Below are 144,179 nucleotides of genomic sequence, written 5' to 3'. Positions count from 1 at the left end.
ACCATGTTGTGGACAACCTCTAAGCATTTGACTAAATCGAACCCAAGCAGAATAAAGAGACTCATTAGCTTTCTGACAAAAATTAGCAATTTCAGTCTGAAGGGTGACAGTTTTAGACGCAGGAAAGAATCGAGTGAGAAAATTTTCAACCATCGTATCCCAACTAGTAATATCTCCTTCAGGTAACGAGTTTAACCATTCTCTAGCTTCATCTTTTAGTGACCATGGGAAGAGACGAAGATAAATGACATTACTTTCCACATTATTAATGTTAAACAGATTACAAATATCTTTAAAATTCCGAATGTGAGCATTAACATCTTTCTTCTCCATACCCCTAAATTGATTATCCTTAAGCAAATGAAAAATAGGACCTTTAATATCAAAATTTTATTTTATTTCAGGCTGAGTAATAGCATGACCTAATCCTTCCCGACCAGCTTTCATTAACGCTTCCATTGAATCAGTCATATTAATTTCTAAACTAAAAAGAGATCCCAAATTAAAATTAGGACTAGACGGAGGGCTAGATAATGAATCATCATTAGAAGTAGCTCCTTCTTTGAAATTTAATTTCTTAACAATTTTTGAATTCTTAGAAAGTTTAAATAATATATCAGGATTTGGTAACGTATCTTGTAGGACTGGTTTCTTGGACCGAGTATTCATGTGATCTAAAATCATAAAAAGAAATATTTTAGGAGAAAATCGTTTAGACCTTAAAGGATATATTTAAGTTTTGGGTTTATTCTAATTCTTCTATTAATATTTAAGAAATATATTAGTATATTAGTAAATTTTAAATTAATAAATATAATAAATATTAATGACATAATTAATAATATAAATTTTAAATAACAACTTTTATCGCATAACAACGAATAATCAAACATACATGGCCTATTGAATCTTTCAATACTTAAGTGGCATGTCAGCGTCTAGGTTTGAGCAGGAGCCTTTAAATCGGAACCCCAACAACCTTCCCCTAAAGGAAGACAGTCATCACCCATTTTCAAGAAATATCAATAACCAAAGTATATCCAATTTTCTTATTTACCGCGCTCCCCGACAGCGACGCCAAAAAGTTGATGTGTTGAAAGTATGTGCAGTTGTGCTTAGTTTACTCTTCAACTTTTAAATTTATAGAACCTTTTATTATTACACTTTAACACCCTAACGAGCAACAAAACCCGATCAGATGTAGTAATTTAGATTATCGTCCCAAGAGAGCGTAGATGCGGATAAGAGTTGCTTTATTATTTAATTCTTATTAAAGAATTAAAGATATATTTTTATGTCTTTTATGGGGTAGATTCTTATCTCTTAGGGAATAGATGCTTTTAAAGATAAATAAAATAAAACAAGGAATTAGAGATTCAAAATAAAATAAATACAAGTAAAATTACAAGTAATTATATGGACAACCAACTCATACGAGAATCATATTAGGTAAGTTTCATAACTTATATTAACACAAGGTAGAATAACAATCATAGACCAATTATTATCCCTTAATAGGTTAAACTAAGTGTTGCATATCAATTAATAAGTAGGACTTAAAGCATATGCTAGATATGTGATGTGCATAACTAACATCTTAATTCTTCATGTTCAATTCAATTACATGATACATACTAATCTTGTGATGAGGATCAATATGCAAATAGACTGACAAATTATATAAGCTATTAAACACCAAGTAGATCAACTCAAGTTACTAGCTGAAAGTCAATTACTACTAAGTTCTCATACAATCATTAATTAAACAAATCCAAACAAAGGTTCTTCGATTAAGCCTAACAATATCAATTTCTATTATATAAGCGTAACTCAAATCAAATAAGTTTATCACTATTAAGCTTTTTAACTTAGTTGCATGCAATTCAATTTAACAAGTTTGATGGACTAGATCTAAACAAGTAGCATGAATCGAATAATAGATCATCGGATCAAATACTAATCAAACCTAAAATCATGTTATTTAATCATTAAGCATGGCAAACAAGTGTACTTAAGTAAAATAGATTCGAAACAATTCAAATATCATTACAGAAACTCAACCATACAGATCTGGAAAAGAACCAGGAACTGCACAGAATTAAGCACGAAGCCGGCGGCTTGCTTCCAACCAAGCTGGTGGCTTGGGAGTGAGGTCGGCGGCTTCATATGATTCCCAGATGAAGCTCGGTCTTTGTCCACGTAACCACTATGAATGTTTAGTTCATAGCAGAAGACGAACAGAAACGAATACAGTAAATAAAATAAGTAAAACAATAAAATAAGGATAGAATCATACCTTAAAAAGAAAGTAGATGTAAAAGAACTTAAATTAAAACTTGAATCTTGATTACAATAAATAAATCTAATCTAAGGGTTTAGAGAAAACCCTAAAAACGACCTAACCAGAATTATTGAATTCTGAAAAACTAATTACATTTGAAAACTGAGACCAGAGGTCAAAATTTATAGTATTCTGAGACGGTGGCCAAGCCGGCGGCTTCAGTGGGAAGCCGGCGACTTGTCTTGGGTCGGTGACTCCTTTTGCAAGTTAAACTTAATCCGCGAGCTAAAATCTTTTAACCGTCAAACTTAAGCCGGGGGCTTCAGGGAAGGTCGGCGGCTTCAGAGATCCGCCAAATCTTTTTGATTTTGTTTCCATTTTTACTTGAACTTGGATTATAAGTTGAGAAACCGTGTCAACTAGGCCGGCGGCTTCAGGGTGAAGCCAGCGGCTTCCTTTGCCTTTTGCTTGATCAACAACTTCTTTCAATTTTTCGAAGATTCTGGAACATTTTGACATATTTAACTCCAAGCCGGCGGCTTCAGTGAATCCATGCCGGCGGCTTCATGTAGCCATTCTGCAATTTTCTTTATTTTTGATCCTGTTTGATACATAACTTTGATATAATCATTACAAAATACCTTTTTTCCATTTCTACCCATTCTAGTGTGTTTTGGCATTAAAATGACTCAAAAATACTAAGATAACTCCTCAAAATGTTATCAAAAACTGTATAATTTAGGAGTTATCACCGGGGTTGCAATGCTTTAACGAAGTAATATCTTGATTCTTCATCCGGTAGGGTATTATGTATAAATCACCAGATGCGGCCAAAATCTTATTGGAAGACATCTCGGTTAACACATACGAATGGGCACCTTCACCGCGAGATTTGACAAGAAAAAGTGTAGCACAAATTGAGAGTGATAATGGGCAAGTGACGCTTGCAAGCTTGAACAATCAATTTCAAACGTATGGGAAAGAGTTGAAAAAGATTCAACAAAAGATAGTATCAATGCAAGTAGGTTGTCAACGATGCGAGGGTTCACATCTCACAAAGAATTGTCCTTAAATTACTCAATGCAATCATGTTTATCTAGATGACATTCCTATGAATTCGGATGCTCATGTGAACTACGTGAGTAATTAAAACTATCAACGGGGAGGAACATCGAACCAAGGCTACTACAATCCTAATCAAAAATAAGTGTCATTCAACAACCAAACCAATACACCACCTGGATTCACAAACCAAAACCGAAACCAAGGTTACAACAATAACTACAACCAAAATCGAAACAACAACTTTCAATATCAAAACCAACAACCTTACAACAATCAACCTTATAACAACCAAGCCAATTCGAATTATCAAAACAACCAAGGTTATAGTCAACCACAAAATAACCAAGGTTACAATCAACAACCTCAACAAAACATTCAACAATCGCAACCTTCGACAAGTTTAGAAGAACTCATGCAAAACTATATCAAGAAGGTAGAATCAACGGAAGCTTTCCTAACAAAAGAGAATGAACTTTTGAAGCAACAAATACGAAACCAAAAAGCCTCATTCCAAAACCTTGAGAGCACTGTTGGGAGACTTTCAAATCAAGTTGCCAAAAGAGCACAAGGAACTTTACCTTCAAACACTCAAGTTAACCCAAACAATAACTACATCAACAACCAAAACCAAAACAACAATAACACGAGAATTATTCCTATTGAGAGGAACGCTACCAATCCAACCCACAATCAAGCGAGTTCATCTAATTCAAACAATACTTATACTCAAGTGAACTCGATTGATTCAACCGAAGAGGATCAAACTGAATATCCTCAAGTTTTCACTTTCGATGTTGACGGGGACAAATTTGATCTCGATGAAGCGTTGGAAATTGATAAGATAGATTATGCGGTATTCAAGTTTTTGGAGGATTCGGACGATGCAATGTTTATTCCATATCAAGTTAAAAGTGTAAAGTCCATGGAGGCTATCGAGTCGACATGCAAGGAACAAAAGGGTGAATTTGAGCGAATTAAATTGGGAAAGGTTGAGAAAGAGAAAAAGGTCGAAACTTTATTGAATACAAAGGAGCAAAAGAATGAGGTCGAGGTTCTTGCTACATCAACCGAGGAGAAAAATAAGACACCGGTCTCATATCCTTAACCATTACCTCCTACACATCTAAATGATGTGGATTGTAAGTCAACTTTAACCGATAATGAGAACATTTATGATAAACTCCCCTTGGCGGAGGTGCTTGAGAATATGCCCAACTATCCTCAATAGTTATATCTAGGTGTAATCTGTAATCAACTAACTGTTATTCAGCAAAGAACAGTTGTGATTCTTTGTGATTCATATCAATAAAGAATAATCGTTGAAAATTACCCATAACTCTTATTTAAGTTATGTGTTTGAATACCTAATTGATATAACACTTAAGTTAATTTAAAAGAATAGTATTCACCCCCTCAATGTGTGTGTGTGTGTGTGTGTGCGCGCGCGTGCGCGTGCGTGTATATAAGCTAAACTTATGTAGATGATGAATAACAATGATAAACACAAATTCATACTCACATATTCATTAGAGTTAAAGGAAACAAATTGTGGGAGTTTTGACTATGTGTGAGTTAGGATGAAGTGTGAGTGTGAGTGTGGTTATGAGGACTAGTGAATGGCTAACCTTGTAAATGGGGAGGGTGATAGCTATCACTTACACTTTAAAGTGGATTTACAAGGGGTAATATGTAAATTGAAAGTTAAAAGAATACTAAGTAATATTACAACAAATATTATGAATTGAAATATAGACTTAACTAGTGGCGCCGATCATCGTTCGTTTTTTGGCTTTTTCACAAGCAAAAAATTGAACTCATCACTTGTTAGGAAACATGAACGCCTTCGACATCGAGTGTAATGACACACAGTAGTACATCGAGAACAAAGTTCGACAAGTGTCTCAACCACTGGAGCTAGATGAATGTTTTCCAGTGGAGCTCGACGAAGAGGTCCTCGCCTTTGCAGAGGTCCCGTACGCCTGACCTGTCGTCCCACTCTAAAGAATTAATGAGTCGGCAGACGAGACATAATAAGAAGTGGCTTGGAGTATTAATTCGTTCTGATTGTTTTTAATTAATCTATTTATATCTAATTTGTAGTTTAAATCAATTATTTTATTTTGCTATATAACTTGTTTTTAAAACTTACATATTAAAGTATCTGAGTTTTATATGACCACTTCCAACTGTGTATGTGATATCACGCGTAGATTTTGCACTTTTTGATCAAAAAGTGAAATTTGGCTATGACATGGCAATGTGACCCTCAATAACTTAAAATGTTAATTTTTTGTGTTAGTTTGTGTAGGGTCCGTCAGTTTTTTATTTTTACATTTTATTATATAAATTTAACACATTATTTAACAAAACTAGTAATATAATAATATTCAGTAAAATAAAAAAAACTGATAATATTGATTATTTACACTACGTTTCTTAACGCAATATCTACCTCGTTTTACTCGGTTTTGATCTTCATTGCGTTTAAAAGTGAAGAAAATGGGAAAATTCACGTTCTAAGTGTGATTGCAGTCTTGGTTATAAAATTGTTGCAAAATTGACCAATGTGTATGCAAAAAGATCAAGAAAACTGCAAAGTGCTGAAAATGACCAAGAACGACGTTCTAGTAAATCAGAACGGCGTTTCAAATGCCAGAACGACGTTCCAACCTAAGGAACGACGTTTCACCTGCAAAAAAGGGCATTCCAGGACTGAAGAACGACGTTCCAATACAAAGGAAATGAAGAAAATGGAACAGAACATTTAGAGGCCGAATTGGGAACGACGTTCCTAATTAAGGAACGAAGTTCCACTTTCTAGTGCACAGGAATGGCGTTCCACCCAAGAAGAATGGTGTTCCACCTTATCGAGCAAAAGAACGACGTTCCAGATAAAGAAACGGCGTTCCACCTGGGTTTTCTGGGCAGAATTTATGAAGGAGTATAAATAGAAAGAGATGGGGTTTTCATATAGGTGTAGGATTGGAGGCTGAGGTTAATTAGGTTTTGGCAGATCATTAATTAGGTTTTTCATTAAGTTTTCATCAATTTCTTTATCATCTTCATCTTCTACATCTAGTTTCAAGTTATATTTTCATAGTTTGGTACAATTTCATCTTTAATCTTGCTATATGATGTTTAGATCTTTATTTACTTCTATTATTATGTTAGTTCTAGCCATGCTTGGCTAGAATCTTATATGTACACTTGATTATGAAGCTTGTAAGCTAAGGATTGTTCAATATTTATGTTTATGATTGTGTTTGAGTGAAATTTATGAGTTATTGATTGAGTTATGCTATTAGAATTAGCTAAAGTACTTTTGCTATCTTTTGTTTTAGGTTTTACATTGATAATATAAGTTGTCTAGCTTTTCTTAGGGATTTTATTAGTGAAGCAATTTGTACTTCAACACTTAGGTGATCTAGACAATCAAATTGGGGATTTCAAGGGATCCTTAGTCAAAGTAGCAAAGTTTGGTTTTCTTAAGGGATTTTGATTACCAAAGGATTTTAAGGGATTTTATTTTAATCCAAGTTAAGTATTAATGGCTTTCTCATGATTCAACTAGATCTTATTGATTAAGCTTATGAGGATTCGCGAATGTTGAATTGATCATTAGAGTTTTGGTAGGGATACTAGAACACATTGTTTGGACACAATTTGGTCTTAATTTAGACAAAAGAACAATCTGAATGCTTCAAGTGGATTAATCAAGTGTGCATGCTTTTAATATTGTTAGTTAATAATCATTTCTATTTATTTGTTAGTATTACTAGTGTCTCTAAAACGTTTTCACAACCACCCCCTCCCCCCCAAACCAAACAAACCTTATAATAATTATTAGTTTGCATTAATTCAATTAGCATTAACCCTCTCTTGGGACGAATCTTAAATGAAAAACTTACTAATACAAGGACCGAGTCATTGTTTCTCGAAGCTTGTCACTTTAGTCGAGTTTACGTTTATTTTAATCTTATATCTAAAATAAAGCATTATGCAACAAGATTATCACTTACAAACTACTAAATAAAAAAAGTACTTGTATTAAAAAATAATTAAACTAGTAAACTAGGTGTCGCCTTCGGATGATTAGTCAGTTTGTTGTGGTGGTTTATCGAAAAATGCTTGAACTGATCGAGGTACAATTTTTGAAACTTTCCAATATACTCTTTGTGATTCGGGTCCTTGATATCATTGGCATTGACGCTCAAAATGCTAGCACCTGCAAAAGTAGTTTGGAGAGTCTCTTGTTGTTTTGCATGTTTAACACCTTTTGTTCTTTCTGACTAATGCTTTAAAATCGCTTCCAAAGCCTCATCCATTTTTTATGATCGAGTAGAATGACTTGAGTCGGTAAAATAGTTTGAGTGGGCTGTTTTTTGCCTGCCCTCGGCCCATTGGTCACATGAAAGGATCATCATCAAAAACATCGTTTTTTTGAGAAAAGGGAATCTCAAACCCCTCCTCGTCGACATCTAAAGGAACATGACCACCCAAGGCCGGAACGTACCACTTTGACTTGTCTTTCAAAACGCGCTAGACATCCATCATGTTAAACTTTTTCCCACCACTATTATTTAGATAAATTTGATGAGCCCGGTCTTTGAAGCATTGATCGTTTTCCCCACTTTTCCAGTTGTGTCGGGTTTCGTTGTAAGCATCATTAAACTCACCACAAGCTTTTTTGATGTTTCGGCACTTCGACGACTGATATTTCTCGATTTACACATGTTTTACCTCACAATATATCCCTCGTTTCACTCGTTTTAGAGGATTATTGAGCTCGGGAGGGTTACATTTGATCAAATTGATTGTTCAAGGCTGTAGATCACTACTTGGTGTAAAATTGAACATGTTTAGCTAAAAAATGAACCAAAATGGCAAAAACCAAGGAAATGCAGAAAATTAGCAAATGCGGCGCACCAAAATGACCATCGTGGCGCATCTATAGTGTAACATGGACCCTTTCAGCACCAGTAGTTTTTCATGTACAAAAAAGTGCCGCATGCATCTACAACGTGTCTTTTTTAAATGTTTATATTTTTCATCCAATGTATACTGTTTGTGAACAAAGTTTTTTCAAAAAACGAAAAAAAAATTGTTTCCTCCGCTTCCCTCCAATTGGTTATTTCTCAATTGATCCTACCACTATATATAGTTAGTGTATATATATATATATATATATATATATATATATATATATATATATATATATATATATATATATATATATATATATATATAGTGAAAGGATCCTGTGAGAACTTGACTATGGAGATAACCCATAGCACCATGTTATTTCACTGACATACCCATCGTTCATCCTCAAGCCTAAATTTTAGAATCATCAATTGATGATTATGACCACAAATTGAGAACAAAACTGTGATCCTTACATGAATCCTAACACTCGTTCATCAACAGATTATCTCAACCACAACAGCTTCAGCGATTTTCGATCCATGCTCTTCGTTCTTCATAAATTTGAGCTGTGTAGGTCTCTGGATCAAATTGGCACGAGTTGAGGAAATGTAAAAGTGTAGATATGATCTAATTCTTATCGTAACACTATCTGCAATTTTACAGACCCAAACATAAAGATTTACTTTCGAATTCGAAAAGTCAACGTTGATGTTCTTCTGGTCAATAAATTAATTGGCGAGATTATGTTGAATTTAGATGTTATCAACAGATGTCGAGTGCTTTTTAGATGATTTAGAGCACATTTCATCAAGAAATCATACGCTGAAAATATCTAGATCATAAAATTCGATTTTATGTTCATGAGAAGCAATAACGATTGTTCATCTTCGATTTATCACTTTTGATGATGTTATGGATTGAATTCCTCAACAAAAGTATTTTTCGTTGCTTTTAGATGCTGTTTCAACTGAATTCTCAATTCAATTTGATGAACATGGTAAGTGAATATGGTAAATGAACTCAATCTATGAACATATTGAAGTCAATCTGTGTGCAGATTGAGCTCAATCTATGGCAGATTGGGTTCAATCTGTACGAAGATCGAATTCAATCTGTACATAGATTGAACACACATACTGAATTTTTTTTTATAAAAATAAAAGTTCCAATCTGTAAACAGATTGATTTCAATCTGCATACAGATTGAGTTCAATCTGCATACAAATTAAGTTTCAATCTGCAAAAAGATTGAAGGTCTAAAGACAGATCGAAGGTAGTTTGTGTTGGTTCCATGGGTTCTCTCCCACCCTTGGTTCCTTGTGGATCCTCACCCTATATATATATACATATATATATATATATATATATATATATATATATATATATATATATGGGCAGGATCAATGGGGAAGTAACCAATCGGGGGGAAGCAAAAAAAAATCCGTTTTTTTTGAAAAAAAAATTTCAGGCATCAAGATCACACGAAAATATGAACTTTTAGAAAAGACACTTCGTGATGAATGTTATTATTTAGGCGGGAAAACGATCGACAAAAATAACATTCAAGATAATATTGTTCGTGAAGAATGTTAACGTTTTTTTTCAAGTTTTGTGAAGTAAAATTTAGCCCGATTTAGAGTTTAGGGTTTAGTGTTTGGTGTTTTGGGTTTATTCCATAAACTCAAAACACCAAACCTAAACCCTAAACCCTAAACTCTAAACCGTTCGTATTAAAAACTCAATCTAAATCCTAAATCTAAACCCTAAATCTAAAACCTAAACCCTAAATTTCTAAACCCTAATATCTAAACCCTATAAACCCTAATATCTAAACCATAATATCTAAAACCTCAACATACGCTCGAAAAACACGATAATTGTTATATATTAGTTCTTCGAGCATTTTCCGGCCAAAATAATAACATTTATCACAAAGCGTCTTTATTAAATGTTCATATTTTCATCCAATCTATAATGTTCGTGAACAAAGTTTTTTCATAAAACGAAAAAAAAAGATTTTGATTCCCCCCGCTTCCCCCCGATTGGTTACTTCCCTCTTGATCCTGCCACTATATATATATATATATATATATATATATATATATATATATATATATATATATATATATATATATATATATATATATATATATATATATATATATATATATATATATATATATATATATATATATATATATATATATATATATATGGGCATGATCAATGGGAAAGTAACCAATCGGGGGGAAGCAAAATATTTTATTTTTTTTCGTTTTTTTGGAATTTTTTTCAGGCATCAAGATCACACGAAAATATGAACATTTAGAAAAGATACTTCGTGATGAATGTTATTATTTAGGCGGGAAAACGATCGACAAAAATAACACTCAAGATAATATTGTTCGTGAAGAATGTTAACGTTTTTTTTCATGTTTTGTGAAGTAAAATTTAACCCGATTTAGAGTTTAGGGTTTAGGGTTGGTGTTTTGGGTTTATTCCATAAACCCAAAACACCGAACCCTAAACCCTAAACCCTAAACTCTAAACCGTTCGTGTTAAAAACTCAATCTAAATTCTAAATCTAAACCCTAAATCTAAATCCTAAACCCTAAATTTCTAAACCCTAATATCTAAACCCTATAAACCCTAATATCTAAAACCTAATATCTAAACCCTAATATCTAAAACCTCAACATACGCTCGAAAAACACGATAATTGTTATATGTTAGTTCTTCGAGCGTTTCTCCGCCAAAATAAAAACATTTATCACAAAGTGTCTTTATTGAATATTCATATTTTCATCCAATCTATAATGTTCGTGAACAAAGTTTTTTCAAAAAAAAGAAAAAAAAAATTGCTTCCTCCCGCTTCCTCCCGATTGGTTACTTCCCTCTTGATCCTACCACTATATATATATATATATATATATATATATATATATATATATATATATATATATATATATATATATATATATATATCAACAAATGAAAAATAATTGATAGTCCTTTATAACCACACAAGCTTGTCTGAGTGGCCATCGAGTTGCCCAATGAAGCACACCACACGGGTTCAATCCTTGGCTATGCCAAATTATTCAAAAAGGGAGTGTGACTAGAGGGTTCGCATAATGCGCAGTTCACCTGGTACCAGGTCGCGCGCTCGGGAGGCTTGATTACCAGAGGTTTTACCTTCTATGGAAGAGCCAATGTGCTCGTTCATAGGAGGGTTTCCTTGCTTAGAAAAATTGATAATCCTTTATCTCAACAACTAACGGTAATTATACTAAAAGACAAGATGTAATGTGATATAATCCTACATTGACTAGAGAACAAACTAGTTAGTGCCTTATAAGGGTGGGTGTTCCCCCCTCCTTCAAGCTGGCTTTTGGGAGTGAGTTCTACACACTTCCCCTTGTAAGGTTGATGCACGTCTATCGTGGGATAAGCTTGTATCATTGGTGCTTTCATTGAGAGATCCCATCTTTCGAGATCCGAACACCTCGGAGTGGTGGCTTATGGAGTGGTGGCTTGGACCGGAAGAGAGGGTGCCAACCGTGACCAACATAGCCGTGACCAACGAGGCCTCGGAGTGGTGGCTTGGACCGAAAGAAAGTGTGTCAACCGTGATCAACGAGGACGTTGGATCTTTAAAGGGTGGGGTATCGATATAATCCCACATTGACTAGAGAACAAACTAGTTGGTGCCTTATAAGGGTGAGTGTTCTCTCCTCCTTTAAGCTGGCTTTGGGAGTGAGTTCTACACTTTCTCTTGTAAGGTTGATGCATGCCTAGCGTGCGATGTATGCATGGACTAGACTGACATCATGGGACTTTGGCAACTCCATCACACGTTCCAATTGTGTTAGTCACTTGATTTCTTTAACTGTCATCCAAGCCACGTACACATATTCACGTCCGTATCATAATGTCTGCAAACAGTAACGAATATCCACTTAAAAACACTTTAAAGATGTAAATAGTAATGTACTAAACACCTCACTGAATATGTTATAAATCTTAATTAACTTTAAAACCAGAGCATGCCTGATTCAACTACCTTATTATTCTTTTTCAAAATGGATAAGAAGTTCCTCAAAATTAAACTTATTCAAACACAAGAAGTTGGGAATTTGTGTAAACATGGTTAATGATATCAACCCAACATACTTTGGAATCGTGTAATACTGATACATCACTTTTCAAAGTGATAGTTCTACTAAATTCATGTCGGGGTATACTAAATTTGCTAGAGATAAGGCGTATTAAACTTTTGATACATGTATACGATAATTTTTATTTCTAATACTCGTATCAAGTCCAACGTATATTTTACTCTAAAATTGATTGAGACGAAATAACTGACAAACTTATTTGCATCTATACTTATAATCATGGTTGAAGAACTCGGAATTCGAAGAGTTTTCGTCGGGACAATTTTTGGGAATTCTCGGAGAACTCGGGGAGACGGTTGTTGACTAACGTTGACTTTCTAATATAAATATATATTTTCGAATATATATATATATATATATATATATATATATATATATATATATATATATATATATATATATATATATATATATATATATATAAGACTTTATGAGATAATTTTTATGATACATAATATAATATATAAGTAAAAAAAAAATGTTGACCGAGATTTGACCGCGATATTTAATTTATCGGACGTTGATCGAGATTTGACCGAGAAACTCAATTTATCGGTCGTTGACCGATAAAATCTGAAGTTGACCCATTTTTTGAAACGAGAACTCGGCAGCCTCCTGAAAACGAGTTATCGCCGAGTTCTCGGCCGATTATTCCGATTTTTACAACCATGCTTATAATAAAAGAGTGGAGAAGCATTATTCAGTGTTCAGTTAAATGGTAGGGTGTAACGCTAATGATAAAAATATGGAATGAGTGAATATCAGTGTTCTAGTGTTAAAATGAACTTATAAATATACTCCGTAGTTATTAACTCATAAGAGAAATTGAAAAAAAAAAAAAAAAAAAATAAGGGTTTTCAACACTCATAGGGAACTCTGAAAACTTTGGCAGGAAAACCGAAACGAAAGATTGTGACGAATCATTAACCGTATAATACTAAAAGAGGTGTGAATTTAAGCAAATTTACCCTATCTATCCTTTTCAAACGACAACAACAACTAAGTTACAAAATTGGCGCTACATAATGTTAGATTTGCAAACTTCACTCAAATTTTTAACAGCCAATATTTGCCCGCTCGCCATACAGTAAATTTTTTCGACACCACCGTTCAACTCGAAATAAATTTACAAGCATAATGCAACTAATTATACGCGAAACGGACGATTTTTAAAAACGGATAGTATTTCGGGCTATCTTTTATACATATACGTAAAATAAATAACCCAAATTACGAGATTTTTCTGACGTTAAAAACACGCATGTCATTAGGCATATGAGTACTAACCACGCGCATCCAAACACACCCGCAACAATGCGATTTTAACTCTATAAATACAAAACGCTACGTTAAATATGAATATTTAACCCTAAAAGCCCCGCCGAATCACGCGAGCTGATCCGAATCTAGTTGAAACCCAAGTTCCAAAAATAAATGTTGATACATTTCTTTCTAACATCTAAATTTTAGTCCAACTATAACTCTCTCAAACCATTTAGCTCAACAAACATTCCATATAGTTGTTGTATAGGGTCCACATAATTGAAATGGATATGTAAATTATTTTATTTTTGATAAAAAAATTTACAATGGCTTAATATGCCAATCGTTGTGACTTATTGATTTTCCTCTACTAACACACCAATTAAACGAATACAATTGAATAGAATCAATACACTCCTAACCACGCCATTTCTCCATTTTCAAACATGCTACAACAAAAAAAGCAATAATCGCGTACATGCCTTCCTCTAAAGTAGAATGTGATTGCCAATTTTCATACCAAGCAACCTAATCCCCCCAATTCGTGAACACTGGCATCGATACATTGGTCCAAACTCTCACCTTCCGCCAAAGCTCTAGTGAAATGGAACATCCGAACAAAACATGATCAAGTGACTCGACCCAACACTCACAAGACACATACCCAATAGTTACGATTTCAAAACCTCACGACGATAAATTTAACCTGGTAAGAAAGAAGATGATGGAGAGAAGTCGAGTAAAAATGGAGGTTGGGGTAAACTTCGATGTTGGGAATAAAATTAGGTAGAAGATGATGACTAATTGTATGGTCCACAAGTATTTTTACTAAATAAACAATAAATTGTTGGTTGATAATCCAAATGATAAATGTTAACTTTACTAATCTTCGTTTTATGATGATAACAATTCAAGAGTGATTACACTTGAAAGTAAGTAAAGTCGAAATTTAATATCCCTACTTATCTCCAGCAAACGACCAATACACATAACTGGTCAAAACCTTTGATGAAGGTAGTTTTCAACCTCTATTGTTTATATACGGTGAGACCATATATAGATCATAGTTGTAAAGGCATTTTGATGATTAACATTATTGCGAAAAAATGTTTACCGCATGACTGTTTAACTTAATCACCTTGCCAAAATTGATATGGTTATGTGATTCAAAAATACTCTAACAATATTTTAAGTTACTTAACGATTAAGTTATCATAGTACAATATATATATCAAGTGTCCGTGATATACACATAAGTGTCTGAAACTTTTTCTATATTAAAATTAATTTAGACACTAAAACACATGGTCATCAAGTTCCATTAGGTGGTGTTCCTCTCTCATACATGTGTGAGAATATTCAGGTCATTGGTTTAACTTCATTTTTATCAATTTCTTGTTTTTTTTATTGATAAAATTTTATTTTATTTGAACCACTCCAGCAAAAAGCTATATACAAAACAAAATTACATAGGCTCGTTAACTATATTCGATAATTTTATTTAATTAAGATCAAAATTTTAAATTATAGTTTAACGTACACAATGTTTAATATCAATATATATGAAACTAAAAAATATCCTTGAAAGTTAATTACTCAACTGACGAGTTTGCACCTCGTGATTCACAACATGCGGTGGTGGATCTGATATCACCGGTTAAAACCTCAAAAAAGATTCTACTGGATGTCTTATTTCAATGGTGTAACTAAAAAAAATGTACATTATTCAGTGGTGTCACTAGTTAAAAATCTTGTTCCGTGCTATCACTAAGCCTATAGTAGATCCGCCCCCAGCCACATGGGCACCCAACTAGATGCTCATTAACTCGCAACCCGATCCTTGAATTCGCAACTACATTTTTGAGTATTTTTGTTAATTTATTTTGTCGAAGGATAAAAACATTTTCGTATAAATATAAATAAAATTTTATTTACCTTAACATGACATCAATATGAACATAAAATCCCAAGAAAACTCAAAAAGATACCGAGTACATATTAAAATGAGTGAACGTAAAATTAATAATAAGAGTCGTATTCTGCTCATTCCAGTCTGATAGTTATTTATAGGAATTTGCTATACATTGCCCTAAGGGCATCACTTAAAGTTTCCAAAAATAACTTGATTCTTTTATTTATTAATTGTGATCATTAAAAACCAAGAATCTCTACCCCTTTAAAATAAGAAATCATCATTTATAACGGAATATTAATAACCATTCTATATGTACGTAAAATATTTTTTTAATTCTTATTTAATTGAAGAATATAAAATTACTTAATGAATTGAAGGGAGCATGATCAAATTTTGATACGACCGAATATATATCAACTTGAAAATATACTTTGTCGACTGACTTGTTGATGTAAGCCATATATTTTAACATATTTTGTCTAAACCCATCAGTATGACATAGGTGATCATCATATTATCCATTATCCATATAAATCAAATATTAGTTCTTCAATCATATAACTAGAAAATATTTGATTTTATTTCGTCACACTTCAAAAATTAAAACTCAAATATTCAAATAAACACAAATTTAACATTTTCATCTAATACTTGGTAGTTAATATAGGATTTAAGCATATGTCTTCGGTAGGTGTAGATGTATTTTGTCGCTCACTAGAAGTTGCAGCATCCAATCCAAAGCCATATTTATAAATCTTACATGTAGGCTTTGTGTGTCCACTTTCCCTACATATAGAGCATCTCTTAGTTGATTTACTCGCTAATTCTTTTCCACCCTTCAAACGTCGTATTTTTGGCCGTCCTTTCGTTTTTGATTTAGGAAGACACAACACATTTCCCCCACTTTGTATCAATTCTTCAATCATAGGTTGGTTGTTAGGAGTGACATCGTTAGACACATCTTTACCGTGTAGTGATTTGCAACACCAACGTAAAGGCAAGTATACCTGTGGAATCTTAAAGCAATCCTTGTATGTCAAAACCCGAAATATATGTCGACAAAGTATACCCCAAAACTCGAAGTTCTTGCAAGTGCACAAGGCTAGACTGCCATCCCATTGTACATTGTGACTTTTATGATTCTCTCCATTAAAGTATTTCACAATAAACTTGTCACCGTCAACTTGATTAATCAAATATTGGCTTGCTCTTTCGAATTCTTCTTGAAACTTCTTAAAAGCAAATGGTGTAAGAATCTTAGAAGCTTGTTCTTCCAAGGGTGATTTCACTTTTATAGAAGCACTTCTTACAGTAGTTAACATTTTAATTTGTGACTCTCCATTCTTTATTTCTTCAACAGCAACATATATCTAAAATATGAACATATTAGAATTTTAATTATCTTTAACATAAGCTTTAGAAAATACATTATTATCACATTTAAATATACATGTTATATAAACTAAAGACAAAAAAAGGTATTGATTTGCAAACCTGTCTAACAAAATCTTTCAAGCTTGTATGTGATGAAACAAACTTTTTGATGAATCCATTTACGCTTTCAGATCTACTAGTAGATACCATGCCTCCAAAAAAATAGTCACGTAGGTATGCCGGCGCCCAAGACTTTCTTATTTTGTATAAACCTATGACATGTTTATTATTAACTAAATTGTACTTGCTAATGACTGAAGACCAATGATACTCAAACTCTTCAATTGAGTTCATTCTATAAACCTTGTAAAAATCAGCACACCAACTTTGATACTCGGTACGAAGAAGAGCCGTAAACCAAGAACTAAACTTTCCGGTGATATGCCATATACAATAGCTATGTTTTGTAGTTGGCATTTCAATAGTAATTGCTTCAGACATCCATTGATCTTGGTCGGTAATTATGGCTTTTGGTGGTTTCTTCATTATCATCACAAAAGTCTGCAACTCAAATCAAGCTATAAAGTGTTAGCATCATAGAGCACCTAGCTTAATGTATTAATATATATATATATATATATATATATATATATATATATATATATATATATATATATATATATATATATATATATATAGTCTTACGTTCATCAACCAGCTAAAAGTATGCTTTGTCTCGTTACGAAGAAGTGCACTTCCAAATAAAACCGTCTTTCCATGATTATTGATGCCCACGAAAAGAGCACAAGGCATATCATACGCATTAACCTTGTATGTAGTATCAAAAGCAACTACGTCACCGTAGTTAACATACCAATCAAAGCTTTCAGAATGACACCAAAATATGTTTTCTAATCTTTTTTCTTCATCAATAGTGTAAACATATTGAAAGTTGTCATTTTCTTCTTTTAAACTTTTCATATGATTAATAAGGCTCATAGCATCAGTATCTCCAAGTTTGTTTTTAACTTTAGTAAATAAGTTACGGACATCTTTTTCAAAGAATGAAAGATCTCCGTGTTTGACCTGCTTTTGGAGCTCCATAACTCGAATAATTTGTCGGACATTAAGTCCGGCTTCTTTATATAAGAGTATTTGATCCTCATCCTCTGAAGTGATGATGCGGTTAACTGGAAGAAAACGCATCTCCTCTTTGGATAATAGTTCGTGATTGTGATCCTTAATAAATTTTGTAACATGCCATTCTTCCGGAAATATATCACAACTTTTTTTCAATGTAAGGCGCACATGAGCATTGCACCCACATCTCATCGACCCCCTATTTCTTTGATCTTTTGAAGGATCAAATGCTTTTGGTGACCTTTTCCCTCCACGATGACAATAAATGTCACGTCTTACAAACTTATCTTTTTTTTTCTCGGACCGATCCTTGCGAATTGCAAAACCATGTTGCATGGCATAATTTTTATAAAATAAATGTGCTTCTTCAAAGTTTGAGAATGCTTGACCAACAAAAGGTTCATTCTCTAAAGTTTCATCGTGTTCTTCATTTGGAATTTGGTTCAAATCCAAATTAATCATGATAAAAATTTTCTACAACATCGTAAATAGAAATAAATGAATAACAATTAACTAATTAATAACAAATTACATAAACAAATTAGAAAGGCAGTGATAAAAATTCATGGCAAAATAATCATGGTATTAGAATACAAGCATCTAACTTTATACTAAATAACGACGTACAAAAAAATGGTACTATTATGACAAATAAAGATTGAAGATGTAATGCAAAAATAAAAGTGTTACCTATGTGGAGGAGATGAATCTATATTCCGAATGACTGATTCAATCCTTGTGTAGTGTAAAAATTAAGTTAGCTACTCACTCTTACTTTGATGAAGTTGAAGATTTATATGCGACTACATCACTAATATAATTTAAGTCTAAAATTGTGTTTGATATTTTCATTTATTAATGATGATTTTCTATTAATATTGTGAATAATATAATAATAAAAATTTCGATATGATACCCCGTAAATCTTCCAGTCGTATCGAAATTTGATCATGTTCTTCAATTCATTGAGTAATTTTATATTCTTAAATTAAAAATAGGAACTGAAAAATATTTAAGCTATTATACATATGGTTATTAATATTCCGTTATAAATGGTAGAGATTCTTGGTTCTTAATGATCACAATTAATAAATAAAAGAATCAAGTTATTTTTGGAAACTTTAAGTGATGCCCTTAAGGCAATGTATAGCAAATTCCTTATAAAAATACAATTTGTAATGAAAAATGAATGGACATTATAGTAATAGTAATTTAATTTAATTTAAAAATGAATGAATAAAGTTAAAACGGATGATTACACCCGTCATATATGCCCAAAACGTTATCATTGTCGTGATGTCGTCTAAAAAAAGTTATATCGTCTCAAAGGATATGTCTTGACAATGTTTGCATAGTATCAAATATTTACGGTAAGATAATCAATCCATTTATTTTTTAGTTCCTCTACAATACAACTATATTTACAAGAATCATAAATTTAGCAAACATATATATACATGTAAGTCGTAACCGAATAATGTTTTCTCCTTTCAAATACGATCTAATTGAATTACTCCGTATTATCAGATCATTTGTTTTCAATATTTTTTAGAAGACACCGAATGATATGTATCTAATAAAAATTTCACATTAGACCTCTTATCGATATATCTACACTCCAACCACTAAGTTTTGTTGTTAGTTAAATAGCTCTTTTATATAAGTCGGCATGCATGTATTCCGTTATAAATGACTTGTAATTGTAAATATGGCCGTGTGGGTAATAGTTAGCCATAAGAATAAGCAGTCTTGAGTACGCTTTATATTTGATGTGATCGCCTTCTAAATACCCACCATGCCATCATCTAATCATCTTTATACATTCATGCAAGCAAACCTTGAATTATTATCCTGATTTATATTTCTTATGGCTTGTATGTATATGTATATTTCTTATGAGTTGTATGTATATGTTTTTCTTTAGTTTATGAAAGTGTTTAAGTTAATTTTTTTCTTCACGTATAAGCTAAAAAAGATACTCGTATGTAATTAAAGGGATTATAGCCTAGCTAGCAATATTTAAGTAGCCTTTGAACCAAAAAAGTTGAGAGTTCAAGTCCCACCGTGAGCATTGGGAATTAATTTATGTTGAGCGGGTGAGTTGACGTTCTAAAGAAAAATATAAAATACAAAAATGAGCTGTGAATGAAAAATTTAATGACAACTACACTGTTAGTCCCTGTAGGATAGTAAAAAAAAAATTTGATGTAGATAGTCCCTGCGGTTTGGATACATTGCATGGATAATCCAAATCACTAACGTCGTTAAATTTAATCATGTGCCAATATTTTCTTCAGTTAATCATTCTTCTCTCTTTTATCTACATCGTCATTACCATTTTTTTAATCTACCAAATTAATAAACCTTAATGTTTTACACAACAAAATCTATACCATCTACGTCATAGAATTACAAATTCAGATACCATCGTTTTAAACCATCAGCCACCAAACCAATAATGTATACAAAGTCCTTGTGGTTTGCACACATTGTGAAACTACGATAGAAAAGAACTTCAGATCTGTAAAATTATACCATTGGACAACTGACGAGATTTGTACAAAAACACAATACATCATGATGGAAGAAAAAGGAGACTTTGTGATATTGGGTAAATTTTGGTTTAATAAATTATGAAAATTGGGTTTTATGATGTTTCGGTAGATCAGTAGATGGGTATCTTGAATTTCGATGGATTCGGTAATTTATAATCTTTTATGATGTAGATGATGCACATGTTACACAAGATGAATCGATGAAAAGAGTAGATGCAATGAAACTTTAATGCTTGATTGAGGGCGAAAGAGAAATTTTTACATTTCTTGATTTTCATTATTTTTAGATTTAAGAGCTTGATTTACTATTACCAATTTTGTTTTGATGGTTGCATTTAATTAAGGTTTATGATTTTGGTAGAATGAAGATGAAGATGGAAAGGTGGGAAAGGGTCTACAATCACACCACGGCCGAAGTCAACTAACACCCACCACCTCCTCTCCAGAACCCCCTCCTTTCACCCGTAATACATCACCTACCATTCGTTGCCTTCACCACTAGAACTACCATAGAAATAGCATATCAGAAGCCAACACACCTCCGGTGACCACCACTAACTGGGTGGTAGTCCGTCATACACTACTGAAACAAATCTATTACACATCTACCCTCATCTGGCTTCCAGAAGCGATATCCACCAACAGGTAAAGAACGTCGTAGCTACCACCAGAGTAAAGGTAGGTCAGACCACAACAAATCTTCGGGGACCAATCCTAACAATATAGTGGTCAACCGTGCACCGCTAGACACGAAGCAACCGTCAGAAGGAAATCGGGAGAAGAAGTAAGAGCTAAGAAACTCCCCATTACCAAACACATCCAGTGGCCACCACCAATGGGGCGGTGGATGGAAAAACGTCGACGCAACATAAAGACCCTTCAAGGACCTGTGACGGATATGTTAAAAAAGGGGAGAAAAAAAAAGCAGGACCACTAACCACCATAGCCACCTCCACCACGGGAATGGTTACTGAGAGTGACTATGTGTCACGACCCTACTTTTTCCGTTATCTTTTTCCGTTAATTATTTAACGACCGTTAACTGTTAGTGTGCCACGTCATTTCTATGACCTATATTATTATTTTTGTAATAATATATATATAATAATTATTATGTGTTATGTGAATATATGTATTCATATTTTAATTTATACGTTTCTACGTCTCGCGGATTTCCATCCGGCGAATCTTTTCGGTTTTTAAACCAACGGTCGAGCTTTCGGGATTTTTAAATCCTAAATATTTTAAATATGATATTTTAAGGTCATATTATTATTAGGTGTATTTATATTTATTTTTCGTCGCGCGTTTGTTATCTTTCCGGATTTTTAATCGCGTAAGCGTGTTTTCGCGTTTCGGGCTTCGTTCGGGGTTTCGGGCCACAAGGAAATTAACTTTTAACAAATTTGGACTCATGGGGCCCACCCCCATGCAAAACTCGGCCGAAGCCAAGGGGGGGGTATCCCCTTTACACTTTGTTTTCCATTTTATTTTTCATATTTTTAGATTAATTCCCTAAAACCTAAATTTTATCTTTTTCTCTCCTCTCCTCCCTTCTTGGCCGTCGCCTACCACCACCATTATCATCATCTTCATTAATTTTCAAGCTTGAATCAAGAGATAGCTAGCATAAACGTGTTCCTCTCTTCGTTCTCTACGCGATCATATTCTTTGATTCTCGATTTGGGTATAAACCCTAACCCTAGAACTTTTCATATTTATTTATATTTCTGTATTTTGAGTTTATATTATTAGTATGATGTATATTAGTTGTTGTAATGTTGTTTGGATGCGTAGAATTACTCGTTTGCATATGTTTTCGGTTTGTAAATTTTAGACAGCAGTTTGATTCGTATATTCTGACTTTGTAACTGATATGAATGTTAAAATAAACTATCTAGATGAGTTCCTCTCATCAAGACATTAATTTTAGACTCCGGATTCATGTCGTTTCGATTCCCGGAGCCCTAGTTATGATCAAATTACTTTTTGTTAAAATTGAATTGTGTTATGGACAAGAACCAGGTTGGGTCCGACTTTTTGACCATCCTTGGTGTCTTTGGGGTGTGTCATTTGGTTAGGACTGATAGTGGGACGAATTTTCATGTTCGGGTCACCTAAATCCGAGCCACGGTTCACCCGTTGTGCCCGAATTACCGTTTTGAGTAAATTGATTTTCCAAATGTTGTCATGGCTGATATCCACGACCTAGGGACTGTTCTTGGAGTGTTCTTGAGTTCATAATTGTGTCGGGTGGTTTGAGTAGGTGAAGTTGCATATGTGGCTTGCCCGAAACCGACACCCGGGGCTCAAGATACGACCCGACGAACTTTTAAACTTAAAACTTATGGTTAATGATTAAACTTATGTTAAAATTAATGGATTTCATTATTAATTAATTACTTATGATAAAAGAAGTAATTATTATTATTTAAAACTTATGATATAAATATTTATTATATCATTTAATTATTAATTATGATTTAATTAACATTTTAATTAAACTTATGATTAATAATACTTTTATTATTAAAGGAAAATACTTATGATAAGTATTAAATTTGTTTTTGAGATATTATTAAAAGACTTATAATAAACATTAAATAATTATTTAATTATTATAAGACTTAATTATTATTTAATTATGATTTAATTATTAAATACTTATGATTTAATAATTTTAATTAGAAACTTATGATATGATTAATAATTCATTATTAATTAATAATACTTATGATATGATTTAAAATTTATTATAAATTAATAATATTTATATTATGATTAATATTTAATTAATTAATTAAATACTTATGTTATACTAATTATAACATTTCAACTTATATTAACTTTAATAATTTATTTTATTTAATTAAACTTATGTTAAGACATTATTATACACTTTTGACTTTAAATAACATTATAACCTATGTTATTATTATAACTTACACTTTTAAAATTAATGTTGACTATGTTTGACCAAGGTTGACTTTTGAGTTGACTTTCGGTTGACTTTGACTTTCAGTTGACTTCTGTTGACTTTCTAAATAAGGAAACTTTCCTAACTTCAAAACTTTCTAAAAATAGAAACTTTCTAAAAATAGAAACTTTCCTAAAATAGAAAACTTTCCAAAAATGGAAACCTGCTAAAAATAGAAACTTTCTAAAAATAGAAAGTGTGTGTCCTTATGCTGTTCCAATCAAACCGATGCTTGCTGAGTAATGTTCTATGCCTACTTGCAACATGTACAATAGCTATCATACTAAGACTTGGCCTAAGTTAGTTATTTATTTCGACCTGCTTTATTTATAGGTCGGCGTTGTGATCTTTCTTGATCACTTTACTTTACTTGCTGTTCGCTTGTTTGTGAGATTTCTTCGGTTGCTAATTAAGGTGAGTTATAGTCCCGTTTTTACATACTTTTCAAAGTATATTTTTGGGATGTGATTACATGCAGATTTTTATTTACGGTTAGACACAAGTAACAGTTAAATTTAATTATTCATTGTGAGTTGGACAAAAATATTCCCTAGTCTGGTAACTGTAATCATTGGTTTCTACCGGTGAATGCGAATCCTACGGATAGATCTATCGGGTTTGACAACCCCATTTCGAGCTAGTCGCGCTAGCAATTTATAATCGGAATGTTTAGTACTTCGTAATTTGTTGTAGATACACTGTCCAAGTGTATATTTTTATTGTGTTTGGCAAGGGTAAATAAAGGGTTAAGTGGTTACCAGGTGGCTCATTGATAATGGAATAATGTTTAATGTTTTCTAACATTTTTAAATCTTGTGGTCTAAAGTTTACTTATTTATTTAAACCTATAATTCACTCAACCTTTGTGTTGACAGTTTACTTGCATGTTTTCACAGGTACTTGAGTTATTTGATGCTTTCGCTGTCGTTAGAAGAGTCTGCATGCATTTGGGCAGATTTTATGAAACTATTTATGAAACTTAAGCTTGCATTCTATTTTTGGATAATTTAAATTGTGGGTTTGTTGGCAAGGTTTTGTGTCAACTTTTGGATTATTAATATGTTGGGTTGTTTTTAACTACATATTTTGGTTTGTTTCCTTTTAGGGAAAACTTTTGAAATAAAAGAATGCAACTTTGTTTATTTAATTCATTTAAGTCCGATCAAGCTGTGGGACCAACTGACGGATCCGTTAAGTGTTTTGACGGGGTCGTCACATGTGGTATCAGAGCTCTGGTTGTAGGGAACTAGGCGGTCTCAATGTGGTCAACCCGTGGTTATTAGGGTGCATTAGAGTCTAGTCTACAGCCCGACCTTTTTGCTATAGCATTAATATGCATTTCATTTCGTATAAGTTATATTATTAGCTTTTATATCTTTTTGGGTATGGATTGGTTGTCTGCAAACCGTGCCGAGATCGTCTGTTATGATAAGGCTATTCGTATTACTGATGTGATTGGAGAGCCACTGATGGTCTTTGGAGATAAGAAATGCACACAGTTGAACCTTATTAGCTGTATGAAAGTTCGTAAACATCTCCGCAAAGGCTGTCATGCTATCCTTGCTCATGTTGTTGATCCTAGTAAAGAAGTGAAGAACGTTGATGACGTTCATATTGTTAGGGATTTTCCCGAGGTGTTTCCCGATGACTTACCTGGCCTTCCGCCGCAACGCGCGGTAGAATTTCATATTGATCTTGTTCCCGGCGCTGCTCCTGTAGCACGTGCTCCCTATCGTCTTGCGCCTTCTGAACTTCAAGAATTGTCAAGTCAACTCCGTGAGTTGTTAGACAAAGCTTTTATTCGTCCTAGTTCGTCCCCTTGGGGAGCTCCTGTTCTGTTTGTTAAGAAGAAGGATGGTTCTTTTCGTTTATGCATTGATTATCGTGAACTGAATAAGCTCACTGTTAAAAATCGTTATCCTCTTCCGAGAATTGATGATCTGTTCGATCAGCTTCAGGGTTCTTCTGTTTATTCAAAAATTGATCTTCGTTCTGGCTATCATCAGTTGCGTGTTAAAGAATCTGATGTTTCAAAAACTGCTTTTCGCACCCGTTACGGTCACTTTGAATTTCTTGTTATGCCGTTCGGATTGACAAATGCACCTGCTGTGTTCATGGACCTCATGAACCGTGTGTGTAGACCCTATCTGGACAAGTTCGTTATTGTTTTCATCGACGACATCCTTATCTATTCTAAGAGTGATGAAGAGCACGAAGAACATTTGAGGTTAGTGCTTGATTTGTTAAAGAAAGAAGAGTTGTACGCTAAGTTCTCTAAGTGTGCTTTTTGGTTAAGAGAAGTTCAGTTCCTTGGTCATATTGTTAGCAAACAAGGAATACAAGTTGATCCTGCTAAAATTGAGGCGATTGAAAAGTGGGAAACTCCGAAAACTCCTACTCAAATTCGTCAGTTCATAGGATTGGCAGGTTACTATCGAAGGTTCATCCAGGATTTCTCTCGTATAGCGAAACCTCTGACTGCTTTAACGCATAAGGGGAAAAAGTATGAGTGAAAGGATGAACAGGAGAATGCTTTTCAGATTTTGAAGAAGAAACTGACTACCGCTCCGATATTGTCTCTACCGGAGGGTAATGATGATTTTGTTGTTTATTGCGATGCATCACGACAAGGCTATGGTTGCGTTTTGATGCAACGAAAGAAGGTTATTGCGTATGCGTCACGTCAGTTGAAGGTTCACGAACAGAACTATACAACTCATGATTTAGAGTTGGGAGCTGTTATTTTTGCACTGAAGATTTGGAGACACTATCTTTTAGGTGTTAAGTGTACAGTGTACACCGATCATAAGAGTCTTCAACATATTCTCGATCAAAAACATTTGAACATGAGACAACGGAGATGGATTGAGACGTTGAATGATTATGATTGTGACCTTTTGTATCATCCGGGTAAAGCCAATGTTGTGGCTGATGCTTTGAGTCGTAAAGAAAGGGCTGAACCACGAAGGGTTAGAGCTTTGAATATGACAGTTAGATCAAACCTCGTTAGGCAGATTCTTGAGGCACAACAAGAAGCCTTAAAGGAGGAGAATTTCGTGAAAGAGAATGTAGCCAAGGTAGCTAAGAAGTTTGAAGTTCGAGCTGATGGTACTAGGTACTTTGCGGGACGTCTTTGGGTTCCGAAGTTTGGAGGTCTTCGACAGTTAATTCTAGATGAAGCTCATAAGTCTAGATACTCTATTCATCCTGGTTCAGGAAAGATGTATCAGGATCTGAAGGAGTTGTATTGGTGGCATAATTTGAAAGGTGATGTGGCTACGTATGTGGCTAAGTGTTTGACCTGTTCTAAGGTCAAAGATGAACATCAAAAACCGTCTGGATTGTTGGTACAACCAGAAATTCCCGAGTGGAAGTGGGAAGGAATCACTATGGATTTTATCAATAAGTTACCAAGAGTTTCGGGTGGCTACGATGCGATTTGGGTGATTGTAGATCGACTCACTAAGTCGGCTCACTTTTTGCCGATTAGGGAAACCGATTCCATGGAGAAACTCACCCGTTTGTATTTGAAAGAGATTGTTTCGAGGCATGGTGTTCCCGTTTCTATAATTTCCGACAGAGATAGTCGATTTGTATCTAGATTTTGGCAATCGTTGCAAGAAGCCTTGGGCACTAGATTGGATATGAGCACCGCTTATCATCCTCAAACGGATGGTCAAAGTGAGAGGACCATTCAGACATTAGAAGATATGTTGCGAGCTTGTGTGATTGATTTTGGGAATGGGTGGGATAAGTATTTGCCGTTAGCTGAGTTTTCTTATAACAACAGCTACCACGCAAGTATTAAAGCCGCACCGTTTGAAGCTTTGTACGGTAGGAAGTGTAGGTCTCCTGTCTGTTGGAATGAGGTTGGGGATGCTCAACTTACAGGTCCAGAGATTATTCACGAAACTACAGAGAAGATTGTTCAAATTAAAGAAAGGTTAAGGACTGCTAGAAGTCGGCAAAAGAGTTATGCCGATAAGGGAAGGAAAGATGTTGAATTCCAAGTTGGTGATCGTGTTATGTTAAAGGTTTCGCCTTGGAAGGGTGTTATTCGTTTTGGTAAAAGAGGGAAGTTAAGTCCTCGTTTCGTGGGACCGTTTGAGATTATTGAAAGAGTTGGACCGGTGGCTTATCGTTTGAAGTTGCCACAAGAACTCAGTGCTGTTCACGATGTTTTCCATATTTCGAACTTAAAGAAGTGTTTGGCTGAATTTGATCAGACTATTCCTTTGGAGGAACTTCAAGTTGACAAGCAATTGCATTTTATTGAGGAGCCAGTTGAGATCATGGACCGAGAGGTTAAGACTCTTAAACAGAGCAGAATTCCTATTGTTCGGGTCCGATGGAACGCTAGACGCGGTCCTGAGTTCACTTGGGAGCGTGAAGACCAAATGAAGCAGAAGTATCCGCATTTGTTCTCAGATGCCGAGTCAACCCCTGCGCCTGCTTAAATTTCGGGACGAAATTTCCGTAACGGGGAGGTACTGTCACGACCCTACTTTTTCCGTTATCTTTTTCCGTTAATTATTTAACGACCGTTAACTGTTAGTGTGCCACGTCATTTCTATGACCTATATTATTATTTTTGTAATAATATATATATAATAATTATTATGTGTTATGTGAATATATGTATTCATATTTTAATTTATACGTTTCTACGTCTCGCGGATTTCCATCCGGCGAATCTTTTCGGTTTTTAAACCAACGGTCGAGCTTTCGGGATTTTTAAATCCTAAATATTTTAAATATGATATTTTAAGGTCATATTATTATTAGGTGTATTTATATTTATTTTTCGTCGCGCGTTTGTTATCTTTCCGGATTTTTAATCGCGTAAGCGTGTTTTCGCGTTTCGGGCTTCGTTCGGGGTTTCGGGCCACAAGGAAATTAACTTTTAACAAATTTGGACTCATGGGGCCCACCCCCATGCAAAACTCGGCCGAAGCCAAGGGGGGGGGGTATCCCCTTTACACTTTGTTTTCCATTTTATTTTTCATATTTTTAGATTAATTCCCTAAAACCTAAATTTTATCTTTTTCTCTCCTCTCCTCCCTTCTTGGCCGTCACCTACCACCACCATTATCATCATCTTCATTAATTTTCAAGCTTGGATCAAGAGATAGCTAGCATAAACGTGTTCCTCTCTTCGTTCTCTACGCGATCATATTCTTTGATTCTCGATTTGGGTATAAACCCTAACCCTAGAACTTTTCATATTTATTTATATTTCTGTATTTTGAGTTTATATTATTAGTATGATGTATATTAGTTGTTGTAATGTTGTTTGGATGCGTAGAATTACTCGTTTGCATATGTTTTCGGTTTGTAAATTTTAGACAGCAGTTTGATTCGTATATTCTGACTTTGTAACTGATATGAATGTTAAAATAAACTATCTAGATGAGTTCCTCTCATCAAGACATTAATTTTAGACTCCGGATTCATGTCGTTTCGATTCCCGGAGCCCTAGTTATGATCAAATTACTTTTTGTTAAAATTGAATTGTGTTATGGACAAGAACCAGGTTGGGTCCGACTTTTTGACCATCCTTGGTGTCTTTGGGGTGTGTCATTTGGTTAGGACTGATGGTGGGACGAATTTTCATGTTCGGGTCACCTAAATCCGAGCCACGGTTCACCCGTTGTGCCCGAATTACCGTTTTGAGTAAATTGATTTCCCAAATGTTGTCATGGCTGATATCCACGACCTAGGGACTGTTCTTGGAGTGTTCTTGAGTTCATAATTGTGTCGGGTGGTTTGAGTAGGTGAAGTTGCATATGTGGCTTGCCCGAAACCGACACCCGGGGCTCAAGATACGACCCGACGAACTTTTAAACTTAAAACTTATGGTTAATGATTAAACTTATGTTAAAATTAATGGATTTCATTATTAATTAATTACTTATGATAAAAGAAGTAATTATTATTATTTAAAACTTATGATATAAATATTTATTATATCATTTAATTATTAATTATGATTTAATTAACATTTTAATTAAACTTATGATTAATAATACTTTTATTATTAAAGGAAAATACTTATGATAAGTATTAAATTTGTTTTTGAGATATTATTAAAAGACTTATAATAAACATTAAATAATTATTTAATTATTATAAGACTTAATTATTATTTAATTATGATTTAATTATTAAATACTTATGATTTAATAATTTTAATTAGAAACTTATGATATGATTAATAATTCATTATTAATTAATAATACTTATGATATGATTTAAAATTTATTATAAATTAATAATATTTATATTATGATTAATATTTAATTAATTAATTAAATACTTATGTTATACTAATTATAACATTTCAACTTATATTAACTTTAATAATTTATTTTATTTAATTAAACTTATGTTAAGACATTATTATACACTTTTGACTTTAAATAACATTATAACCTATGTTATTATTATAACTTACACTTTTAAAATTAATGTTGACTATGTTTGACCAAGGTTGACTTTTGAGTTGCCTTTCGGTTGACTTTGACTTTCAGTTGACTTCTGTTGACTTTCTAAATAAGGAAACTTTCCTAACTTCAAAACTTTCTAAAAATAGAAACTTTCCAAAAATAGAAACTTTCTAAATTTGGAAACTTTCCAAAAATAGAAACTTTCCAAAAATAGAAACTTTCCTGAAATAGAAAACTTTCCAAAAATGAAAACCTGCTAAAAATAGAAACTTTCTAAAAATAGAAAGTGTGTGTCCTTATGCTGTTCCAATCAAACCGATGCTTGCTGAGTAATGTTCTATGCCTACTTGCAACATGTACAATAGCTATCATACTAAGACTTGGCCTAAGTTAGTTATTTATTTCGACCTGCTTTATTTATAGGTCGGCGTTGTGATCTTTCTTGATCACTTTACTTTACTTGCTGTTCGCTTGTTTGTGAGATTTCTTCGGTTGCTAATTAAGGTGAGTTATAGTCCCGTTTTTACATACTTTTCAAAGTATATTTTTGGGATGTGATTACATGCAGATTTTTATTTACGGTTAGACACAAGTAACAGTTAAATTTAAGTATTCATTGTGAGTTGGACAAAAATATTCCCTAGTCTGGTAACTGTAATCATTGGTTTCTACCGGTGAACGCGAATCCTACGGATAGATCTATCGGGTTTGACAACCCCGTTTCGAGCTAGTCGCGCTAGCAATTTATAATCGGAATGTTTAGTACTTCGTAATTTGTTGTAGATACACTGTCCAAGTGTATATTTTTATTGTGTTTGGCAAGGGTAAATAAAGGGTTAAGTGGTTACCAGGTGGCTCATTGATAATGGAATAATGTTTAATGTTTTCTAACATTTTTAAATCTTGTGGTCTAAAGTTTACTTATTTATTTAAACCTATAATTCACTCAACCTTTGTGTTGACAGTTTACTTGCATGTTTTCACAGGTACTTGAGTTATTTGATGCTTCCGCTGTCGTTAGAAGAGTCTGCATGCATTTGGGCAGATTTTATGAAACTATTTATGAAACTTAAGCTTGCATTCTATTTTTGGATAATTTAAATTGTGGGTTTGTTGGCAAGGTTTTGTGTCAACTTTTGGATTATTAATATGTTGGGTTGTTTTTAACTACATATTTTGGTTTGTTTCCTTTTAGGGAAAACTTTTGAAATAAAAGAATGCAACTTTGTTTATTTAATTCATTTAAGTCCGATCAAGCTGTGGGACCAACTGACGGATCCGTTAAGTGTTTTGACGGGGTCGTCACATTATGGCCATCAAAGAACAAGCTCTGGTCACCTGGTTAATGGCAGTAAAAAACAGTGGGAGAAACAAAGAAAAGAAAATACGGTCAAACCACTGGCGAGATGCCAGTGGTTGGAGAAGGAGATGAAAGTACATCAACAAAACGACAATGAATCAAGGGGATAATGTGGATCTGAACAAAAGGAAAAGGAGACGACGTTGTAAATTTAGGGTTTAGAAGCTAAACCTTGGGAGGATGACCACTTATGGAGGAAGATTGGAAGCAACAAACCACCAAGATTAACGTAAAGGGGCGAAGCTGAATGGAAAAATTTGGGGGCGACGATGCTATGTGTAACACCCCATTTTTCCTTGTATATATTCCAAGGTGCGTATTTAAATCTCTCGGATGTTTAACTTTAACCGTGGTCGACTTTAAATGGTTAAAGGTTGGAAATTGGTTTGATCAGGTCATCTGTCGTGTTTTAATAGGGTTTATCGTGTTCCAGTTCGTCGCGATCCGCGACACACAAGATCAAAACGCGATGGCCAATTTTCCTCGAAGCCTGTCACCTAGTCGCATTTGAATTGAATGTATCGCATATGGGAGTGTCGCGAAACATGACAGGCAGTCGCAAAACGCGACAGGCTGTCGCAAAACTTCACAAATGTGCAGGAAGTCTATCTTAAGCTCGTTTTTGGGTTTAAAATGGGGGTATTTGTGTCTTTTCACTTTGGGAACGAGTTATATGCTTGAGATCAGTTCTAAACCTTATCTCTATCTCATTTTACACCCACACAAACACTCGCAATCATTTCTAGAGAGATAAACCCATTTCTAGTGAGAGAGAGAGAGCTTGATTTGGAGAAGAAGGAGTTGAATTCTCACCAAAGCTCAAGTGTTAAAGTTGTTCATCTCCTTCTTGGCTACGTTGTGGTTGTATTGGTAAGTTCTTACTCCGAGTTTCATTGTTTGATTTGAGATTCAATGTTAGGGTTTGAACTTAAATTATCAAGAAACCCACTTAAACTTAATAAGTAAGTTTATTGATGTTATTGTTTGGGTTTAAAGTTGATGTTGGCGGGTTTTGGGTTGGTGAACAATTTAGCATTATTTAAGGCTTGTAAATGGGGTATAATCACTTGTGTTAGTGATTATGGTAGTGTTGGAACCTATTTAGGTGTATTTGGGTTGACTAATTTTGAAATGGGTCAAAATTAGGGTTTTTGTGTCAAATTACGCAAGATAAGTGTTTAACACTTATGATTTGGTTAATTGGTGTATTAGGACCATTCTCACTTGTGTTAGTGATTATTGGTTAGTTTGGGCGCGGTTTGTGTAGTGACCCGAACTTTTCCATGTTTATATATATTAATTGAGATTGATGTTTACATGATTAAATGTTTCCAACATGTTAAGCAATCAAACTTGTTAAGACTTGATTAATTGAAATAGGTTTCATATAGACAATTGACCACCCAAGTTGACCGGTGATTCACGAACGTTAAAACTTGTAAAAAAACTATATGATGACATATATATGGTTATATATATAGTTAACATGATATTATGATAAGTAAACATATCATTAATTATATTAACAATGAACTACATATGTAAAAAACAAGACTACTAACTTAATGATTTTGAAACGAGACATATATGTAACGTTTATCGTTGTAACGACATTTAATGTATATATATCATATTAAGAGATATTCGTACATCATAATATCATGATAATATAATAATTTAAAATCTCTTTTGTTATTATAAACATTGGGTTAACAACATTTAACAAGATCGTTAACCTAAAGGTTTCAAAACAACACTTACATGTAACGACTAACGATGACTTAACGACTCAGTTAAAATGTATATACATGTAGTGTTTTAATATGTATTTATACACTTTTGAAAGACTTCAATACACTTATCAAAATACTTCTACTTAACAAAAATGCTTACAATTACATTCTCGTTCAGTTTCATCAACAATTCTACTCGTATGCACCCGTATTCGTACTCGTACAATACACAGCTTTTAGATGTATGTACTATTGGTATATACACTCCAATGATCAGCTCTTAGCAGCCCATGTGAGTCACCTAACACATGTGGGAACCATCATTTGGCAACTAGCATGAAATATCTCATAAGATTACAAAAATATGAGTAATCATTCATGACTTATTTACATGAAAACAAAATTACATATCCTTTATATCTAATCCATACACCAACGACCAAAAACACCTACAAACACTTTCATTCTTCAATTTTCTTCATCTAATTGAACTCTCTCAAGTTCTATCTTCAAGTTCTAAGTGTTCTTCATAAATTCCAAAAGTTATAGTTTCATAAAATCAAGAATACTTTCAAGTTTGCTAGCTCACTTCCAATCTTGTAAGGTGATCATCCAACCTCAAGAAATCTTTGTTTCTTACAGTAGGTTATCATTCTAATACAAGGTAATAATCATATTCAAACTTTGGTTCAATTTCTATAACTATAACAATCTTATTTCAAGTGATGATCTTACTTGAACTTGTTTTCGTGTCATGATTTTGCTTCAAGAACTTTGAGCCATCCAAGGATCCATTGAAGCTAGATCCATTTTTCTCTTTTCCAGTAGGTTCATCCAAGGAACTTAAGGTAGTAATGATGTTCATAACATCATTCGATTCATACATATAAAGCTATCTTATTCGAAGGTTTAAACTTGTAATCACTAGAACATAGTTTAGTTAATTCTAAACTTGTTCGCAAACAAAAGTTAATACTTCTAACTTGACTTTTAAAATCAACTAAACACATGTTCTATATCTATATGATATGCTAACTTAATGATTTAAAACCTGGAAACACGAAAAACACCGTAAAACCGGATTTACGCCGTCGTAGTAACACCGCGGGCTGTTTTGGGTTAGTTAATTAAAAACTATGATAAACTTTGATTTAAAAGTTGTTATTCTGAGAAAATGATTTTTATTATGAACATGAAACTATATCCAAAAATTATGGTTAAACTCAAAGTGGAAGTATGTTTTCTAAAATGGTCATCTAGACGTCGTTCTTTCGACTGAAATGACTACCTTTACAAAAATGACTTGTAACTTATTTTTCCGACTAGAAACCTATACTTTTTTTGTTTAGATTCATAAAATAGAGTTCAATATGAAACCATAGCAATTTGATTCACTCAAAACGGATTTAAAATGAAGAAGTTATGGGTAAAACAAGATTGGATAATTTTTCTCATTTTAGCTACGTGAAAATTGGTAACAAATCTATTCCAACCATAACTTAATCAACTTGTATTATATATTATGTAATCTTGAGATACCATAGACACGTATACAATGTTTCGACCTATCATGTCGACACATCTATATATATTTCGGAACAACCATAGACACTCTATATGTGAATGTTGGAGTTAGCTATACAGGGTTGAGGTTGATTCCAAAATATATATAGTTTGAGTTGTGATCAATACTGAGATACGTATACACTGGGTCGTGGATTGATTCAAGATAATATTTATCGATTTATTTCTGTACATCTAACTGTGGACAACTAGTTGTAGGTTACTAACGAGGACAGCTGACTTAATAAACTTAAAACATCAAAATATATTAAAAGTGTTGTAAATATATTTTGAACATACTTTGATATATATGTATATATTGTTATAGGTTCGTGAATCAACCAGTGGCCAAGTCTTACTTCCCGACGAAGTAAAAATCTGTGAAAGTGAGTTATAGTCCCACTTTTAAAATCTAATATTTTTGGGATGAGAATACATGCAGGTTTTATAAATGATTTACAAAATAGACACAAGTACGTGAAACTACATTCTATGGTTGAATTATCGAAATCGAATATGCCCCTTTTTATTAAGTCTGGTAATCTAAGAATTAGGGAACAGACACCCTAATTGACGCGAATCCTAAAGATAGATCTATTGGGCCTAACAAACCCCATCCAAAGTACCGGATGCTTTAGTACTTCGAAATTTATATCATATCCGAAGGGTGTCCCGGAATGATGGGGATATTCTTATATATGCATCTTGTTATTGTCGGTTACCAGGTGTTCACCATATGAATGATTTTTATCTCTATGTATGGGATGTGTATTGAAATATGAAATCTTGTGGTCTATTGTTACGATTTGATATATATAGGTTAAACCTATAACTCACCAACATTTTTGTTGACGTTTTAAGCATGTTTATTCTCAGGTGATTATTAAGAGCTTCCGCTGTCGCATACTTAAATAAGGACAAGATTTGGAGTCCATGCTTGTATGATATTGTGTAAAAACTGCATTCAAGAAACTTATTTTGTTGTAACATATTTGTATTGTAAACCATTATGTAATGGTCGTGTGTAAACAGGATATTTTAGATTATCATTATTTGATAATCTACGTAAAGCTTTTTAAACCTTTATTGATGAAATAAAGGTTATGGTTTGTTTAAAAATGAATGCAGTCTTTGAAAAACGTCTCATATAGAGGTCAAAACCTCGCAACGAAATCAATTAATATGGAACGTTTTTAATCAATAAGAACGGGACATTTCAGTTGGTATCCGAGCGTTGGTCTTAGAGAACCAGAATTTTGCATTAGTGTGTCTTATCGAGTTTGTTAGGATGCATTAGTGAGTCTGGACTTCGACCGTGTTTAGTTGAAAAATGATTGCTTAACAAATTTTGTTGGAAACTATATATTTTTAACATGTGAATATTATGTGATATATTAATCTCTTAACGTGTTTGATTCGTGGACTGATTCACAAGTTCCCGAAGAGGAACCGGAAGAAGAGTCGGAACCGGAAGAAGAATCGGAACCGGAAGAAGAATCGGAACCGGATGAAGAAATAGAACCGGTGGGGGAAATAATAAAACGGTTAAGTAAAAGAAAATCCTCAACCAACAGACCAAGGTTAATTATGACCAATGGTGTTTCCGCCAAGGAAGCAAAATATTGGGAGGATTACCAATTCTCCGATGAATCGGATTCCGACGAGAATTCCGATGATGTTATAGAAATTACCCCAACTGAATTTAAAAAGGCAAAAGAAAATAATAAGGGAAAGGGCATAAAAATAGAGAAATCTAATTCCAACCCCGATGAACTTTATATGTATCGTCAACCCCCGAAGTCCTTAAGTTGTAACAATGACCCGGGAACCTCTAAACCACCAGGTTTTTCTAAACCAATGTGGAAAATTACGGCTCGTATTAAGGGAACATCATATATCCCTAGAAACTTGGCAAAACGAACCAAAACCGAAGAAGAAGAAACAAGCGAGTCGGAATAAGATAGTTGTATTCGTGTGGTGTAATATATGTAATATAATGTGCTTATGCTTTATGATATATGTAAAAATTGCTTGTATTAATAAGTATTTTTTTTATGAATCTAACTCTTGTCTATTTTTCAGTTTAAAAATACAAAATGGATAGACAACCCAATATTTTAAGAGACCTACCCGGAGACATGATTGATAAAATCTTGTCTAGAGTCGGCCAGAATTCCTCGGCACAACTATTTAAGGCGAGATCAGTTTGTAAGACATTCGAAGAACGTTCCAAGAATGTCTTGGTTTATAAGAGACTTTCGTTTGAAAGATGGGGGATATCACATTGGGAAACCCATAAGTTACGATGTGTTTACTTTGACGCATATATTGCGGGGAACCCAAATGCTATTTTACGCAACGGGTTAAGAAATTATTTTGACTCAATATATCCGAATATTGGACTTCGTGATTTAGAAAAAGCGGCTAACATGCAACATAAAGAAGCATGTTATGCTTACGGATTAGTAATGTTCGCTTCTCACCAAAGTGAGAACAAGAACATCGGGCTACAACTATTAAACAAAACGTTTCCACAAGTGACGGAGTCGGTAATTGGGGTAAGAAATGAGGTTTTTAGATTATTACGGGACTGTTGGACATTACGTAACCCTCGTCCCTTTGATGACGTTACAACACGCTGTCTTATCAACGGCCATAACGGTTATGTTGCACAAGACCAAGGATGGGAAGTAGTCCTAGTAAAACCAGAATGCATGACTTGTTTCTGGACGTATGAATTACGTGTCTTTATTGCCTTTGCTGAACGACTTGTGTACTAGCTAGAATTGTCTTCACAACTATCTTGTATCAAAGTTATTGTGTGCTATATTTCATGCTTTATGTAAAATAAGCGGTATTGTAAGTTTGTAAAATATTGTATAAAAGTTTGAACGCGAAATATTATTATAATCAGTTTTTCATATAGAATTGTAGTAGTTGAATTGTATATTAGCTACTAAGTATGAACTTAACGGGTAGGTACTACCCGAATTTAAACTTATAAAACGGTAATATGAAGAAAAAGCTTTTATAAATGAGTTCATATTATGCTACGAAATACTATTAACTACTCTTAATATTCTGTATGATTAACTTGTTCCATTTAACTATTTTGAAGGAAATGGCACCGACTACTCGACACACCGTGAATATGAATGAAGAGGAATTCCGTACTTTTCTAGCTTCAAACATAGCCGCAGTACAGGCTGCGCTACATACCAACAATAACCTTGGATCTAGCAGTACAGGAAATCGTGTAGGATGCACCTACAAAGAATTCACTGCCTGCAAACCTTTGGAATTTGATGGAACCGAAGGACCGATCGGATTGAAACGGTGGACCGAGAAGGTTGAATCGGTGTTTGCCATAAGTAAGTGTACTGAAGAGGACAAAGTGAAGTACGCTACGCATACCTTCACAGGTTCTGCGTTAACATGGTGGAATACCTATTTAGAGCAAGTGGGACAAGATGATGCGTACGCACTACCGTGGTCAGCATTCAAGCACTTGATGAACGAGAAGTACCGTCCCAGAACCGAGGTCAATAAGCTCAAGACAGAACTTAGAGGGTTACGAACCCAAGGATTTGATATTACCACGTACGAAAGACGATTCACAGAATTGTGCCTATTGTGTCCGGGAGCATTCGAAGATGAGGAAGAGAAGATCGACGCGTTTGTGAAAGGATTACCGGAAAGAATCCAAGAAGATATAAGTTCACACGAGCCCGCCTCCATACAACAGGCATGTAGAATGGCTCACAAACTAGTGAACCAGATTGAAGAAAGAATTAAAGAACAGACAGCTGAAGAGGCCAATGTGAAGCAAGTCAAAAGAAAGTGGGAGGAAAACGGTGATAAGAATCACCAATACAACAACAACAGCAATTACAACAATAATCGCAACAATTATCCCAACAATCGCAACATCAATCGCAACTACAACAAACGGCCCAACAACAACAACAACAACAACAACAGCAACTACAACAATCATCCCAACAACAATAATAACCGCAACAACAACAACAATCAGAAGCAACTATGCCAAAGGTGTGAAAAGAATCACTCGGGGTTCTGCACCAAATTTTGCAACAAGTGTAAAAGAAATGGTCATAGCGCGGTGAAGTGTGAGGTCTACGGACCAGGGGTTAATAGAACGAAAGGAACAAATGGTGTCGGAACGAGTAATGGCGGAGCAAGTAGTGTCGGAGCAAGTTATGCCAATGTAGTTTGTTATAAATGTGGAAAACCAGGCCACATTATTAGAAATTGCCCGAACCAGGAGAACACGAATGGACAAGGCCGTGGAAGAGTTTTCAATATTAATGCGGTAGAGGCACAGGAAGACCCGGAGCTTGTTACGGGTACGTTTCTTATTGACAATAAATCTGCTTACGTTTTATTTGATTCGGGTGCGGATAGAAGCTATATGAGTAGAGATTTTTGTGCTAAATTAAGTTGTCCATTGACGCCTTTGGATAGTAAATTTTTACTCGAATTAGCAAATGGTAAATTAATTTCAGCAGATAATATATGTCGGAATCGAGAAATTAAACTGGTTAGCGAAACATTTAAGATTGATTTGATACCAGTAGAGTTAGGGAGTTTTGATGTGATAATCGGTATGGACTGGTTGAAAGAAGTGAAAGCGGAGATCGTTTGTTACAAAAATGCAATTCGCATTATACGAGAAAAAGGAAAACCCTTAATGGTGTACGGAGAAAAGGGCAACACGAAGCTACATCTTATTAGTAATTTGAAGGCACAAAAACTAATAAGAAAAGGTTGCTATGCTATTCTAGCACACGTTGAGAAAGTACAAACTGAAGAAAAGAGCATCAATGATGTTCCCATTGCAAAAGAATTTCCCGATGTATTTCCGAAAAAATTACCGGGATTACCCCCACATCGATCCGTTGAATTTCAAATAGATCTTGTACCAGGAGCTGCACCAATAGCTCGTGCTCCTTACAGACTCGCACCCAGCGAGATGAAAGAACTGCAAAGCCAATTACAAGAACTTTTAGAGCGTGGTTTCATTCGACCAAGCACATCACCGTGGGGAGCTCCTGTTTTGTTTGTCAAGAAGAAAGATGGTACATTCAGGTTGTGTATCGACTACCGAGAGTTGAACAAACTTACCATCAAGAACCGCTACCCACTACCGAGAATCGACGACTTATTTGATCAACTACAAGGCTCGTCTGTTTATTCAAAGATTGACTTACGTTCCGGGTATCATCAAATGCGGGTGAAAGAAGATGATATTCCAAAGACTGCTTTCAGAACACGTTACGATCATTACGAGTTTATGGTCATGCCGTTTGGTTTAACTAATGCACCAGCTGTGTTCATGGACCTTATGAACCGAGTGTGTGGACCATACCTTGACAAGTTTGTCATTGTTTTCATTGATGACATACTTATTTACTCAAAGAATGACCAAGAACACGGTGAACATTTGAGAAAGGTGTTAGAAGTATTGAGGAAGGAAGAATTGTTCGCTAAGTTTTCAAAGTGTGCATTTTGGTTGGAAGAAGTTCAATTCCTCGGTCACATAGTGAACAAAGAAGGTATTAAGGTGGATCCGGCAAAGATAGAAACTGTTGAAAAGTGGGAAACCCCGAAAACTCCGAAACACATACGCCAGTTTTTAGGACTAGCTGGTTACTACAGAAGGTTCATCCAAGACTTTTCCAGAATAGCAAAACCCTTGACTGCATTAACGCATAAAGGGAAGAAATTTGAATGGAATGATGAACAAGAGAAAGCGTTTCAGTTATTGAAGAAAAAGCTAACTACGGCACCTATATTGTCATTGCCTGAAGGGAATGATGATTTTGTGATTTATTGTGACGCATCAAAGCAAGGTCTCGGTTGTGTATTAATGCAACGAACGAAGGTGATTGCTTATGCGTCTAGACAATTGAAGATTCACGAACAAAATTATACGACACATGATTTGGAATTAGGCGCGGTTGTTTTTGCATTAAAGACTTGGAGGCACTACTTATATGGGGTTAAAAGTATTATATATACCGACCACAAAAGTCTTCAACACATATTTAATCAGAAACAACTGAATATGAGGCAGCGTAGGTGGATTGAATTATTGAATGATTACGACTTTGAGATTCGTTACCACCCGGGGAAGGCAAATGTGGTAGCCGATGCCTTGAGCAGGAAGGACAGAGAACCCATTCGAGTAAAATCTATGAATATAATGATTCATAATAACATTACTACTCAAATAAAGGAGGCGCAACAAGGAGTTTTAAAAGAGGGAAATTTAAAGGATGAAATACCCAAAGGATCGGAGAAGCATCTTAATATTCGGGAAGACGGAACCCGGTATAGGGCTGAAAGGATTTGGGTACCAAAATTTGGAGATATGAGAGAAATGGTACTTAGAGAAGCTCATAAAACCAGATACTCAATACATCCTGGAACGGGGAAGATGTACAAGGATCTCAAGAAACATTTTTGGTGGCCGGGTATGAAAGCCGATGTTGCTAAATACGTAGGAGAATGTTTGACGTGTTCTAAGGTCAAAGCTGAGCATCAGAAACCATCAGGTCTACTTCAACAACCCGAAATCCCGGAATGGAAATGGGAAAACATTACCATGGATTTCATCACTAAATTGCCAAGGACTGCAAGTGGTTTTGATACTATTTGGGTAATAGTTGATCGTCTCACCAAATCAGCACACTTCCTACCAATAAGAGAAGATGACAAGATGGAGAAGTTAGCACGACTGTATTTGAAGGAAGTCGTCTCCAGACATGGAATACCAATCTCTATTATCTCTGATAGGGATGGCAGATTTATTTCAAGATTCTGGCAGACATTACAGCAAGCATTAGGAACTCGTCTAGACATGAGTACTGCCTATCATCCACAAACTGATGGGCAGAGCGAAAGGACGATACAAACGCTTGAAGACATGCTACGAGCATGTGTTATTGATTTCGGAAACAGTTGGGATCGACATCTACCGTTAGCAGAATTTTCCTACAACAACAGCTACCATTCAAGCATTGAGATGGCGCCGTTTGAAGCACTTTATGGTAGAAAGTGCAGGTCTCCGATTTGTTGGAGTGAGGTGGGGGATAGACAGATTACGGGTCCGGAGATTATACAAGAAACTACCGAGAAGATCATCCAAATTCAACAACGGTTGAAAACCGCCCAAAGTCGACAAAAGAGCTACGCTGACATTAAAAGAAAAGATATAGAATTTGAAATTGGAGAGATGGTCATGCTTAAAGTTTCACCTTGGAAAGGCGTTGTTCGATTTGGTAAACGAGGGAAATTAAATCCAAGGTATATTGGACCATTCAAGATTATTGATCGTGTCGGACCAGTAGCTTACCGACTTGAGTTACCTCAACAACTCGCGGCTGTACATAACACTTTCCACGTCTCGAATTTGAAGAAATGTTTTGCTAAAGAAGATCTCACTATTCCGTTAGATGAAATCCAAATCAACGAAAAACTCCAATTCATCGAAGAACCCGTCGAAATAATGGATCGTGAGGTTAAAAGACTTAAGCAAAACAAGATACCAATTGTTAAGGTTCGATGGAATGCTCGTAGAGGACCCGAGTTCACCTGGGAGCGTGAAGATCAGATGAAGAAGAAATACCCGCATCTATTTCCAGAAGATTCGTCAACACCTTCAACATCTTAAAATTTCGGGACGAAATTTATTTAACGGGTAGGTACTGTAGTGACCCGAACTTTTCCATGTTTATATATATTAATTGAGATTGATGTTTACATGATTAAATGTTTCCAACATGTTAAGCAATCAAACTTGTTAAGACTTGATTAATTGAAATAGGTTTCATATAGACAATTGACCACCCAAGTTGACCGGTGATTCACGAACGTTAAAACTTGTAAAAAAACTATATGATGACATATATATGGTTATATATATAGTTAACATGATATTATGATAAGTAAACATATCATTAATTATATTAACAATGAACTACATATGTAAAAAACAAGACTACTAACTTAATGATTTTGAAACGAGACATATATGTAACGTTTATCGTTGTAACGACATTTAATGTATATATATCATATTAAGAGATATTCGTACATCATAATATCATGATAATATAATAATTTAAAATCTCTTTTGTTATTATAAACATTGGGTTAACAACATTTAACAAGATCGTTAACCTAAAGGTTTCAAAACAACACTTACATGTAACGACTAACGATGACTTAACGACTCAGTTAAAATGTATATACATGTAGTGTTTTAATATGTATTTATACACTTTTGAAAGACTTCAATACACTTATCAAAATACTTCTACTTAACAAAAATGCTTACAATTACATTCTCGTTCAGTTTCATCAACAATTCTACTCGTATGCACCCGTATTCGTACTCGTACAATACACAGCTTTTAGATGTATGTACTATTGGTATATACACTCCAATGATCAGCTCTTAGCAGCCCATGTGAGTCACCTAACACATGTGGGAACCATCATTTGGCAACTAGCATGAAATATCTCATAAGATTACAAAAATATGAGTAATCATTCATGACTTATTTACATGAAAACAAAATTACATATCCTTTATATCTAATCCATACACCAACGACCAAAAACACCTACAAACACTTTCATTCTTCAATTTTCTTCATCTAATTGAACTCTCTCAAGTTCTATCTTCAAGTTCTAAGTGTTCTTCATAAATTCCAAAAGTTATAGTTTCATAAAATCAAGAATACTTTCAAGTTTGCTAGCTCACTTCCAATCTTGTAAGGTGATCATCCAACCTCAAGAAATCTTTGTTTCTTACAGTAGGTTATCATTCTAATACAAGGTAATAATCATATTCAAACTTTGGTTCAATTTCTATAACTATAACAATCTTATTTCAAGTGATGATCTTACTTGAACTTGTTTTCGTGTCATGATTTTGCTTCAAGAACTTTGAGCCATCCAAGGATCCATTGAAGCTAGATCCATTTTTCTCTTTTCCAGTAGGTTCATCCAAGGAACTTAAGGTAGTAATGATGTTCATAACATCATTCGATTCATACATATAAAGCTATCTTATTCGAAGGTTTAAACTTGTAATCACTAGAACATAGTTTAGTTAATTCTAAACTTGTTCGCAAACAAAAGTTAATACTTCTAACTTGACTTTTAAAATCAACTAAACACATGTTCTATATCTATATGATATGCTAACTTAATGATTTAAAACCTGGAAACACGAAAAACACCGTAAAACCGGATTTACGCCGTCGTAGTAACACCGCGGGCTGTTTTGGGTTAGTTAATTAAAAACTATGATAAACTTTGATTTAAAAGTTGTTATTCTGAGAAAATGATTTTTATTATGAACATGAAACTATATCCAAAAATTATGGTTAAACTCAAAGTGGAAGTATGTTTTCTAAAATGGTCATCTAGACGTCGTTCTTTCGACTGAAATGACTACCTTTACAAAAATGACTTGTAACTTATTTTTTCGACTAGAAACCTATACTTTTTTTGTTTAGATTCATAAAATAGAGTTCAATATGAAACCATAGCAATTTGATTCACTCAAAACGGATTTAAAATGAAGAAGTTATGGGTAAAACAAGATTGGATAATTTTTCTCATTTTAGCTACGTGAAAATTGGTAACAAATCTATTCCAACCATAACTTAATCAACTTGTATTATATATTATGTAATCTTGAGATACCATAGACACGTATACAATGTTTCGACCTATCATGTCGACACATCTATATATATTTCGGAACAACCATAGACACTCTATATGTGAATGTTGGAGTTAGCTATACAGGGTTGAGGTTGATTCCAAAATATATATAGTTTGAGTTGTGATCAATACTGAGATACGTATACACTGGGTCGTGGATTGATTCAAGATAATATTTATCGATTTATTTCTGTACATCTAACTGTGGACAACTAGTTGTAGGTTACTAACGAGGACAGCTGACTTAATAAACTTAAAACATCAAAATATATTAAAAGTGTTGTAAATATATTTTGAACATACTTTGATATATATGTATATATTGTTATAGGTTCGTGAATCAACCAGTGGCCAAGTCTTACTTCCCGACGAAGTAAAAATCTGTGAAAGTGAGTTATAGTCCCACTTTTAAAATCTAATATTTTTGGGATGAGAATACATGCAGGTTTTATAAATGATTTACAAAATAGACACAAGTACGTGAAACTACATTCTATGGTTGAATTATCGAAATCGAATATGCCCCTTTTTATTAAGTCTGGTAATCTAAGAATTAGGGAACAGACACCCTAATTGACGCGAATCCTAAAGATAGATCTATTGGGCCTAACAAACCCCATCCAAAGTACCGGATGCTTTAGTACTTCGAAATTTATATCATATCCGAAGGGTGTCCCGGAATGATGGGGATATTCTTATATATGCATCTTGTTATTGTCGGTTACCAGGTGTTCACCATATGAATGATTTTTATCTCTATGTATGGGATGTGTATTGAAATATGAAATCTTGTGGTCTATTGTTACGATTTGATATATATAGGTTAAACCTATAACTCACCAACATTTTTGTTGACGTTTTAAGCATGTTTATTCTCAGGTGATTATTAAGAGCTTCCGCTGTCGCATACTTAAATAAGGACAAGATTTGGAGTCCATGCTTGTATGATATTGTGTAAAAACTGCATTCAAGAAACTTATTTTGTTGTAACATATTTGTATTGTAAACCATTATGTAATGGTCGTGTGTAAACAGGATATTTTAGATTATCATTATTTGATAATCTACGTAAAGCTTTTTAAACCTTTATTGATGAAATAAAGGTTATGGTTTGTTTAAAAATGAATGCAGTCTTTGAAAAACGTCTCATATAGAGGTCAAAACCTCGCAACGAAATCAATTAATATGGAACGTTTTTAATCAATAAGAACGGGACATTTCAGTTTGTGCTTGGAAGTGCATTTGGGTCGAAATTGCACTAGTTGTCAATATGGGTTAGTTTGTAATCCACCCTAATTGTGTTGTTTGTTATGTGATAAATGGAATAAGTGATTTCCATTGGTGATTGCGGATTTTGGTTTTACATTCATCAAGAATTCAAGGTGAGTGTGAATATACTATGTGCATATGTATGTATAGGATGGGTGTGGGTTGGGTGAAGTGATCCTCGGCTATAGAGCTCACTTCACATATAGGTGGATTTTGATGGACTTGTGTAATAGGTCCAATTGGCACGGTTGTGCGTTTTGGTTGACCACCTTTGGCAAGGAGCACACTTTGTGTATACGTTATCACATGGGCTTGTGATGTGGATAACCCCGATGATGTGGATTTGAGTAATCCCAACGGCTTGGGTTTGATTTTTGGTTTGGGGTTGGATAACCCCGATGATGTGGATTTTTATAATCCCAGAACTGTGAGTTTTGATTTGGGAGGTGAATCACGTGTGGTGCGGATTCACAATGACGCGTGTAGATTCGGTCATCTTATTGAGGTAGTGGTCACGTGTGGCGCGGATTCACTAGGGCTCGTGTATGTTCGGCCAACCTCGATGTTGTGTTGCTATTGAAGATAGTAGTCGCGTGTGGTGCGAATTTACTAAGGCTCGTGTAGTTTCGGCCAATCTTCATTTGGTATTGGGTTAAGGGGTTAACCTTGGGCGGTTTACGCATTGTTATATATATATATATATATATATATATATATATATATATATATATATATATATATATATATATATATATATATATATTGTCGTATTGTTTTGATGTAGCAAACCCTCTGGGTGTAGCTCGATGGCGTTGTACATATCGTTGTTGGTGTACTTGCATTGTTGATATATTAGCTTGTTGTATTGCGATCATACGGTATGCTTAGATTAGCTTGCCTTTATGCTCGGACTCCGGTATGTGCTAATTGATTATTATTGTGTGGCGTGTCCATTTTATGCATATATATGTATGTAGTATATTTTCATTCACTAAGCATTAGCTTACCCTCTCGTTGACTTCATTTTTATAGGTTCGCATGATGGCGGCAAGGGTAAGTACCGGGACTAGTGAGCTAGCGTGTGATGCTTAGAAGACTTGGCTTTTGGATTACATAGGATTGGGTAGATCGTTCCCAATTACCATGCTCGGTCTTTTGTCGAAAAACTTATTAGTGTCTTTTGGCTACGTAATCGGATTTGATAAATTTAGTTTTAAATTATGTAGCGCGTGTTATTAAAGTCATTTGTACTAGTAGGTGTTTTAAAGATAATTGGAAAACATAATCAAGGCGTCATTTTAATAGTATTAATGTATTGTGAAAGAAAATTTTTTATGGGACGCTTTAACGGCGGGTTGGGTCGTTTCAAGTGGTATCAGAGCATGGTCTAAGGGATTTAGGCAACTTGAGATAGGTGCCTAGACTTAGAATTTTGTGTGTGCTTAATTGTTGCGTGACTTGTAGGAGAACGGGTCGGACGGGGATTTGGTTAGTGCCTTAGCGTGTAGGTGAACTAACTAGGATTGTGGCTTGTATCGTGATATCATTCTTGCATGTGTTTATATCGCGTAGAATTTTTGTTTGTGTTGGTTTATATCATCGAGCGAGGCGGTCGTTGTACTAACAAGTTGATGCGGCGTGTGCGCGTAATAATTACTAGCTATCATTGTTACGGGTGCAAATCGTGTTTATCAAGTGAAGTACAACGAGTGTTGAGCAAGATGGGGCGGTGTTGTGCGTGTGGTTTTATACGTTCATGGTCTAATCGTTTTGCATTCTTTAGAATGATGACGAGAAACGGGATCGAGGCGAGCGACAATGAGTTTAACGCTAGAGTTGCGGCCGCCGTTGCGGAGCAATTGGGAGCGTTACGAGAAGAAATGGATATGAAGTATTCCGAATTTCGGAGTAGTGGTGAAATGGAGCGTTGTCATAAGAGCTTCATGAGGACTAAACCTCCGATGTATGACGGGAAACCAGATCCTTTGATAAGCACAACATGGATCTCGGATGTCGAGGGGTGTTTTCGCACTATTGAATGCCCTCCCGAGAAGAGGACAAGACTCGCTACTAGCTTGTTGCGGGGTAGGGCAAAGGATTGGTTGGAAGGTAAAATTGATATTGTTGGTGGTGAGTCATTAATGGGGTTATCGTGGGACGATTTTAAGAAGGAATTCTTCGAGGAGTTCCGGATGCAAGCCGATTTGGCGGAGTTGTGTGACGAGTTGCGAAATTTGCAACAAAGTTCTATGGATTTGAATACTCTTAAGACGACCTTTATGGCGAAGGCTCGTTTTTTCCCGGAGTATAGCGGAAGAGATAGTATGTTGATGGGAGATTTCTATCGAACTTTGAATGATGACTTGCGGAACAAGATTAGACTAAGTCAAGTGAACTCGTTCGCGGAGTTATTCATCATAGCTAGGGGTTTCAAATCGCATTCGCGATCGATAGTAGGTGAACCTTCAAGTAAGAGAAGGGTTGATTCGTATGGTGCTCCAAGTAAGAGAACTAAGGGTGCAAGTGTGAGCACGGGTGGTATACGGACGGGTATATCGGATTCTAGTGCGTCTAGGTGTTACAATTGTGGCATGAGAGGTCACAAGTTTTGGGAATGTTCGGTTCCAAAGGGTGATGGCACGGTGTGTTTCAATTGCCAAGGAGAAGGACATCACAAGTCGGAGTGTCCCGAGTTAGCGGGGACGGGTGTGGCGAGAAGACGTTAAGGTACTTTTCGTTTTAATAAATATGTCCTTTGATTATTTATTATGTGCCGATGAGTTCGGGTTTGTTAAATGCATTGTGTTGTGCATATTATTGTTATGGGTGGCATTCCTAATGGAATTAACCTACGGTGGCGTTTGGATTAACGGATGAAGGGCGTAAGACTTGGTGCAACCAAGCATTCCTTAGTGTTTGGGAAATATTTCTACCGAGCCATGGGAATGGGCTTTGGTGTTCGGTTGTTAAGCGTGTGTTCGCTTTTGTGTTGAGGATGGTGGAACCATGAGGTTCATCAGGTGGATGGAACCCTAGAGATCGAGTGTTCAATCTCGATGTATGTTGGTAATGGAGTCTACGTGACGCGATGTCAGGTGCCTTTCTATACCTGCTGGCGTGATGTGCGACTTCGATGGTTGTGGTTACATCGTACTTAGGGTACCCTATAGAAACCCTTAGGCACATGAGTGATTAAGCAGAATTTGACAAGCCATAGCAATCGGACGATTGCAAGAGTGATGTTTTGTGTTCGTGTTAATGAACGATTAGAATGAAGTGGAGAAGGACGATCCGAAATCCTTCGTGTGCTCAAGGTTGGAGCAAGGTATCGTGATGGGTATATTATGAAATACAAGACGGATGGATCTTGTCGTTCTTTAGCATGTTGGTTGTATGAGTCTCGGTGAGACGGAGACGGACTCGACAGTTGACTAAGTCAACAATGAGTGGATAGTGGTTCCGCGAGATGCTATTATCTCGACGATGTGGTTACGGAATGGAGTTCTAAGTGGGGGAGTTTGAACTCTCGCACGAGGATGTTCTAGTGTATGATTTAGGCGATGCTCGTATAGATTCGGAGCTAGCGTTGAGACCCACGTTGGTCGATTGTGGTAAAAGTACGGTTTCGAATAAATTGTACTTATGGTTTTGGATTTAAATTATCACCGAGGTGGTAATGTGGTGAATTTCATTGGGAGATAAATGGACGTGTTTGACGAGCAAGGTGAGATCCCTCGGTTAAGGGATGTGTGTATCGGATTCTCTTCTAGAGAATTATTGTTTTGTGCTTATGTGCGATATAGGTGGTTCTTGCTCGATTGTGGTGGCGTTGTGCACGCGTACGTATGATGCGTGTGCAAAGATTCCAAGTGAGTGGAATAATTATACATGTATGTATATGGTGTATTTATTTGTGTGCTATGGTATGGACCACGGCGCCGGTAGTGCCATATCATGTGCGTGTGTGTTATGATGTGAACCACATAGCCGGTAGCATCATGATAATGCGTATGGTGTGAACCACGGAGCCGGTATCACCATGACGCGGGTATGGTTGACCATATGGTTAGTGTGGTGTTGGGAGTAGTGTTATATCGGCATGGTATAACATTATCGGGAAATGAGAGTACCGGTGAGAAATGAGAGTACCACTCCTTGTGCTGTGATTTCGGGAAGTGAGTCGAGTGTGGTGCGGATTCACAATGACACGTGTAGATGAGGTCATTCTATTAGGATAGTGACTCTCGTGTGGTGCGGATTCACTAGGGCGCGTGTATGTTCGGCCAATCCCGATTATTGTTGCGGTGGAGGTAGTGCGTCGCGTGTGGTGCGGATTCGCTAAGGCGCGTGTAGTTTTGGTCAGCCTTCATGTTGTTGGATATGAGAACTATTGGTTGATTCAAACGCCGATGGTTCGGTCGTGAGGACCATGTTGTTTGATTAGTGATGCAATAGTCGTGTTTTGCTCACGTAATTGCGGTAGTTGCGTATTAACCGTGTTTGCGCACTACAAGGGATGTTAAGTGGTAAGTGTTACCCGTGAGGATTCGCTTTTATTCGGTATTCATCGGTTTGGTTATTGACCTTATTTTTGGGGCATGGTTACTTTAGCATTGTACTTGGTAAGGGTACGCTAAGGGTTGATATCTCGGTATGAGATTGGTGGAGTTTTCTCGATGAGAGGGATTGAGCGAGTTCTTGTGCTCGAATTTGCGGATTCGATAAATCGCGGGTGACGATTTAGTTGTTAAAGGTGACTCATTGAGAAGAATTGCCTAGAGGAGTTGGAAAAATACATGGTGATTCCGCGTATTCTAAGTGATCGTTGTAGACTTCGGTTGTTGTGAGCATTGCATGTTTCAAATGCGTGCAAGTGTGTAATTGGTCAATGGAATAATCTTCGGGTTAATGAGGAATGTGGTGGAAGTCGGATGGGAACTTATGTTTGAGGACCATAGAGTGTGGGTCCGGACGGTTAAGTGACTAGGATCACGGGGACGTGATCGGATTTAAGTGGGGGAGAGTTGTAACACCCCGTTTTTCCTTGTATATATTCCAAGTTACGTATTTAAATCTCTAGAATGTTTAACTTTAACCGTGGTCGACTTTAAATGGTTAAAGGTTGGAAATTTGTTTGATCATGTCATCTGTCGCATTTTATTAGGGTTTATAGCGTTCCAGTTCGTCGCGATCCGCGACACACAAGATCAAGACGCGATGGCCAATTTTCCTCGAAGCCTGGTCACCTAGTCGCGTTTGAGTTGAATGTATCGCGTATGGGAGTGTCGCGAAACGCGACAGGCAGGCGCGAAACGCGACAAATGTGCAGGAAGTCTATTTTAAGCTCGTTTTTGGGTTTAAAATGGGGGTATTTGTGTCTTTTCACTTTGGAAACAAGTTATATGCTTGAGATCAGTCCCAAACCTTATCTCTGTCTCATTTTACACCCACATAAACACTCTCAACCATTTCTAGAGAGATAAACCCATTTCTAGTGAGAGAGAGCTTGATTTGTAGAAGAATGAGTTGGATTCTTACCAAAGCTCAAGTGTTAAAGTTGTTCATCTCGTTCTTGGCTACGTTGTGGTTGTATTGGTAAGTTCTAACTCCGAGTTTCATTGTTTGATTTGAGATTCAATGTTAGAGTTTGAACTTAAATTGTCAAGAAACCCACTTAAACTTAAGAAGTAAGTTTATTGATGTTATTGTTCGGGTTTAAAGTTGATGTTGATGGGTTTTGGGTTGGTGAATGTTTTAACTTTGTTTAAGGCTTGTAAATGGGGTATAATCACTAGTGTTAGTGATTATGATAGTGTTAGAACCCATTTGGGTGTATTTGAGTTGACTAATTTTGAAATGGGTCAAAATTAGGGTTTATGTGTCAAATTGGGCAAGATAAGTGTTTAACACTTATGATTTGGTTTAATTAGTGTATTAGGACCATTCTCACTTGTGTTAGTGATTATTGATTAGTTTGGGCGCGGTTTGTGCTTGGAAGTGCATTTGGGTTGAAATTGCACTAGTTGTCAATATGGGTTGGTTTGTAATCCACCCTAATTGTGTTGTTTGTTATGTGATAAATGGAATAGGTGCTTTCCATTGGAGATTGCGGATTTTGATTTTGCATCCATCAAGATTTCAAGGTGAGTGTCAATATACTATGTGCATATGTATGTATAGGATGGGTGCGGGTTGGGTGAAGTGATCCTCGGCTATAGAGCTCACTTTACATATAGATGGATTTTGATGGACTTGTGTAATAGGTCCAATTGGCACGGTTGTGCGTTTTGGTTAACCACCTTTGGCGAGGTGCACACTTTGTGTGTACGTTATCACATGGGCTTGTGATGTGGATAACCCCGATGATGTGGATTTGAGTAATTCCGACGGCGTGGGTTTGGTTTTTGTTTTGCGGTTGGATAACCCCGATGATGTTGATTTTTATAATCCCGGGACCGTGGGTTTTGATTTGGGAGGTGAATCACGTGTGGTGCGGATTCACGGTGACGCGTGTAGATTCGGTCATCTTATTGAGGTAGTGGTCACGTGTGGTGCGGATTTACTAGGGCTCGTGTATGTTCGGCCAACCTCGATGTTGTGTTGGTATTGAAGATAGTAGTCGCGTGTGGTGCGAATTTACTAAGGCTCGTGTTGTTTCGGCCAATCTTCATTTGGTATTGGGTTAAGGGGTTAACCTTGGGCGGTTTACGCATTGTTATATATATATATATATATATATATATATATATATATATATATATATATATATATATATATATATATATATATATATATATATATATATATATATATATATTGTCGTATTGTTGTGATGTAGCTAACCCTCCGGGTGTAGCTCGATGGCATTGTACATATAGTTGTTGGTGTACTTACATTGTTGATATATTAGCTTGTTGTATTGCGATCGTACGGTATGCTTAGATTAGCTTGCCTTTATGCTCGGACTCCGGTATGTGCTAATTGATTATTATTGTGTGGCGTGTCCATTTTATGCATATATATGTACGTAGTATATTTTCATTCACTAAGCATTAGCTTACCCTCTCGTTGACTTCATTTTTATAGGTTTGCATGATGGCGGCAAGGGTAAGTACCGGGACTAGTGAGCTAGCGTGTGATGCTTAGAAGACTTGACTTTTTGATTACATAGGGTTGGGTAGATCGTTCCCAATTACCATGCTCGGTCTTTTGTCGAAAAACTTATTAGTGTCTTTTGGCTACGTAATCGGATTTGATAAATGTAGTTTTAAATTATGTAGCGCGTGTTATTAAAGTCATTTGTACTAGTAGGTGTTTTAAAGATAATTGGAAAACATAATCATGGCGTCGTTTTAATAGTATTAATGTATTATGAAAGAAAAAATTTTATGGGACGGTTTAACGGCGGGTTGGGTCGTTTCACTATGAAATTAGGGTTAGGGGAGGAAAAAATGAGATAGAAACTTTACAGAGAGAGATGCCTTGAAATTTTTAATGATCCATTTAATCAAAACTTTCATTGGCTTTTTAATTCCATAAATAGATTAAAACTAGTAAACACACTGCGAATTTGAGAAGTTCGATGGTTCGGTGGTGGCTCAGTGTTCAGCTGTCCGGAGGTGGTCCGGTGGGGGTCTGATGGGCTGGTAGTACTCCGTTGGCTCGTTGGTGGTCCTTTGTCCCTGTGGTGGTTGAGTGGTTCGGGGTTTTTCGGTGGTCCAGGGGTGATCCGATGGTCCGAGGTTGGCACGGATAGTCTGGTGGCCCCGTGGTGGTCCAGTAGCCTCGTGGTGCTCCAATGGCCTAGGGATGGTCTGGTGGTGGTTCGGGGGTGGTTCGGGGGTGATCTGGTGGTCTTGTGGTAATTCAGTGGTCTGGTGGTGCTCGTGTGGTGGTCTGTTGGCCCGGTGGTGGTTCGTTGACCCAATGGTCCGGTGGTGCAGTGGTGTTCCAGTGGTGGTCCGTTGGTCTCGTAGTGTTCTGTTGGTTCAAAAGTGGTTCGGTGGTCCGGGGGTGATTCGGTAACAAATCAGTCAATTCCTTCAATCGTTCATTTCATCACTTCAAAGGTTGATATTGGTATGAGGATAGAGACAATTATTATATACTTAAAACATCATCGTGATATAATTATGATTTTCTTTTAAGAGTATTTTATTTTAAGAGTATGAGAGATGAGAGACATATTCTGCACGGAATAAAATTAGCAACAATATAAAAATTTTGGTTTACGTTCGTGGCATGAAATACAAAATAGAGACATACTTAGAAGGAGGTTTGGTGAAAGTAGTTATAGTTATAACTTGTGGTTTGGTGAAAGTAGTTATAGTTATAACTTGTGGTTGGAGTTAAATCATGGAGTTTATTTTTAAAAGTTAGAAGGTGAATCATATAATTTTAACTAGGTTTCGAACCCTCGCTTCGCGTTGGGGGGTTCGATTTTCAATGTCTTTTATTGCGTTTAGTTTGTAAAATTATTTCGTAGCTAACGATGATGTCGTTGAAGTGCAACTCGAGTCGAACTAAAAGGTATAGCTCGTGAAAGATTTAAATGTTATGTTAAATTAACAATATATGTACATCTCCGCATTTCGCTATGAAATTGTCGACTTTTAAAAATTTAACGCAAAATCAACGTGTATGAAAAGTACCTCAAATATTTAGCGTTTTTTAAAAAGCGTCCGTTTTGCGTATAGTTGGTGACATTGTGTTCCTAAAATTATTTCGAGCTTAACGATGGTGTCTGAAAAATTTAACGTGTTGCAAGCGAGAAGATATGACTCGTTGAAGATTTGAGGAGAGTTTATTTAAGATTTTTTATGAAAATGGTCATTTGACACTTTATCCCACTGTTTGGGGGGTCGATTTGAATTTTTTGAAAAAGTCTAGGGGTCTTTATTGGTGAAATGAAATTTAAATAATTCAAAAAAAAAGGGTGGAAAGTCGGGGATATCCCTGGTTACTGTTCACTTATACTATGTCTTTTAGGTTAGATGTATAGATATAATAAGTATTTGACAAAAGAGTTGAAACTTATAATTGTAAATTGATTAAAAGGGACTTACAACTAGCTTATTTTTCTAACGTTTATTTCTTTATAAGCCCCTAATTTATTCTACTATCTTAAGCTTATAAAAAATTAATTTTAAATTTCCATAAACTGAAATGAAAATGAAGAAATAATAAATCGGCAACTTAGCTTTCAAATGATTTAGCATATCTAAATAGCTTATAAAATAACATCCAACTAACTTGTAACACAATATTTGGTAGTACAAAAATGTTCATCTATATACTTTTTAATTGTTAAAAAAATATAATACATGCATCTCCAATAAGTTGTTATATATAGTAAATCACTTTGAGAGCACTTTGAACGTGACATTTCTCAACTCTCTGAGAGCACTCCCAATGAAGATGTTAAAGTGTTACCAATCTTCTAGCCATTAATTAGCACCATTGGGAGCAAAGTGCCAAAGTAATCACAACTAAGGTTTCAACAATTTCTACTCTGAGTATTTGATCGAGAATTTAGGGAGTACTCGACAACTTGATGACTAAACCTGTTAGAAAATAAATGAAAAAAAAAGCATATTCATTCTCAAATAAAGAAATACCAAGATTGTGATGACCCGGAAATTTCTGACCAAATTTAAACTTAATCTCTATATGTTTCTGACACGATAAGCAGAGTCTGTAATGTTGAAATATTAAAAACTTTGAACTGTGTTTAATATATTCATTTGACCTTCGACTGCTCCCGACGATTCACGAACAATTATGTAAATCGATATGTATATATAAATATATGTATATTATAACTTGAAATATGTTAATAAACTATTGTATGATTTAGTTGTTACATAAAATAATATACGATATAATAAAATTGTTATTAAAATGTAATTATATATATAAAGTATTTCGAATATAATTACACATAAAAATTTATACTTCAAACTTATTAGTTTTACAAGTTGTTAAACTGAAAAAAACATATAACTAATTATAATAATAATACTTTGAGGTAAATGCAATTTTGAATGCATGAACTATGATGTTATTATCTTATTGGACTTTTAAACAAAGTTAAATTTTTCGGCAGTACATGACAACTAAAAATTCACGGGCGCCTAGCATGAAAATGGGTGTCAACTTCTTTCTTTTTAAATCGTTTATGGATTAAATAATTTATGTAACTGTTTTTGTTTTCACACATCTTAACTTTACATATCCCATCATTTATTAATTCCTTTTCTCTATTATTGATTGATTGCGTAATTCACGGAGCTTGTTTGCTTAGAATTATTAAATGATACATACATGCATCATATTCTATTCCACCATCTATCTAATTACGCTTCTTGTTTCCTTGGTGAACCAAAACTAACACCCTGCAAATTCCATCGATCAAAAACACAACCATGTATCTCCTTTTGTTCTCTAACCGGCACTCTTCCATCCTCATCACCACTTTGCACCACCGCCACCTCTCTTACTCTTCAAACAATCACCATCACTTAAACCCGACATCAACCACCATCGTGTTTTTTCTGTTTTATTTTTCAAACGCCACCTTTGTCCACCAAAGAATTAATAACAAACACCACTCTTATTTCTTCCTGTGTTGGTTATTCAATCGATACAGCCCAAAACCACAAAACCCAAATCGCCACTAAAATAGCTTGTCTCTTGCGGTTTACGTTAGATGAAACTCAGCTCAAGAACACCCATTACTTTCCTACTTCTTCTTCGATCAACCTTCAACTCACCACACACTCTTGCTTCAAACAACCCTTCGGCCACCATCACAACCACCATGAACAACCTCTCTCTCTCTCTTCTGCAAAAACCGTTGAAACCCATTAACCTGCAACTATTCGGTTCCTACTTCATATTCATAATCGTCACTACTTATTACTGCTGCTATTACTCATTCTGTTACCATCATCATCTAACCATCGCTGTTTAACCAACCCTACCCCCACCTACAACTCGCTGTTGCTGCTACAACAGTTGTATGAATATGTTTCTGTTTCATTCAAAAACCACACCCACCATTGTTGTACTATTTCCTGTTCTTGTTTCAGTCAATTGTTGCAGCTACTATTCGCTGTATTTAGAGAGTTAACAAGCATATAATAGAGAGATTAGCAAGTGGTACACAGAAAGGCAAGGAGTATGAGAAAAACGAGTTTATATTGAATGTAGACCCATCGATCTATTTATCAAATTAATGATATAGTGCTCCGTAGCAAATGAGTGTTCCAACTTGGAATTAATTATCTCAAGTTACTTTATAAAAGCTTTATATAAATCCAAGATACATGAGATGGTGGGACAAAGTTCAAGTCTATGGTCGACGTTTATAAAGCTTTCAACCCCACCTCACCCACTCAATTGTGTTTCTAAACGGTATTAAGCATATTACCATATTTAAGTTAGTGTAAATATGGGCTGATTATAATTAAAGTTAATGGATGATGGCGAGTTGATGAGCTGTTGAATCATGTTAATGATTAACGAATTAAGAATAATGGAATGTGGGGATTTAAATAACGATAAAGATATCAAGTGGATGTCGGTATTGCTTTTCCTGTTTCGAATCCGAGATACACCTGTTGGGCTCCTAAGGAAAACGGGTCCATGATGTTACTAACTCACTTATTTTATTTTTTTTATTTTTGATGTTCGATTTCTTCTCCTATTACGATGATGATGGTGACGAAATAATGCAAGAATGATGATAATATTATGATATGTGATAACGATGTTAGATGAAGATGATCACGAAATTGATAACGATTTTTTAATATAGTTGATTGATGATGAAGATGATAGTTTAGGAATATCGAATATAAGCTGATGATTTAGAAAATAGAAATACGAGTTATAAGAAATTAAATCGGTGTTATTACAGAAAGAAACTGATAGTTTGATGGTTAAAGGTGCTTGCATTGAAGTAGAAGGTCCCAGGTTCAATCCTGGTCTGGGGTATAAATAATTTTTTTTTTAGGAAGAAGTTGAAACAGAAGGAATAGTTTAAGTATAATTGGGTTATGATTAAATACAAGAAAACATAATCAGACGAGTGGTAGAGGGTGTTGCGGGTTATCGAGAGGTAGCGGGTTCGAACCCAGGCAGTGGCAGAAATAAATTTTCTTTTTTAGGGAAGATTATGAATTCTTTTAAGGTATTATTATTAATTATTATTATTATTAGTTATTATTATTATTATTATTATTATTATTATTATTATTATTATTATTATTATTATTATCATACAACATATATTACTTACAAAAATTTATCTAACACATATATAATACTTATGTTAATATTACAAACTATTTTGTTTTCAAAATAAAATATTATTATTTATTATTAATTAAATTACATATAAGATATAAATATATTTTAATATAACCTTATATATAAATTTTAATATATCATATATGTTTTACTTAAAATACTTTAATAAGAATCCGATATATATATATATATATATATATATATATATATATATATATATATATATATATATATATATATATATATATATATATATATATATATATAAATGTTAACTGTGTTTTTAAAATATATAAAATAGATATAATTAATATATTTATTAAGAGTGACATATAAATCATTAATAAAACTAGTATATCAATAATATCAACTTGTTTAAATGTTATTATAGGTTTTAATATGTATAACTGATATAGGTTCGTGAATCCGAGACCAACCCTACACTTGATAAATGACGTCATATGTATTTTTACTACAAAATACATTATGGTGAGTTCATTTAATTCCCTTTTACTCTTTACATTTTTGGGACTGAGAATACATGCGCTATTTTTACAACTACTTTACTAAATGCTTTTGAAATATATTTTGAACTGCGAATACATGAAATGCTTTTATAAATGTTCGACGAGATAGACACAAGCAAAACATTCCTCGAATGAATTATTATGCAGACAGAAGTTCTGTGGATTATTATTGAATTATGTGGACATGATAATTGCCACCATTGAATTATGTGGACATGATAATTGCCACCATTGAATTATGTAGACATGGTAATTGCCACCATTGAATTATGTGGACATGATAATTGCCACCAGTTGATGTGAATATTATGTATCGAGAGAATGATTTTTATACACAGGTTATGTGTATTAGTTTTTGTGCACGAAATATATGTACGGTTACTAAGATTTATGAAAGATGATTTCGTACACGAGAAAGATGTACTGTATTTAAAAGATATCGCATGTACATTACAGGTGGGTATAGGATTCGGGCCCATTTGTACCATGCAGCATTTAAATTTTGTGGTCTATCAAAATGATGAATTTTATTGTTTAAGATAAACCTATGAACTCACCAACCTTTTAGTTGACACTTTAAAGCATGTTTATTCTCAGGTATGAAAGAAATCTTCTGCTGTGCATTTACTCATTTTAAGGACATTACTTGGAATCGATCATCGCTCTGGGATCAAATGTTGACGACTTCGTCCAGATGGATTAGGACGGGGCACTACAGGTGGTATCAGAGCGGTGGTCTTAGCGAATCAGGTCTTGCATTAGTGTGTCTAACTGATAGTTGTTTAGATGCATTAATGGGTCTGGACTTCGACCGTGTCTGCATGTCAAAAGTTTTGCTTATCATTTTGTGTCGAAAATTATCTGCTTATCATCCTTAGGAAATTACCTGCTTATCATCCTTAAAGTCTAGACACGTCTTACTGCCTCTATTGCATAGACAGTGTATAGATAAATTCACATCTTAGCGTATCTGTTATTGTTACCTTTACCTGACAGTTTCCGTAGATTCCTCTGTAACTTATGGGATTTTAGTATTATATATGCATATGTAAATTATGTATTGCAGGGTACTAATCTACATCCTATAATCTACTTCTTATCAAAAATCCTTCATCTGATCGTACGAGATAAATCTCTCAACCAGTTCGAGTCCCTTAGATTTCGATAGCTATTCCGATAGTTATTCCGACAACTATTCCGATATGAATATTCACCTAAACTCCGAAAGCGGTGTCACTAGAATGAATCAATCAATCAGCCATCCCCAATTCATCTGATGGGTTCGTAGTCGACTTAATCATTGGAGACACGAAGACGGCAATCCTTTCCATCAACCAAATTACCCTCTTTGGCGAAGAACCTGAAGCACTTACCGGTGAATCTATCCGAAACACCATTTTCAGCCTCATTTCCAGAGTAGTTCGACACGATTATATTCTATCCACAATCCTAAACCTTATTCATCCGCTCATTCTGACCGACAATCATCCCGGAATAATAGAAGAAGTCAACAAACTTCGCGCTCGAAAAATAAATTTGGAGAATATGGTGCAAAATGTACCAGCTTCAGCAACATCATCAGCACCAACAGTACCATCAGTAACAACACCAGTACCATCAACAATCCATGCCTCAACATCTCATTCTGTACCTCGAGTATAATCATCGTTCTACGTATCGTTCTACATCAATTATCTTCGTTCTTCATGACGATTAAGTAATCTCTAAATGTTTTAGAGATTATGTATTCTAGTTCTAACGGTAAACCAAATGAGTTTAATATCATATTAACTCAATGAATCCATGATTACATCTGAAGAAAATATATATGTATATATGTTTTTATAAAGATTATAATTAAAAATTCTTTTGTACAAACTGTTAATGGTGAAAATATTTTAACGGGTAGGTAATACCCGAGAAATATTCAGATTTCACATTAATAAGTTACACTGTACATTCTTCGAAGCTGATTCAACAGTCGTTTACTATCCTACTTACATCCACTGATATACAAATCCGTTCACCACAGAATAACCATATTCATCCAATTTCATATTTGGATTTTGATTTATCAGAATCCAACAAGTGGCATAATGAAGAAAATATTGGACAAAATAAAACTTATTAGAAACAAACAAATTAACTATGAGAAATTCTATTAAGAATCCACGCTAACAAAAATTCTAGCTAACTGTTCCTAGCTAACTGATTACATTTTAATTATCGCAGTTTATTTATCGCAATTTAATTATAGCAATTTTATTTATCGTCATTTAATTTCTGTTATTTACTTTAATCACTTTATTTATCATCATTTAATTTCTGTTATTTATTTTACGCACTTTAAATATCGGGACACGTATACAAGGTTTTGACATATCATATCGACGCATCTATATATATTATTTGGAATCACCATAGACACTCTATATGCAGTAATGATCGAGTTCTCTATACAGGGTTGAGGTTGATTCTATAATAATATATATACTTTGAGTTGTGATCGAGTCTGAGACATGTACACGGGTCACGATACGTATTAATTAATTCGAATATTATAAATTAAACTATATATGAATTATTGGACTGTTAACTGTGGACTATCGACTGTGGACTATCAAGATTGGACAATTAAAAATGAATTAAAATATTGATTATAACATATGAAACTAAACAATTCTTCAAGTTTGCCACTTGATTTCATCTTAAACCTCATTTATATCTTGACGATTACAATTTGCGTTCAAACCTTTCATGATTCTTGAAAACACCTCAATCGAGAGGATGAACCAACCGCACTTCATCTATGGGAGAAAATATTGATGGATATAGTTATGCACCTAAAAAATCTCGGAAACTGAGTAAACGTTTAACACGTAGCTGTGCTAATTACTTTAGTGTTTTTATTACCCAAAATAACTTTGCAGTTCTTTTTCAAAATAGCCAATTTTGTCACAGCTCCAACAAGACAACTTCGACTTTTCGTTCGAAACAATCTTATTATAACCTTGATATATATGCGTGCTCTTTTATTGTTACCGGAGAACCTTTTATATTCCCCCATATTACCAGCAGATGTACAAGTAACCTCGTTGCTCCTTGGTTTAAATCTCTCTGACAAATCACTATATTTATCTATTGAAGTCTTATCATGAACTCATCGGCATCTTGTAACGATAATTATCATACCAAATACCGGGAGGCATCAATCGATAATTTCGAATTCCTCAGAGATTCTACGACAACAATTATATATATATAAGTATATATATATATATATATATATATATATATATATATATATATATATATATATATATATATATTCTATCTCCTGGATTTATAAAACTTCAATTCTGAATTTCTGAAAAGTGCTTTAGCCTATGAATCAATTTTCTGAGTTTTGAAAAAGCTGACGAAATCTCCAGCGAATATCTTGCTTCCTACTTATTTCAATTCTTTGCAGAAAAAGTTTCTGCGTCACCCTTTAATTTCAAGTACTTTAGAAATTCTAAGATATCATCGTATCTTCCGTTATAAATATCTTCGATATTCCTTAGGATATCTTCCCAGCTATTCTTGTCTAAAATTATTTATCTCTTCGTGCTATCTATGTTACATCATAAAAGAAACTGTTTTAGTTTCTATATTCTGTAACAATCGAGTTTAAATTATGAATGAATTCCGAGAGAAGTGTCGGGAATTGAAGCATGAGTTAGTATAATATAATGACGCTTGGCCAACGTGATTATATTATAGTAAGTCATGCTGAGTTTCTAATGAAACGTGATGATGGTTCACAGTAGATCATACCATCATCAGGTGCCATGTTACATAACTCTTTCATTCTACTTAACTTCTGAACATATCAAGAAAGTGTATTCTTGATGGTGCTATCTTCCGTGATGTTGATAAATTTGAAAATCAAATCGTGTTATCATGTTCCTTCCTGCTTAGAAAATTATAATCATTTGAAACTCTATATCTATGAATTCTGGATCATTATTCGCTTGACTTAAAATCGGGAAGAGAAAACCAAAGTATGGAACTCCAAAATATAAGGGGGAATATAAAGCTCTACAACAATACATAAATTACAAACCGTATATATCAATGTTTATCGTAACATAAAGACATGGGAGAATTAAAAACATTATAACCCCAAGGGCGAAGTAGAAGAAAACATATTCCTCCGGTGGTAATTGGAAAAGGACAATGATTGTTGCGATAGCAAGGATAAGAACAACAATCAGAACCGGATTAAGCATTTTCACAAATCTTTTGAATTTGGGAATTGAGTATAGAAGTGGTGAAAAGTAATGGAACGGAAGAAGTTCATTTATAGTAGAAATATCAGACGTAGTAATCGGGACAGATCATCGCATTTAATTAAAGAGATCCTAATCAGATCTTATAGATTTCCAAGATTTTCTTTAAATCCCTTGAATTCTGAAATTCAATCGAGACAACGTCAAAAGTTAAGACGAACCTTATTTTCCTGAATTCAACCATGACTAGTCAAAAGTTATGATGAAACTTGTCTTTCTCATTTCACCATTTAGTGATAGCTTCATTCGTACTCTTCGAGTAATCGAATTATCTTATCCATATTACTCAATAATGATAAAACTCTATTAATCAGCTCATATTCGTCATGAAAACATTTTTATGGTTAGCCATGACCACCTCACTCAAATTTCGGGACGAAATTTCTTTAACGGGTAGGTACTGTGACGACCCGAAAATTTCCGACCAAATTTAAACTTAATCTCTATATGTTTCTGACACGATAAGCAGAGTGTGTAATATTGAAATATTAAAAACTTTGAACTGTGTTTAATATATTCATTTGACCTTCGACTGCTCCCGACGATTCATGAACAATTATGTAAATCGATATGTATATATAAATATATGTATATTATAACTTGAAATATGTTAATAAACTATTGTATGATTTAGTTGTTACATAAAATAATATACGATATAATAAAATTGTTATTAAAATGTAATTATATATATAAAGTATTTCGAATATAATTACACATAAAAATTTATACTTCAAACTTATTAGTTTTACAAGTTGTTAAACTGAAAATAAACATATAACTAATTATAATAATAATACTTTGAGGTAAATGCATTTTTGAATGTATGAACTATGATGTTATTATCTTATTGGACTTTTAAACAAAGTTAAATTTTTCGGCAGTACATGACAACTAAAAATTCACGGGCGCCTAGCATGAAAATGGGTGTCAACTTCTTTCTTTTTAAATCGTTTATGGATTAAATAATTTATGTAACTGTTTTTGTTTTCACACATCTTAACTTTACATATCCCATCATTTTTAATTCCTTTTCTCTATTATTGATTGATTGCGTAATTCACGGAGCTTGTTTGCTTAGAATTATTAAATGATACATACATGCATCATATTCTATTCCACCATCTATCTAATTACGCTTCTTGTTTCCTTGGTGAACCAAAACTAACACCCTGCAAATTCCATCGATCAAAAACACAACCATGTATCTCCTTTTGTTCTCTAACCGACACTCTTCCATCCTCATCACCACTTTGCACCACCGCCACCTCTCTTACTCTTCAAACAATCACCATCACTTAAACCCGACATCAACCACCATCGTGTTTTTCTGTTTTATTTTTAAACGCCACCTTTGTCAACCAAAGAATTGATAACAAACACCACTCTTATTTCTTCCTGTGTTGGTTATTCAATCGATACAGCCCAAAACCACAAAACCCAAATCGCCACTAAAATAGCTTGTCTCTTGCGGTTTACATTAGATGAAACTCAGCTCAAGAACACCCATTACTTTCCTACTTCTTCTTCAATCAACCTTCAACTCACAACCCACTCTTGCTTCAAACAACCCTTCGGCCACCATCACAACCACCATGAACAACCTCTCTCTCTCTTCTCTCTCTCTTCTGCAAAAACCGTTGAAACCCATTAACCTGCAACTATTCGGTTCCTACTTCATATTCATAATCGTCACTACTTATTACTGCTGCTATTACTCATTCTGTTACCATCATCATCTAACCATCGTTGTTTAACTAACCCTACCCCCACCTACAACTCGCTGTTGCTGCTACAACAATTGTATGAATATGTTTCTGTTTCATTCAAAAACCACACCCACCATTGTTGTACTATTTCCTGTTCTTGTTTCAGTCAATTGTTGCAGCTACTATTAGCTGTATTTAGAGAGTTAACAAGCATATAATAGAGAGATTAGCAAGTGGTACACAGAAAGGCAAGGAGTATGAGAAAAACGAGTTTATATTGAATGTAGACCCATCGATCTATTTATCAAATTAATGATATAGTGCTCCGTAGCAAATGAGTGTTCCAACTTGGAATTAATTATCTCAAGTTGCTTTATAAAAGCTTTATATAAATCCAAGATACATGAGATGGTGGGACAAAGTTAAAGTCTATGGTCGACATTTATAAAGCTTTCAACCCCACCTCACCCACTCAATTGTGTTTCTAAACGGTATTAAGCATATTACCATATTTAAGTTAGTGTAAATATGGGCTGATTATAATTAAAGTTAATGGATGATGGCGAGTTGATGAGCTGTTGAATCATGTTAATGATTAACGAATTAAGAATAATGGAATGTGGGGATTTAAATAACGATAAAGATATCAAGTGGATGTCGGTATTGCTTTTCCTGTTTCGAATCCGAGATACACCTGTTGGGCTCCTAAGGAAAACGGGTCCATGATGTTACTAACTCACTTATTTTATTTTATTTTATTTTTGCTGTTCGATTTCTTCTCCTATTACGATGATGATGGTGACAAAATAATGCAAGAATGATGATAATATTATGATATGTGATAACGATGTTAGATGAAGATGATCACGAAATTGATAATGATTTTTTAATATAGTTGATTGATGATGAAGATGATAGTTTAGGAATATCGAATATAAGCTGATGATTTAGAAAACAGAAATACGAGTTATAAGAAATTAAATCGGTGTTATTACAGAAAGAAACTGATAGTTTGATGGTTAAAGGTGCTTGCGTTGAAGTAGAAGGTCCCAGGTTCAATCCTGGTCTAGGGTATAAATATTTTTTTTTTAAGAAGAAGTTGAAACAGAAGGAATAGTTTAAGTATATTTGGGTTATGACTAAATACAAGAAAACATAATCAGACGAGTGGTAGAGGGTGTTGCGGGTTATCGAGAGGTAGCGGGTTCGAACCCAGGCAGTGGCAGAAATAAATTTTCTTTTTTAGGGAAGATTATGAATTCTTTTAAGGTATTATTATTATTATTATTATTATTATTATTAGTATTATTATTATTATTATTATTATTATTATTATTATTATTAGGTATTTATTATTATTATTATTATTATTATTATTATTATTATTATTATTATTATTATTATTATTATTATCATCATCATCATCATCATCATACAACATATATTACTTACAAAAATTTATCTAACACATATATAATACTTATGTTAATATTACAAACTATTTTGTTTTCAAAATAAAATATTATTATTTATTATTAATTAAATTACATATAAGATATAAATATATTTTAATATAACCTTATATATAAATTTTAATATATCATATATGTTTTACTTAAAATACTTTAATAAGAATCCGATATATATATAAATGTTAACTGTGTTTTTAAAATATATAAAGTAGATATAATTAATATATTTATTAAGAGTGACATATAAATTATTAATAAAACTAGTATATCAATAATATCAACTTGTTTAAATGTTATTATAGGTTTTAATATGTATAACTGATATAGGTTAGTGAATCCGAGACCAACCCTACACTTGATAAATGACGTCATATGTATTTTTACTACAAAATACATTATGGTGAGTTCATTTGATTCCCTTTTACTCTTTACATTTTTGGGACTGAGAATACATGCGCTATTTTTACAACTACTTTACTAAATGTTTTTGAAATATATTTTGAACTGCGAATACATGAAATGCTTTTATAAATGTTCGACGAGATAGACACAAGCAAAACATTCCTCGAATGAATTATTATGCAGACAGAAGTTCTGCGGATTATTATTGAATTATGTGGACATGATAATTGCCACCATTGAATTTTGTGGACATGATAATTGCCACCATTGAATTATGTGGACATGATAATTGCCACCAGTTGATGTGAATATTATGTATCGAGAGAATGATTTTTATACACAGGTTATGTGTATTAGTTTTTGTGCACGAAATATGTGTACGGTTACTAAGATTTATGAAAGATGATTTCGTACACGAGAAAGGTGTACTGTACTTAAAAGATATCGCATGTACATTACAGGTGGGTATAGGATTCGGGCCCATTTGTACCACGCAGCATTTAAATTTTGTGGTCTATCAAAATGATGAATTTTATTGTTTAAGATAAACCTATGAACTCACCAACCTTTTGGTTGACACTTTAAAGCATGTTTATTCTCAGGTATGAAAGAAATCTTCCGCAGTGCATTTACTCATTTTAAGGACAATACTTGGAGTCGATCATCGCTCTGGGATCAAATGTTGACGACTTCGTCCAGATGGATTAGGACGGGGAACTACAAAGATCATAGTAAAGATAAATGCTCCAACAGATATGTATAAAATCAAATTATTTCCAAAATTGTAATAGACTCCTTGCCTTCATTAAGTCCAACAACCCGTGCTCCTCTAATAGAATCAAATGTCTCGAGGAATTTTTGGCGGAAGCACTTGCCATTGTAATTTATTTTATAAGAGTACTCACAATGGTGACATACTTCCTCTCCATGACTAGCTGTCACTGATAATGCTAAAAACGAACATATATTTCATCGCATTATCCCTCAAAAAAGACAAGCTTTTAGTTGCAATTGTCCTATTTACAAGTGATATTCGTTTAAATAATAAAAGGTGAAGACAAAAGACAGATTCGACGAATTGAAGACGCAAACGACCAAAAAGCTCAAAAATACAAAATACAATCAAAGTGGTTCCAATTATTGATAAGAAACGTCTCAAAATTACAAGAGTACAAGACGCAAAACGCAAAGTACAAGATATTAAATTATACGAAAGGACGTTCGAAAATCCAGAACCGGGACCAAAGTCAACTCTCAACGCTCGATGCAACGGACCGAAAGTTACAAATTAATTATGTATATAAATATAATATAATATATAATTAATTATATAAATTATATATTTATATTATATTTATATAATAAAATCCGTCGGCAGACTAAGATCCAAACTTGTGTGAGCTGGATTCCACTGCTCCGCACTCGCGGAGCTTATAAAGGCAACAACCACCGCACTCGCGGAGGTCAAACAGTAAACGTGGGCCTATAAAAGGCCGAGCATTCGGCCGATTTTTACACATCTTTTTCTCTTCACTCATACGTAAACTTATATATATATATTTATATTTTAATTTTAATTTTAATTTTAATCCTAATAATAAGGGTATGTTAGCGAATGTTGTAAGGGTGTAAGTCGAAATTCTGTCCGTGTAACGCTACGCTATTTTTAATCATTGTAAGTTATGTTCAACCTTTTTAATTTAATGTCTCGTAGCTAAGTTATTATTATGCTTATTTAATACCGAAGTAATCATGATGTTGGGCTAAAAATATTAAAATTGGGTAATTGGGCTTTGTACCATAATTGGGGTTTGAACAAAAGAACGACACTTGTGGAAATTAGACTATGGGCTATTAATGGGCTTTATATTTGTTTAACTAAATGATAGTTTATTAATTTTAATATAAAGATTTACAATTGGACATACCTATAAATAACCATATACACTCGATCGGACACGATGGGCGAAATATTTATAAGTAAGAATAATCGTTCATTTAACCGGACACGGGAATGGATTAATAGTCTATGGAATTATTAAAACAGGGGTGAAATTATGTACAAGGACACTTGGCATAATTGATAACAAAGTATTAAAACCTTGGGTTACACGCAGTCGATAACCTGGTGTAATTATTAAACAAAGTATTAAGACCTTGTTACAATTTAAGTCCCCAATTAGCTGGAATATTTGACTTCGGGTATAAGGATAATTTGACAAGGATACTCGCACTTTATATTTATGACTGATGGACTGTTATGGACAAAAACCAGACGGACATATTAAATAATCCAAGACAAAGGACAATTAACCCATGGGCATAAAACTAAAAATCAACACGTCAAACATCATGATTACGGAAGTTTAAATAAGCATAATTCCTTTATTTTCATATTTAATTGCACTTCTAATTATCACATTTTTATTTATTGTCATTTTATTTAATTGCACTTTTAATTATCGTTCTCTTTAATTATCGCAATTTTATTTTATCGCACTTTTATTTATCGCAATTTCATTATCGTTATTTACTTTACGCTTTAAATTAAGTTATATTTATATTTAATATTTTACATTAGGTTTTAACTGCGACTAAAGTTTTTAAAATCGACAAACCGGTCATTAAACGGTAAAAACCCCCTTTTTATAATAATAATATTACTTATATATATTTGTATTTTTATAAATTAAAACTACTATAGCGTTAAGCTTTGTTTAAAAGATTTTCCTGTGGAACGAACCGGACTTACTAAAAACTACACTACTGTACGATTAGGTACACTGCCTATAAGTGTTGTAGCAAGGTTTAGGTATATCCATTCTATAAATAAATAAATATCTTGTGTAAAAGTGTATCATATTTAATAGTATTTCCTAGTAAAATATAAGCTATTTCATATACACCTCGCATAACATCAAGTATTTTTGGCGCCGCTGCCGGGGAACTTAAACGCCGAAAGCGCAACGCTAATGAAATAAAAAAAAGATAAAAGTTTTTATTAAGTCCTTCGTATAAAAATATAAGTTTTTTTTTTAAATATAAAAATATAAAAATACAAAAAGAGTTTGTTAAAAAAATATATAAAGTTTAAAAGAAAAAAAAAGTATTTTTTACTTTTGAGTTTAAAAATAAGTATTTTATTGTTTTATAAAAATATTTAGTTATATTTATATTTTATATATATTTGATTAAACAGAAAAACATAATAAAAAAAAAAAAAAAAAACTGAACCTGTAAAAATCGACCCCTTTTGAGCTGAAATTGAACCCTCCGCGACTCGCGGAGGTTTTGAACTGGGACTATCCGCACTCGCGGAGGTCTTCTGACAGGCCGCACAAACAACCCTAATTCTGTAATAATTACGGGGTAATTATTATTATTATAATTTAATTTAAACCCTAATTAGGTTTAGATTATTTAATTAGGTAATTTAGTTTTTTATTTAATTTGTATTATTAAGTTATAATTAGTTTAATTAATTTATAAAATTAATAGTTTTATTAAATAAATAATATAAAAATAATATTTTTATAAAAAATGTACTTTTTACAACTTTTAGTATATTTTTATATTTTGTCCCTTTTTAATTGTTTTAGCGTAATATTTGTATTTTTCGCTCGTATTTAGTTTTAAATCATAGTATTTGCCATAGTTATTTTTATTTCTAGATTTTTAGGCTTTGCCGTAAAATCCCTTAAGTGCTTTTTCTTTAGACTAAGATTTAGGTGCTTTAGAATTTTGCGACGCCGTTTTTAATTTTTAGTTCCTTTTTAAGATATTGCCATTTGGGATATAGTTTTTCTATTAAGCTTTAATATTTTTAGACGCAAATTCTTAGTTTTTAGTTCCTTTTTAAGTTTCAATGCGCTACTTTCTTATTTTTATTTTTCGACATTTTTCGACGCGCTCTTTTTCTCTCTTATTTCTCGCCATTCTAGTTTTTAGAACTTAGAATTTTCTCTATTTCTTATCTAATATTTCTTTAAATTTCAAACGAAAAATTATTTTAAGCGGTTAAATTGATAGACATCAAAATTTTCTGGTTCGTAGTAATAGTTGGATTTGTAGGTGGACCGGGTTATTGGAGCCAAACAGTACTCAATTATATTGAGATCAAATGAATCCTGCCCCTCTGCTGCATCTTTTGGCTATTCGAAACGTGGGAAAAATCAGAAAAGTCTATTAATTGGATAACTTATATAATTTTTCTTTCTTTTTAAAAACTAATAGGATATTCAGTGAATGCACCGAGCAAAACGTTCACCACCTTTTGTACGTTCACCACCTGTAACTCGATCAAGACATCTAGCAAATATTGTCGCCGTTGATTTTTCTTTAGAATCGTCATCCAGTCGACCAAGTACTCCAATTCAAATTTCCGATAATCCATTTTTTGAACCCGACCTCACAATTGAGAATCCGGAGAATATTCAGGGATGATTCCGAGATCCTGAACAACTAATCTTTCCTCCGGAACCACCAATCATTCAAACAGAGATTGTTGAGAAACGAACCATTAAATCAGAATCCTCTAGTGATTCAGATTCAACAAATTCAATCATGGAAAATCTGGAACCTCTAAGTATGGAAGACCGAATGAGAGCTAAACGCACTTGCCAAGGTCACGCAATTACTCATCCTGACATTAATGCGCCAGATTATGAAATCAAAGGACAAATTCTACACATGGTGACTAATCAATGCCAATTTAGTGGTGCACCGAAGGAAGATCCAAATGAACATCTTCGTACCTTTAATAGGATCTGCACTCTGTTTAAAATAAGAGAAGTTAAAGATGAACAGATATATCTCATGTTATTTCCCTGGACTTTAAAGGGAGAAGCCAAAGATTGGTTAGAATCATTACCTGAATGGGCAATTGATACGTGGGACGTTTTAGTTGAAAATTTTCTTAAACAATTCTTTCCGGCATCAAAAGCCGTGAGACTTCAAGGAGAAATTGTTACGTTCACACAAAAGCCAAATGAAACTCTATATGAGGCATGGACAAGATTTGGAAAGTTATTGAGAGGATGTCTGCAACATGGTTTAGACACTTGTCAAATAGTACAAATATTCTACCAAGGATGCGACATCACTACAAGAAAAGACATAGATATAGCAGCTGGTGGTTCTATTATGAAGAAAACAGAAACTGATGCTTACAAAATTATTGATAACACTGCTTCCCACTCACATGAGTGGCACCAAGAAAAAGATATCGTTAGATCATCTAAAGCAGCTAGAGCCGATTCTAGCCATGACTTAGATTCCATTTCCGCAAAGATAGATGCTGTCGAGAGACGAATGGAAAAGATGACTAAAGATATTCACTCAATACGAATTAGTTGTGAGCAGTGTGGAGGACCACATTTAACAAAAGATTGTCTCGGTATTAAACTAACAATGGAACAAAGAGAGAATGTTTCATATCTAAACCAAAGGCCTGGAAATAATTATCAGAATAATTATCAACCGCCAAGACCGATTTACAACCAAAACCAGAATTGTAATCGAAATGTTCCATACAACAACCAACAAGGTCCTAGCAATCAACAAGTATCCAATAATACTTACAATCAGCAAAGACCTAATTTTCAAAATAAACCACCACAAACCGATGATAAAAAGCCAAATTTAGAAGATATGATGACGAAGCTAGTTGAATCTCAAACACAGTTTTTCACATTTCAGAAACAAACCAATGAACAAAATGCTCAAGCATTTAGAAATCAACAAGCTTCTATTCAAAATCTGAAACAAGAAGTAAGTAACCTAGCAAGGTTAATAGGTGAAAGAAAACCGGAAAGTCTACCTAGTGATACAAATGCTAACCCCCGGAATGAAACAGCTAAAGCCATTACCACAAGAAGTGGTATTACACTTAAACCACCTGAAATACCTGTAATTTCTGATGAAGCTATTCCTACTCCACAAGAACCACAACCTGAACAAGATAAGGAAAAAGAACTGGTAGTTGAAAAGGTTAATGAAGATAACACAGTTAAGGCAAAACCTTATGTTAAACCATACCAACCACCACTTCCTTACCCAAGTAAAATGAGAAAAGAGAAACTTGAAGCCGAGCAATCCAAATTCTTGGATATGTTTAAACAGATAAATGTAAATCTTCCTTTCATTGATGTGATTTCAGGAATGCCTAGATATGCTAAATTTCTAAAAGATCTAATCACGAATAGAAAGAAAATCGAAGAACTCTCGGCTGTTACTATGAATGCTAATTATTTAGCAGTGCTGTTGAATAAGATACCAGAAAAACTATCTGATCCAGGAAGTTTCACAATTCCATGTTTTCTGGGTAGTCTTAGTTCAATAGAAGCATTGACAGATTTAGGTGCTAGTATAAATTTAATGCCGTATTCACTATACACTAAACTAGACCTTGGAGAATTGAAACCAACACGAATAAGCATACAACTAGCCGATAGATCAATAAAATATCCTAGAGGGTTAATGGAGAACATGCTAGTTAAAGTTGGTACTTTAGTATTTCCAGTAGATTTTGTTATTCTGGATATGGAAGAAGATTCTCAAGTTCCTCTCATATTAAGAAGACCATTCTTAAACACGGCTAAAGCAATGATAGACGTGTTTGGTAAGAAACTAACCCTAAGTATAGAGGACGAGAGTGTTACCTTTTCTGTTAATAGAGCAATGCAACAACCGCAATCTGCAGATGATACATGCTATTATATTCAAACTATAGAATCACATGCAGAATTGTTAGAAGAATTTCCAGAATTACAAGGAACGGGAAAATGTTCTTTAGGAGAAGGAACTGAACCAATTGATGAAACTGAAATGTTAGCTACACTTATGGCTAATGGATATAAACCAACAACAGAAGAAATTCAAATGCTAAAAGAAGAAGACAGATATCGATATAAATCATCGATAGAAGAACCACCGAAATTAGAGTTAAAGCCACTTCCAACCCATTTGGAATACGCTTATTTACATGGTGAATCTGAATTACCTGTAATAATATCGTATTCTCTTACTGAAAATGAAAAATCTCAACTCATTTCTGTGTTGAAAGCTCATAAACCAGCTATTGCATGGAAGATTCATGATATTAAAGGAATAAGTCCTTCGTATTGCACACATAAAATTCTTATGGAATAAGGTCATAAAATGTATGTGCAACGCCAACGAAGACTAAATCCTAATATGCAAGATGTTATTAAGAAAGAAATTATTAAACTGCTAGATGCAGGTTTAATTTATCCAATTTCTGATAGTCCATGGGTAAGCCCAGTTCAATGCGTGCCTAAGAAGGGTGGCATGACTGTCATTACAAATGAGAAAAATGAGCTTATTCCTACTAGGACTGTAACAGGATGGCGTGTTTCTATTGATTATAGAAAATTAAATGACGCCACCAGAAAAGATCACTTTCCCTTACCTTTCATTGATCAAATGTTGGAAAGATTAGCCGGAAATAGTTACTATTGTTTTCTTGATGGTTTTTCCGAATATTTTCAAATTCTAATAGCACCCGGGGACCAAGAAAAAACCACGTTCACGTGCCCTTATGGTACTTTTGCTTACAAACGCATGCCATTTGGACTTTGCAACGCCCCTGCATCCTTTCAAAGGTGCATGATGGCGATTTTTCATGACATGATAGAAGAATGCATGGAAGTTTTCATGGATGACTTTTCAGTCTTCGGTGATACATTTGAATCATGTCTAGTTAATCTTGAACGAATGCTTATTAGATGCGAACAATCAAATCTAGTTCTAAATTGGGAGAAATGCCATTTCATGGTTAAAGAAGGCATCGTTCTTGGACATAAAATTTCAAAGAAAGGAATTGAAGTGGATAGAGCTAAAGTAGATGTAATTGCTAAACTTCCACATCCCACCAATGTTAGATGAGTTAGGAGTTTTCTAGGGCATACCGATTTTTACCGATGTTTCATAAAAGATTTTTCTAAAATTGCCACTCTTATGAATAAACTCTTAGAAAAGGATGCTCCATTCATCTTTTCAGATGAATGCATCAAATCTTTTAATATTCTTAAAGAAAAACTCACTAATGCGCCAATTATGATAACTTCAAATTGGAATCTACCATTTGAACTTATGTGCGATGCAAGTGATTTTGCAATGGGAGCCGTTTTAGGACAAAGGATTGAAAAACGATTTCAACCTATATATTATGCTAGTAAGATGTTACAAGGAGCACAAACAAATTACACAACTACTGAAAAAGAACTCCTTGCTATTGTCTTTGCTTTTGACAAATTTCGATCATATCTCGTTCTAGCTAAAACGGTGGTCTATACCGACCATTCTGCTCTTAGATACCTATTTTTGAAACAAGATGCTAAACCACGATTAATCCGTTGGATCTTACTCTTACAAGAGTTTGATATTGAAATCCGAGATAAAAAGGGAGCAGAAAATCTCGCCGCTGATCATCTTTCTCGTCTTGAAAATCCCGAATTAGAAGTTCTAAATGAATCGGCCATACAAGACAACTTTCCTGATGAATATCTATTGAAGATAGATTATAATGAAATTTCATGGTTTGCAGACTATGCAAACTATTTAGTATGTGGATTCCTTGAAAAAGGATTGTCGTACCAAAAATGAAAGAAATTCTTTAGTAATATAAAACACTATTTCTGGGAAGATCCACATTTGTTTAAAAGTTGTCCCGATGGAATAATACGCCGATGTGTATTCGGAGATGAAGCTAGTAAAATTTTAAACCATTGTCACACAGGACCAACAGGAGGGCATTATGGGCCTCAGCTCACAGCAAGAAAAGTTTATGATGCTGGATTCTATTGGCCGACAATTTACAAAGACGCACACCTTCTTTGCAAATCCTATGATGCTTGTCAAAGGGCCGAAAAAATAAGTCAACGTGATGAAATGCCACAAAATGTCATTCAAGTATGTGAAGTATTTGACATTTGGGGTATTGACTTTATGGGTCCATTTCCAAAATCTCATAATAATCTCTACATTCTCGTAGCCATTGATTATGTATCTAAATGGGCGGAAGCACAAGCTCTCCCAACTAACGGTGCACGAGTTGTAGTCAACTTTTTAAAACGTCTTTTTGCAAGGTTTGGAACACCGAAAGCTTTAATAAGTGATCGGGGTACTCATTTCTGTAATAATCAACTTGAGAAAGTTCTCAAAAGATATGGAGTAACTCATAAAATCTCCACTGCTTATCATCCACAAACAAGTGGACAAGTTGAAAATACCAACCGAGCTTTAAAACGTATTCTAGAGAAAATCGTAGGATCAAATCCGAAGGAATGGTCCATTAAATTGGAGGATGCACTCTGGGCTTTTAGAACAGCCTACAAAACTCCAATTGGAACCACACCTTTTAGACTCGTTTACGGAAAAGCATGTCATCTTCCAGTAGAAATTGAACATAAACCATTTTGGGCTTTGAAGACATGTAATCTTGATTTACATGAAGCTGGACGTCTACGATTAAGTCAACTAAACGAATTAGAAGAATGGAGACATGAAGCATACGAAAATTCGTTGATCTATAAAGAAAGAACGAAGAAATGGCATGATAAAAGAATCAGAAGTTCAAAAGAATTTAAAGAAGGAGACAGAGTTCTTCTTTTCAATTCACGATTCAAGCTATTTCCTGGAAAATTGAAATCAAGATGGTCTGGACCATTCATAGTCAAAAGAGTTTTCCCATACGGAACAGTAGAATTAATAAATTCAAATGGGATTGAATTTAAGGTTAATGGTCACAGAGTTAAACATTACATAGATAGTCCGATGGAAGTTGACAACGAAGTTAATCACAATTTCGACACCACAGCTAACTAAGTGTGGGGAGAATCAAGTATTTAAAGGATAATATGTATTTATGTTAGAGTTAGATTTTCTGTTTTCGTGTAGTTCTCGAAAATGGAACCCGAATGGTCTTTCCCTAGCAGACCCTAAAGAACTAGTCTTCTCCCCCCATTCTGAATTTTTATTTTTTTTAGGTTTTACGAAATGAAGACTTCCTGTGAATTAAACCATGGTCTAATGCTACACGCTTTGATTACTAAACGGAATAATGACACCCTTCCAAGTGAAATAGTATCATTAATCAGAGACAAATTGGACGAAGTAAGAAAAGAATCCAGATGCGAAAATAATAAGTTACAATTTGGTAAAGGAAAATCAAAATCCGCAGCAAAAAGAAGAGCACGACACCTTGAAAGATGTCACAAATGCGGAAAATGGTCACACGAAGGTAAATGTTCAAATAATCAAGCCTATTCAAACACCAAATTTGTTACTTTATGCAGAGACGGACCGTTCATATGTTTAGAAGAAAAATCGATAAATGCTCGAGGTTACGCCTATGTAGCTATGGAAAACCAATTAGTCCGACTATCTTATGAGTGGGCTAGAGCATATCACTAAGAAATCTCTTTCACAGGTAAGTTTGTACAGTTTTCATTTTTATTTTTATTTTTATTTTTAACCTTTTGATAATAAACGCTAAATTGTTCGCTATAAAGTATTAAATTGGTATTCAATAAAATTAGGTCTTGCGACCGAAATGATTGATATCATACAAAAATGTATTACATCACTGCGAAATTTACCGTTTATTCTTAAGGTATAAATATCTTTAATTAATCAGCCAAAATATTTCAAAAATTCGTCATGAGTTAAATTAGGTCATGGAACCGAAATTACTTTACCGAAAAGAGGGGCGTATGTTTTTGATAATATTTGATTGATTAAAGTGGGATAAAAGACCAAAAAGATTTTTAATTTTATTTTTACTTTGTTTTTAAAATTATTATATTAATATTAAATTAATATTGTGAACTTTTAAAATCAATATATTTAAGTTTGTAAATATTTGAAAAATTAATATTTTTAATATAAGTTTGTATGTATAAAAACAAAAATATAATTTAAGTTTGGTGTAAATTTTTAATATGAATTTTTAATTTTATGCATTTTAAATTTAAGTTTGATGTGAATAACAAAAAAAAAATGTACTTTATTTCGTTAAGTTAAAAATATGATCTTTAAAATTCGTCGTGAGTTGAAGACTAGGTCGATGAACCGAAATTGCTTTACCCGAGAGAGGGACGAGAACTTTTATTATCATTATTTTTAATCTTATTGAATTAAAGTATGCCAAAAATATTAAAAAAACCCAAAAATCTTTGCTTTTAAAACCGCGCTTGAAAGTGACAAATTTTAAAATTTTTGTCGAGGGACGGACTAGGACATCGATCCGAAACGCCCTCATCCTAAAAAGAAACAAAATTTTAATTTTTAAATTAATTTTATGTTTTATAAAGTTATAAGGTTTTATAAAAAAAAAATCACCGCGACTCGCGGTGCTTTGTGGGTTCCCACCACCGCACTCGCGGAGCATCAAAAATCCAGAAAAAAATATAACTGGTCGAACAGACCAGTTTGCACACTCACACCCATTTTTCTGCGAAAAAACACACAAAAAAATCGCCCAAATTCGTGATTTTTCACCATTTTTCATCAAATCTTTCATAAAATCGCAATGAGGAGACTATTATCAAGGAATTACACAAGGAAATCGGTAAATTTCTACACCTAAACACCATTTAATCCGAATTTTAGTGTTCTTGAACAATTTCATACATAATTCGATTTTGATGCTTTCTAGTGTAATAATGCTTAAATTGTTTGTATATTATGCTTGTATAACCTAGATTGATGCTATTTAACATGATTAGAAGCTTTGAACTTCAATTTTTGAGTAATCTAGGGTTTGTGTTCTTGAGCAAAATTAGGGCTTTTTGATATAAACAGATTATGGCCGAATTTTGTTGTTAGTTTATGCTAAATTGAGTATTGTAACATGTTTAGGTTGCTAAATGATTAAAACTTTGATCCTACACATGATTTATGAAGATTAAAGTGGACTTTTTGAACCAAAATTGCATGAACTTGATTTAATTGATATGAATGCCATGAGGAACTTATTTAATTGTTATAATGATTGTTTTTGACATGTTTTAAAAGATAAATGCTAAGGAACTTTGTATACATTTTTGTAAAAGTATATTTGTAAAAGTGTAGAATTGTTAATATTTTGAAAATGTGTATAGAGTTTAATATAGATTAAACATGTCATTGTAATTGTTTATATTTATTATTTTGCTAAAACTAATGCATATTTGGATGCACAAAAATTGTGTTTGATATATTTTACAGACTGAAAGGGGTGAATCTTCATCCCAGGCTCGCAATGCTCCTTTGGAAGATGCAGATCAATAGAAAATTAATAACAAATACCGACAAGATATGCCTCACCCAATTGTTTCATATTCAAAAATTCATGAGGCAGATTTACATCCGAATTTGAGATTTGATAGATATTGGATAGACTATCCAAAATATCAAAAGAACCTGCACAACCTTGTGTCTAATAATGTTGAGGTACCCAGAGTTATAGATTGGGCACCATTAGAGGTAGTGGAATTGGCCGAGCCAATCAGGGAATTACTTACTCAAAGGTATGGTAATTCTACTTTTAGTGATTGGGTACATTTATTCAACATGCGTAGACCTGTGTATAGAGAATGGTGTATAGAGTTATTATGTAATATTGAAATAAATGATCGGGTAGATACTTTAACCGATCGTAGTTTTCTTAGATTTTTATTAGGAGGGGAGATGCTCCATATGTCTTTACTACACATGGCTCGGGCTTTACGTATATATACGCCCGAGGAACTAGCATCTTATGATTGTCAGAGGTTAATAGTTTATGGTAGGAGGGTGGATGAGAATTTTGATACAAATGACGTATGGAGTAGGATTACTAGCCATCGCCGATTCCAGGGGGGATTATACTCTTATCTTGATATTGATAGAGCTGAATTAAGAGTAATCCATAGGTTTTTAGCCAATTCGATTACACAACGAGGTAAGAATAAGGAAAAGGTAAATGAACAGGATTTGTTTTACCACATGTGTATTCGAGACCCACAGAGCGCTGTAAGTATACCTTTTTGTGTGGGTTATTATTTATTGACTATGGTTAGGGGTATGAGGCGTGGTAGCATAATAGGAGGTGGTATATTTATTACTTTAATTGCTGAATATCTCGGTGTGGATAGTAAGTCGAGGGGGATTATTAATGGCAGAACCAGAACCCCGCGATAGAATAGATTTGCGTGTTTATCATGGTGCTAAGGTCTTAAAGAAATGAAACAATGCGGCAGCACGTTATGATGGCAGGCATCCAAAGGTTGAGAGAGATCAACAGTAAGGTCAACCGGGAGGGGGTAATCCAATGACGGAAATGCAAATTTTTATGGCTCGACACGAGTATGAAATGGCTAGACAAAAAGCATTTCAAGATTGGCAGTATCATCAAAGCCAAATCATAAGTCATTGTACACACGTAGGTAGAGACTACATTCCTACCGTTATGCCCGAATTTGCTCCTTGGACTTTGGAGAGCCGACCACCATATCCTACATATGACCCGGCCGAAGCATTTTACAGCATCTATGGATACGCTTGGGACCCATACTGGAACCATCCTCCTCATCCGTAATTTTCTTATTTTATATTTTTGTTTATTTTATTGTAATGTTACTAATTCTTAATTTTCTTATTTCTTATTTCTTATTTTATTATTATAATAGCTTTTATAATTTTCTAACTTTATTATATTTTAATAATTTTTGAATGTGGTGTGAAAACCCAACTTCAAAAATATGTATATATGTTTTTGTAGTTTATCTCATGTACAAAACAGGGTAAAACAGCGCATTTTCAAAGACCGGCATTAAGTTCAGCAAAAGCTAGTACTTTTGACGGAAAAAAAAATGAAAAACAAATGTGATGTAACAACAAGACGGAATGAACAAATGATGAGCACCATTTATCATTCAGCAAACAAACGCCAATATGTTTGGAAACTTTGGTAAAATTTAATATTTTTTCTACGCTAATCACCCTCAATAATTTAAATTGTTACTGATTTCTTGCAAATGAGGGCATTGCAAGATCTTAAGTGTGGGAAGGGGTTAAATTCTTTCGGAATTTTAAAAATTTTTGATTTATACACTTGGTTACCATTAAAAATACTAGTAACATAGTAGTTGTATTAGAATTTAGTGCTCTCTGATAACAAAGAACAGCCCTAGTCTTATATACTGACTACCCAATTCTAGTAAAATTTTTCAAAATTTTCAATTAAATGAATTCAAAATCATGTTTATACATATTTATGAATGATAAAACTAGGTGTTAACACCGAAATTATTGTTACCTCAGAAAGGACATAAATTGAGAAACAAACTAAAATGTTAGAATTCATTTAAAATGGAATAGAGGACAATAAAAATGAAAATAAAAAGTCAAGTGTGGGAAAATTACGAAAGTTATTTAAAACATATATCACATATTTTTGTACAAATAACTGAAGATACTTTTGCTTTGGACTAATCTAAAAAGTTTTACCCGATTTACTGTAATATATTTGAAAGAATGGATGGATCTACACGATGAATCAATTCCATCATTAAAAGAAAGTAAAGTCTTCCGAAAAAGAAACGCGCTTCTTGATTTAGGTCATGAAGTTGTCGTTCAGACCAGCTGTAGGTTGACGAAAAATCTAGAAAAGTCATCTCTAAAATCAGCAGAAAATTCACGGACCTCGGCATCAAACAGGGTCGCCAAGTGGTCAGACTTATCCTAGCCATGAGAGGATCTGTCTTGTAAAATGGGGAGGACGCCGTGCAAATTAGCTGGATAAGACTAATGAATCAGATCCCCAGAAAGGATAATCTCCTTTAAAGATCAAAAATCAGCTTTTAAGACGGATATTACTCAATCCTTGAGATTGACCTTAAAGATTGAGAATTACAAACTCATGGAATTCGATGATATCTAAACTCGAGCTTGAACGAGAAAATATTTTGATCAAAATTTCAAACCGATTTATTTTCTGAAAACCCATTTTCAATGCGTTCATTACCATTGAACGTAAAATCCTAGGAATTCACCTGGAATTCATTAGGTCACCTGAACCAAATCGGGTGTCAACCGTAAGAACGGTGGTTGCATAGCATGGTCAAAGACAGGACCTTGTGCCAGACCGAAAAATTATCAGGGTGAGCTTTACTATTGCTCCTACAAAGGATAGTAATTGCATCCGATACGTTATAGACCATAATTAAAAGCATGTCAGGGGACATTGCCTTAACAGTTGCTTGTTCAACGCTTTCCTTTACAACCGGACGGTAGTTTATCGAAAGGTAATATACGGAGCAAGTATACTGAACGTGTTGCTTTCCCAATACAAGGTTAGCAAGTGGGTGATACAAAACCACAAGTTTTGAGCTAAAATTTTCAAATCTGAAACCCACCAAACCCACAAAAAGAATTTGCAAACACCGTGAAAGGTTAATCCGGAAAACTTATCTAGGGTAAAAGCTAGATTTAATTTTTAAAAGATCAAATGTTTTCATAAAGATCCAATTTTCCTAATGGATCAAAATTTTATAGTCATGTGGGACTGTAAACCACATCGTTACTACCATTGTTTATACCGCCGTATAGAAATCATTGTTGTACAAAGTGTGAAGAATAAAGAAGTGATTCTAGTATATTTCAAGACTATATTGCTTGAGGACAAGCAACGCTCAAATGTGGGAATATTTGATAATACTAAAAACGAACATATATTTTATCGCATTATCCCTCAAGAAAGACAAGCTTTTAGTTGCAATTGTCCTATTTACAAGTGATATTCGTTTAAATAATAAAAGGTGAAGACAAAAGACAGATTCGACGAATTGAAGACGCAAATGACCAAAAAGCTCAAAAATACAAAATACAATCAAAGTGGTTCCAATTATTGATAAGAAACGTCTCAAAATTACAAGAGTACAAGACACAAAACGCAAAGTACAAGATATTAAATTATACGAAAGGACGTTCGAAAATCCAGAACCGGGACCAAAGTCAACTCTCAACGCTCGACGCAACGGACCGAAAGTTACAAATTAATTATGTATATAAATATAATATAATATATAATTAATTATATAAATTATATATTTATATTATATTTATATAATAAAATCCGTCGGCAGACTAAGATCCAAACTTGTGTGAGCTGGATTCCACTGCTCCGCACTCGCGGAGCTTATAAAGGCAACAACCACCGCACTCGCGGAGGTCAAACAGTAAACGTGGGCCTATAAAAGGCCGAGCATTCGTCCGATTTTTACACATCTTTTTCTCTTCACTCATACGTAAACTTATATATATATATTTATATTTTAATTTTAATTTTAATTTTAATCCTAATAATAAGGGTATGTTAGCGAATGTTGTAAGTCGAAATTCTGTCCGTGTAACGCTACGCTATTTTTAATCATTGTAAGTTATGTTCAACCTTTTTAATTTAATGTCTCGTAGCCAAGTTATTATTATGCTTATTTAATACTGAAGTAATCATGATGTTGGGCTAAAAATATTAAAATTGGGTAATTGGGCTTTGTACCATAATTGGGGTTTGGACAAAAGAACGACACTTGTGGAAATTAGACTATGGGCTATTAATGGGCTTTATATGTGTTTAACTAAATGATAGTTTGTTAATTTTAATATAAAGATTTACAATTAGACATACCTATAAATAACCATATACACTCGATCGGACACGATGGGCGGAATATTTATAAGTACGAATAATCGTTCATTTAACTGGACACGGGAATGGATTAATAGTCTATGGAATTATTAAAACAGGGGTGAAATTATGTACAAGGACACTTGGCATAATTGATAACAAAGTATAAAACCTTGGGTTACACGCAGTCGATAACCTGGTGTAATTATTAAACAAAGTATTAAGACCTTGTTACAGTTTAAGTCCCCAATTAGCTGGAATATTTGACTTCGGGTATAAGGATAATTTGACGAGGATACTCGCACTTTATATTTATGACTGATGGACTGTTATGGACAAAAATCAGACGGACATATTAAATAATCCAAGACAAAGGACAATTAACCCATGGGCATAAAACTAAAAATTAACACGTCAAACATCATGATTACGGAAGTTTAAATAAGCATAATTCCTTTATTTTCATATTTAATTGCACTTCTAATTATCACATTTTTATTTATTGTCATTTTATTTAATTGCACTTTTAATTATCGCAATTTTATTTTATCGCACTTTTATTTATCGCAATTTCATTATCATTATTTACTTTACGCTTTAAATTAAGTTATATTTATATTTAATATTTTACATTAGGTTTTAACTGCGACTAAAGTTTTTAAAATCGACAAACCGGTCATTAAACGGTAAAAACCCCCTTTTTATAATAATAATATTACTTATATATATTTGTATTTTTATAAATTAAAACTAATATAGCGTTAAGCTTTGTTTAAAAGATTTCCCTGTGGAACGAACCGGACTTACTAAAAACTACACTACTGTACGATTAGGTACACTGCCTATAAGTGTTGTAGCAAGGTTTAGGTATATCCATTCTATAAATAAATAAATATCTTGTGTAAAATTGTATCATATTTAATAGTATTTCCTAGTAAAATATAACCTATTTCATATACACCTCGCATAACATCAGTCACGTCAGCGTCATATCAACACTTTCTTTCAAGACTAACTCAGGACTAAACACTACCTACAATGACATACTTTCTTAAATAATTTGAGACCCACTATATTATTTAATAATTAAATGTACAAGTAAAGAAGCAAAAAGTACCACACGTTTTACCATAATCCTCCGTCCACGAATATGATTGAAATGGACATGGTAAAGGGCGGAAGGCTGAACTAATTGTTGGGCGGAAGGCTGAACTAATTGTTGGGCGGAAGGCTGGTGATGTCAAAGCTAAGGTATACGAAATAGTTTATATTTTACTAGGAAAAACTATTAAATACGATACAATTTTACACAAGATATTTATTTATTTATAGAATGGATATACTTAAACCTTGCTACAACACTTATAGGCAGTGTACCTAATCGTACAGTAGTGTAGTTTTTAGTAAGTCCGGTTCGTTCCACAGGGAAATCTTTAAACAAAGCTTAACGCTATATTAGTTTACTTTTATAAAAATACAAATATATATATAAGTAATATTATTATTATAAAGGGGGGTTTTTACCGTTTAATGACCGGTTTGTCGATTTTAAAACTTTAGTCACAGTTAAAACCTAATGTAAAATATAAAATAAATACAAGACTTAAATTAAAGCGTAAAGTAAATAACGATAATGAAATTGCGAATAATAAAAGTGCGATAAAATAAACTTGCGATAATTAAAAAGGACGATAATTAAAAGTGCAATTAAATAACAATAAATAAAAGTGCGATAATTAGAAGTGCAATTAAATATAAAATAAAGGAAATTAAATATGAAATAAAAGAATTATGCTTATTTAAACTTCCGTAATCATGATGTTTGACGTGTTGATTTTAGTTTTATGCCCATGGGTTAATTGTCCTTTGTCCTGGATTATTTAATATGTCCGTCTGGTTTTTGTCCATAACAGTCCATCAGTCGTAAATATAAAGTGCGAGTGTCCTCGTCAAATTATTCTTATACCCGAAGTTAAATATTCCAAATAATTGGGGATTCGAATTGTAACAAGGTTTTAATACTTTGTTTAATGAATACACCAGGTTATCGACTGCGTGTAAACCAAGGTTTTACTACTTTGTTAACAATTACACCAATTACCCTTGAATGTAATTCACCCTTGTTTCAACAAGTTTATTAACTATTAATCCATTTCCGTGTCCGGTTAAATGAACGATTATTCATACATATAAATACCCCGCCCATCGTGTCCGATCGAGTGTATATGGTAATTTATAGGGACGCCCAATTGTAAATCTTTATATTAACATTAACAAACTATCATTTAGTTAAACAAATATAAAGCCCATTAATAGCTCATAGTCTAATTTCCACAAGTGTCGTTCTTTTGTCCAAACCCCAATTATGGTACAAAGCCCAATTACCCAATTTTAGTAATTAGTCCAACATCATGATTACTTCGTTTTAAATAAGCATAATAATAACTTAGCTACGAGACATTAATGTAAAAAGGTTGAACATAACTTACAATGATTAAAAATAGCGTAGCGTTACACGGACAGAATTTCGACTTACACCCTTACAACATTCACTAACATATCCTTATTATTAGAATTATAATTAAAATTAAAATATAAATTATAAATATATATATATTTTTTACGTATGAGAAGAAGAAGAAAAAGATGGATGAAAATGATCAGAATTCGGTTTGCTTTATAGGGAGTTTCAAAACTGGGGGCTCCGCGACTCGCGGTGAAATCCTCTTCAAACTCCGCGAGTCCGGAGAATGAATTTACAGCTCAGTCCCTTTGGAGTCTTTCTCTGCCGACGGTTTTTATTTATAAATATAATATATACATAATTAATATAATTAATTATATATTATATTATATTTATATACATAGTTAACTTGTAATTTTTAGTCCGTTGCGTCGAGCGTTAAGAGTTGACTCTGGTCCCGGTTCCGGATTTTCGAACGTCCTTGCGTACAATTTAATATCTTGTACTTTGCGTTTTGAATCTTGTACTCTTGTAATTTCGAGACGTTTCTTATCAATAATTGGAACCTTTTTGATTGTCTTTTGTACTTTTGAGCTTTTTGGTCGTTTGCGTCTTCAATTCGTCGAATCTGTCTTTTGTCTTCACCTTTTATTATTTAAACGAATATCACTTGTAAATAGAACAATTGCAACTAAAAGCTTGTCTTTCTTGAGAAATAATGCTATGAAATATATGTTCGTTTTTAGCATTATCAAATATTCCCACACTTGAGCGTTGCTTGTCCTCAAGCAATATCGTCTTGAAATACTAGAATCACTTCTTTATTCTTCACACTTTGTACATCAGTGATTTCTATACGGCGGTATAAACAATGGTAGTAACGATATGGTTTACAGTCCCACATGACTATAAAAATTTAGATCCATTAAGGAAATTGGATCTTTATGAAATCATTTGATCTTTTGAAAATTAAATCTAGTTTTTACCCTAGATAAGTTTTCCGGGATAACCCTTTACCGGTGTTTGCAAAATATTTTTGTGGGTTTGGTGGGTTTCAGATTTGAAAATTTTAGCTCAAACTTGCGGTTTTGTGTCACCCACTTGCTAACCTTGTATTTGGAAAGCAACACGTCCAGTTTACTTGTCCCGTATGTTACCTTTCGGTAAACTACCGTCCGGTTGAAAGGAAAGCGTTGAACAAGCAACTGTTAAGGCAATGTCCCTTGACATGCTTTTAATTATGGTCTATAACGTGTCGGACGCAATTACTATCCTTGGTAGGAGCAATAGTAAAGCTCACCCTTATAATTTTTCGGTATGGCACAAGGTCCTGTCTTTGACCACTATGCAACCACCGTTCTTACGGTTGACACCCGATTTAGTTCAGGTGACCTAATGAATTCCAGGTGAATTCCTAGGATTTTACGTTCAATGGTAATGAACGCATTGAAAATAGGGTTTTCAGAAAACAAATCGGTTTATAATTTTGATCAAAATATTTTCTCGTTCAAGCTCGAGTTTAGATATCATTGAATTCCATGAGTTTGAATTCTCAATCTTTAAGGTCAATCTCTAGGATTGAGTAATATCAGTCTTAAAAGCTGATTTTTAATCTTTAAGGAGATCATCCTTTCTAGAGATCTGATTCATTAGTCTTATCCAGCTAATTTGCATGGTGCCCCCCCCCATTGTACGAGATAAATCCTTCTCATGGTTAGGATAAATCTGACCACTTGGCGACCCTGTTTTATGCTGAGGTCCGTGGATTTCCAACCGATTTTAGTGATGAATTTTCTAGATTTTTCATCAACCTACAGCTGCTCTGGACGACAACTTCTTGACCTAAATCAAGAAGCGTGTGTCTTTTTCGGAAGACTTTACTTCCTTTTAATGATGGAATTGATTCATCGTGTAGATCCATCTCTTCTTTTCTTTCATCGGGTAAAACAGTTTAGTTTAGTCCAAAGCAAAAGTATTTTCAGTTATTTGTTACAGATATATGTGACATATGTTTAAGATAACTTGGTAAATTTTCTCACACTTGGCTTTTATTTTCCTTTTTATCGTCCTCTATTCCATTTTAAATGAATTTTAACATTTTAGTTTGTTTCTCAATTTATGTCCTTTCCGAGGTAACAATAATTTCGGTGTTAAAACCTAGTTTTATCGTTCATAAATATGTATAAACATGATTTTGAATTCATTTAATTGAAAATTTTGAAAAATTTTACTAGAATTGGGTAGTCAGTATATAAGACTAGGGCTGTTCTTTTTTATCAGAGAGCACTAGATTCTAATACAACTACTACTTTACTAGTATTTTTAATGGTAACCAAGTGTTTAAGATAAAAATGTTAAAATCCGAAAGAATTTAACCCCTTCCCACACTTAAGATCTTGCAATGCCCTCATTTGCAAGAAATCAGTAACAATTTAAATTATTGAGGGTGATTTGTGTGAAAATGATTAAATTTTTACCAAAGTTTCCAAATATATTGGCGTTTGTTTGCTGAATGATAAATGGTGCACATCATTTGTTCATTCCGTCTTGTTGTTATTTCACATATATTTTGCATCTTGTCGTCAAAATTAGTTGCTTTTGCTGAACTTAATGCCAGTCTTTGAAAATGCGTTGTTTTACCCTGTTGTGTACATAAGATAAACTGCAAACATATATACATATTTTTGAAGTTTGGTATATTACCCCACATTCAAAAATTATTAAAATCTAAGAATAAAAGTTAGATAATTATAAAAATGATTACAATATTAACAAAAGTATTAAACGTATCAATAATTACAAATTACAAAATAAAAAAAAAATAATAATAAGTAAACTAAGGATGATATTGGTACCAATAGGGGTTCCAGGCATAACCATAGGTACTATAGAATGCTTCGGCAGGGTCATACGTAGGATATGGTGGCTGCATCTCTATAGACCAAGGAGGGAAGATGGGTTTCGGTGTAGGAATATAGTTTCTACCTATATGTTGGCAATGAGCTATGATTTGGTTCTGATGAACTTGCCAATCTTCAAATGCTCTCTGTCTAGCATTTTCGTATTCCTGAGAAGCTATAAACCTTTGCATTTCTTGCATCTCATTCCCCCCTCCTACATTACCTTGCTGTTGGTTTCTCTCCACCTGTGGATGTCTACCATGGTATCGTACTGCGGCGTTATTTCGCCTCTTTAAAACTTTCGCACCATGGTATACATTTAAACCTATAGTATCGCGGGGTTCTGGTTCTTCTACTAATAATCCCCCCGACTTATATCCACACCGAGATATTCACCAATCAAAGTAATAAAAATACCACCTCCTATTATGCTATGCGGTCGCATCCCCCGAACCATAGCTGGTAAATAATAACCCACACAATATGGTATACTTACAGCGCTTTGTGGGTCTCGAATACACATATGGTAAAACAAATCCTGTTCATTTACTTTTTCCTTGTTCTTACCCCTTTGTGTAATCGAATTGGCTAAAAACCTATGAATCACTCTTAATTCGGCTCTATCTATATCCAAATAAGAGTAATTTCCCCCTTTGAAACGGTGATGGCTTGTCATTTGACTCCACACACCGTGTGTGTCAAAATTTTCATCTATCTTTCTACCGTTTAGTATTAATCCTCTACAATCGGCAGACGTTAACTCCTCAGGCGTATATATACGTAAAGCCTGAGCCATGTCTAGTAAAGACATGTGGCGCATCGAACCGCCTAACAAAAATCTAATAAAAGAACGATCGGTTAAACTAGCTACCCGATCATTCAACTCTATACTACATAACAATTCTTCACACCATACTTTATATACAGGTCTACGTATGGTGAATAAACGTACCCAGTCATTAAAAGAAGAATTACCATACCTCTGTACAAGTAATTCCCTAATTGGCCCGGCCAATTCTACAACTTCTAAGGGTCCCCATTCTATGACCCTCGGTACCTCAACAACCTTAGAATGAAGAGTATGCAAACCCCTTTGATATTTTGGATAATCTATCCAAAGTCTGTCAAATCTCAGGTTCGGGTGCAACTCTTCCAAGTGCATATTAGAAAAGGTCATGACTGGATGAGGTATATCCTGCTTGTAGTAGTTATCCACCTCCTGTTGTTCCGCATTCTCAGCAGGAGCATTGCGAGCTTGGGATGAAGATTCACCCCTTTCAGTCTGCAAAACACATCAAACACAAATTTTGTGCATCCAAATATGCATTAGTGTCAGCCAAATCATCAATCAAAATAATTACAATGACATTATCAATTTATATCAAACTTAAGCTCATTTTCATATTTTCATCAAATCTACACTTTTTCAAATAAGCATATACGAAAATGTTCGCCAAGTTCATAATCATTCAACTCAAATAACATGTCAAAATAATCATTACTAGCAATTAAACAAGTTTCAAATGGCATTATCTTTCAAAAATCAAGTTCATGAATTTTAGACTTGAAAAAGTCCACTTTAATTCTCAAAATCATGTTTAGGCTCAAAGTTTGGATCATTTAACTACCTAGACATGTTACACTACTCAATTTAGCAACAATTCATGACAAAAATCGGCCATAACCTGTTTATATCAAAAAGCCCCAAATTGCTCAAGAACACAAACCCTAGATTATTCAAAATTTGAAGTTTAAGGCTTCTAATCATGTTAAACAGCATCAATCTAGGTTATACAAGCATAATACATAAACAATTTAAGCCTAATTACACTAAAAAGCATCAAAATCAAATTGGAAAAAAAATTTGCTCAAGAACATCAAATTTCGAATTAAATGGTGTTTAGGTGTAGAAATTTACCGTTTTTCTTGAATAATTCTTAGATAGCATCCTTCTCAACATGATTTTAGCAAAAGTTTTGTTGATTAACGGTTAAAAATTGTGATTTTGGGGGTTTTTTTCGTGTTTTTGCGGAGTGTTTTTCGCAGTTATTTTGCTGTTGGGGGTGTGGACTGATCAGTTTGCAGCTCTTTATTTTTTTTTTTGATTTCCGACCCCTCCGCGAGTCGCGGCGATTTAAGCTCCAAACTCCGCGAGTCGCGGAGTTTGGTATTTTTTATTTTTATTTTTTTTTATTTTTTATAATCATTAACTTATTAAAACAATTAATTAATTAATTTTAAAATTTTGTTTCCTTTGTTATTTAGGACGAGGTCGTTTCGGATCGATGTCCTAGTCCGTCCTTCGACAAAATTTTAAAATTTGTCTTTTTGTAGCGATTGTTTTAAAAGCTAAGATTTTTGGGTTTTTTAATGTTTTTGGCATACTTTAAATCAATAAGATTAAAAATAATGATAATAAAAGTTCTCGTCCCTCCCTTGGGTAAAGCAATTTCGGTTCAAAGACCTAGTCTTCAACTTACGACGAATTTTAAAAATCATATTTTTAACTTAATGAGATAAAGTAAATTTTTGTTTTTAAATTCACACAACTTAAATATAAAATTCAAAATTTATATTAAAAATTCACACCAAACTTAAAATTTGAAATGCATAAAATTAAAAATTTATATTTTTTTAAAAATTAAAAATTCACACCAAACTTAATTTTAATTTTTCAAATATTTACAATTTTAAAAATATTGTTTTACAAAGTTTACAATATTAATTTAAGATTTAAATATTAATTTTAAAAACATGGTAAAAAAAATAAAATTAAAAATCTTTTTGTCTTTTTATCCCACTTTAATCAATCAAATATTATCAAAAATATGCGCCCCTCTTTTCGGTAAAGTAATTTCGGTTCCAAGACCTAATTTAACTCATGACGAATTTTTGAAATATTTTGGGTTGATTGATTAAAGATATTTATACCTTAAGAATAAACGTTAAATTTCGCAGTGATGTAATAAATTTTTGAATGATATCAATAATTTCGGTCGCCAAACCTAATTTTATTTAATACCAATTTAATACTTTTTAGCGAACAAATTAGCGTTTATTATCAAAAGGTTAAAAATAAAAATAAAAATAAAAACTGTATAGACATACATGTGAAATAGATTTCTTAGTTATATGATCTATCCCATTCATAAGATAGTCGGTTTAATTGGTTTTCCATAGCTACGTAGGCGTAACCTCGAGCATTCAGTGTCTTTTCTTCTAAACATATGAACGGTCCGTCTCTGCATAAAGTAACAAATTCGGTATTTGAATAGGTTTGATTATTTGAACATTTACCTCCATGTGACCATTTTCCGCATTTGTGACATCGTTCTAGGTGTCGTGCTCTTCTTTTCGCTGCGGATTTTGATTTTCCTTTACCAAATTGTAACTTATTATCTTCGCATCTGGATTCTTTTCTAACTCCGTCCATTCTTTCTCTGATTACTGATACTAGTTCACTCGGTAGTATGTCATTATTTCTTTTAGTGATCAAAGCGTATAGCATTAGACCATGGTTTAGTTCACAAGCAGTCTTCATTTCGTAAAAACCTAAAAAAAAATAAAAATTCAGAATGGGGGGAGAAGACTAGTTCTTTAGGGTCTGCTAGAGAAAGACCATTCGGGTTCCATTTTCGAGAACTACACGAAAACAGACAATCTAACTCTAACAGAAATACATATTATCCTTTAAAGACTTGATTCTTCCCACACTTAGTTAGCTGTGGTGTCGAAATTGTGATTAACTTCGTTGTCGACTTCCATCGGACCATGTATGTAATGTTTAACTCTGTGACCATTAACTTTAAATTCAATCCCATTTGAATTTATCAATTCTATCGTTCCGTATGGGAAAACTCTTTTGACTATGAATGGTCCAGACCATCTTGATTTCAATTTTCCAGGAAATAGCTTGAATCGTGAATTGAAAAGAAGAACTCTGTCTCCTTCTTTAAATTCTTTTGAACTTCTGATTCTTTTATCATGCCATTTCTTCGTTCTTTCTTTATAGATTAACGAATTTTCGTATGCTTCATGTCTTAATTCTTCTAATTCATTTAGTTGACTTAATCGTAGACGTCCAGCTTCATGTAAATCAAGATTACATGTTTTCAAAGCCCAAAATGCTTTGTGTTCAATTTCTACTGGAAGATGACATGCTTTTCCATAAACAAGTCTAAAAGGTGTGGTTCCAATTGGAGTTTTGTAGGCTGTTCTAAAAGCCCAGAGTGCATCCTCCAATTTAATGGACCATTCCTTCGGATTTGATCCTACGGTTTTCTCTAGAATACGTTTTAAAGCTCGGTTGGTATTTTCAACTTGTCCACTTGTTTGTGGATGATATGCGGTGGAGATTTTATGAGTTACTCCATATCTTTTAAGAACTTTCTCAAGTTGATTATTACAGAAATGAGTACCCCGATCACTTATTAAAGCTTTCGGTGTTCCAAACCTTGCAAAAAGACGTTTTAAAAAGTTGACTACAACTCGTGCATCGTTAGTTGGGAGAGCTTGTGCTTCCGCCCATTTAGATACATAATCAATGGCTACGAGTATATATAGATTATTATGAGATTTTGGAAATGGACCCATAAAATCAATACCCCAAATGTCAAATACTTCACATACTTGGATGACATTTTGTGGCATTTCATCACGTTGACTTATTTTTCCGGCCCTTTGACATGCATCACAGGATTTGCAAAGAAGGTGTGCGTCTTTGTAAATTGTAGGCCAATAGAATCCAGCATCATAAACTTTTCTTGCTGTTAGTTGAGGCCCATAATGCCCTCCTGTTGGTCCTGTGTGACAATGGTTTAAAATTTTACTAGCTTCATCTCCAAATACACATCGGCGTATTATTCCATCGGGACAACTTTTAAACAGGTGTGGATCTTCCCAGAAATAGTGTTTTATATCACTGAAGAATTTCTTTCGTCTTTGGTATGATAATCCTTTTTCAAGGAATCCACAAACTAAGTAGTTTGCATAGTCTGCAAACCATGGGATTTCATTATAATCTATCTTCAATAGATATTCATCAGGAAAGTTGTCTTGTATGGCCGATTCATTTAGAACTTCTAATTCGGGATTTTCAAGACGAGAAAGATGATCAGCGGCGAGATTTTCTGCTCCTCTTTTATCTCAGATTTCAATATCAAACTCTTGTAAGAGTAAGATCCAACGGATTAATCTTGGTTTAGCATCTTGTTTTGAAAATAGGTATCTAAGAGCAGAATGGTCGGTATAGACTATCGTTTTGGATAGAACGAGATATGAACGAAATTTGTCAAAAGCAAAGACAATAGCAAGGAGTTCTTTTTCAGTAGTTGTGTAATTCGTCTGTGCTCCTTGTAATGTCTTACTAGCATAATAAATAGGTTGAAATCGTTTTTCAATCCTTTGTCCTAAAACGGCTCTCATTGCAAAATCACTTGCATCGCACATTAGTTCAAATGGTAGATTCCAATTTGGTGTTATCATGATCGGCGCATTAGTGAGTTTCTCTTTAAGAATATTAAAAGATTTGATACACTCATCTGAAAAGATGAATGGAGCATCCTTTTCTAGGAGTTTATTCATAGGGGTGGCAATTTTAGAAAAATCTTTTATGAAACGTCGGTAAAAACCGGCATGCCCTAGAAAACTCCTAACTCCTCTAACATTTGTGGGATGTGGAAGTTTAGCAATTACATCTACTTTAGCTCTATCCACTTCAATTCCTTCTTTTGAAATTTTATGTCCAAGAACGATGCCTTCTTTAACCATGAAATGGCATTTCTCCCAATTAAGTACTAGATTTGATTGTTCGCATCTAAGAAGCATTCGTTCCAGATTAACTAGACATGATTCAAATGTATCACCGAAGACTGAAAAGTCATCCATGAAAACTTCCATGCATTCTTCTATCATGTCGTGAAAAATCGCCTTCATGCACCTTTGAAAGGTTGCAGGGGCGTTGCAAAGTCCAAATGGCATGCGTTTGTAAGCAAAAGTACCATAAGGGCACGTAAATGTGGTTTTCTCTTGATCTTCGGGTGCTATTGGAATTTGAAAATATCCGGAAAATCCATCTAGAAAACAATAGTAACTATTTCCGGCTAATCTTTCCAACATTTGATCTATGAAAGGTAAGGGAAAGTGATCTTTTCTGGTGGCGTCATTTAATTTTCTATAATCAATACACACACGCCATCCTGTTACAGTCCTAGTAGGAATAAGCTCATTTTTCTCATTTGTAATGACAGTCATGCCACCCTTCTTAGGCACGCATTGAACTGGGCTTACCCATGGACTATCAGAGATTGGATAAATTAAACCTGCATCTAGCAGTTTAATAATCTCTTTCTTAACTACATCTTGCATATTAGGATTTAGTCTTCGTTGGCGTTGCACATACGTTTTATGACCTTCTTCCATAAGGATTTTATGTGTGCAATACGAAGGACTTATTCCTTTAATATCATGAATCTTCCATGCAATGGCTGGTTTATGAGCTTTCAACACAGAAATGAGTTGTGATTTCTCATTTTCAGTAAGAGAAGACGATATTATTACAGGTAATTCAGATTCACCATGTAAATAAGCGTATTCCAAATGGTTTGGAAGTGGCTTTAACTCTAATTTCGGAGGTTCTTCTATCGATAATTTATATCGATATCTGTCTTCTTCTTTTAGCATTTGTATTTCTTCTGTTGTTGGTTCATATCCATTAGCTATAAGTGTAGCTAACATTTCAGCTTCATCAATTGGTTCATTACCTTCTCCTAAAGAACATTCTCCTGTTCCTTGTAATTCTGGAAATTCTTCTAATAATTCTTCATGTGCATCTATAGTTTGAATATAATAACATGTATCATCTGCAGATTGTGGTTGTTGCATTGCTCTATCAACTGAAAAGGTAACACTCTCATCCTCTATACTTAGGGTCAGTTTCTTACCGAACACGTCTATCATTGCTTTAGCCGTGTTTAAGAATGGTCTTCCTAATATGAGAGGAACTTGAGAATCTTCTTCCATGTCCAAAACAACAAAATCTACTGGAAATACTAAAGTACCAACTTTAACTAGCATGTTCTCCATTTTCCCTCTAGGATATTTTATTGATCTATCGGCTAGTTGTATGCTTATTCTGGTTGGTTTCAATTCTCCAAGGTCTAGTTTAGCGTATAGTGAATACGGCATTAGATTTATACTAGCACCTAAGTCTGCCAATGCATCTATTGAACTAAGACTACCCAGAAAACATGGAATTGTGAAACTTCCTGGATCAGATAATTTTTCTGGTATCTTATTCAACAGCACTGCTGAACAATTAGCATTTATAGTAACAGCCGAGAGTTCTTCCATTTTCTTTCTATTTGAGATTAGATCTTTCAAGAATTTAGCATATCTAGGCATTCCTGAAATCACATCAATGAAAGGAAGATTTACATTTATCTGTTTAAACATATCCAAGAATTTGTATTGCTCGGCTTCAAGTTTTTCTTTCTTCATTTTACTCGGGTAAAGAAGTGGTGGTTGGTATGGTTTAATATAAGGTTTATCCTTAACTGTGTTATCTTCATTAACCTTTTCAACTACCGGTTCTTTTTCCTTATCTTGATCAGGTTGTGGTTCTTGTGGAGTAGGAATAGCTTCATCAGAAGTTACAGGTATTTCAGGTGGTTTAAGTGTTGTACCACTTCTTGTGGTAATAGCTTTAGCTGTTTCATTCCGGGGGTTAGCATTTGTATCACTAGGTAGACTTCCCGGTTTTCTTTCACCTATTAACCTTGCTAGGTTACTTACTTCTTGTTCCAGATTTTGAATAGAAGCTTGTTGATTTCTAAATGCTTGAGCATTTTGTTCATTGGTTTGTTTCTGAGAGGTGAAAAACTGCGTTTGAGTTTCAACTAGCTTCGTCATCATATCTTCTAAATTCGGCTTTTTATCATCGGTTTGTTGTGGTGGTTTGTTTTGAAAATTTGGTCTTTGCTGATTGTAATTATTATTGGATACTTGTTGATTGCTAGGACCTTGTTGGTTGTTGTATGGAATATTTCGGTTATAATTCTGGTTTTGATTGTAAATCGGTCTTGGCGGTTGATAATTATTCTGATAATTATTTCCAGGCCTTTGGTTTATGTATGAAATATTCTCTCTTTGTTCCATTGTTAATTCAATACTGAGACAATCTTTTGTCAAATGTGGTCCTCCACACTGCTCACAACTAATTCGTATTGAGTGAATATCCTTAGTCATCTTTTCCATTCGTCTCTCCACAGCATCTATCTTTGCGGAAATGGAATCTAAGTCATGGCTAGAATCGGCTCTAGCTGCTTTAGATGATCTAATGATATCTTTTTCTTGGTGCCACTCATGTGAGTGGGAAGCAGTGTTATCAATAATTTTGTAAGCATCAGTTTCGGTTTTCTTCATAATAGAACCACCAGCTGCTATATCTATGTCTTTCCTTGTAGTGATGTCGCATCCTTGGTAGAATATTTGTACTATTTGACAGGTGTCTAAACCATGTTGCAGACATCCTCTTAACAATTTTCCATATCTTGTCCATGCCTCATATAGAGTTTATTTGGTTTCTGTGTGAACGTAACAATTTCTGCTTGAAGTCTTACGGCTTTAGATGCAGGAAAGAATTGTTTAAGAAATTTGTCAACTAAAACATCCCATGTATCAATCGCCCCTTCAGGTAACGATTCCAACCAATCTTTGGCTTCTCCCTTTAAAGTCCAGGGAAATAACATGAGATATATCTGTTCATCCTCCACTTCTCGGATTTTAAATAGTGTGCAGATCCTATTAAAGGTACGTAGATGTTCATTTGGATCTTCCTTCGGCGTACCACTAAATTGGCATTGATTAGTCACCATGTGTAGAATTTGTCCTTTGATTTCATAATCTGGCGCATTAATGTCTGGATGAGTAATTGCGTGACCTTGGCCAGTGCGTTTAGCTCTCATTCGGTCTTCCATACTTAAAGGTTCCAGATTCTCCATAATTGAATTTGTTGAATCGATATCACTAGATGATTCTGATTTAATGGTTCGTTCCTCAACAATCTCTGTTTGAATGATTGGTGGCTCCGGAGGAAAGTTTAGTGGTTCAGGATCTACGAACCGTTCCTGAATATTCTCCGGATTCTCAATTGTGAGGTCGGGTTCACAAAATGGATTATCGGAAATTTGAACTGAAGTACTTGGTCGACTGGATGACGATTCTAAAGAAAAATTAACGGCGGTTATATTTGCTAAATGTCTTGATCTAGTTACAGGTGGTGAACGTACAAAAGGTGGTGAACGTCTTGCTCGGTGCATTCACTGAATATCCTATTAGTTTTTAAAAAGGAAAGAAAAATTATATAAGTTATCCAATCAATAGACTTTTCTGATTTTGCCCACGTTTCGAATAGCCAAAAGATGCAGCAGAGGGGCAGGATTCGTTTGGTCTCAATATAATTGAGGACTGTTTGGCTCCAATAACCCGGTCCACGTACAAATCCAACTATTACTACGAACCAGAAAATTTTGATGTCTATCAATTTAACCACTTAAAATAAATTTTCGTAATTTTAAGAAAATTTAGATAAGAAGTAGAAAAAAATTTTAAGTCCTAAAAACTAGAATGGCTAGAAATAAGAGAGAAAAAGAGTTCGTCGCAAAAGGTCGAAAAAGAAAAATGGTTGAAAAATAAAAGGTGACGAAAAAAAAATAAAAGAAACTTATAAAACTTAAAAATACTTGACTAACCTAATCTTATTACTACAACTAACTTAAAATTATAATCGCAAATTGAAATTACTAATTGGAATGATAATTGATACATAGTAAAAGGTGTCTAAAAATATTAAAACTTACAGGAAAAACTAAATCCCAAATGGAAATAACTTAAAAAGAAACTAAAACTTAAAAAGGCATCGCAAAATTCTAAAGCACCTAAATCTTAGTCTAAAGAAAAAGCACTTAAGGAATTCTACGGCAAAGCCTAAAAATCTAGGAGTAAAAATAACTATAGCAAAAACTAAGTTTAAAATTAAATATGAGCTAAAAATACAAATATTACGCTAAAACGATTAAAAAGGGACAAAATATAAAAATATACAAAAAGTTGTAAAAAGTACAATTTTTATAAAAATATTATTTTTATATTATTTATTTAATAAAACTACTAATTTTACAATTTAATAAAACTAATTAATACTAAATACATAAATTAAATAAAAAGTAAAAGTTAAAATAAAATTAATTATAATAATAATAATAATTAGGGTTAATAATAATAATAATTATTAAATAACCCTAATTAATGCTGAATTAGGGTTCTGTCGCGTGTCAGAGTCACTCCGCGAGTCGCGGTAATTAATGCAGAAAACCCCGCGAGTCGCGGGGTTCAGAAATTCAGATGACAGCTTATTAAATTCGACGCGTTTTTTCTTTATTTTTTTTTTTTTTTTTTTTGTTTTTTAATTTTTTTGTTTATATATAAAAAAAATATGTGTATAATAAAAACTTATATTTAAAACTTAAATAAAAATAGAATTACTTTATAATTTTAATAAATAAAATGCTTAAAACTAGATTTATATATATATCTTTTTTTTATGTTTTTTAAATAAAAACAAAATACTTAAATAAAACTTATGTTTTTATAAGATAAAAATAAAGAAACTTTATAAAACTTAAATATTTAACAAAATCTTAAAAATACTTATATTTTTGTTTTTCTTTTTATATTTTTGAATAATTAAAACGTATTTTTACAAAAACGAATTTTTAATAGAAGTAAACTAAAAATCTTTTTTTTTTTTTATTAGCGTTGCGCTTCCGGCGTTTAGAAAGTTCCCCGGCAGCGGCGCCAAAAATACTTGATGTCAAAGCTAAGGTATACGAAATAGTTTATATTTTACTAGGAAAAACTATTAAATACGATACAATTTTACACAAGATATTTATTTATTTATAGAATGGATATACTTAAACCTTGCTACAACACTTATAGGCAGTGTACCTAATCGTACAGTAGTGTAGTTTTTAGTAAGTCCGGTTCGTTCCACAGGGAAATCTTTAAACAAAGCTTAACGCTATATTAGTTTACTTTTATAAAAATACAAATATATATATAAGTAATATTATTATTATAAAGGGGGGTTTTTACCGTTTAATGACCGGTTTGTCGATTTTAAAACTTTAGTCGCAGTTAAAACCTAATGTAAAATATAAAATAAATACAAGACTTAAATTAAAGCGTAAAGTAAATAACGATAATGAAATTGCGAATAATAAAAGTGCGATAAAATAAACTTGCGATAATTAAAAAGGACGATAATTAAAAGTGCAATTAAATAACAATAAATAAAAGTGCGATAATTAGAAGTGCAATTAAATATAAAATAAAGGAAATTAAATATGAAATAAAAGAATTATGCTTATTTAAACTTCCGTAATCATGATGTTTGACGTGTTGATTTTAGTTTTATGCCCATGGGTTAATTGTCCTTTGTCCTGGATTATTTAATATGTCCGTCTGGTTTTTGTCCATAACAGTCCATCAGTCATAAATATAAAGTGCGAGTGTCCTCGTCAAATTATTCTTATACCCGAAGTTAAATATTCCAACTAATTGGGGATTCGAATTGTAACAAGGTTTTAATACTTTGTTTAATGAATACACCAGGTTATCGACTGCGTGTAAACCAAGGTTTTACTACTTTGTTAACAATTACACCAATTACCCTTGAATGTAATTCACCCTTGTTTCAACAAGTTTATTAACTATTAATCTATTTCCGTGTCCGGTTAAATGAACGATTATTCATACATATAAATACCCCGCCCATCGTGTCCGATCGAGTGTATATGGTAATTTATAGGGACGCCCAATTGTAAATCTTTATATTAACATTAACAAACTATCATTTAGTTAAACAAATATAAAGCCCATTAATAGCTCATAGTCTAATTTCCACAAGTATCGTTCTTTTGTCCAAACCCCAATTATGGTACAAAGCCCAATTACCCAATTTTAGTAATTAGCCCAACATCATGATTACTTCGTTTTAAATAAGCATAATAATAACTTAGCTACGAGACATTAATGTAAAAAGGTTGAACATAACTTACAATGATTAAAAATAGCGTAGCGTTACACGGACAGAATTTCGACTTACACCCTTACAACATTCGCTAACATATCCTTATTATTAGAATTATAATTATAATTAAAATTAAAATATAAATTATAAATATATATATATATATTTTACATATGAGAAGAAGAAGAAAAAGATGGATGAAAATGATCAGAATTCGGTTTGCTTTATAGGGAGTTTCAAAACTGGGGGCTCCACTCGCGGTGAAATCCTCTTCAAACTCCGCGAGTCGCGGAGAATGAATTTACAGCTCAGTCCCTTTGGAGTCTTTCTCTGCCGACGGTTTTTATTTATAAATATAATATATATATAATTAATATAATTAATTATATATTATATTATATTTATATACATAGTTAACTTGTAATTTTTAGTCCGTTGCGTCGAGCGTTAAGAGTTGACTCTGGTCCCGGTTCCGGATTTTTGAACGTCCTTGCGTACAATTTAATATCTTGTACTTTGCGTTTTGAATCTTGTACTCTTGTAATTTCGAGACGTTTCTTATCAATAATTGGAACCTTTTTGATTGTCTTTTGTACTTTTGAGCTTTTTGGTCGTTTGCGTCTTCAATTCGTCGAATCTGTCTTTTGTCTTCACCTTTTATTATTTAAACGAATATCACTTGTAAATAGAACAATTGCAACTAAAAGCTTGTCTTTCTTGAGAAATAATGCTATGAAATATATGTTCGTTTTTAGCATTATCAGCTGGACTAATTACTATCAATGGCGTCCTCGAGGACTAAGAGGAGGACGGGAGGGAAGGAGACGCTGTTGGGAACATTCTAAACGGACTTCCGAACCAAGTTCTTGATATTCAAAATCCATCTTAAGCACATTCAAAATTTCGTGAATTATCGTCTAGTTTTACTCTAAAACCAAGGAATTTTTGGTTGGTTCTGTCATTGTTCGCATACCTAAGCAAGAACGAACTAAACTAGACTCATGTGCTGAAAATGTGATTTTGTTAGGTATGGCCGTATGGGGTTAACTAGAAATGGTATAGACGCTATAATCCAAAAGGACGTCACATATTCACTACAATGAATTGGTACTTCCTTGAGACTCTGGATGGCAAAAAACCTATACCCGATGGGGAAACCCAAAATCTGATATTTTTGGGCCGAGTTGGGGTCAGGTAAATGGGTCTAGGGCCAGGTATGGGGATGGTTTTTAATCTTTTCACGGGTCTGGTTCCGGGGATGGTTTTAGACACAAACTCGATTACCCAGCTCGTATACGCGAAAAAAATTCCCGGGTCAATATACCCGACTCCTATACCCGATTACCCAGCCCGTTTACAAGATAACTCGCCCCGATTACCCGACACATATACCCAAAATAAAGACTCGAATATCCATGGAAAAATCCGTGATAGTTCGTAAGTAAATGGGGACCCGAATACCCTTGGAAAAACCCGTTTACTCGCTAATTAGTAACTAATCGGGGACCTGGTTGGTTCGGGTTCGAGTTTGAGACATATTTTTTTAATCGGTTTCGGGTCTGAGATTACCTAAACCCGGCCCGATGCACCCCTACTTAAAAAATGAATATTATCCCTCAATACATGTGTTGGGGGGGATTAATTTTAATGGCACTTTGAATTAGTTGAAAAAGATTCCCTTATGAGAATATCAATTAAAATACCAAGTCAATATAAGAAACTGGGATGGAGCAAGAAACTTCAGCACACAATGAACAACAAAGTTAAGGTCGGACTAAGTAAACTCAACAAGATATTTCAAACGAACCACAAACTTTAAGTCATGAATCTATTCAAAAAGATATTCAAGATAAACCACAAATCTCATGTCAAGGATCAAGTCAACAAATTTCAGATAACACGAAGTTTAAATTAAGGTGAACCAGCTCAAGAGAGTCAAAATGAAGGATATGTCCTTCCTCCAAGAGCTATAGGTTTTGCCAAAACGGTATGATCCCGAAAAAGAAGCTCTTAGATCGAGATATCCGTTAACTAATATTGGTGGAGGAAACTTATCAAAAGAAGACAAAAGGCTTACTTCTATAATATACTATAAAGAAATACCAACCTCTGTAGAACGGGCCTTAAAATCAAGAAAGTGGAGAGATGCAATGGAACCTGAAATGGAAGCTCTCAAGGCAAATGATACATGGAAAAAATGTATCTATCGCAAAGTAAAGAAGATACAACTAGCCGGGCTTTCTAACTTTCAATTGTGCCATCCGATTTATGTTTCTTAGTAAATACCCATCAAACACCCTACTTTCTTCTTTACTTTGCGATAAATACATTTTTTCTATGTATCAGTTATCTTGAGAGCTCCCATTTCAGGTTCCATTACATCCTAAAGTAAAGAGAAAAGTAGGTGTTTGATGGGTATTTACTATAACCGGATGACATGATTGAAAGTTATGAAGTTCGGCTAGTTGTAAAGGGATACATTCAGACATATGAGACATACCACTCAAAAACTTTCTCTCCAGTGACTAAGATAAACTCTATCAGAGTCATTTAATAATTGCAGCAAATAAAGACTGGCCACTTCACCAACTAGATATGAAGAATGCCTTCCTCCAAGAAGGGATCAAAGAAGAAGCCTACATGGAAGCTTCACCAAGATTCACAACCAACTTTAAATAAAGGGAAGTTTGTCGACCTAAATAATCTTTATATGGTCTAAAGGAATTCATACGAGTCTGGTTTAGGAAGTTCACCGTAACTATGAAAAAATTTGACTTCAAACAAAGTAATTCAAACCATACTTTATTTCTTAAACAAAGTGGTTAACTAATAACTTGTTTAATTACTTATGTCGATGACATGATAATTACAGGAAATGACGCAAAAGAAATTTTAAATCTTTAAATAAACTTATCAAAAGAATAATGAAAAATTTGGGCAGAGTCAAATATTTTTTTAGGGTTTAAGTTTTACGTTCTTAACTAAGAATCTTTATATGCCAAAAGAATAACATTCTTGATTTACTTGCTGAAACACGGATGGCCGATTCTAAACCAGTCGATACCCATGTCATCCCAAACCAGAAGCTTTTGAAAAAAGACTGAACTGAACTTGGAGATCGACATCAATATCAAAAATCGTCAAAAATCTTATCTACCTCGCTCATACTCGCCCAGATATATCATATTCGTTCAGCAAAGTCTGTCAATTGATGCATTAAAATCAAGTGCATCACATGGAATCTGTTAGAATAATCATTAGATACCTCAGAGGATTTGTTGTACAAGGAAATCTATCCAAGAAGAACGGTCACCTCAAAACTTAAGTATAACAGTGCATGTTGAGGAGGTGAATAATGAGATAGAAGTCTACATCGGGGTATATCAGCTTAATTGGCGGGTACCTGGTTACATGGAAAAGTAAAAATCAAAAAGTTTTGGCTCTTTCAAGTGCTGAAGCGGAGTTTAAAGGGTTAGCACGAGGAGTACAAGAAGCGTTATGTTCTGAAAGCTATTAACAGAAATCGGGTATCCACTTGAAGACTCTACCAAGATTATGTGTGACAATAAAGCAGCAATTTCCGTTCAGAGAATCCAGCCCAACATGATCAGACAAAGCATGATGAAATTGGCGAACACTTCATTAAGGAAAAGCTTGAATCATAAATCATCACTCATCAATCCGTCAGATCCGAAGACCAACTCGCAGATATCCTCACCAAATCAGTTAATGGAAGAATATTCAACGGAGTATTATTGAAGTTAAGTATCAGAAATCCCACTATTCAACTTGAGGAAGAGTGTTAAAAACACATGAGAAAAGAAGACTTATTTTCAGTGAACCCGAAGATTGACTATATCAATTCTCAAATGAAGAAGCACGAAAACCATAGTAATGACATAGGCTCCAACGACTTTGTATCAAATCAAATTATTTCTAAAATCGTAATAGGCTCCTTGCCTTCATTAGGGCAAATTTTCTGTTAAGTGTTTTGTGTATAAATAGGAGCCATATTAATGTTTTATGTATCAATTTAGTATTCAATAAAAGATCGGTATTTAATTTCAAGCGATAAGATGGTATTGGGAGCAGTGTTGATTCTTTGATCAAGAATAACACGTTTCAAACTCAATCATCTGCACAGCAAACTAAGCTACGGTGTAATGTGACAGTAGCTTGCCCCATAAATATAAACGGGTAAACAAATATTTTATTTCTTTTTCATACTACTCGAGAAGAATATCTCATTTTATTAAGATGTATACGACTTAATCGGGTTATCATGATCGTTTTTGACCCTTTCCCCATAAATATAATTGTTGGTAATGATGTTTGAACATCAAATTTTTTGGAATGAAATCATGACCCAAATAATCAAAATAAAATATATAATCCAATTACGTAATTATTAGGATGTTAATTTTTACAAAACCATGCAATTTATATATAACTTAATCAAAAAATTTATAATTTATATTTGAAATTTTTTTTGAAAAGCAAGCTAATTTTATTGATAAGGAAATGATACAGAGAGGATTACAATACGAGTAACACTAATTTGAGTGAAACTCGAGGACCTATACTAGACATAAAGTAAGAAACTAACAAGATGAATACCCTAATTTCGGAGCATTATTATCAAACTTAACATCAATCGCCAATAACCATGCCATCTTTATCAAAGTTACCAAATCCAGCAGCAATCCATTGAGTCCTAAAATACTTGAACTCGTGTGGTTGCCATTGATCGATTACTTCTTTTCCTGGAGGATTATGTTTATCCAAATAACTTTTTAGTTTCTTTTTTTCTGAATTCCGTAAGTTCCATCTATCATCAAATTTATCATTTATAGATTCTTCAATTATAATCTCATCAGTATTACCATCAGTATTACCCTCATCATCTACTAATACATAAAAAGGATTGTTTGTTTCAATTCTATCTTTAGAATATGTCTTATTATTACCTTCACCATCAATGCCCTTCCCTTTATCTCCTTTCCTCAAAACATTATGATTTTGACTTTTCTGGGACTCCACATTCCAATCTGTTTCCTCCACATCAATATTGTCTTTAATACCATAATTATTCTTAACTGCATTTTGCTTGATACATTTTGCTTCGGTTGACTGCCTTTGACTTTTATTATTATCAAAATTCAACTTCTGAAAAACCCTTCCTTTCTTACCAACAACTTTAAAGCCGTCCTCAACACACTGGTTATTTAAATCAACTGTTTCACCATCATTATTGATTTTCAAAGCGTCTTTTAACACTTGTGCCGATACTTCATCTTCTGTTTTAGGCCTAATTTTACAAGTATTAAAAGAGTGGCCAAACACTTTGCAATGAGTGCATGAAGGCGGTTTCCATTGATAGGTCACCTCAAGTTTACCCACTTTGGCTGGAAAAGAACCAATCACAGGATAGGAAAATTCGACAAAGCTAGGAAGGTCATCATTTGCATTGACTTCAGTCAAAACTCTAGCAAACCCTAGTCTTCCACTTTTACTCAAACATCTCTCTGAAGTAACTTTGTCCATCAACATAGGCCTACCAATACCACTAACAAGTTTACCTATACTTCTGCCACTCCATAGTTCAATTGGAATATTGTGAATACAAATCCAAATTGGGACTTTTTCAGGTTCAATTTTTTCAAGCCAAACCCCAGGTTCCCACTGATTCACAAAAAAAGGAACATTATTAACTAACCATGGACCACTCTCAAGCACCTCCTTCATACCCTTTTCACTTTTAAATTTGCATAAATAAAATCCTGCAGCTGTTTTGACGATTTCTTTAAGGTCATACCTCCCCCACATTCTCCTTAGATGGGCATTAACAACCCTATAATCCATAGAAGTTCCAATAAAATACCCATATAATTGAAGAGAAAATGCACTACCGCCCTTCTTAACCTCCTCAGCGGAGAAAACAACTCTCTTTTGACCATTAGACATTAAAACAGGTGGAATGAATTCCATTTTTAATTCCTCTTCATCTTTGTTTTGTTTTAAGAAGTCAGCAAAAGTGACGTTTGGATTTACCCATGCTCTTGGGGTTTTATTATCTGTATTGCCTTGCCCATCACTAGTCTCAACTCCCTCCTTTGTTACAGATTTAATCCCAGGAACAACATTATCATTATCACCACTATTATTATCCTGCATATTCATTAATGTTACATTGCCACCCAATGTAAATTGGGAGAAATCATCAGGAACAATAATTGACTCTCTAAAACCATCATTCTTAAATAACTTAACAGCATTCTCAGCAGCAGCCACTAGGTTTACATCAACCTCATTATAACTACCATCTGTTGAACTCTTAAAGAATACAACAGGACTAGCAGAAACAGTCGGCTTAGCAACAGCAATTGTTTCACCAATAGATTTAGCAATAATATCATCATTATTAACTACAATATCATCAATAGAATGATCAGTTATAGCAGAATTCTTACCATACCCACCTTTCTTCCTGTTACCCTTGCGTTTTTTAATTACTTCAGGGAGTATTTTTTCATTAACAGGAATAGAAGAATCACCAGCATAAGGAACAAATTGAGCACTCTTCTTTTCTTTAGAAGGACCATCCCCAACATCAATCAGCTGGTTCACTTTACCCTTCCTCTTTCTAGTACTATAGGTTTTCAGAACCATCCCCTCCGAATCATGATTATCATTTGAGCCACCAGTAGTAATTAAGTATGATCTCTGCTTGGTTGGGTCCTGCATAGATCCATCACTTGTTACTTTAGTCCCAACAGCAGCCAATTTACCAGTCACACCTTCATCATCCTTGCCAGAAGATTCTGATGACGCGTGTATGCTCATCTGATCATCCATATGACACGAAGAATTACCGTCTTCATGTGCAACCGTATCCAATCTAGGCGATTGATTAGATCCAGTAGATTGATCGAAGGATCTTCCTTCATGTTCATCATCTAACCCTATTTGCCTATTCCTCAAAACCCAAGGAAAAGTTTGCACCTTCTTTTTCTTCTTCCCTCCTGACGTTTTCCCCATCTTGAATTGTTGAATTGTTACTCAATTTAGTGGTGCTATAACTACCACAATTAAAAAAGGATCATCTTCAACTATTTGTTCACCCAAATCGGCCAAATAGATATAAACGGAATTGATGAACTCTGTAGTTGAAGCGTATTCAGTTATAAAACTAATTTATATTTGAAATTATTTTAAAATGTAACACATAAACCTAAGGAGGTGAGGGTTCGTTGCGCGTTGCTGCGAACCCTCCATTTGTTTGCGGTAAGGTATTCTCACGAAAGGTTTGTTCTATGTGTTTGGTCACAACAACTGTCTTTGTAAGCGCATTATTGCAACTTAGAATTTGGTATGTGCATTTTATATTTTACATTATGTTGGTACTTTGTATTAGATGTTAGTAGACATTCATTATATTATATTATACCTATATCTAAAAGACATAGGGTAAATGAATAGTACCCAGAAGTACTTTCGACTTTTCGCGTTTTTTTTCAAATTGAACAACAAAACCCCCACACTTTATCTAAAAAATCAAACACACCCCCCAAACAGGGGGATAAAGTGTCAAATACCAATTCTCATAAAAAAAATCTTAAACAAACTCCACCCAAATATTCAATGGGCCATATCTTCGCGCTCGCAACGAGTTAAATTTTTCCGCCACCATCGTTAAATTCGAAATAATTTTAGGAACACAGTGTCACTAGCTATACGCAAAACGGACGCTTTTTAAAAAACGCTAAATATTTGGAGTACTCGTTAAAAATTTTAAAAGTCGACAATTCCATAGCGAAATGCGGAGATACACATATATTGTTAATTTAAAATAACATTTAAATCTTTCACGGGTTATACCTTTTAGTTCCACTCAAGTTGCGCTTCAACGACATCATCGTTAACCACAAAATGATTTTACAAACTAAACGCAATAAAATACATTGAAATCCGAACCCATACCGCGAAGCGAGGGCTTTAACACTAGCTATATCTATGAATGTTATAGGGGTTTTCCTGAGTTTAGTAATTGACATGTTATTCTTGTAGGGTAATCTCATTCAAGGTCAAGTTCATGTGGAACTTTAGATTTATGTGCAAACACATGTATATTTGTGAATGTAACACCTCATTTAATAACCTAGATCATCAGATCTCTTTTTATTTATTTAAAATGTAATATGTTTTTTACCGAAAAAAGTAGACATTTATTATTGTGGTGTAAAAAAATCCTTACTATTTACAGTACATATTTACCCAACGCGAAAGGAAATTAGTAGGCTACACATATTAAATGTATTTTATATAAATATTAATGATTGAAGTAATAAACAAAACTTTAGGCTTAAAAAGAAAAGACGGATAAAAAGAAGAATAAAAAATGTTTTAGGTCAAAAAAGTAGGAGGAAATAAGAATAAAAAAGTTTAGGTTAAAAATTAATAAAGAGGATAAGAGGGGGAAAACGAAAAAAAAAAAAAATGTTGACCAAATTAAAAAAAAAAAAAAAAAAAAAAAAAATTGGCAGTTAGTTTTGAACAGGGGAAAAGCCATGGGATATGAGTTAAGCTACGTTACTTTGACAACAGACACCTAAACTCATAACGAACACGGCATTTAACGGCAAAATAAATGGGTCTTTTGGCGTGTAAAAAGTCAATATTACCCTCAGTGTACATTAACTCCATACTTTTATCTTTATAATATATGATCATGATAGTAGCAAAAAGAAATTATTAAATAAATAAGTAATATGTTAAATCACTATCTAAGGGTGTTTGAATTTGCATTTTAAAAATTCATTACGCATTATAGATACTTATAATTAGATAATAAGCTATAACAATATGTGTTCTACGTTAATAGTGTTTGAATTTAATTTTGGTGTTTAATAACGCACTAATCTAATAATTAGTTTTATAGGTGTTTGGTAATTCAAAATATATGAAAATTAACAAATAATTAGGAAGAAAAATAGGTAGAAAAGAGTACGATAATTTAATAATCACCATATGTTTTCTTATTTTTACGTTTTGAGTTCTTAAATCGTAATTAGTTAATTTTAAAGTTGAATTTATCAAATACTATTAATTAATTATTTACAATTTAAAAACGTAATATATTGTAATCATCTTTTATTGCAAATTTTCAATGGTGCCGAGTGTGATGAAGTGATCTTGTTTTTTGTGAGGTATAGTGGTGACGTGAAAAAATGTGATAGATAAAAGGTAAATAGTATGGTTGAGGTGATGGAGTGTAATAAGAATGGGAGATGAAATACTCACCACCACTTTTACTACTTCCACCTCTGGAGCGAAAATCATCATTTTCTCTCAAATAACCACAAAAGTCTTCAAATCTTCGCAAATAAATAACAATAAAGATCCGATATCGTGATATAATATATGTATAATTTGCGCGATATCAGGTGAACCCCGGCCGCGATGTAGGCGATCCTGATCGCGATTCAGGTATACGATCGCGGTCGCGATCCATTGATCACGGTAGCGATGCGGGGTCGGTCTGGTCACTTTTTGTTCAACTATAAATACACGAGGTTTTTACCCTAAGTGAGGAGGAGGCAGTTTTTATTTACGACTTTCAGAGGTTTAGAGGCCACTCTTCATCAATTTTGAAGATCTTAAACATCAAAGATCAATGATTGATCATCTATAATCAATGGTACATTTGTTTTCTTGATTTTTAGTGATATTATCATGAACACCTTTGTTATCAATTGTTTAGTTGGTTTTTCTAGCATGTCAGGCTAAATCCTCTAGTGTTTGCTCAGATGTAATAACTTTTGATTGTTGAATTTGTTCTTATTTTCATGGATTTAATGTTTGATTGATTTAGTTTTAATAAGTTTGGTCAAAGACCCATTGTTATGCATGCTTTCTACTTTAATTCAATTATATATGTTATTAATTAGTTATTGTGAGATAATTTGTCACGACCCGTCCTAATCCATAAGGACGAATACAATAACATATGATTACATCACGAGATATTTGACCTCTATATGATACAATTTACAAACATTGCATTCGTTTTTAAAAGACAAACTTTCATTACATCGAAAGTTGACAGATATGCATGTCCTTTCATAATATATCCAAACTATGAATGACTTAATAATAATCTTGATGAACTCAACGACTCGAATGCAACGTCTTTTGAAATATGTCATGAATGACTTCAAGTAATATCTCTAAAATGAGCAAATGCACGGCGGAAGATTTCTTTCATACCTGAGAATAAACATGCTTTAAAGTGTCAACCAAAAGGTTGGTGAGTTCATTAGTTTATCATAATCGATCAATTTCATCATTTTAATAGACCACAAGAATTTTATTTCCATTTCTCATAAATATACGTCTCATGCATAGAGACAAAAATAATCATTCATATGGATTGAACACCTGGTAACCGACATTAACAAGATGCATATAGAATATCCCCATCATTCCGGGACACCCATCAAACATGATAAACTCGAAGTACTAAAGCATTCAAAATTCTAGAATGGGGGTTGTTAGTTCCCGTAGATCTACCTTTAGGATTCTCGTCAATTAGGGGCCAATTCCCTAATTCTTAGGCTACCAAGCTAAAAGGGGCATATTCGATTTCGATCATTCAACCATATAATGTAGTTTCGATTACTTGTGTCTATTTCGTAAAACATTTATAAAAGCTCATGTATTCTCAGTCCCAAAAATATATGTTGCAAAAGCATTTAAAAAGTGAGCAAATGAAACTCACATATAATATTTTGTAGTAAAAATATTCATACGACGAAACGGAACAATGTAGGGTTGGCCTCGGATTCACGAACATATATCATTCGTATGTATATTAAAATATGTACTTGTAATCGAACAATTATATATATTCTTATTAGTGATATACTTTTTATATCAATAACTTATATATTTCATTATATATTTATTTTATATATTTTAAAATATAAATTTTGTTATGTTATATGTACTAAATACATTTTTGTATATCATTTATTTGTTAAAATAGTATTTTTAATAATACCAAGATAATATTTGTAATGATAAAAATAATGATAATGATAATACTAATGATAGTTTTAATATTACATCTTATAATAATAAAAATAACATTAGTTTTTAATAAAAAGAAATATTTAATAATAATGGTAATGAAAATGATACTTTTGGTAATAATACTTAATAATAATAATAATTATAACTATCTTATTACTAATGGTATTATTAATAATAATACTTATGCTAGTAGTAAAATGATAAAGTTACATTTTTTTTTAAATGATAATATTAATATTAGTAATGACATTAAAAATTATATTTGTAATTATAATCATAATAATAATAAGTGAACATTCTATCATAATACTTATATTAGTAGTAATAATCTTAATAATTATAATATTAATAATAACAACAATTATAATAATAATAATGATAGTAATAATAATTATCATCATATTTATAATACTTATAATCATAATAATAACATCAATAATAATCATAATAATAACAATAAAAATAATTAATAATAATAATAATAATAATAATAATAATAATAATAATAATAATAATAATAATAATAATAATAATAATAATAATAATAATAATAATAATAATAATAATAATAATAATAATAATAATAATAATAATAATAAAGGATTACAACCTTTGAAGAAAGGCTCAAAAAAATACGCCACCGCCGGGACTCGAACTCGCGACCTCTCGGTTAAACTCAACACCCTCTACCATTCCACTGCCTATCCCTTTCTGTTTTATTTCCAGATTAAATCCATATAACCAATTTATCTGTCTGATTTTTCTTCTTAACACCAATAGACTGCAGCACCAATAACCATTCGATTTGGCACGAAATGAAACTGAAAACGTTGCAGTCCATTATACTACAAGTGTGGCCCAACTAGTTAAGGAAAACGGCCCAATCAATCCAAAAGAACTACACGGACCAACAAGGATCCTCATGGCCCAAACGGTGATACTTAGATGGTGTGATTGTACTCGAGGGTTTCGAATGGCAGAATCAAAAAAAATATAACGTATGCATTCATCATCACCTTATCATAATTACCTCATCATCCATTAACTTTACATGATTAGCTTTTTATTATTATAGTCATTGTATATGTATATGTGTTTGGTTATCATCATATACCCGTCAATCTATCTCAACTGCCATCATTACTTTCAATCATCATCTTTGATTCATTTAACAGGAACAATAACAGGGATTTAAAGTACTAATCTATGATGGGTTTGAGGCGGTTCTCGACTGTACACAAAGGAAAAGCAATAACGTAATAGAAGCCATCAGATCGGAATAGTAGCAGGGAGAAACAGAAATGATTTGCAGTTGCACTAGGAACAATAACATAGTCTGTAGCAGTTTTTAATGGTGTGGTGGTTTACGGTTGTACGGTGCAGCAAGATGATGTTTGGTTTGGGTTCATGATTAAGAAGAAGAGAAAGATACTAGTTGTTTTCGAAATAGGTTGTTGAGATGGGTTTAATCGAACGAATCAGAAAGATTGAAGTAGTACAGCGATGTAGCAGTAGCAAGTGTACAACAGGTTTGTTTGATGAAGAGAAAAAAAAATAAAAAATTAATAATTGTATGGTGATGGTAAACGTACAATAACAGCTCGAAAGTAATGGGGGTGTGTGGGATATTTGAGGGTGGAGTTTGTTGTGTTCTTGATGGTTTGGTCTATAAACAACATCATCAAGAACCAAGTGGGTTTTGGTTTTATGATGATCATGGATGGTTCGATGGCGGATGGTTGGTCTTGTTGTGGTTTGAGCACAAAGAAAAACAAGGTTGTTCACGATGGAGATTAGGAGAGAGAGAGAGGAGAGAGATGGAGGGTGGTGACCGGTGAGATGGTGGCCGATGAAGTGAGGTCGATTGTTGTGAGGTTTACAAGAGTGGAGGATCGATGGTGCTAGGTGGGTGGTGAAGGGTGTCGATCAAGTTAGTAAGGGTGAAGGTTGAGCCGAAGGTGAAACGGATAACGAGAAGGTTGAAGTTGAAGGTGGTGAAGGAATCCTTTCAAAAAGAATGAGATATAGAAAGATGCAAGTGGGTTTGTGGGTTTCATGGTGATGGATTTGATCTTCTGAATCTAAACAGAAAAGAAATAGCGTTAAGACTTGATGATGATGATTTAGTGTGGTGGTGGGTTTTGACTAGCAAAAGAAGAAGAGAAGTAATTTGTTGGTTTCAGTTTTCGTAGTGTAATCGCATATTCAAAAGAGATAGATAGGATACTGCTTTCAAGTTGTATATATAATATGTTAAAGTTAAGCTATTATTAGTTAGAATGTAAAATGAAAAACAAAAATAGTGAATCTTTATGCATAATTGAATTCACAATATGCATGATAAGATGAATAATTGAATCCAGCTGTCTTCCTTTTTGTAAGTTTTCTACCGACAGTTTCTACCGACATATTTTTAAATTAACTATTTTTATTTATTCTGGTTAGTATGGTATAAAATTCAGTCATTAACTATTAAATAAAAATTACATTAATTATTCACTCCCAACCCCAGGTAAAATATAAAAAGTTTTAAAATTTAATAACTAGGTCCTAAATACATTTTCAATAAGCCTAAAATTTATATTACTCATTTTCGGATTACCGTTTATTTTAAAATCATATAAGTTCATATTTTACTTGTTTAATATCAATCGAAACATCAAACGAGTATTACAATCATTTATTATTTATTTTTAATATACTTTAGTTATATATAGAGATATATTTTAAATAATAATTATTATAATATCCTATTTTTATTTTATTATTTTTTAATAACAGCAACATATAATTCTTCAAATTATATTTCGAATTATTATTTATATATACATATACACATATCTATTTACAATTAATTGTTCATGAATCGTCGAGAGCAGTCGAAGGTCAATTGAATATATGAACATCATTCCAAAATTTTCTAGACTCAACATTACATACTTTGCTTATCGTATCGAAATCATATAAAGATTAAGTTTAAATTTGGTCGAAAATTTCCGGGTCGTCACAGTACCTACCCATTAAAGAAATTTCGTCCCGAAATTTGATCGAGGTCGTCATAGCTAACAATAAAATGTTTTTATGACAAATATGAGCTGATAAATTGAGTTTTATCATCAGTGAGTAATATAGATAAAACAATTCGTTTATGTGAAGAGTACGAATGAAGTTATCATAAAAGAGTGAATCGAAGAAATAAAGTTTCATCTTAACTTTTGACGTTGTCTTGTTTAAATTTCGGAATTCAAGGGATTTAAAGAAAATCTTTGAAATCTAAAAGATTTGATTCTTCGGTGAGTAAGGAAATTAAGATCTCTATAATTAAATACGGTGATTTGTCTCGATTACTCTGTCTGATATTTCCATTATAAATTAAACTCTTCCGTACCATTATTCTCACCATTCCAATACTTTCTTTCTTAGTTCATACATTCAAAAGATTGGAAAAATGCTTAATCCCGTTCTAATCCTTGATATTTTTCTAATTATCATTTCTGTCATCCTTCTTTTCAATCTTCCACCAGAAAAATCTGTTTACTTTTACTATTACCTTGGGGTGATACTATTCTTAATTCTACCATATCCTTATATTGCTATTCGTATTAATATCCACGGTTTGTAACCTCCGTGTTGTTATTGGGCTTTATATTTTCTCTTATAATTTGGAGCTCTTTGCCTTTTTATTCTCTTCTCGACCTCTAGTAAAGCGAGTAATGGTCCAGAATTCGTAAGTATGGAGTTTCGAATGAACTTAATGTTCTAAGCAAGAAAGAACGTAATAGCAAGCTTTGATTTGTCAAATTACCAGAATCACTGAGAACAGAACTATCAAGAATATATTTTCTTGATATGTTCAGAAGTTAAGTAGAATGAAAGAGTTATGTAACATGGCACATGATGATGTTATGATCTGTGAATCATCATGTTCCATTAGAAACTCAGCATGACTTACTGTAATATAATCACGTTGATCAAGTGTCATTATATTATACTAACTCATTCTTCAGTTCCCAACACTACTTCAAAATTCATTCATAATTTATACTTAGGTTTTTACAGAAGTTTCCAATATAATGTAATACAGATAGCACGAAGAGGTATATAATTTCGGACGAGGATATTTATGAAAATATCTTCAGAAATATCGAAGATATTTATGATGATATTTTGGAATTTCTAAGCTCGAAAGTTGATGAAGAAAAATTTTCCGCAAGATTTTAACATGACTTCGGAGAAAGATATTCTCTAAAGATTTCATTGATCCAGAATTACCTGGATTCTTTGAATATAGGGTTTGGTCCTTGTATTTGTCCTTTGTCTCCTTCATGGTTAGCTCAATCTATTTTTCAGTACTAAATTTTCTATCGAGCGTTCCCAACATTCCATTCTTTATTATCAAACTTTTGGCCATCTAGACCATCTACAATTTTGCTGTTTCCTCTGCATTTAATGCTACCATATCTGAATCATCGGTTGTCAATCCGAGGTGGTTTCAAGATAATTGTGTTTTTAGATGATTAAATGTTGATGGTAATATGGTGGAATATAAAAGGTTCCCCGGTAACAATAAAAGAGCACGCATATATATCAAGTTATAATAAGATTGTTTCGAACGAAAAGTCGAAGTTGGTTTGCTGGAGCTATGAAAAAATTGATTAATTTGGAGAGGGATTGTAAAATTATTTTCAGTAATAACAACGCCAAAGGAGCTATCACATGTACTTGTTAACGTTTACTCAGTTTCCGAGAGTTTTTCAGGTGCATGCCCATATGCATAGGCTCTCCCTTTCATAGATAACGTGTGGTTAAGTCATCCTCTCGATTGAGGTGTTTTCACGATTCGTGAAAGGCTTGAACGCAGATTGAAATTGTCAAGATACAAATGAGGTTTAAGGTGAAATTAAGTGGCAAACTTGAAGAATTCTTTAGTTTCATATGTTATAATCAATATTTTAATTCATTTTAATTGTCCAATGTCATTAGTCCATAGTTAGGAGTCCACAATTAGTAGTTCAACAATTCATATATAGTTTAATATATAATATTCGAATTAATTAATACGTATTCGTGACCCATTGTATACATGTCTCAGACTCGATCACAACTCAAAGTATATATATTATTATAGAATCAACCTCAACCCTGTATAGCTAACTCGATCATTACTGCATATAGAGTATCTATGGTTATTTCAAATAATATATATAGATGCGTCGATATGATATGTCAAAACCTTGTATACGTGTCCCGATATTTAAAGTGCGTAAAATAAATAACAGAAATTAAATGATGATAAATAAAATTACGAGAATTAAATTACGATAATATAAATTGCGATAATTAAAATGTAATAAGGAATTAGCAGTTAGCTAGGAACAGTTAGCTAGGATTTTGTTAGCGTGGATTCTTAACAAAATTCCTCATAGTTAATTTGTCTGTTTCTAACAAAATTTATTTTATAAAATGTTTTCTTCATTATGCCACTTATTGGTCTCTGATAGATCAAAATTCAAATATGAAATTGAATGAAAATGATTATTCTGTGATGAACGGATACGTATATCGGTGGTTGTAAGTAGGATAGTAAATGACGGTTGAATCAGCTTCGAAGATTGTACAGTATAACTTATTAATGTGAAATCTAAATATTTCTCGGGTGTTACCTACCCGTTAAAATATTTTCAACATTAACAGTTTGTACAAAAGAATTTTCAATTACAATCTTTATGAAGATATATATACATTTATATTTTCTTCAGATGTAATCGTGAATTTAATGAGTTAACATGATACTAAACTCATTTGCTTTTTGGTTTGAGCTAAAATAAGTAATCTCTAAAACTTTTAGAAACCACATATTCTTCGCAGAATATTTCTTCAATGAAGTTATGAATCAATACTTCATCATTCATTGTTGTTGGTACTCCTTGGTATCTACAGAGCGTATGACATTGTTGCTCGTGGGACAGATTGTAAAGTTGAGATTTATGACATGGTTGTGGTTGGGGGTGGTAATGGTACTGTTGGCGTTGATGATGGTGATACTGGTTATGCTGCTGGTGCTGGGGCTGGTGTTTGTAACCTTCGCACCATATTCTCCAAAGCCACTACCCGAGTGCGAAGCTCGTTGACTTCTTCTATTACACCAGGGTGATTGCCGGTTCGGACGAGCGATTAAATAAGATCTAGAATTTGGTATAGTATATAATCATGACGAGATACTCTGGAAATGAGAGAGAAAATGGTGTTTCAGACAGGTTCGCCAGTAAGTGCTTCAGGTTCTTCGCCAAGAGGGCAATGTGGTGGATGGAAATGATCGCCTTCTTCTTGTCTCCAATGATTAAGGAGGCTACGAACCCATCCTTAATTCATCCAGAATAGATGATGGCTGATTGGTTGATCCATTCCAGTCACACTGCTTTCAAAGCTTGAGTGGGATTCCATTTCGGAATCCGAGGGACTTGAACTAATGACGAATTCCATTTTGTACGATTGAATAAAGGATTTTTTGATATGAAATGATTTTCCAGCTATCGGATGATATTCTAATTACATAGAATATCTATATATATAGGACAAAAGATTTCGTCAATTACGGAGGAATTTACGGAATATGTCAGGAAAAGTTTACAGTAACAGATACGCTAAGATATGAATTAGCAGATATGCTAAGATATGAATTTTGTCTATACACTATTCATGCAATCAATGCAGTAAGATGTGTCTAGACTAAAGATGATAAGCAGATAATTTTCGACAAGAATTGATAAGCAAAACTTTTTGACATGCAGACACGGTCGAAGTCCAGACTCACTAATGCATCCTAATGACTATCAGTTAGACACACTAATGCAGACCTGGTTCGCTAAGACCACCGCTCTGATACCACATGTCACAGCCCGTCCTAATCCATAAGGACGAATACAATAACATATGATTACATCACGAGGTATTTGACCTCTATATGATACATTTTACAAACATTGTATTCGTTTTTAAAAGACAAACTTCCATTACATCGAAAGTTGACAGATATGCATGTCCTTTCATAATATATCCAAACTATGAATGACTTAATAATAATCTTGATGAACTCAATGACTCGAATGCAACGTCTTTTGAAATATGTCATGAATGACTCCAAGTAATATCTCTAAAATGAGCAAATGCACGGCGGAAGATTTCTTTCATACCTGAGAATAAACATGCTTTAAAGTGTCAACCAAAAGGTTGGTGAGTTCATTAGTTTATCATAATCAATCAATTTCATCATTTTAATAGACCACAAGATTTTCATTTCCATTTCTCATAAATATACGTCCCATGCATAGAGATAAAAATAATCATTCATATGGATTGAACACCTGGTAACCGACATTAACAAGATGCATATAGAATATCCCCATCATTCCGGGACACCCATCGAACATGATAAACTCGAAGTACTAAAGCATTCCAAATTCCAGAATGGGGGTTGTTAGTTCCCGTAGATCTACCTTTAGGATTGGCGTCAATTAGGGGCCAGTTCCCTAATTCTTAGGCTACCAAGCTAAAAGGGGCATATTCGATTTCGATCGTTCAACCATATAATGTAGTTTCGATTACTTGTATCTATTTCGTAAAACATTTATAAAAGCTCATGTATTCTCAGTCCCAAAAATATATATTGCAAAAGCATTTAAAAAGGGAGCAAATGAAACTCACATATAATATTTTGTAATAAAAATATTCATACGACGAAACGGAACAATGTAGGGTTGGCCTCGAATTCACGAACCTATATCATTCGTATGTATATTAAAACATGTACTTGTAATCGAACAATTATGTATATTATTATTAGTGATATACTTTTTATATCAATAACTTATATATTTCATTATATATTTATTTTATATATTTTAAAATATAAATTTTGTTATGTTATATGTACTAAATACATTTTTGTATATCATTTGTTTGTTAAAATAGTATTTTTAATAATACCAAGATAATATTTGTAATGATAAAAATAATGATAATGATAATACTAATGATAGTTTTAATATTACATCTTATAATAATGAAAATAACAGTAGTTTTTAATAAAAAGAAATATTTAATAATAATGGTAATGAAAATGATACTTTTGATAATAATACTTAATAATAATTATAGTTATAACTATCTTATTACTAATGGTATTATTAATAATAATACTTATGCTAGTATTAAAATAATAAAGTTACATTTTTTTTAAATGATAATATTAATATTAGTAATGACATTAAAAATTATATTTGTAATTATAATCATAATAATAATAAGTGAACTTTCTATCATAATACTTATATTAGTAGTAATAATCTTAATAATTATAATATTAATAATAACAACAATTATAATAAGAATAATGATAGTAATAATAATTATCATCATATTTATAATACTTATAATCATAATAATAACATCAATAATAATAATAATAATAATAATAATAATAATAACAACAACAACAACAACAACAACAACAACAACAACAACAACAACAACAACAACAACAACAACAACAACAACAACAACAATAATAATAATAATAATAATAATAATAATAATAATAATAATAATAATAATAATAATAATAATAATAATAATAATAATAATAATAATAATAACAATAATAATAATAAAGGATTACAACCTTTGAAGAAAGGCTCAAAAAAATACGCCACCGCCGGGACTCGAACTCGCGACCTCTCAGTTAAACTCAACACCCTCTACCATTCCACTGCCTATCCCTTTCTGTTTTATTTCCAGATTAAATCCATATAACCAATTTATCTGTCTGATTTTTCTTCTTAACACCAATAGACTGCAGCACCAATAACTATTCGATTTGGCACGAAATGAAACTGAAAACGTTGCAGTCCTTTATACTACAAGTGTGGCCCAACTAGTTAAGGGTGATACTTAGATGGTGTGATTGTACTCGAGGGTTTCGAATGGCAGAATAAAATATATATATATATATATATATATATATATAACGTATGCATTCATCATCACCTTATCATAATTACCTCATTATCCATTAACTTTGCATGATTAGCTTTTTATTATTATAGTCATTGTATATGTATATGTATATGTATATGTATATGTATATGTGTTTGGTTATCATCATATACCCGTCAATCTATCTCAACTGCCATCATTACTTTCAATCATCATCTTTGATTCATTTAACAGGAACAATAACAGGGATTTAAAGTAGTAATCTATGATGGGTTTGAGGCGGTTCTCGACTGTACACAAAGGAAAAGCAATAACGTAATAGAAGCCATCAGATCGGAATAGTAGCAGGGAGAAAAAGAAACGATTTGTAGTTGCAGTAGGAACAATAACATAGTCTGTAGCAGTTTTTAATGGTGTGGTGGTTTACGGCTGTATGGTGTAGCAAGATGGTGTTTGGTTTGGGTTCATGATTAAGAAGAAGAGAAAGATACTAGTTGTTTTCGAAATAGGTTGTTGAGATGGGTTTAATCGAACGAATCCGAAAGATCGAAGCAGTACAGCGGTGTAGCAGTAGCAAGTGTACAGCAGGTTTGTTTAATGAAGAGAAAAAAAATAATAGTATGGTGATGGTAAACGTACAATAACAGCTCAAAAGTAATGGGGGTGTGCGGGATATTTGAGGGTGGAGTTCGTTGTGTTCTTGATGGTTTGGTTTATCGACAACATCATCAAGAACCAAGTGGGTTTTGGTTTTATGATGATCATGGATGGTTCGATGGCAGATGGTTGGTCTTGTTGTGGTTTGAGCACGAAGAAAAACAAGGTGGTTCACGATGGAGATTAGGAGAGAGATAGGAGAGAGATGGAGGGTGGTGACTGGTGAGATGGTGGCCGATGAAGTGAGGTCGATTGTTGTGAGCTTTACAAGAGTGGAGGATCGATGGTGCTAGATGGGTGGTGAAGGGTGTCGATCAAGTTAGTAAGGGTGAAGGTTGAGCCGAAGGTGAAACGGATAACAAGAAGATTGAAGTTGAAGGTGGTGAAGGAATCCTTTCAAAAAGAATGAGATATAGAAAGATGCAAGTGGGTTTGTGGGTTTCATGGTGATGGATTTGATCTTCTCAATCTAAACAGAAAAGAAATAGCGTTAAGACTTGATGATGATGATTTAGTGTGGTGGTGGGTTTTGACTAGCAAAAGAAGAAGAGAAGTAATTTGTTGGTTTCAGTTTTCGTAGTGTAATCGCATATTCAAAAGAGATAGATAGGATACTGCTTTCAAGTTGTATATATAATATGTTAAAGTTAAGTTATTATTAGTTAGAATGTAAAATGAAAAACAAAAACAGTGAATCTTTATGCATAATTGAATTCACAATATGCATGATAAGATGAATAATTGAATCCAGCTGTCTTCCTTTTTGTAAGTTTTCTACCGACAGTTTTCACGGACTATTATTATCGTAGTCCGTTGACAATTAGTGGCGGATAAAAGTGTTCAGAAAAATTCCATATTTTTAAATTAACTATTTTTATTTATTTTGGTCATTATGGTATAAAATTCAGTCATTAACTATTAAATAAAAATTACATTAATTATTCACTCCCAACCCCAGGTAAAATATAAAAAGTTTTAAAATTTAATAACTAGGTCCTAAATACATTTTCAATAAGCCTAAAATTTATATTACTCATTTTCGAATTACCGTTTATTTTAAAATCATATAAGTTCATATTTTACTTGTTTAATATCAATCGAAACATCAAATGAGTATTACAATCATTTAATATTTATTTTTAATATACTTTATTTATATATAGAGATATATTTTAAATAATAATTATTATAATATCCTATTTTTATTTTATTAATTTTTAATAACAGCAACATATAATTCTTCAAATTATATTTTGAATTATTATTTATATATACATATATACATATCTATTTACAATTAATTGTTCGTAAATCGTCGATAGCAGTCGAAGGTCAATTGAATATATGAACATCGTTTCAAAATTTTCTAGACTCAACATTACATACTTTGCTTATCGTATCGAAATCATATAAAGATTAAGTTTAAATTTGGTCGAAAATTTCCGGGTCGTCACATAATTAATGGTAGATAACGTGTACTTCAACACATTCATGTGATCTAGACGATTAGGGATTTGATTTCAAGTGATTCTATTAAATATCTAATCGGTAATTGAATGGTATCAGGCATCATAATCGTGATAAGTACATTGAGTGATCTTTGTAGTTAGGATTTTAAGTGATTTTAATCATAATCAAATCTTAATAGTTGAATCTCATTGATTATTAATTATCGTGTTCAACCAAATGATCCATTATTGTGTGAATCGGTTACTTGACTTTAATTACATAATTTGTCACCTAGTTTAGGTGAGTTTATTAGTGGTAAACGGATTATGCTTTAACTCTTGGAAGATTTAGACATTTACATGTGATTGTGAATGGTGATTAATTGATAATTCGATAACACGGTCGTGTAGTTGCTCCAAGTGATTGCAGTAACTAATGTTTTACATGAGTTTAACCGAGGTTGAATCACAATCGTTTAATCTTATACAGTTTGATTGTTTGAATGCGATTAATGTGAGTTAGTCAAGTTTGGATGATTAAATTATAACTTATCAGGCATTTAATTGGTTTTAATTGAAAGAACAATCGACGTCATTAGTAAATCATCTAAGTGAACACTGCTTTGTCCATCTGATTATTTGTTTTATTTATTTTCGCGTTATTAGTTTAATCAAACCCCATTTTACAACATAAATATTCAGAATAATTATCAATTATAAAATCTTAAACGATGCTCCCTGTGAACGAATTCGTAACTTTACGACAATAAGATTATCTGTGTTTTACGCATATCAACACCCATAAAGAATTTAATAAACTTGAGCCCAATTCAACACCAAAAGTTAACTCAAAGGGGATGGGGTACCGAAACTATTATAAGCTACTTAATTTTTAGTCTACTGGCTGATGTGGGATAACGTCGAGACGTGCAGATGGGCTCTCAACATCAATATTTGGGTATGGCTCTGATACCATAAAGAGTTTAATAGTCTTGAGTGCAATTCAATCTCAAAAGTTAACTCAAGAGGATGGGGTACCCAAACTATTATAAGATACTTAATTTTTAGTCTACTGGCCGATGTGGGATAACTACTCAACACTTCATGTGATAGAATCAGTAACGTCACTCAAAATTTTGTGTATCACGTTGGGTTAGTAGCATGATGGATGCCATGGAGATAATAACGTCCGATCACATCGTTAATAAGAGTCAGCCTAACACATTCTAAATATGCTGAGCGTGACGAGGCCAATGTGGAAGCATACTCCTCACTAAATTCTCTAACTTTTTTAAATATAAAATTCATAGATACGTCATCAAGATTCTTATTTTCACTTGTGTTAATTTAAATTAAATTTTTCAATCTTTTTTCCATACAAAATTCGTATTAGGTTAATAATGGGTATTTTAAGTTGGAAAAGTCAGTACTTAAATTTTTTTGATTATTATTATTATTATTATTATTATTATTATTATTATTATTATTATTATTATTATTATTAAATTATTATAGCTATATAACAAAATAATTCATTGACTTTTACTTTTAGCAAACTAAACAAAAAAAAAAAATCATATTCATATACATCGTCAAGTAAGTTTTTTTGTTTGCGGTTTTAAAATTTAGGTTTAGAAAAGGTAAAAATGTTCGGAAAAAATATTTTATTGGTGTATGACACATAACTTTTTTATTATATATACCTACCTTCAAAGGACCCTGTTTTTCACTTTTGACTTTTTAAGCATAAGGAAGCAAGTTAAGATTCTGATGTGATGAAACTATAAATTAATGAATACAGAGCTCACAAGTGACAAAGTTAATAACTACTCCGTAATTAACAATCTTATAGTATATGCCAAAAGTTAGTTACTCGTAGGAAAAAATAAACGATAAATTTGAGACAAACAATTTATAAGTTATAACCCTTGTATAGAAGTTGAAATACTCCGTAATATTAACTAGCTATTTAGCAGCTGAGGTAATTATTGAAATATCTAATCTAATACTGCTTATAAATTTAATTTAAAAATATTCCAGAGAATTTTAGAATAATGTTGAGTTTATCTGAAGCTGAGATAACTCAAGTGTTCAAATTATTTTCATGTGTCTCGGTTCATATCATAATGATTGATTAGAGATTGCTTTTTACAAGTTCTAAAATTGTTTTCATGTGATCGTGAAAGTTTAATTGCTTAAATTTGTTGATTAACAGCTACAACCCTTCAAAATTTCTGATATATCTTTTTTTGGCAAAAGAAACTTGTACTATTATTGAAGGCCCATTTCACGGAAAGATATGAGTAATTAAACTTACATCCAATAGAGAGAATTAAACTTACATAATAAATTCCTAATATACTTCCTACTAATCTCCTTTTGAAGCCCAAGTTGACGCATTTATTTATCTACATATCAATTAGGAAGACCTAGAGTACTGTTTATGTCGGTCATACTTGTCTTTTCACACCTTTTTTATTTAAATACCAATACATTTAAGGGTAAATATTAGTTTTGTTCAATACAGCCCGCTGCTAGTTGCGAGCCCGGTTTAATGGCCGAGTTTGAACGTGCGACCTTTTGTAACAAGACGTGAATATTAATCATCGGTGTTGGAACTACGTATTGTAGGGGTGTTTATAAAACCGTTAAACTGTGAAAACTGGCCGGACCGTATCAATTTAATCGGTTTAGTCCAGTTTTGAATGTTGACGATCCGGCCGTCGGTTTGAAAATCGTCAAACCGCAAAACCTGGTTCGGTTTACAGTTTTATTAGGACGCTGGCCGGTTAAACCGGACCAGACCGGACTAATATTGGGTGTTTTTATTTATCAATAGTGGCCCATTATATAAACAATTTGTACACTACAAGCTGTGTAGTTTATAAAGATAACACGAAAACAGCGTCAAATCACCAACATAATGTGTACCATTTACATATAATTTTTAAAACTAAACAATATGCAATGTGTAGGAACTATTACCACAAAGATAGCATCAAATCAGCCGATGTGATGATGTGCACTATGGGATTAGTTAGTCATCTTAAAACAGACTACCTGTAAGTAGAAAAACAAACTCTTTAATTAAACTTAAGTTAAGCATAACTAATATATATTTATTTTTTTAGACCTGTAGCCCAGCCTACATTAAAAGATTAGTCTTAACATTCTTGACACAAACCAAGACAAATATACACAAAATTATATGAAAATAAAATAAAGAAAAAAACCGTCAAACCGGACCGTTCCAAACCGTTCGAACAAGACAATTACTTGGTCTAATCTGGTTTGATCTGTGTTGAAACCGGATATGCCGGTTTGGTTTGAGATTAGTCAAAATCGGACCATGAACACCCCTAACGTATTGTGCATGGGATAAAGAAACACTTACTATTTATTTTGGTCATAATTGTCTTTTCACACCTTTCTATTTAAATACGGATATATTTAAGGGTAAATATTAGTTTTGTTCAGTTTAGACTGCTGCTAGTTGCTAGCCTGGTAAAATGGCCGAATTTGAACTTGTGACCTTTAGTAACAGGACGTGAATATTAACCATCAGTGTTGGAACTACGTAATGTGTATGGGAAGAAGAAACACTTTCATACAGAACTATTTCACAACAATATGACAAGCGTTACAAAAAAATCGACTACTGAAATATATTACAATGATCATTTTATTTATGTTAAACCCTAAGCAAAGTTTAAAAACTAACATATGTGAACATGTTGCAGCAACTTGTACAACTCGCCCATTTTGCCACCTATTAGTCAAATACCATAAGAAAATTTAGTATGTGCATGCACCAGCCAGTTCTAGGACTAATTAATCATTAATTAAAGTCATAAACTTAATTAACATAAACAATCATGCATTTCTACCATGTCAGCATGAACATTAGGATTGAAAGTAACAATATTCCTAGATTAAAAGTCTGATTAGATAGTTTAATGATGTCTAAGACTAAATTAGTCAATTATTGTAAGGGCATATAGCAACAAGGACTCATCATTGTCTCATTGAATCATACATGAATACTAGAAAACGTGTTAACTTGTTATTTTACAAATGACACATAGCATTGCTTACATGAAAAACAGAGTTGTAGATAATGAATGTCTACAAGAATTAGTCCTTCACGACTCGCAAACGCCACTTGGCACATGGACAACAATCACGAGCGACGTAAACGTTTACACACAAGTGGACCCCATTTAATCTCTTTGTATGTTTATAAGTTAAGAAGAGACAATAGCTTCTTACTTCACAACAACAACAACAACAATACCCAATCCAACGAAAGTGGGGTATGGGGAAGGTGAGTGTAGACAATCATTCCTCGTACCCTAGATTAGAAGGAAGTCACTACTCCACCCGCGGGTATAGAACCCGCGCCTAGATAAGGTCGTCCCTCCCTCTACTCTAGCGCAAAAGAGATTGCTTCCCAAAGGACCTCCGGCCCGAAGAGCTCATAAGAACGAAATAGAGAGGGCAAATGATACGTACCTGTACGAGTAATGAGCGCCTAGCAAGAAGCAACCATACACAATAGCTTCTTACTTCCTTATGACTATATGACTTATTAGCTAAATTGAATAAAATCCAAATAATAATCATACTGACACCACATGCTAACTGCATAAACAATACATGGATCAGAAAACTTCTAATAATCATATAAAAACACATACAGTGATTTGGATTCCTACATAAACTTTCCTTCCTTATGTAAAATTACTTAAATCTTAAATAATTCTCGTATTCGTGCTACGTATGTACTTGACTGCTAATTCTTTCATACAAAAGGAAGGCCGATCGATATTTTTCGAAAAGGCAGTCATATGAGTCCCTTGTATCATACATGTGAAGCTTGTTTTTATCAAGCAATCAGTCAATCACACAAATGCATGTGGCCCTTGAAACTTGCACCGATATTTTGAATCGTAAAATAGTACATAAATGGGATATCAAAACAAAAAATAAGGTACAAATATATGGACTAAAATTAAGGTTAACAAGTACATGATATGAAGAACAAGGTGGCATATCTAAAAAAATGGTAACTTTAGACTATAAGAGGTAAGCTCTATGTACTAAAACTAAGGGTACAAATATTATACAATAACTTGCAAGTATGCATATGCAGCAAATGGTTTCACACAATAATGAACAAAGCATGGACCAGAAAATTACATATATATATGAATGATAGTGATATTTGATATATTGGTTTTATTTATAACAACCCTGAAGGTTGTCAATAAGTATCATTTTAATGCATTAATAGAATAATAGGTGTAGTGTAACCACTAAATCATCCATGGAGTGACATTTTAACCCTAAAGTACAACCAGTTAATGCATAAATTTTTTCCTGATGAGAGCCCTTTTTTAGGCGAAATTCATAAATTAAATTAAAGTATATCAAAGAGATGTAAAAGTGTTACAAACTGAGACAGACCCACAACATCTGATTGATAATAGATCATATGATCTATTTGACCCAAACTGTTGAGATTACAATTAGTTACCAACTATAAACATTGTTGACAGCCCTTAATTAAATTATTGGGAAATTAATGACATGAAAAATGCTTTTCAGAAAGCGATTGGGCCAAGTTCAAACTCATAAAAAAGGAACTTGTTAATAAAAAGTAGGGATTAGTCATTACTAAGTTTGCCCAATCCAAATGGACTTGAACCTGTGCCATTTTTTTGCTGACTATCATATCTAAGCCCAAAAGCAAAGCTAATTTACTGGGCTAAGTCCATATTGATAATATAGGACCCTTATGCCTCATCTTGGATATCAAGTTTGAATCTGGTCAGATTTTATTTCTTGGACAGTTTTGTTTAAAAACAAAAGTTTTGAAGGGGAAAATACAAACAAAAGTTACTTTTTTTTTTAATAAAAATAACCGATACCTCCACTCCAAAAAACGGCTCGGTAAAAGAAAACTTGTTAGGCCCACAACCGAACATCTACCTAGCTAACACTAACCGAGCCAAACAGAATAATCCAACTCCTAAATCAAAGACAATACGACGCTAAAACGGACGAAGTAGCATACAAGAATGACAACCAAGAAGGAAAGCAAAACACAACAAACTAAATGAAAAAATTAACCAACTAAAGAAAACCAAGCAATACCGAATTAACCGGCCTTCGAACCACCCTTATTTCTTTCATCCAGACGTGACGTCAACCCATCAATCTTATCAATTCGGACACCTTTGCCGTCTTCGAACAAACAAAAGTTACTATACTTCCACATATTTCAGTTTATTAAAGTATAAAATCCTCTTTTTATAATTTAAGGAATCCAACATCCTATTTGTCATCAAATTAGGGACTTGACAAAGATCATCAAAAACCTTAACTCAAGAAATCACATTTTATGGTTTACGTAAGTGTTGAAGAATTCATAGTGAAAATTAAACAGCTTCATGTGTTCAACTTGCAACGAAATGACTATAGACAAGCTCCCATTTTCAATTGGCTCGGTAACACAAAATCCAAACCTACTGTTGCAATCCAACCTGGCCCCATGAGTATAGGTGGGCTCCATCCAAAATCAGGATTTGGACAGTTGATGATGTAAAAGGTATGCGATGCGAGTGTGTGCCACTTAGAACTAACTATAGTTACCTGCGAGCCCTCTAACTAGAAGAGGATATGATTCGATGCCTAAGAAGTAATCCATATTAAAAAAAGTTGTAAGGTTTTCCCAGTTCGGGTTACCCGGGAAGGGCGAATAATCCGACCCCTTACTCTCTACCATACGCAGCCCATCAAGAATACTCTCTGGCTGTTTCCAACCCTTCCCTCGCCATCCCAAGATTCGAACCTGGGACCTCTTGCCAAGGAAGTAATCCACATGAGAGGTTAGTTTATTGACATCTAACTTCGGAAGAAATTTACCTAAATCCTCTATCACGCCAATAGATTCTGCTTAGATAAACAAGACTCCTTGTCGTTGACAACCAATTTCAACCTGTCCATTTTCAAACGCCCTGCCATCGGGTAAAATGAAACCAAAACCTTGCTCAGAACGTCATTTATTACTTTTTGCAGCGAAGAAGTTAATAGACTCTTTGAAACGAAGGAGATACACACATGTTGTGAATACGAACGGCATCACAAGTTCGCTACAAAAGCCTAAGGGTCGGTCATGGTAACATCCCACAAGGCTAATGAGCATATTAGATAAGCAGACTTTAAAAAAAAAATGCAATTGCTGATGAGAATTTATATGTTTCATAGATGATAACATTACCAAAGGTCTGCACATCAGTGTTTTTAAACTTGATCGAAGGGAAACAACACTAATACCCTATTAACCATTTGGAACAACTAATCATGACTAAACACACATAACATGACATCTGACAGTAAAGGCAAGCTACTCAGTATTTGCGAGCGGGTTTCTGGGTAGGCAGCAAGCCAAAACGCTTCTTCAAGAGAACTCTCTGCCTTGAAAACTTATCATCCGGTGAAAACCGAGCTGCAAATAATCGAGTAATCAACATAACATGATTATTAATGTTTTTGCTGATACACAGTAGATCCAACAATATCGTGTCTGATTCAAAATGATGATCATAAGAAATTAAGAACTAAACTATATTAATTTATAATCCAGATCCAGAATTCTTATTAATGCCAGTTAAGAGATTAACAGATACTTATGGTAATCATTTAAGCATATTTTGGGAGACCTTCATCCCATTCCTTCTGTAACTCGGTTTTTACACATTTGGACCTACTCGACAGTTGAATGGTATACAACCAAATAATGAAAATATGAAATAAATGAGTAAATTTACTACCAGATAACTTCTTAATCAAACACGTTGATTTTCTTGTCGTGATGCCCAAATAAACAAATGGACATGTATCACCGAGACTCGATATATGAAATGCAAATCCAAAGGCAAATTGTAACTATGTATTAATGTTGAATAATTGTTGAACACATGCAGAAATATATATATATATATGTATGTATGTATATATATATATATATATGTATGTATGTATATATATATATATATATACCAATCGGGGGAAGCGAGGGGAAGCCAATTTTTTTTTCGTTTTTTGAAAAAACTTTGTTCACGAACATTATAGATTGGATGAAAATATGAACATTTAATAAAGACACTTTGTGATAAATGTTTTTATTTTGGCGGGAAAACGCTCGTAGAAGTAATATATAACAATTATCGTGTTTTTCGAGCATATGTTGAGGTTTTAGATATTAGGGTTTGGATATTAGGATTTATAGGGTTTAGATTTAGGGTTTAGAAATTTAGGGTTTAGGGTTTAGATTTAAGGTTTAGATTTAGGATTTAGATTGAATTTTTAACACGAACGGTTTAGAGTTTGGGTTTAGGTAATGCGTGTATCGTGGCCAAACAGAATGGACGAAAATAATCACACACAAAAAACCCTTTGGATTCTAATACTCACGTTAATATCAAAAAAATAACAATCTGAGTTGTTGAATGGAAACAAAAGCAACTTAAATACTTAAAAACAAATTAACTTAAAACTAGGAATGGACTAGATAAAAATAAAGATAGGCATGAGGAATTAGTTTTCATATTAAACTCTCATTATGTCATCCGTATCCTTTCCTCCACTTGATGGACTCGCCAAAGTCACCCAAAGTTGTGGGCCAAATATCACTTGGGCCTGTATCCGTATATGCATCATTCTCCCCTTCTTCGAAAAGACTCGTCCTCGAGTCTAAGAAAACATAACATGTAGAGAAAATAGCATCCAGCTCCTTCAACTTAGCTTCAAATTCCTCAGGCTCTTGCACATTCTTTTTAATGTCTTTCTTTGATAACCTTCCCTTATTATTAGGAATTGGACTTTTGTGTTTCTGACATTCGATTACTTGAACCAAAAGACTAGGTTGATCATCAAAATAGGTTGAAAAAACTTGTTTCTTTTGGTTGCTTTCACCGCTTAATATAGCACCTTGAACAATCACATCATACCCAACAATTTCCTCTTCTTTAATTTCAAGAAAAGAAAAAAATTCTTCACCATCAGTATCATAAATTGGTTCCGTTTCATAAATGGATTCTCCATCCTCACCACACCATCTGTATCATAGATGGTTTCTGAATCGATTCGTTCTGAATCGTACCGGGGAATCGTTGTTGGTTCAGTTCCAACTCTGCGATTCGCTTATATAATCGTTCAATTTCTGCGTCTCGAGGGTCATCGTTGCCTCTTTCGGCGTGTCTACGATTATCCCCATCGCTGCCTCGATCGGCGATTCTGCAAAAGTCTCCTCGATAACCTCCACGAAACATTGTTTGGCCAAAACCTGAGCTCTGGATACCAAATAATGCGTGTATCGTGGCCAAACAGAATGGACGAAAATAATCACACACAAAAAAACCTTTGGATTCTAATACTCACGTTAATATCAAAAAAATAACAATCTGAGTTGTTGAATGGAAACAAAAGCAACTTAAATACTTAAAAACAAATTAACTTAAAACTAGGAATGGACTAGATAAAAATAAAGATAGGCATGAGGAATTAGTTTTCATATTAAACTCTCATTATGTCATCCGTATCCTTTCCTCCACTTGATGGACTCACCAAAGTCACCCAAAGTTGTGGGCCAAATATCACTTGGGCCTGTATCCGTATATGCATCATTAGGGTTTTGGGTTTAGAGACTAAACCCAAAACACCAAACCCTAAACTCTAAACCCTAAACCCTAAACTCTAAATCGGGCTAAATTTTACTTCACAAAACATGAAGAAAAAAAACGTTAACATTCTTCACGATCAATAGTATCTTGAATGTTATTTTTATCGATCGTTTTCCCGCCTAAATAATAACATTCATCATGAAGTGTCTAAGTTCATACTTCCGTGTGATCTTGATGCCTGGAAAAAAATCCAAAAAAAAAAAACGAAAAAAAAAAAAAAAAGAAATTTTGGTTCCCCTCGCTTCCCCCGATTGGTTACTTCCCCATTGATCCTGTATATACACACACACACACACATATCCATAAGATACAGAAGAAATACGTACCAGGATGAGCGGACTGTGTGGCTAAACCAAGGGGCGACTCTTTCTGCACAACAACAGCAGACAATAAAATCAATTATTTACCTCAACAAATATACGGAGTATGTAAATTTAATCAAGAACGACTGTCAACTGTGTAAAAAAACATGAAACTTTATATACATCATAAACATATAAAAAGACATCAGTGAACAACAACAACAACAACAACAATACCCAATTCCACTAAAGTGGAGTATGGGGAGGTTAGATGTAGACAGTCCTTTCCTCTAACCTAAAGTAAAAGGGAAGTCATTCCTCCACCCACGGATACCTATCGGTCCCCAGGTAGAGGAAGTCGTCCCTCCCTATTCTTTAGAGCAGAGAGGCTGCTTCCTAGGGACCTCTGACCAGAAAGAACCATGAAATCCGATATGTGAAGTAAAAATAAACAAGTAAAGTTGATAAAATAGAAACTTCACCATGAATAATGTATACTCCAATACGATATGTATAGGTAAATAAAGCAGATCACAATATAATGTAATATAACATATAAGTAAAATATGTGAGTGTCAAATATGTAAGTATAACAAGTCATGTAAGTACAATAAGTATACATAAACATGTTGGTAAGAAGCATGTAGGTATAATATGCAGTATAAAATAGATGGTATACTATGTAGGCATAGACAAATAAGTATAATATGTTAGCATAAAAACATGTGATATGTAAGTACGTATAATTTAATTGCTATATAATGTAATACAAACATGTAACCATATAGTGCAATAAAGCATGTGAATAAGCTACAATAAGTATAAGTATAGATATATTATATCAGTGAACAAAAAGGTGAAAATAAACAAGAGGGAAGCAAGTCGAGCTTTTATCAAGCAACTTAAGCTCAATCCGAGTTAAGTTTTCATTGATTTCGATCTCAAGCTTGCAAACTTAACTCAAGCCGATAAAACATCAGCTATAGCTAATTCAGAGCTTTTCGAGTTTTGGGAAATGGGTTTTAATATAGCTATTTTGAAACATCCAAATAATAGTTTTTTAATTTTATTAGCCTTTCTAAAAGTTTTTTTAGTCATGTTGTGGTATGTATTACAGTATGTAATTATTATGTATATATACTCTTTATACGATCTATTTCTTAAAATAACTCGTACTTATTATATAAAATATCCACAACCACGCAGCATACAAAAAAAAATGTAAACTTTAGGTTAAATAATAAGGATTCAAGGAAACGAACCTTGGTGGTATAAACTTTGTCACCATTTTCATTTATGTAAAACTGGAGATACATGATGCAGTGTGCTGTAATAATCAAATCAAATAATCATAACTTTAATATCATAAATCAGAATCTTCATACAGATTATTATAATTATATTTAGCAATATATAGAGGCAGATACACATATCTCGAGTGAATTTTAAAAAGGATGGAAGATGTACCTTGATTATTTGGAGGAAAGCGACGATGTGGTGGAAGAAAACTAGGGTTTTAATTTTGGGGTTTTAGGTTTTATAATCAGCATTTTCAGGGTCATAAGTTTACGTGTACAAAATAAACCTTCAACTTTGTAATAACTGTATTTTTGGTCCATGTACTTTGAGTAAATATTCAACGGTAAAATGATTAAACCCGCGTCTACTTTCCATTGATTTGATTGAAATGAAATGGATAGACAAAGGCACAAAGCCATTGATAGTTCCTCAATTCCCGTATCCAACGAAACAAAATCTTTACTCGTTTGATAGTTTTTTTCAAACATAAAAAAATGTTATTCATTTTGAACCCTGAACAAAAATCTCAAAGTTTGAATATGTGCACATATCACACCCAATTTCACCCATTAAAAAGTCACACTATAATTCAGGATATATTATACGAAAGTCATGAAAAAAATTGAAACGAAATAAGAGAGGGACACAACTTGTGGAAACAAACAAAGAGAGACCGAAAGGATAGGAACCGTTCGAGGCAGTGACAAGCGAATGGAGGTAGGGTAAGGTGGGAAGAATGGTAGTTCAAAACAAAGAGTAGTAGTAACCCATTATTATGTAGTAATTTGCTGGTTCACGCACACTAACATAATAAAAGCAAAAACTCTGACGTGGCGTCAGCGTTTTAACTTAAGAACGTCAAAAGTATGTCTTTCTTCTATGTTTGTTGCCATTCGGCATTAAATAGTGAGTAATGAGATTTTTTCAAAAGTTAAATTCAAATTTTAAAATTAATAATTTAAGAATATTGGAAACTTAATTCCACCAATATAATTCTCAAATTCAATATTCCTTTCAAAATACAAAAAAACTATATATATATATATATATATATATATATATATATATATATATATATATATATATATATATATATATATATAGTCAAAAGTTCAAACGAGAACCATAAAAAAGGCGAGAACTTTTGATTTATAAAGATTTTCACATGTAACTAGATTGAATCACACATAAACCTTGATGAAGAGTATGAATGAACATAAAAAAGTTCAAAAACACATATATTATCTATATAATTAAATATATAGTTTCTCGTTCACATGTTCATATTTGTTTTCGAACATGTGAACAATTTCATATAATTAACAATTTAACATGTAATTTGAGCTAATGAACATATGTTTGTTAATGATATGTGCATTAATTAACATTTACATGTAATTTGTTGCATTTAAACGCATAAAACTATTAAATTAAATAGTTCTCGCAGTTCTCGCAGTTTCATATATATATATATATATATATATATATATATATATATATATATATATATATATATATATATATATTAAGAATATTGGAAACTTAATTCCACCAATATAATTCTCAACTTCAATATTCCTTTCAAAATACAAAAAAAAACTATATATATATATATATGTGTGTGTGTGTGTGTGTGTGTGTGTACGTGTGTACGTGTGTGTGGTCATAATCAAGGGGGAACTGAATTTTAGGGGGGAAGGGGGAAGTAAAGGGTATGATTGTCATTTGTGTACAAAAAGATGCGGTGGCAGTTTTGTAAATAACACAAATTTCTGATGCAGTGGCATTTTTGTAAATAACTCAACTTTCTGACGCGGTGGAATTTTTGTAAATAACACAACTTTTCTGACACAGTGACATTTTTGTAAATATTTACCAATATCACACAGGACCATAACATTCAACATATGTAATATTATGCATTTTTTGTTATAAATTTAAAAATTCATGGAAAAATTTATAAAACGTAAATCATGTGTAATGTTATCAAAAAATTAAATAATATAAACGATTGAATGCATGAAATACAATGAAATTTAAAACATTACTCGTGTGTAATGTTATCACAATATAGAAAAAAAAATGTAAATATACTCTGGTGTAATGATATCCAAATTAAAAAGTACTTAGGATTTTAAAACATTCATCGAGTGTAACAGAAAATAAAATATTGTAGAATGTTTTAATGTAATTAATTATAAAAATTTAAAACATTCATCACATGTAACGTTACCGATTTATAAATGAATTCATCAATGAATGGTCTAATAAAAAATATAATGAAATTTAGAAAAGTCATCGTGTGTAATGTTTTTGAAAAATAAAATAATATATGTATAAATGTAAATTATTATAAAATTTAAGACATTCATCGTGTGTAATGTTATCTTTATATACGAATTAATCTAATGGATGTCCAAACAAAAAATATACAATGAAATTTGAAACATTACTCGAATGTAATGTTATCGATTTATAAAGGAAATCGACTATAAAAAGTCTACACAAAAAATATAATGAAATTTAAAACATTTATCGCGGGTAATGTTATCGAAAAATAAAATAAAATATGTTATAAAGTAAAAAATTACCAAAAATAAAATATTCATCATGAGTAATGTTATCGATTCATAGATGAATTCATTTATGAAAGTTAAAATAAGAATACAATAAAACATTAATCGGTATAACATTATCATCATAAAAGTAAAATAATATATAACATTTGAATATAAATAACTATTAAAACTAAATATTCAATGTGTGTAATGTTAACAAAAAAATGATTATAAATATGTTTTAACAATCTATAAGCATTATTTCTATTCTTTTTTTAGAAAGCAAGAAATTTATTAACAACAAAAACAACTTGTACATGCTTAATCCACACTCCACGGGAAGTGAACCATTAAAACATTTAAATATAAATAACTATTGAAAATAAAACATTCAATGTGAGTAATGTTATCAAAAAATCACATGAAACATGACCTTCATCTTATTATGAACACCAAATATGAACACATACATATACAAAGCTCAGCTATAAACGCTAGCTGAGATACCTCATATAAGTCTACTAACACTATATGCAGATAACACTTTTATATATAATTATGCTATATACAAATAATAACTTGATAGCAAAACTAGTTGATACATGAGATAAAGAATAACACATGAGCCACATTGGCCCACCTCAGAACTGAATAAGCTTGAGGCATGAATCAAATTTAAATATGGGATGCGAACAGAGAGGAGGGATTATTTAACCAAGTTACAGAGCTCTTGTATATCATATTATATATATTTATCACATGAAATATGCAATCAAGATCTTGTTGATTTCGGGTCACGATTGCTTCATGAAAAATGTTAGAAGTCATGTTACTAACACTTGCAAATCATCATCTTAACTTTAACAACACATAGCTTTCGGATTTGATCAATGAATATTCGGTTGACTTTTTGAATTCAATCTTTAAAGAAATATATAATCTCGAGAGGCGAATAGGCGGATAAAACTCAACAACAACACAATCTAAATACAAATAAGTATCATTATATCAAAATTCTTTTTTTTTTAGAAAAGGCAAGAATTTATGAATATTTCCAAAGACCACATACATATAAAATGCTCACCTATAAACATAGACTAAGATACCTCAATTGTGTCCACTAGAACTACATGCAGGCATCTCTTGAAACTGTGCTTGAAGGTAATGCCACATGTGTTGATTAGCAAAATTCATATGAACAAGTTAGAAAAAATAATATAATATAGAACATTTAAATGTAAATAACAATTGAAACTAAAACATTCAATGTGAGTAATGTTTACGAAAAATCACATGAAACATGAACTTCATTTTAGTATGAACACCAAATATGAAATCAATTTTTTTTATCTCAGGTCACGATTACTTCATGAAAAACGTTAGGAATCATGCTACTAACACTCGCAAATCATCAATTTAACATGTAAGAACACATAGATTTCGGATATGATTAATGAAGATTCAGTTGACTTTTTGAATCCGAACTTTGACTCATGAATTCAAGCTCCGATCTAGATGTTAGGATCTAAAAATTAGCAGTTAGTATCACCATATGATTACTAACAATACTGTATTTTTACATTTCTCTAAACACTTATGAATTGTGCTCCGGATCTAAACAGCTCGCAAAGATGAAAAAATATATGCTCATCAATTTTATGTGATTTTTGATATTGTTAATCAAGAAATAATGATTGACGAAGGTTTTGTTGATATTAATGATCACATATCTGTAATTATTTTGTGTTGAGGTTCATCAAATGAAGATTTGAAATATTTAAGATGATTGATGAACTTGAATGAAGAACGTACAGAGCTTTTGTGTTTGAACCCTAATTATTTGGGGAAAATGAATCTGACAAAATGTCGAAACTACCCTTAGCAGTCTATTTAATGAGACGGGAATGGGGAGGCTGAACATGGGATGCTGAATAAATGTGAGCTGTTGATCAAAAAATGAAGGGTGAGATCATGAGCTTCCCCCTTCCCCCCTAAAAACCACTTCCCTATTGATTCGTAACAATGATCCAATTACACAAAACACGGGTTAATACTCAATACCCTAACCCAATACCAAGAGCATAATCCCGGGGACTACCAAATCCCCAATCCGCGTCCAAATCTCCGAAAGCTACCCCATCAAGCCCAAGCGCTCCTACACATCTAGTCTAACGACTAGCTAGCCTTACAATCACAATACCTGTAATGAGGTAAACAACGAGAGGGGTAAGCTAACGCTTAGTGAATGCAATAAGTATACACATGCATATATAATATACCTACTTGCAACCACCTACTCACATACCACAAACATGCTAGCAATATAATATTAGCATATGAACTCCAAGTATAAAGCTAATAACCTCCATTACCGCAACCAGCATAAACAATAGCATATACTCTAAAATATAATATCCTACACTACAATACATACACAAACTATATGGTTAACCATACGGGTGTCATGGTGCTACCGGCTCCGTGGTTCACACCATACGAAATGCTATGACGCTACCGGCTCCTTGGTTCACGCCACTACGCATTTGAGTCATACTCTTTTATAGTGCTACCGGCTCCAAGGTTCACACTTCGGTGTTACCAGCTCCGTGGTTCACACCTCATTTTATAGTGCTACCGGATCCATGGTTCACACTTTGATGTCACTGGATCCGTGGTTCACATCACAACTCGAGCCATACTCTTGTCGAGGCGATACTGGCTCCGTGGTTCACACCTCAACACTCGTGCTATAGTGTTACCAGCTCCGTGGTTCGCACTACAACACACGTACCATGATGCCATCTACTCCGTGGTTCGTATCATAGCACACTCGCACATACTATGGCACTTCCGGCTCCGTGGATCATGCCATAGCATACAAATAAATATACTATATATGTACATGCATAAATATCCCACTCACATTAACGCCCCGATGAAGTGAAATCCAAATCCCGCAACTCTCCAATGGAATGTTCCTATTCCGTTTATCACATAATCATCAATACAACCTCATTTAGACTCTCGACCCGCCCAAATGAACAACAAGTGCAAAATACACCCTTTTTGCACTTTTAACGCTACCGGAAGGTCCAAAACTAACGAGACTAGTTACCGCGTTCCCGAAATACTCAAAGACACCACATATAGCCATTAAACACCCACTAGCCCGCATATTCGCCCAAAAACCCATTTTGACCCTTAACAAAGTCAAATTCTCACATTTGCTAGTTTTGACTCCAAAACGCCATTAACTCAATTTTGTACTTTAACTTAACTCATTTTAAGTTTACAAACCTCACACAATCGATAATCGGTCCATTATCCCCAACAAACCCTAGTTTTGACTCTATTCGAAATTAGTCAATTAAATGAGCACAAAAGGCTTCCATCACTTCAATAATCACTAAGTACTAGTGATTACACTCATTTGAAAGTCTCACATGAGTTAAACTTGTTCACCAAACCCAAAACCCGCCTTCACCACTTATAAACCCGAATCTTGGCGTTAACCTTCCATTAACAACTAATGGGGTTTCATTATGAACTCACAATCAAAAACCCCTAAATATGAACATGAATCACAAGAATTAATTCAGATAGAAGACTTACCACTAGTATCAAATCGTAGCTAAGAACGAGGAGAACAAGGTTGCCTCTTACGCTCTCGATCGAATCCCGCTTCTTCCTTTCCAAAATCCCTTTTGAATGATTTGAAGTATTTATGTTTTGAGAGAAAAGTGAGAAAGAAAATGGAAATGAAAATGAAAATAATGGATGAGTGGACCAGATTCGGGGATAAAATCTGTCCAATACTCGAAATGACCAAATTGCCCTCACTTTCCCTTTAAAATTGCAAAATCCGGAACCAGACTCCCAGAATAGCCGCGCCGCGGCCTTCTTCCTTCGCGCCGCGAGATTAGTCGTGATCAGATGGTTATTTTGTCGGGCTCCTAAACCTGGATTGCTTGGTTATCCGCGTCGCGGTTCCCTCGGTCGCGCCGCGACCTTGGGCGTGTTTCGTCCAGTTTTTAACTCGTCAAACACGTACTCATGCATACACACATGTGCCCTTCATCCATGCAACGTACATCATAAATTCACGTCACAACTCAATTAATATCTCGTTAAGTCCATCATACGCCGTATATATATATATATATATATATATATATATATATATATATATATATATATATGTATGTATATATATATATATGTATATATATATATATATGTATATATATATATATATATATATGTGTATATATATATTCGTTATGCGCCGTACGTGCTCTTCATATATATCATGAGACGACCCGTCCTAATCCATAAGGACGAATACAATAACATATGATTACATTGCGAGGTATTTGACCTCTAAATGATACACTTTACAAACATTGCATTCGTTTTCAAAAGACAAACTTTCATTGCATCAAAATTTGACAGGCATCCATACCATTTTTTAATATCCAAATTTTAAATGACCTAATCTGTCATAATAATCTTTATTGAACTCAACGACTTGAATGCAACGTCTTTTGAAATATGTCATGAATGACTCCAAGTAATATCTCTAAAATGAGCAAATGCACAGCGAAAGATTTCTTTAATACCTGAGAATAAACATGCTTTCAAGTGTCAACCAAAGGTTGGTGAGTTCATTAGTTTATCGTAATCAATCATTTCCATAATTTTAATAGACCACAAGATTTCATTTATTCAATAATCATACACTCGCAAGTGTTTAAAATTCATTCATATGGATTGAACACCTGGTAACCGACCTTAACAGGATGCATATAGAATATCCCCATCATTCCAGGACTCTCATCAGACATGATAAATCGAAGTACTAAAGCATCTGTAATTCGGATGAGGCTTGTTTGGCCAAATAGATCTATCTTTAGGATTCGCGTCAATTGGTGGCAATTATCATAAACACCAATTCTTAGGCTACCAAGCTAAAAAGGGGCATATTCGGTTCGATAATCCAACCATAGAATGTAGTTTCGATTACTTGTGTCTATTTCGTAAAACATTCATAAAAGCAGCGCATGTATTCTCAGTCCCAAAAATATATATTGCAAAAGCATTTAAAAAGGGAGCAAATGAAACTCACGATATTGTATTTTGTAGTAAAAATACATATGACGGCATTGAGCAACTGAACAATGCAGGGTTGGCCTTGGATTCACGAACCTATATTAATTGCATTTCTATTAAAACATATAATAGAAATATCATAATTTCATTTATTAATATATATTATTTATATATATTTTACAGTTATATAAGATTTATACTAAATTTCATTTAAAAAAATGTATACTTTATGTTATATCTTAAATTATATGTTTTATGTATTTATCTTGTATATGTATTTAAAGTGATTAATATAGTTATATGAATATCTATATATATTTAGGATTATATTAAAAAAAATACTTAATTTGTTGTATGTAAGTTTTTATATAAGTAATGTCAATATGATTTATATATAGTTATATGGAATATTAATATATTTGTAGTATATGTATTAAGTATGTTTTATGTACAAAAATATTTATTTGTTTAAAAATGGAAGTTTTGATATTAATGATTTACTAATAATAATAATAATAACTTGATTAAAAATGATAATATTAATAATAATAATAATAATAATAATAATGATATTGTTAATAATAATACTTTTTTAATAATAATAATAATAATAATAATAATAATAATAATAATAATACTAGTAGTTACAAAAGTGATACTAATACTAATATTAATGAAAATAATGATAACTAGTATTATTTTCATAATAATAATAATCCTAATCATAATAATAATAATAACACAACTATTAGTGATAATAATAATATTATTCATACTTGTATTTATAATCATGAAAATTTTATCATAATGCTTAATAATAATAATAATTAAAAAATGATACTAGTACTAACATTAATATAACTAATAGTAACTTTTATTATTTTCATCATAATATTAATAATAACCCTACTAATATTAACAATAATAATGATACATATATTAGTAATAATTATAGTATTAATACTTATAATATTTGTAATAATAAAAATAATTGATAATGATAATAATAATAATAATAACACTAGGATTCCTCATACTTAATAATAATACTAACAATAATAAGTATAATACCAATAATAATGATGATCAAAATAATATTAACAATCATAATAATAATAGTAATAATAACAATAATTTTTAAAATTTGAAAACTACCTCAAGATCTTTTCTAAAAAGAAAACGCCCCGAACCGGGCTCAAATCCGAGACCACTCGCTAACCCGACATAACCCCAAACCATTCCTCTGTCTCGTTTCATCTTGTCTAAATCCAAACCCAAATTTATTAAAACCTTATTTTTCTGTTTCCATATATCCTTCTTCTTCATAGAGTTCAACGATCCAACTAAACTCCACAATTGTAAATTTGAGTTATCATTTAATTTAGGTTTTTAAAATTGAAGCAGAAACATTTAGAACATGTTTAAATTAATTAGCAAACGTAAAAAAAAGAAAAAAAAATTAAAACAGCCTCGCTGTTGTTCGTTGTTTGAAACAAAAAAAAAATTTGATTATGAAATTTAGAACGTTTTAGACAAGGATTCCTAAATGAAATACGTTCTTAAACCTTCCTAGAATCTATAAAAATTATCAATTTAACTCAAATTGAAACAGACAACTCGAATTTTACTGAAGAACAAACGTTGACTTTTAAAGTTCTAAACTTTGACTCGAAAATTCGAAGTCGATATAACGAATTAGGATTTTATATTTTACAGAAAGATTGTTTTGAAGATTCCTAACGAGACTGCATTTACACATTTTGAAATTTCTTTCGAAATCGAACCTTTTGAAATTTTTATCACGAACAGAGTAATACGCTTGTTCTTCATCATTTTTTTTTAAATTCATTAATTAAACATCTGTTGAGGGTGTTAGTGATTGGTAATTGATAAAGATGATGGAGAACTGATTGAATAAACACTACATCTCGTTTTATATATAAGGAATTTCTTATGGGTCGACTAATACAGAAAAATACAAAAAATAATAATAATAAAAGAATGAAAATGATGTCTAACAGATTCAATTATCTGATTTATGATCACTGTTATTGATTTGTACTAATAGACAAGGAAACAAAAATTTAACTGCAGAATGATGTTTACATGAAACTGAATTTGTTCTTCTTCCTTGGTTGGATTCGTATTGTAACCAGTTAAGGGACATGGACAAAATATATATACAGTTTGATGGGAACGTAAAACTGATTGGAATCCTTTTCTAATTTTATATATATGATAAATATATTAATAACAATAATATTAATAATAATAATTATATAATTATATTA

General features: G+C 33.3%; 1 protein-coding gene across 1 annotated transcript; it reads right to left on the bottom strand.

Moving 5' to 3' along the window:
- Nucleotides 1-16,272: 16,272 nt before the first annotated feature.
- On the bottom strand, nt 16,273-18,604 carry LOC139902555 (protein FAR1-RELATED SEQUENCE 11-like). The gene is made up of 3 exons (XM_071885166.1): nt 17,708-18,604; nt 17,123-17,563; nt 16,273-16,998 (listed from the first exon to the last, which is right to left on the bottom strand). Exons 1-3 carry the CDS (start codon nt 18,602-18,604, stop codon nt 16,273-16,275), a joined length of 2,064 nt encoding a protein of 687 aa, XP_071741267.1.
- Between the last annotated feature and the right edge of the window lie 125,575 nt (nt 18,605-144,179).

This window comes from Rutidosis leptorrhynchoides, chromosome 3 (assembly GCF_046630445.1).
Source record: "Rutidosis leptorrhynchoides isolate AG116_Rl617_1_P2 chromosome 3, CSIRO_AGI_Rlap_v1, whole genome shotgun sequence".
Taxonomy (NCBI): Eukaryota; Viridiplantae; Streptophyta; class Magnoliopsida; order Asterales; family Asteraceae; genus Rutidosis; species Rutidosis leptorrhynchoides.
The sequence above is the reverse complement of the archived record's forward strand: the minus strand, read 5'-3'. Positions and strand labels throughout refer to the sequence as shown.

Coding starts and splice junctions, on each gene's coding strand:
- LOC139902555 (XM_071885166.1), bottom strand. CDS start 18,604: ATGATTAATTTGGATTTGAACCAAATTCCAAATGAAGAACACGATGAA. Junction 17,564..17,707: donor CTTTTAGCTGGTTGATGAAC/GTAAGACTATAT, acceptor TTTGAGTTGCAG/ACTTTTGTGATGATAATGAA. Junction 16,999..17,122: donor TGAAAGATTTTGTTAGACAG/GTTTGCAAATCA, acceptor TTCATATTTTAG/ATATATGTTGCTGTTGAAGA.